Below are 121,896 nucleotides of genomic sequence, written 5' to 3' on the forward strand. Positions count from 1 at the left end.
CCCCCAGAGTCACATAGGTCTGAGGCAAAGCAACGAAGTCTCTACAGGCACAGTAACGCATCTAAAAAAATAAGAGAGCAAAGGAAACCGAGCTGGAAGGTGAGCCCTGCCCTGCTTTTCCTCGGAGGTTTCCAAGCGGCGGTACCGGGCCCCGCTTCGCTCCCCGCCCTGCTCCCGGGGAGCCGCGCACGCCTCCGCCACCGCGGGCTTACCCGGCCGGAGCGGGAACACGGACAGCGACAGGGACAGGAACGGGGACAGCGACAGGGACGGGCGGGCGGCGGCGAGGCCGAACGGGCGGCGGGAGCGGGGCCGAACGGGGGCAGGGAGCGGGGCCGAACGGGGGCAGGGAGCGGCCAATCCACCCGCGCCCCTCGGCGATCGCCGTCGCTCCGGCCGCCCCCGCGGCTGCCGCCCCGTCCCGCCGCCCTCCCGCCCGGCTCCCTCTGCCCGCGAAGTCACCTCCGCCCCCGGCCCCGCTCCCCGCGCCGTCCCCGGCCGCCGCCGCCCCCCAGCCCGGCCGCAGGAGCGCCGGGGCCGCCCCACCTGCCGCCGCCTCCTCCTCCTCCTCTCAGCCCGCGCTCGCCGCTCCGCGCCGCCGGCAGCGCCCGCCCGCGGGGGGCGGCGTCCCGGCCGCGGCTGCCCCGGCGCCCATGGCCGGGCAGCGCCGGGGGCGGCGGCTCCGGGCGCCCTGGCAGCGGCAGCGCCGCGGAGCGCGGCCCCTCGGCGGGCACAGCGCGCCGGCCCCGCCGGACTGAGCCGGGCGGGACGAGGCGCGGCTCGGCCCCGGCGCGCCCGCCCCCCGCGCCGCCTCCGCACGGGCGGTGCTGCCGCTCCCGCCGGCACGCGGGGCCGAGCTGCGCGACGGGGGACGGGACCGGCGCTGCCCCGCTCCAGGCACCCGCGACACGGAGATCCGGGGGCCCCGGCGCGGGGGAGGAGGCGGCGGTGGAGCCCACGCGGTGCGGCGGGCGTGGAGCCCGGGCACGGCCACCGGTGTCTGACGGTGTCACCTCATAGCCCGGGCAGGCGGGACAGCGAGCGCTGGCCGGAGGCAGGATCCCTTTAGCCCTCACAGAGATGGGGCGGGGTCACTTCAGCTTCCGCAGCGATGGGGTAGGATCCCCTCAGCCCTCAGAGTGATGGGGCAGGGTCATTTCAGCTCCCGCAGCGATGGGACAGGGTTTCCTCAGCCCTCAGAGTGATGGGGCGGGGTGGTGCTGCACCAGGGCTAAGACCTCTCTGTCCCACGTCTTTGCCAGTGGGCGGGGGCCAAGGGTGCTGCTCCCGAGCTGCTGCCAGGGGTGGAACAGCCCTTCCCTGATTCTGCTTTCACTCAACCCTTTGAAATCTGCTCTGCAACCCAGTTTAAGTGACACGAACATGTTAATTGCTGTAAATGGAACAGCTGAGCAGAAATATGCTCTACTGACCTCTAATTAAGCGCTATACATTTGGCACTTGAGTCAGAATATGGTTATTATTTATTGTCTTGGCAAAACACAATCTGCTGGTTTCAGCCATTTCTTCCTCGTTCCCATTTTCACTAAGTGTGGTGGGTGAGACATGAGCCAGTCAGAGCTGCTCTCAGCTCAAAGCTGTGTTCTAGACAGAGTGTTATTAGTCCTTCATGAATATGTATTCATTTCTCAAACTTTTGAGTCTGTTTAAATTATAAAACTTCTTTGCTAGGAAGCTTAATTGGGAAATCAGCTGCATATTGTACCCCCGTGGGAATATGGAAGTGGCTGCAGATGGAGTCGCCAGCCTGGCTTCACTTTTGGGACAGCTCAAGCTACAACGTCAAAGCAACCGCTTCAGTTTTGTAAATATAATACCTTTCCTTCTTGTATGTTAGTGCTTTTTTCCCTTCTGTATTCATCCACTAACAACTGCTTATTCACTACTTTATATTCTTTTAAATTTTAATACAAAATGAATGTGAGGAGAAAGGACAGTGAAAAAGGAGACAAGAGTAACACCTGTAAAATCCATGTTGTACAGCAAACCCGGTTTGCAGAGATGTTCCATGGTGCCCTCTAGGATTTGAGAGCACTGAGAAAACGAATCCCAAGTCTTCATATTCCCAGGAAAGCAAACACCCAACCCATGAGCCAGACACATGGCAAATGCAGTACAATGATATCAAGCCTACCATGCTAGCTTAGGGAAAAGCCATCTCGCTCCTCTGAGAATCAGCTGCATGACCCAAAGCAGAATTTATTTTAATGAATGACCTGGATTATTGTGTAAAAAAGTAATAAAATATGCAAAGCGATGCTATTAGTAGAGGAGAAACCTTTTAGTTTCTCTCTCCCTTTGTAAGTACCATTTCACTAGTGACTTCTCAGTGCCACTGCCCACTGCAGCTTCTCGTGGTAGCTTCCTTGAGTTTCCTGTCTTGAGCAAATTTTGAGTCATGCCGTAGCCGTGCCGATAAGCATCAGTAAATATGCAATATGAACTCCAGCCTGTTTCCCTCGGTTACCTAAGCAGCGCTGTAAATCCAAACTGGAAAGACAAAAGGTTGGAGCAGCAATTCCGGGAGCACATAGCTGCCGGGGAAGGAGGCATTCCTGGGATTTGTGCTGGTGCCGGAGCCAGGCTGAGGTGCAGGCAAGGCCAGGCACGGGGAGCGGGCCGTGGGGAGCTGCCGCGCTGGCAGCGCTGCGGAGCCAGGCGGGAGCAGGAGCGGGAGCGGGAGGAGGATGTTCTGCCGGGTGGGATGTTCTGCGTGTGCTGGGTTTGCCCAGGCACCTGCGGTTCACACCGACCTCAGGGGTAACGCTGACACGACAGAGACAGCCCTGGGGAATCCGTGGCTGCATGGAGAGGTGACAGCTGGACTGGCAGGACATTCCTGAGGTACCAGTGTGCATGCTGAAGGATGAGTACAAAAGTGCAAATACCTGAAGGCGGGAGTGCTCTGTACCAGATCCATCCTTCCCATCCCTCAGCTGCAGGACTCTTGATCTGTAACTAAAGACTCCAAGGCCAGATTTATAATCTGATCTGAGAGACTACAATTTATTTAGTCTTCCATGTCCGGGCAGGATTTTCCAAGATACCTGACTCATCTCTGTAACCTTTTTCTGAGTGTCATCTCATTTATCAGTGGCTCTTTGGAAGGGTGGGCTGCTGAAGCAGACACTGGTTGTGACACGTGGCTGACATTGATTGCAGGCACCAAGCTGCCTCCCTGCCCCGGCAGTTTCCAATGGTAAATCTCTGGACCCGTGCAGCCTGTGCTGGCCAGGCAGCTCATCCCTGCTGCCTCATGGGCAGCCTGCACCTCAGCATGGCCCTTCTGAGCCTGCCGGCACCGGGAATAGAGATCTCACATCCTGGGTACAACAGTTTTCACATTCAGACTGCAGTGCTTCAGCTGCAAAAGGTCCAAACACATGAGTAGAGAACGAGGCAGATTTTTTCACAGCCACACTGTTCCATGCCTTCTTCCACAGCCAGCAAACGAGTGCCTTCCTGCTTGCCATGCCGAGCTGTTCTTATTTTGGAGCACAACATGAGGCATGTTGCATTAGCACCTTTCCCTCCATCGCTCCAGCATATGCCTGGAGCTGACTTGGTTTCTGTCTGGTGGAGCTGGAGCTGAATTCCTTCCAGCTCTGCCTCTTAATGCACTTTCTGCAAAATCTGGGATTTTATACCACTGATTTCCATTAAACTGAATGTTTTGTTCCGTTAACAGCTGATTTAACCCAAACGGGTGATCTATCCCTAACAAGGAATGAAAGTGTGCTGGAGCACAAGTGGAAATTCCCAGTCAGTCCAATTAGGGCTGAGCTGTCGCAGTGTGGGGGAGTGTGAAGGGAACAGGCTGCCCATGAATCCAGCTGTTTCTACCTGTTGCTGCTGGTTATCAGGAAGACTTAGACTCAGATGTCAGTGTTTCAAGGTGTGCTGGGACAAACAAGGGACCCAAACCAGGTGCAGGCTGAGAACTGGTGGAAGGGAGCCTTGTAAATGGTCATCACAATGCCTGCTTATAGAAAGGGAAAATACATACATATATGCACACACACAGAGGATTTAAGGCATGCTGCATCTCGCTCAGGAGTGCTTCTGGAAAGGACAGGGGAGCACAGAGCTCGGAGGGTGAGCACAGAGCTTGGAGATTGAGCTGCTCTCAACTCCCCACCACAGGACACCTTACCTGCTGCAAAAATGCCGATTTCACATTTTACCTCAATTGGCTTGTGACCTACCTATTGGCTTCTGGAGAGCTTCATTCGCCTTCACCTTAGGAAACTCTTTAGGTCAAACAACACTTCACCACATTGTTTTCTTTCTTCAGTCCCTGAAGCTTCTTTTATTCCTTTTTCATGTGTCACAGAAGACAGCATCTCTTCCCAGCACTCCTTATACACCCTGCAGGCTTTCCACAGGGAACCCAAAAAATACAATTTATTTTATTTTAAAATACTTCTGCCTGCAGTGTATAAAATACTTTACAATATTCCCTTTTTCCCTTGTGAAGGGCAGGTTTCTGGTGGTTAGTTCTGCACCAGCCCCAGGGATTCTGTGGCCTAGTGCACCACAGGAGCTGCTCTGGTGCAGAAAGGAGTTCGTGTCCCCTGGGCCCCCGTGCGGAGGTGAGAGGGCAGCGGGAGCGCACGGACGGCCCCGGCCCTGCCGCGGATCCTCTCAGCGCTGCCGGCCTCGGCCGCCGCTGTTTGCCTTTCCTCGGAAAACAACCGGGGAAATGGCAGCTCAAGGGCTGATAAGAATAATTAGACGTGTCTGTGGCAGATAGGACACGCAGGGCTGGCGGGAGCAGGTCTGAGCCGAGCTCCCGGCCCGCGCCCCGCGGCTGCCAGCGCCCGAGGGAGAACGGGGAAAGGAGCTCGCTCTGCACAATGCCCCGACAGGAGAGGGCGGGAGGGGGTCGGGCTCTGCTCCTTGGGAACAAGGGCCAGGACAAGGGGAAGACAAACCCAGGTTGTACCAGGGACCCCTGAGGCTGGATAGCGGGAAAATTTCTTCACCAAAAGGGTTGTCCAGCCCTGGCACAGCTGCCCAGGGCAGTGGTGCTGTCCCCATCCTGGAGGGGTTTAAAAGCCCTGCAGATGTGGCACTTGAGGATGTAAGTGGTGGCCTTGGCAGTGCAGGGGGACTTGATGGTCTTGGAGAGCTTTTCCAGCCTAAATGGTTCTGTGACTCTATGACTCCAAGCTCTGATGGTGTTTCTGCCCTGTGCTTGCTGTCCTTGCAGAGCGGAAGCTGCTGTCCCTAGGGACTGCCAACCGGCAGTTTTGGGGGTGACAGAGACGTGCTGTGCCCCAGCCCTCCAGGAGACTCCCCAGTGCCTGCTGTGGCCTGGGCAGCAGCTCCCTCCCCTCCAGCACAAGAGGAGCTGACTCCTCTCTGCATTTTTATGTCTGAGCTGACATTTTGCTGCCTTGAAAACAAAAGCTGTTCCTGGGCTAATTAACTGGATCTCACACAGCATCGTGTGTGCCCCAGGGAGCCAGAGAGTCCCAACAGGGTGTGAGCTTTGGGATGCAGAATGGCACGGTAGTGTGCTGGGAAAAGATGATAGTTCTATAATCAGTAGTGGGAGATGTGGTGAGCATCCCACATGGGAGGCGGGAGTGGCGCGTCCGGCAGGCCCAGGTCAGTGTCCGATGGGAATCCCACAGGGTCCCATAGGGGTGACTACTGCACGTCTTTGCTTCTCCCTTTTTGCCTTATTAATATTATAAACCAACAAGGATAATGAAGCTGTTCTGGAGTCCCTTCTGTATTCCAGAATATGCAAATGGTTTGTGATAGCAATACAGCACATCAATAATTGGAGTTAATGGAGGTGACTTATTAATCCTAGTGGAGCAGCTACACTTCCAGAGTCTAAAGATAACACAGGATCCTGGAAAACTTGTTCTAATTACAGCAGGGAGCAATCTTGCCTTCTTCCTATATTGCCATTTTAAACTGAAATGACTATTCTCAGTAGAAAAGCTCTTTTGTTCAGCTCCCAGCCAAGAAAGACAATTCTGCTGAGGCGGTTTGATAGCGCATCAGTACTCCCATTATTCAATTTCCTCAAATGGCCAGGAAGACAAACAGGTCAGAAACACTGAAGATCGCATACCTGGGGAGACTGAATATTTCAGTTAAGAATTTGCTACCTAATACATAGGGGGAATGAACGTGGCACTGCCTCTGAGGTGCTGTGACCAAAGCTATGACCCGGCTGACTGGCAGGGCGCTACTGAGGAATCAGTGGGGCCCTGCAGGTGCCTCCTTCCAGCCCTGCAAGGCTCCTCATATAGGCACAAATGAGGGCAGTGGCCAAGCCTGGGACAGAAGAAGTCAAATACAGCTCAGAAAACACCTGTCGTTGCATCACCATCAGATCACAGCCAACATCCCCTACTGATGTTTAGCAAATATTAGCAAATATTTTTCAATTAAATTTCCCTTTTGGTATTTCTTTATATACTTGTTTAAATGTTGGTAAAATTGTTTCTTGATCTTTTAATGTAGATTTGATCAGGTCATCTATTTGGTTAAAATAAGTCTTGTCAACCCTCAAAATCTAGAACAGCTAAAACCAGGCACTGTTTCAGGTGCTAAACTCATAAAGAAGATGTTAAAACTGATCTGAGAGACTTTTTTAAAGCTAAGACCATGAGATCAGATGGCAGTAATGTAATAAGAGGTGAAAGCCCAGAATATTGCCTTTCCATGGCAGCTGCGACCGCAAATCCAAAGCCGTGGAGGTGGCTCTTGCTGCTCTTTCCAAACCCACGTGCTGGAGCCCTCTGGAGCTGCCATCCTTCCGCTTTTCTTTATTCCCTGCCCACATTTCCCTTCCCGACCAGTTGTACATGAGCTGACCTCAGCACAGGAGGCACACCCCGCACACCCACGCACGGCGCTGTGCTTCCTGCGCTGTTACACCGCGGAGCCGAGGGAGGGACGCATCGCTGCCCACTGTGGCCCCTCTCCCCGCGCTGCCCAGCCTGCCCGAGGGGCTCTGCCGGCCCCACTGCCCTGGCAAGTCCTCTTCTGTTTCGTTTGTGCTTGACTTCGAGGGCCCAAAGCTCCCAGTGATGATCCATCAGTGATTTGTCTGATGGATCCAAAGACCTGCTTTGGCACTGGTAGTGGAACAAGAATAGGTGAGGTGCAATTCTTGCCCAAGTTTCATCCCTCTCTGCCAGGGATGAAACCCAAGTGGTCCTGGGTGGTGGTGCCCCCATGCCCTTCCTGCCCACAGCACCAGTTCTGCCTGCCCATTCCTCACACTGGTTTGCCTTTTTGCAAACTGCCCTCCCTCACTGCCTCCCATTCCTGCCCAAAGGGTTTAATTAGGGGAAGGAAGGGCCTCGAAAATACCAGTCATGGAAATGGAAATCAAATTGCTCCGTTTAGTGCTGCCACATAATGAATCCTGGATTTTTATCCTGATGTCAATTCTCGCTTTTATTTTATTTTTGGAATATCTGAAAATGCAGTAATGACAAAGTGTCAGGAGTTTAAACTAAGCATTAAAAGCCCCCTTTTCTGAGCTCTCTTCCAACAGGTTTGAAGCTGATGGGGGTAGGAGCACCTTGAGCAACACCTCTGCACTGATATCTCCACAGCCAGATCTTTTTATCCCTTCTCCAGCTATTGTTCCCTCCGTCATTATCCTGCAGCTTTCTCTCTCCAGCTGATCTGGCCTCCTTCCTCCCAGAGCTCTGTGTGGGATGCAGTCACCCCTCATTACGAGGATGCTCTCGGCTGGTTCCTGTCCTGTCTCTCATGACCCACATGCTCTCGGCTGGTTTCGGTGCAGCCTCTGGGCTGAAGCCCAACAGATGAATGTTTTCCTGTCTCAGAGCACCTGGGCACCTGTGGGAACCTCCACCCTGACCCCAGTGACACTTCTGCCTGCACATGACAGCTAAAGGTGAAACTCAGCAGCTCCCAGGGATGATGAAGAAGGAGGTGATGCCAAGGAACAAACACAGAGACACATCTGAAATAAAACCCCCTAAAGCTAATCCTGCAGGACAGAAATGCCAGCTCAGCCCTCACTGGAAGCAAACCCCCTGGGACTCCTCACCAAGGCCATTTCCAATACAAGGGGCAGCCTCTGAAGCCACAGCTTTAGTTGGAGCTGCACAAGCTGCAGCTCTGCAGTGCTGGGGGGGTGGCCCTGCTGCAGAGGTTCCTCTGTCTCCACGTTCCCTCCTCCCTATTGCAATTCCAAATACAAATAAACTCGTCTGGTTTGTTTCCTGAGTCATGGCCCTCTGCACCCTGCTATGGCAGTGGGACCCCCACACTCCCTGTGGCAGCAGGATCCTGGCATCCCACACCCAGGTGAGGCCAGTGCCTCATCTTCCCTTCCTGCCCTTCAGCCTCTGCTTGCCCTGTGCTAATGCTTTCCATCCCTTAATGAATGATTGTTTATCCAGCTCTTAAGGGATTAACCTTTGTTTTTTCAATTTGTAGCTTCAGGAGCTTATTCCACGAGCCCAGTCTAAAAATGCACTGGGAAAAAAAATCACTGGCATAGATAATCCTTTTTATAACCTCTAAAATTTGACTAAAAGAACCCACTGTTAAGGAAAAATACATCTGTTAATGTTCAAACATAAGTGAGTCTGGTTGGTGTACAAACCTTTTAAAGCTATTAATGATTGATTTTAATGGCTCATATTTAGTGGGGGGTAAGATCAGCACTGACTTAGAACCACAGCAAACCGGGGGGTGGGAAGGCAAAACCTCCTCTGTGAGTTTCTCTTTGCTGCTTTGATTTCTAAATGAAGTAAAATCAATTATAAATGGGGCAGGTAAAAGAACTGCACCCCAGAAGCGCAGGGATGGTTCTGATAAGGATCAACACCAAACCTTTCCGTATCATGGCGATTTTCTTGAGATCCATCATGCCCAGAATCAGCACCTTGGCACAGAGCTCACTGGGTTTCCCTTGGTAGACTGATTCCCCCATTCTTGACACTTCCATTGCAAACTATAGATTGAGATGTTTTATCGTGTTCTAGTGAGAAGCCTGATGGACAGGCTGGACAGGAATTAAGTTCTAATTTAGCCCCAAAATGGGGACAGGCAGGAGGAGCAGGAAGTGACACCTCTGCAGCAGCAACCCCACCTGGAGCGCTGCATCCAACCCTGGGGCCTCCAACACAGGGAGGACATGGAGCTGCTGGAGCAAATCCAGAGGAGACCCTGAAGATGCTTGGAGGCTGGAGCTCCTCTGCGCTGGAGCTGGGCTGGGAGAGCTGGGGGTGCTCATCTGGAGAGGAGAAGAGTCCAGGGAGAGCTCAGAGCCTCTTGCAGAGCCTAAAGGGGCTCCAGGAGAGCTGGAGAGGGACTGGGGACAAGGCATGGAGGGACAGGACACAGGGAATGGCTTCCCACTGCCAGAGGGCAGGGATGGATGGGATATTGGGAAGGAATTGCTCCTTCTGTGAGTGGGCAGGCCCTGGCACAGGGTGCCCAGAGCAGCTGGGGCTGCCCCTGGATCCCTGGCAGTGCCCAAGGCCAGGCTGGACGGGGCTTGGAGCAGCCTGGGATAATGGAAGGTGTCCCTGCCCAAGGCAGGGGCTGGGACTGGATGAACTTTAAGGTCTCTCCCAACCAGTCTGGGATTCTGTGATTTCCAGGGTCAGGGCATGCTGACTGTCCCAGAGGTGCTGCAGCTGCCCTGTCCCAGCCTCATCCCTGGGGCTTGCCTGGGTGCCAACAGTGGCGCCACGAGGGGAGGGCAGGGCCATCAACCTGCTTGTTTTCAGCCCAGTCTGGTTGGGTCAGCCAGTGGAACATGATGTGAGTGATGAGTGAGCGCTGAGGAGAGGGGAGCAGGGCTTTTGTCTCCCGCTGTGTTTGTGCTGTGCCTGGCAGGAAGGCACGCTCCACACTGTCTTAATGGAAATAAATACCTCCCTGGTACAGGTGCTAATGAGGCTTCATCTGTTTGGCTAAGGAAGCTGCCTCAGGAACTCTGCCAAATCCCCTTGGCCTGGCTGCAGCCAAGAAAGTAGCAGCCACAGCTAGGGCTTAGTACTGCTGTAAAGTAATAAGGAGTGGGATCATCCTGCCCAGCTCACTGGCCAAATAATGAGGTCAAATCTCTGAAGTCAAAATCTGGTGGTTCAGTGAACAGGACTAATTCTATGTAAACTGACAGGTCTAATTATTGGAGCCATTTCTAGAAAAAACGGGCGCACGTCCTGCTCTCCACTCCAGAGGCGTGGCTGTTGGGGGGTCCTCCTGCCCCAACAGCCCCAGACCCCTGTGCCCTGTGGCTGCCCTGGTACGTGGCGATGCTGCAGGTGAGGGTCACACACTGACCCACTGGGTGACAGGATGCCCCTGAGGACGTCTGGTGGTGTCTGCTGCCCGAGGAGCATCCCGAGCATGATGAGGAGCCTCCTCGCTGCCGAGGGACCCCCGTGCCAGCCCCGCTGCTCCCAGGCCACAGGGCACCAGTGCTGGATGGATGGCAGCAGCTCTCCTGCCTGGCACATCAGCCTGGACTAAGCAACCTGACAGGGAAGACAGCCTTGCCTGAGTCCCCTCTCTCGCAGCCGGCACACGCCGGGGGACCCTGAGCCGGTGCCAAAGCCAGCCACAGGGAGCTGGGAGATGTGGCAGTCCTGGTGACACTGCTGTGCTGGGTCACGCTGGGGCAGAGGCAGCTGCCACCTCCCTGGCAGCCACAGGACCCGGGCAAGCATCGGCTCCGGCCTCGCCTTCCCACTGCCCACGCGAGGAGGGGTCAGGGGCGGGCAGGGGTCCGACCGAGCCCCGTGTCCGGAGCAGCCCGGGACATGGCCCAGCATGGCCACTGGGCTTTCCCAGCGGCGTCTGGGGGCTGGGAGCTGTGAGCTCCATAAGGTCCCTTCCACCCCAAGCAGCGACTCCAAGGCCGTAGGGCCTGTGCCGGCCCCCGGGCTGCTGCCCTCGGACAGGGCCCCAGCGGTCCCTCACCCCGGCGCTGGCCCCTGCCCGAAGGAGCTCCTGCGTGGCAGCGGTACCCAGCGACCCTGATTCCTAAAACAGAAGCTGCTCTTTCATGGGAAAATAGCGTGTCTGGTAAACACTGATGAGAGGATAAGGGGGCACGAAGAAAGGTCAGATACGGAGGCTCACGTCACGTTGGAGGTTGTGTAGAAAGCATGAAACCTGCTTTTTACAGCTCCCTGACAAGCAGCTTCCCCATGCCTGCCCTGCCTGCCAGGTCCCAATGCCACTTGTCTAAACTTCATCCCTTTTCTGTGTTTTTCTCTAGTGGGTAAAACCTGATTTTTTAAAGTTTTTTTTAGCACTGGTTAATATCAAAGCACATCTTCTTAGGGGCTGTTTAAAGAATATGCAGAGCCTTTGGTGGGGGTGGGAGGAAGCGTTAAAGTGCACCAAACCGCATAATTTAATTTCTATTTTCCTGTTTAAAATAATGTAGGATTTTAAAAGGCTGTTTAAAACCAGGGCAAAGGATTCTCTGGTGGTGTTAACTGGGCCACTTAGAGCAAATGGGCTTTAGCAGAGAAATGCACAAATAAATGTGCTGTTCTAGCAGTGATCGCAGACCAGGCAGCGAATCGTCTCTCAGTGAAAGCACAGAGAAATGACAGGCTCGTGGTTATTGACTTTGGTTTTGAAATGAAATTACAGCAATTATTTTGCTCTTCCGAACAAGAAATGCAGAATTAATAGAATTCGCAGGAGATGAATATTCAATTATCCTGGGTTAGGGGGTTTTGTGGTGTTGTCTGCTGGTGCTAAAGCAATAAAACAAACATTCCTTGGGAGAGCTGACTCCCAGGGGTGGCTGCCCAGGGCCAGGCTGGCCAGTGCTCCATGCTCCCAGTGCTCCTGGCCCTCCAGCACCGCATGCTGCAGGCCAAGGCACCTTTCCCAGCTCCGGGAGCCAGGGGCAGAGGAAGCTTTGTAGGGGATAAATTTAGTTGGACCTAGAGCACAGATTCGTCTGCTCAATGTGGGCTTGAACTCCAAACCCCATTAATTTTACACCCCCTCCCCACAGCCAGGGCCCTGCCTGGTAACGGAGCTCCAGCCCGCGCTGCCTCACAGCCCTGTGCCACAGGGACACACCCCCACGCACCTGCGAGGGGATGCGGATACTGCACTGCAAACCCACCCGACCCAGGAACACACGGCTTCGGAAATCATGGTTTAAATAAGCCAGGAATAAGCAATTAACAGCTACTCTCCAGCCAGCCCTGCCGAGCTGGCCGTGCTGCGCCCACCCTGCCCCAGCCCCGCAGCTCCTCCATTTAAGGAGCGTTAAGGGCAAGACTTATTTTTACAGCTTGCAACTCCACATTAGAAAAGACACAGGTGAAGATTTTTGAAAGTATTTTCTGCTGATAATGAAAAGGTTGGTTTTTGGTTTGTTTTCGAAAGCGACAAACTTCCGCATGGCAGAAACAAATGGGAAAAAATGACCTTTGAAACAGTAAAATGCATCAAAGTTGGCTTATTCTAGTGCTTGCAAGGCCCTTGAGCAGCCTGTCTGTGTTTTGTCCCTGGGACCACTAATCCTCAGCACTCTGTGTGTGCCCAGGCACTGCAGGGAACAGGGACAGACACAGGCAAAGAAGAGAAGATGTGCAGCTTCCGAACCTGCTCTGCACCGGGGCCAGGCAAACACCTGCCCTGCAGGAGTCAGACCTAAGGGAGAGTGTTGGACAGTCTCACCGTAGGTGTGACATGGAGCAGATGCTCTGGGACCCTCCCCCCAGCCCACGGTGTCCTCCCCCTCCTCACCCTGCCCAGCTCCCGGGCGTACATCCTGACACCCTCCTGCAAAGCATTTTGGCAGAGGAGATTAAATCCCTTTTATAGGGAAATAGGAGAAAATATATAAATATATATTTTTTTTTTCTTATATATATACTCTTTAAGGTTCCCACAGCCTTGCAGAGGAGGGATCAGAACAGCACAAGCAAATGTGTTTACAGCTTCACGCTTAAATTTGAAACGTGTTTCTAACCTGACGTCTGTGTATTTTCAGCCCTTTCCAAAGCTCTTGTTTTGCTTTCTATGGCTTCTGCTTCATTATTCTAATTTAATAAAGCCGCAGTGAAGGCAGAGTGCCGACTCTTTGTGGCTAATGAAAGACATTGATTTGTTTGTACTTCTTGCTATAGATTTTTCCTAATTACAGGCATTTTTCAGAGGCAGTTGAAAAAATAAACGAGCAGCTGGCTTGAATGTGCAACCTATTATTGTATTTCCTAGAACTGCAGAAAAAGTATTAATGCTCACAGCGGAATGGTTTTCAATGGAGGAGGGTAGAAAAGGTATTTTCCAGGTGGGAGTCCACTCACTAGCCCACTCCCTTCCTTCAGTGCTACTGTCAAGAAAGGCTGAAAAATTGGCTTTTTCTGCCACACCAGCTCCGAGCGTGACACATGGGCTCTCCCAGGGAAATTCCACAGAGCAGCCAGGGTGGGGAGGAAGAGGAGCAGCATTCCCTGGGGGCCTGAGAGCAACTGCTGGGAATGGGCAAACAGGGGTGTTCAGGGGCTGGGTGAGCACGGATGGGATGAAAAACAGAGCAGGACCCCCAGGTGCAAGATGCTTTTCAAAGCAAATTGAAGCAGTCAAGAAACAGGGTGAATGAGCAGCACACACAGAGCCTGTCCAGAGGACCTCCGAGACCCCCCGGCAGCTCAGCTGCTGCCACACCGCTGGCACAGGACGTGGTGGTCATGTGGCCCAGCCTGGCACCACCGGCACAAGAGGCCCTGCTGCAGTGACAGGGGACAGCACAGGCACCTGTGGCTGTCAGGGGCTCTGGCACCTGGCCCACAAAGCTCTGTCCTTACAAATGCCAGTGTTGGCTCCCGTGGGACCCCATTCACACCATCCATAAAAAGATTCCCCATTAAATACTGATGGGAATATTTCCCGAGGTAAATGCAGACTCTTCTCTTCAAGAAATGATGTTATTTACTTCACAATGTACGTATTTCAAGCCACAGGTAGCCCTTGCACTACGGAGCTCTGGCAAGGGGCAGGACCTTGGCAAACCTGACACAGCCCTTCCAGGGCTGCCAGTGCAGCCTGGTCACTTCTGGTCACACAGCTCATAGAAATCACGCACGCGTTGCAAAACTATTGCTAAACTCTGGAAACTCATCCAAGTCCCAGTCCCTACATGTTTGAACCATGCTCCCCACAAAGGCTGATTTTCCTATGAAAACAAACCATTACACTCTTCTCCACCCCCTACGCAGGAGGAGCTGCTGCAGTGGCTTTGTTTGTTTGTTTGTTGGTTTGGTTTGGTTTTTTTCTTGGACAAACCATTTAAGACTTGAATCAAAACAAAGATCAATTTGGAGCCAGTTCTCTTTGCTAGTGCAAATTAGGAAAAAGTTAAATTTTAACCCAAGCCATTCACATTTTGCCCTGGCAATGTGTTGAGGAAGGGCACAGCACAGGACTCCTGCCAGCACTTGGCAGCTCTGCCTCTTCCCTGCCCAAATTTCCTTCAGAGCAGCAGAATTGCAGCTCCACGTTCAAGAAGGTGTTGCTGTTGGATTCCCTGCTGCCTCTGTCGCTGCAGCAAGGTGCCTCAGGTAGCAAATAGGGTGAGGTGCAGACAAAACACTGAGCTTTACCTGAAGGCAGGGGCCTGAGAGCCTTCCCCACGTGCACTGCAGGGTGGGTCACCCGCAGCCACCTCGGGACACAGCCCGGGGCTCGTGGGGGCAGGTGGGGTTTCACTGCCTTGGGCTCTGCTGCAGCAGGAGTGGGAACATCAGGGGTCACTTTGCCAGCATCCGTGACAGAAACAAGGCTGCTTCTGAAAAATAATCCTTCTGCTCACATGTCATGAATTTCTTAGCATGATTCATTTAAAAGCAGAATTAACTCTGGTGAGGTTTGCCATGAAGGCTGTTGCAATCAAAAAGTGGAGACAGGAGCTTCCAGAGGCCTGGCCATTTGCAGGGAGCAAATCCCTTCACCTGCCCCTGCTTCAGCTTCCTAGGACAAGCCAAATTAACCAGCCTGGTAAAACACTTGGAAATCTAGAACCGAAAAGGCCTGTAAAAGAGCTGAATCTACAGCAGCAGGAGTATAGAACTTTAAAACTCCCTTGTAATTGTTAATGACCCCAAAGCTCAGAGCTACACACATGGATTGGGGTCCCGTGGTGGGGGACTCTCCAGCCACGGGCAGAGGGCAATGCTCATCCCTCCTCGGACAGGAACAGCAGGAGGAGTCACAAAGAAGCAGAGGAGGAAGTCACAAAGAAGCAGAAGTCCAGTTTGAAAATAAGGAAACAGCATTGTCAGCTCATTCAAACTCTCCTTGGCTGCCTCAGGGTCTGTGCAGCCAAATCCTCTGGGTTTTCTCCCCGGGGTGTCAGTGCCCTTGCTGCTGGCACTGGTGGGGATGAGGAGGGGTGAGTGGCAGGATGAGATGACAGGACTCAGCTGTGCTGAAATGTTTTGAGACGGAGAGACCCTCGCCTCTGCTTCCTCCCCACAGGAGCATCCGGAGAGGCCACGGCTGGCACCGGGCAGGAAGCGGATCTGGCTCTATCTGGTGCCTCCTGCTCTGCTGCAGCCTGACCACAAGCGCTGGGCGGGTGTTTCTTCTCCGGAGCTGGAAGAGCACGGCGGGGGCAGGGGAGAGCACGGTCCCCCTGCAGCATCTGTTTTCTACTCAAGCCGGCACCAGAAAACCCCTTGGGACCCCTCCCACCCCCGAAAATTCAGTGGGTGTCTTCCACAGGAAATCACAACCAATTCCCGGCAGGGCACTGCCCGGGTGAGCAGCGCAGCGCTCTCCCTGAGCCCGGCTGTAATTAGACCCCAAACCCGGGACACGACCCCAGGGTATCTGGCAAATGAACCAGACTCCAGGCACAAACACAGCAGTCAAGCAGGAGCCAAGAGGCTCAACTCACTGCTCAGCCCACCGGAGAAGCCCTTCTCTGTCCCCTCAGCACCTCCAGGATGCCGACTTCTTCTCCACTAGAGTTGCCGGTCCTGCCATCACACAGCTAGTGCTGGAAACTGCATCTCGTTATGCACATGAGCTTGATCTGACTCGGAATCACAGCCAGTTCATGCTGCAGAGGAGCCTTCTCCCCCCTCACAGCCTGAATGAAGTCGGGGGTTGAGCCAAGCAAGTACAGCAGAACCAGAGCCTTTATGCTCTCTGCTCTTTCCCTGTTATCCCGGGTGAAGGAGTTCAATAGCAACCGTTTGGGGTGGTAGTTTGTTTGGTTTGGGGTTTAAGCACATAGTTTTTATTACTTAAACAATACAGAGAAGATTGCACTCCTCACAGAGCTGGCAACCCTGCCTGCAGGTGCCCATCCCCTCAGCGAGGGCAGAAACGTGGCTTGAGCTGTGCAACACAGCTCCCTCAGCCTGGAATCGTGCTGCTGAGCTAACTCCCTTCGTGCCCTTTCACTTTTCCTCCGGAAGCTGCTGTTGTGCCATGGGCCAGGCCCCCTCAGCCCAGCCAGGTGTGTGGGCTGAAAGGGGCCTGTGCTGACCCCCAGACCGGAGCAGGGGAGTGGGGACACTGGGCTGAAGGCTGGGAACTGGGGCACTGGGGTGGGGCTTTCCCACATCCCCAGGCGCTGAAAAGCAGCTTCTCCCTTTCCTGCCTGCAGCCAAGCTTCTGCAGCACTGCCATAGCTGGCCCATGCATTTCCTGGATATTGTGGAGCCTGACTGCTGCCTTGGGGGCTCCAAGCTGGGGTATACACCCTGCCCAGCACCACTAACTCAGCACAGGCTGCCAGGGGTTCGGCTGCACAGGTGCTGCGCTCTCCTCAGCTGGCACGGCCGGATGCCTGGCACCTGGATGGAGTGAGGGCACGGCCAGGCTCTGCTCCTGCTCTGCTCCAGAGATGGGGTGTGTCGGGATGGCTGTGGGCAGGGGGATGCGGTGCCCTCAGGAGGGGGGAGCCTGGAGCACCCCAGCCCGGACGTGGGGCTGGGATCTCTCTGGGGCTCACAGGCTGGTAAACAATCTTTACTCCTGGAAATTCCCAAGTGGTTTTCAGGGCCTGAGAAAAGTGATCCTTAATAGCTCCCCTTTAATCTGAACTTTTGGCCATTCCTGCCAAAGCCTTTGTTGACATTTTGTAACCTTTTTGTTTATAAATTTCCTTCCCTCCACCATGGGCTGCTCTGCGGAAACAGCTGTTCCACACAAACAGTTTTGCTATCTCTTGGGCTGAGTTATCTTACTGCCCGCAGATACAGGCCTGCTTAATAATTAATACATTTTTTAAATTTACTGGAATATTGTATGGATTCCTTTGGTGCACTGAAGGAATCCAACGCTGTGCTTGGACCGGAGCTGGGAGATGAGTGCTGTCTCCAGGGTGTGGGGCAGAGCCAGCTCCCAGGAAACTCTCATTCCTGCTGGAAGGTCACACATTCTTTTAAAGGTTGCCACTTCCTGCAGTTCTGGGGAACAGTTTTCAGCCGTGAAAAACCAGCGGATGTTTAAAAAAGCCGCCAAGCCTAAGAGTCACCCAGTGCTGGGGTTTTCCAGCAGCTCCCGTGGCAGCTCCGCAGGCCCTCCTATGTCTGTTGGAAATGCCAAACACTGAGACAGCCACACCTGAAAGTGCTGTCGCCCACAAAAGAAACCCCGAGGGTGATTTGCTCTCCCCATGAGGAGCTTGGAGTGCCCCTGGGACAGAACGTGGGGTGCTGCCCTGCAAACCGAGGCAGCCCTGGCCGGGCTCGGCTGCCAACACCCAGCACAGCTCACGGGCGACATCAGAGCTGCCTCGGAAAACTGAACACATCAGTATTCCTCTTCCCTGGGCCGTTTTGACATGTTTTGAAGTGAGCTGCAAAGTTTTTACATTCATAGTTGCTATTCAGTATTTTGAGTTGAAATATTAATTTTTTTCACATTGAGTAGTGTTAAACCCAAAGTGCTGGAGCATGGCAGTGCTTCAAGCTGCTAACAACATTCTACTCTGAAATGTACCCATAAATAGGAAAGACTGGATGAATTATACTGTACAGTTCCATAAAACTGGCATAAACCCATAAGCAAAACTAACAGGGAAGAAAACCTCTCTTCAGCAAAGCTTATCTGAGTCCTTCAATTCTCATGTCCAAGTCTTTCCTTGTTTAACCCTGGTATTAAAAGACCTTCGAAAGTTTACCTTTTTTTTCCTTTCTTAAAATAGTACCAGTTCCGTGCAGTTTTGCAGATTGAGTGACAGAATTTTTCCTCTCTCATTGCATTTACTCCCTTGCTAGTGACAAATAATGGCAAACCTGGGATTCAGTCTGAGTGGGGAAAAGCCAGCAGGGCAGTCAGAGCCACTGCTACCAGGCTGAAGCTGTCCCACGGCTGTCCCACAGAGGGACTGTCCCCACCCTCGGCTCAAAGCATCCCCTCAGCAGCCTGAGCACAGCAGCCTCCCCGCACAGCCGGTGAGGTGGTTCTGTTTCCTCCCCTGATAAAGCATCGCACATTTTTGTGTTATCGCAGCGATTTCTGCCCCAGCGCAATGCAAAGCACGCCTCAGGAATGCGGCTCCAGGGAACGCTGGGTGCCTGCTGTGCATCCCCTCGGACAGACAGACAGACAGACACCGCTCCGGGCCCTGCCCCATCACCCGCACGGGCACAGGGACCGTCCCGGTCCCCGGGACCCCCAGCCCAGCCCGGCTGGAGCAGCCCCGGGCCTGGTCTGGGCTCTCCTTGGGATGGTTGGTTGGTTTGGCGTTTTTTAAATGTTAACTTCCTCAGCTGCCTGCAGGCACAGCAAATCAAGCTGCTGCGCTCTTCCCCCCGCCAGATTCCAGGCTCCAAGCAGGGTACGGCCCCAGCACACATCCTGCACCCACGCTGGCCCCCTCCGGCCGGGGCAGCTCCTCGGCTGACGAACAGATCCACTCGCTCTCCCGGCCTCTGTAACACAGCGTGAGTCTGACTACGAACATTTAATCAAAGCAAATCCCCACGTGGTTTGCAATTTTTTTTTTTAATTACAGTGCATCAGAATTTTATTTTTAATGAATTGTACGATGCAGTGGTGATCCTCATCCACTTCCAAAGCTCCGGAGCACATATCTGCTCATTTTGCGGTCTCCGGTTTTTTTTTAACCCTGCACAAACATGCAGAGACAACAACCTGCCTGCAGAAACAACACCTCGCCGGGGTGATGCCCACAGAAGGGCTCAGGCATTACGGGATCAGCACCACCCGTCCCTGCTGGGACTGGGGGCCCAGCACTGTGTGGGGAATCCGTGTGGGAGCGCCCCGCTGGCCCCGTCCCCGTGCCAAGGCTGCTTCCAAATCCCATCAGTGCGGGTTTGGCGTGGAGGACGAGAGCCAGGGTGACCGCACAGCCGCGGGGCCGGCGGCTCACACTCACCCGTGAGCTTCACCCGGAGCAGAGTGCGGGCTATCGGCAGCTCCGAGCAGAGCCCACCCCTCCCGCAGCCCCTCTGAAGCGGAACCACCCCGACCCAACCCGGGGGCAAGTCTGGGAGGAGAGGAGGCACGAGAAGCCCCAACTGTTGCGAAGACGCAGGACGAAGTACAAGCTCCGCTATGGTTTTAATGCTGCTCTCCTCTCCTTTCTGTGGGTGGAACACAGCCCCGTGTTTGCCCTCGTTAAGGCGCTCCGACACACGCGGCACCCGGAGCGCCCCGGGCAGCGGGGAGGCCGCACCGGCACACGCCGTTCCCAGGAGCGGCACGCAGGATGCGGTGGGAAGGCACCGCGACGGAGGCTGGAGCCGCTCCACGCCTGGCGAGGAGACAGCTGGGCCTCCTCCGGACCAGCAGAAGCCGGGATGACTCAGCTCCCGGCGGCGCAGCGGGAGCCGCGCGTGGGGCTCCACGTGCCCCCGCAGCCCGCGGGGCTCGGCCCCACCTTGGTCCCCAGGTGAGGATCGCCGGCCCCGGGGCTCCGGCAGCGGCCCAAGGAGCTGGTGCCCGCAGCGCCGGGATGTGCTCGGCAGGCAGCAGCTCTGCCGAAGGCATTCCCAGCTTGGCACGGGACCTGTTCCCCAGGCAAGAAGAGACACGAAGCTGCTGACACGTTTCTTCCTGTTCCCATTGAAAATTGCGTCGGAGCAAGGCTGCGAGAAATCATGTGCTGGGTTTAACAGATTTCTCCTCAGAATGAGGTTTCGGCTCAGAAGGGGAGGAGGGAGGGTTTAAAAAATTCGTAGAAAATTCTGTTTGCCCGGGAGTACTGTCACAGCACACTCGGACAGGCGGCCAGGCCCCTCACCGACTCCTGGCCTGCAGCAGTCTGAGCTGGTGCCGCTTGGAAAGCAGCAGTTTGGTTTGTGTAATCATTAATATCCACTGCATCGGGAAAGGATTTCCAAATCAAGTACAAGAAAACGTTGCCCATCTGTCATGAGTGGGAACCTTCAAACTGCAGCATCACAAACTATCGCCCAGGACTGTGGAGGGAAAAAAAAGGAGAGAAGAAAAGAAGAAGGGGGAACGGGTTGGAAGTATGTCTCCCTTCCCTGCTGTTTGTCCGGCTGGCTGCAGGCCGGACGGACACCGAACTGCCGGGCAGAGTGGGGTGTGGGCACTGCCCCCGGGAGCGGGGCTGGGAGGTACCAGGGAGGGGAGCACTGCAAGGTGCTGCAGCAGGGAGAAATGCAAAATGCCAGGAAATATCCAGGGAAGAGGGAAGGCCCAGGTTCCAGCGGCAAATGTGGAATGACGCGGGAGAGGCACGTGAAACACAGAGCAGGGTTCTGGCAGTTTCCAACACTGGGTGCTGCCCGTGGGTCGTTGCTTTGCACCTGCATGTTACGGCATCTCGGGGTATGGGGCCGGCCCCATCCTATCCCATCCTGTCTGATCCCATCCCGTCCTGTCCTGTCCCATCCCCACAGGAGGGTGGCAGCGCTTGGCCCCAAGCAGCCCCAGCGCTCCGGTGGCTCACGGCCCCCAGCTGCCCTGTACACCCTGGGAGCAACTCAGGGCTGCAGGACCCCAGAGATGGCTCAGGCTGCAGGGTGGGGCCCAGAGGAGCTGGTGGCAGCCCCGCGGGGCTCAGCAGTGGGTGCTGGACACGACCCTCTCTTCCTTCCCACAAAAAACGAGGGGTTCTGCCGGCATCTGCCAAGCAGCAGAGCCGCGTGTGTGAACTCGCAGCTGGATTATGTTTTTGCTGCCCTGAAAGCAAAGTGATGACTGAATTCTTGAGAAAGAAAACAGATTGGGAAACAGAAGATTGCTCAATGCACCTGCTGGTGAGTCAGAAAGCACAGGCCCAGCACGCTCCCTCAGCAGCGAGTGGCTGCACGACAGGGGTACCCGGAGGAGCCAGGAACGACCCTGGGGGACCACCCCTCCCTTGTCTGGCAGAGAATTCACACACCAGGCTCGGCTCTGGCCTGAGCCACACCACTGCCGAGGGCAGGGAATTCTGACGGCGTTGGCCTGGGTTTGGCACCCGAGTCCTGGCCAGGTACCCGGGGCCAGAGCTGCCCCAACCAGCAGCACCCTCCAGCCCCAGCCTGCCCTGGTGACACGGCCACTGCCAGGAAGGGGCCTGTCACGGATGGCTGTGGCTGGGGGGCTCGCAGGAACAGCTCAGCATTTCCTGCCCAGGGCCAGCAGTGATGGCAAACACCGCCCCAGCGGCGCCGCTGCCGGCAGCAGCTTCGCTACTGAGGGTGTCCGGCAGCGCCAGGCCAGTGCCCGTGTTTGCCAACACGGGTTACAGGAGGCTCCTCCAAAGGAAAATAACATGGATAAACGACATGAGAGGGCGACCCAGAGCCAGTGTGTGCATCTCACTGCAGAGACACATGTCCTCCAAACAGCACAGAGGTGTTTTAGAGAACAGACCAAAAGTGGCTGATACTGGCTATGGGGAGAGGTCAATACAGGGAGGCAGCAGTGACCCTCGAGAGGGAATGTTGGTAGAGGCTCAGAGACACCCCCCCCCAAAATTTTGTAGGGCAAGTTGGATTTTGTGAATTCCCTCCAGCTCTCTCCTGCGAGCTGCTCCTGTTCCCTATCTGTACATCTATTTTCGGATGAAGTTTTCACTTCAGCACAGATGTTCAGAACCGGGTTTCATGCAGTAACGATCTGTTCACATCATTTTCCTCTTTGCACCAGAAACCACGAATTGAGGGGCTGGAGCCAGCAGCAGCTGTCGGAGCCGGTGAGTGACACTGGGCGTGGTTCCCCCTTTGCTTACGGCTGCCGATGCCATGGGCACGGTGACCACAGTCACAGGCCCCTTGGCCACCAACGTGTCGGGTTCTCCCTGGCAGCAGCCCGGGCTGTGGCACCGCTGCCACCCCTCAGGGCAGACCCGGCCCCCAGAGCGCCCGCTTTTAAATGCGTCTCTGCCCAAACAGCTGGCGAGCACCGGGCAGCAAAGGCGAGTGCGGAAGGCGAGGGCCGGCATCGAAAAAAGGGTGTGGGAATGGGAGGGAAGGGACCAGCAGAGCCCCTCCGCGGTCACGGAGCTCAGTGCCCTGACACTGCCCCGAAGCACAGCCCTGGGCAGCTCCCCCGGGATGTGCCAGCGAGCACAGGAGCGCCGGGAGGGGCTCCCCGCTCCAGCCAGCGCCAGAACAAGGTTTTGTGGTTATCCCGCGGTGAGGGGCTGTGGGCGGGATGCAGCCGCTGTGTCCAGCCCTACCCGGACCAGCAGCTCCCTGCGCCCGGCCCCCGGCCGAGGTCGGTGCGTGGCCGCGGGAGCTCCCCCGACGCTGCACCAGCTCCTCCCTGCACACGCAGAAGCTCCAGACCCCTCCCGCAGCCCCGACTCGCCCCAACCCTTCCCTTTCCCCCGGCTGAGCCCCATCAAATCCCCACCCACCCTGGGGCCACTCAGCCGCAGCACCTGTGCCATTCTCCAAACTCCCTTCTCTCCCCTGCTCTCCCCGCGGTCCGGGGCTGCTGCAGCCCGTGGCACCCAGTGGTGGTGGCCCTGCCACGCTCCCGGCCCCGCGTTGTGCTGCGTGTCCCGGGCACTGCAGTGGGCAGAGCTGAGCCCTCCCGGCGCCTCTCGCCATGCCGAGCTGCGCCCAGCACATCGTGCCACCCACAGCTGGGACGACAGAGAGGGGTGTGATCGGCTCTGTTTGGGCAGGAAATAACACTTTTTAAAAAATTACAACTAACATTTGGATGCAAAAACACCCTCAGAATTATTCTGTTTCTTCCGTCCTGCCACCATTTCCTGCCCAGGGAGCAGAGGTGATTCAAACTCTTTCCCAGGTTCCTGTTCCTCCCTCCCTGAGGGCCCAGAATCCCCCCCAGTTCAGAAAAGCCTCTCAGCTGCAGACATAGGAGATCCTTGGAACAAAATTCTCTTATTTTGCTTTTGACAACTGATACAGCTCTCATTGCTGCCCCCGTGGCTGTCATTGTCCCGGCCCTGGCCAGCGAGGTGCCACATCCCAGAGGGTGGCAGGGACAGCGAGGTGCCACAGCCGCAGCTTCCCGAGCCGCTTTGGCAGCAGCTCCTTCTCGTGGCTCTGCTCAGCATCCGAGCTGCTGATTCCTCCCCCTGCAGCGACAGCCCCGCGGGGGCAGAGCTGCTGCTCGCCATCCTCTCACTCGCGGGAGCCCCGGCAGAGCCGGTGCCGCAGGACAGGAGGGCCGGAGGGTCCCGCAGGGCTGGGGGAGCCCCGGGATGGAGCCACCACAGCCGCCCTCGAAGTCACAGAGGAAAATCGAGCTGGGCTATTTTTGCCGGTTCTGAACACTGGCACTGCTCGACGCGTTGTTTTTCCCTAGGCAGCTAAATGTGGGGATAAATGAAACGCTGGTGTCATCCTGAGCATGGGGGCAAAGGGCGTGCAGGGGAGTGGGTGCTCGGCCAGCAGGAATGGGATGTCCAGGTGTGCTGAGCTTGGAAATAGTGCCAAGAGACCTGTCTGGGAAAGGCCAGCTAGTGGTGGGGGTCACAGGAGACACCCAGAATCCCCCTGGAAAAAACTGCCCTGCAGTGTTTTCTTTAATCAATTAAAGCTGTGATGTTGTGATCAAAAATTTTGATTATCAGTGATTTGTGGGAGACAGATGGAGCAACTGCAACACGTGGCAACAGGGCTCCCTCTAATGTCAGCCACTGCCTGGCTGCAGCCCACTCCCTGCTGCCCCATTCCCTGCACCTCCCTTCCCAGTTCCCTTTATTCCCTGTGTCCCCAGTTCCCTGCTTCCCCATTCCCTGCCCCTCCAAGTCTCTGCTCCCCGTTCCTTGTCCTCCAATTCCATGCTCCCCTCATTCCCTTCATTCTGACTTCCCTGCAGCCCCAGCTCCCTGTTCTCAATTTCCCTGATCATCCAGTTCCCTGTGCGCCCAGTTCGCTGCTCCCCCATTCCCTGCATCCCCATTCCCCACTCCCCTGATTCCCTGTGCCCCCATTCCCCACACCTTCAGTTCCCTGTGTCCCCATTCCCTGCAGAGGGAGGGGCTGGGGGTCCCAGTGTGTCTCTGGATCTCAGAAGTGTTGCCACAGGAGGCTAACGGCAGCTGGGGCTGATCCAGAGCATCCCGGATTTGACAGGAATATCCCAAGCAGGCGGGATATTCACATTTTAATACACATCCTGCAGAGGGAACATGTGCTGGTGCAGAAAAGCCCCAGTACCAAATAAACTGTGGACAGTCCCACAAGTGCTCAGACACATTCAAGCCTACACAACCCCGTGGAGCCACTTTTAACCTAATAGAGGAAAAGATAATTAAGAAAGAGAACTTTCATTAGGGCAATTTCACTTTATTTTTTCCATACAGCAAGGTCAACTATAGCAGTAATAATAAAATAAGCATAAACCCAAATTGCAGCCCAGGACAGAGTACGTAACTGGAGCAACTACAAGCGAAAGTAAGTCTGTGGTTACGTAAGAGCAAACCCAAGCGCGCCCGTCCTTCCAGCAGATGAACCGGGGGCTGCACGAGTGCAACTCGTTAATTACTGATTAGTGTGAGCTCCGAGACCGGGCAGCCCGGCCCCCCGCCTGCTCCCAGCTTTGGCATACACAGGATGACCACGCTCCTGCAACGCTTTCCATGGAAAGGGAAGATCTCCCAGGTTGTTTTTCACCTGCTAAAAGAACAGGACCACTACAGCGAGAAAATAATCCCCTACCCTACAGCTACGGGTGCTGTTCCGTTTGCCTGTCCATGGTTGAACTCTGTGAATGTCAGTATTTGTTTTGAAGAATCTTTTTTTGTGAACAAGAAACGACTGAAATTGTCAGAAACTGGTTTGAATAGCATATATCTTTAATATATTTTGATACTTTAAACATGCAGTAGATTTTGAATAATGTACGGAATATCTGAGCCATGGTTCCCTGGATGGGCTGAAGTACCTGCTTTTTTTTTATTATTTTTATTTTTTTTTTATTTTTTTTTTTCATAATGATTTTCAGGCAGATTTGACCCAGTGGAGCTTCTGTCAGTCATGAGATCTTGGAAGGATGGCAGATCTTTCCAGCTGAAAAAATCCTGGCAAACTACAAGCTGTCCACATAAAGCAAAGCAACTTTTTGGAAGGGGGATGGAGTGCTAACTCTGTGCCACTTTTGCAAGCAATTTTGTTCAGCCTGTCATTTTATTTAGCCTTAACAAAACTCCTTGTAATTATAGACATTTTTATTCAAAATAAGATCTTACTATTATACAGGTTTCTCTCTTTTTTGACTATATACAGAAGTGCAAAAAGTCAACCTTCGCTCTCGACGTCCCAACTGCAGCATAATCAACCCTCAAGAGTTTGCACACACACACTAGAATTCTTGTTACGTAAACTTTGAGTATTTGGATTATCAACAAAAAGTCCCTTGATCTATTGATTATGCAGCTTATTTATAACAAGGCCTGATATTCAGGGATTTCAAAAAATATTTAAACAATATTTTAACATTTGAAATGGATACAGTAGAAAATAAATTTTATTCTAATATCTAGGAACTAGATTTTTTTTTCTCATAACTAATTACAAACAAAATAAATCATCAAAATATTACTCAATTGTCTGCCAGGATTGTTGCCATAGCAACAACTTAACTTCTTACTTAGCAATGATTATATAATTATAAGATATCCATATAAAAGATCTTTGTTCTTTAATGAAAACTAGACAAGAACTAACAATGACTGACATTCTTACATTGTCATATTAGATCAGTAAAATAGAAATCATTTAGTTAACAATAATACGAATACTCATAAGACACTACATGTAGATTCCAAACTGAGTATGTTATGAAGAAAACTACTTTTTTTTTTTTTTGTATTTTGAAAAAGTCATCAGTAAACTCTAATAAAACAAAATTCTATAAACTGAAATGGTATCAACTGGTAATAGAAAATGAAAACGAGCTAATAAATGTAAGAAATAAAAACTAAACTTTTAACACGAAAAAAATAAGTAAATTCTCTATGGTAAGTCACTACAATTACATGTGAAGTCACCTATACTTTCTTAACACGATTGAAATTACATTGGTATGGGTTTTAACCCGTAATGTAATAATCTAAGGCTTTAATAGATGTACAGTACAATCAGGAAAATCAACACATCATTCTTATCTATAAAGCATCTCTCTCAAGCATAAAAACTCGCAGTAAACTCGGAGTATGGCGAGTTCTACAACCGAACCCGCGCCTCTCCCTCCCCTGCCCACCCGGGGCCTGGCCCCAGGCAGCCCCTGGCTGAACAGAGCAAAAATATCCTTTACTGGCTGCAACATCCAAACCACAAAAAGAATTCCTTTGGATGAATCCATTCTTAAAACTTGAATGCACATCTATTTGTTTGTTTTTATTTTGTAAAGGCTTTCTAAGGCTATAAGCAGTTAATCTGAACAAAAAAATCACATATAAAACTCACCCAAGTATTAACCCACCCAATTTCTACACTAATTAACATCTCATTTGTCCTATTTTGGTTTGTCATGCATCTGCTGTCAGTGCTTCTGCGTCTTTGTTTAGAGTCGCCGCGGACGCGGGACTTGATGAATTAAAGTGAAACCCATCTCTGCAAAACATTTATAGTCCTTGTGACTTGCGACAGAGGCTATAAATAGAGCAAAAGAAGTTCCTCAAACATTTGTTACTGTGTCTCAGAAATGGCTTTTCCCTTTCGCAGCTCATGTTATACAGTAAATATGCATAAATATGACATACAACGCCTTGGAGAGTTTATAGATAATATTGTCCGTAAGGGTTATGCACAGCTGGAGCATCTCTCTGGTGCTGCCCACTGGCTGTGAGGAGCAATTGGCCATTTCTGAGACAGCTTTGGTTTGAAACAGAATGGTGCCCTTTGACTGATCAGTACTCATCAAGTCAGTGAAAACGTGGTTCTGAAAATAACACTGTGGAAATAATACTCTGATGGATGTACAGTCTATGGCACTTCATGAGAATCCTTAACAACATGGTACTTAAAGCCATTGATGTGCTTTAAAATATACACAGTTGTGGTTTTGCTTGGCACATTCATCTCTGTCAGATTCCTCTCTTCTCATTTCTTACAATCTATTACATTAAAAATATTACTCTTAAACAAAAAATTACTGTGCATGCACGCTCTCATCTATAATGGCAATTTTAAATACAAGGTGCACCTTTGTTATTTGTAAACCTTGAAAGAAATAAACTTACTTTAAAAAATTATATCTTGGTCTACAGACGTACCAATACATAATAGATTTCTGGTTACAGCATCGTCGGCCTTTCCGGGGTGACGTCCGTGATTGTGGGGAGCAGGCCCCGGATGCATCTTCCCCCAGGCACTGCGTGCCGGGAAAGGCAGACGATGCTGCAGGTTTAGACAATAAGATCACCTCAGCACAAATATCAATTCAATGTACAAAGTATATAGGCAACAGTGTGCAGTGGAGTCCCACGGTCTCGCTTCATCTCGTTAACATGCAATGTGTGATGTCACTGCTGAGGGGTTCCCAGTGCTGCTGGACAGTATTTACATACACTATGGCTAATGAGCTCGGCCTCTTCCCACCCAAATCCGGCCTCTTCGCCTCGGATCCCATCTGGGAAGGGAAGGGAAGAGCACAAAGTGTTCTCGGCACAGCCAGGACTTGGTGTCAGACCACAGCAGCCCCAGTTTTATATGGCACAGGGGGCTGTGTCCCCGCAGGAACCTGCCGGCAGCAGGAGCATCCCATCCCATCCCATCCCATCCCATCCCATCCCATCCCATCCCATCCCATCCCATGCCGTCCCACCCTCAGCAATCCACTCTCCCTGCGTCACTCCAGCAGTTTAACAACATTTATGCTCAGCTGAAAGGAGCAGCTCTGATTGCAAACCCACTGTGGCCAAAGGGTCAATCCCCACCCTCAGAAAAAATTCCATTATGGCCAAGGCATTCCATAAAAACTTGGCAGAAGTGGGGCACAGGAGAGAGGAAGGTAACACAAATGAAGAGCTGTCCTGGGGTGGGATGGCTGCGGGGGGGGATCTCACAACAACAGGAGAATTATGAATTTCCAAACCCAGGAAATGCTGGGGTTCCAAATTTTGGGATTTAAAAGCCGTTCTTTCTGAAGAGAACTTGATGGAATCATCTTCCCCCTCTATCTGCCCCTCAACTCAGGTCACTGCTGGGGCCACTATAGACAGAACACAACCTCTGTGAACCCTGGTTTTGCTGGGTGGGCATGTACCAAACTAACACATGATGTGGCCACTGTTACCCGTGGGATCTCTCCTCAGAGAGGAATGGCCCCTCAGGGGGGTCAGAGCCTCTGCCCCTGTAGCTTACTGGTTTTCTTAGAAAGTAAAAACATTCTGCCCCTTACAGCAACAAATTACACACATAAGAGTAAGAAAAAATACAGCAACAACACATTGGGAACTTACTGTTTGATGACCAAATGTCTACATCTGTGTAACATACTTGTGGCTAGTCAGATGTTCGGCAGATATTATGGGTATCTACAGGTAAGAAATATAAACAATGAGTAACACGTGCAGTGAGCCCACCCAGAGACACAGCATTTGCTAGAGAGTATCAGTCTGGGAGAATCAGCTGTGAGTTGGTGGATTTTACATTATAACTATAAGTTAAAGTCGACTGAAGTGCTACAATAGCAACTTAGAACTGGAAAACATTGGGTTAAGTACTACCGGACAAATATAAATAAGTATTATTGGTTGTTCAGGAAATAGGAGAAGTTAACACCTACAAGACATGCAGTGCAGTAATTGAAAATAGCCCTTTTTGTTGGCCTACACAAAATCCTGTGTTTTCAGTGTCTCAGATGATGAATTCTACAGGGGCCTCATTTCAGTGTGATTTTGTCAAGTGTTCACTGCTGTCACTGTCCGGGGTTTTGAATGCCAAACCTACAATGCCCTGAGCTTGATTTTCATGGCTGGTGAAAATCCCTGTTTGAGAAGAGCTCTTGCCCTTCCCACAGTGGCTGCAGCACCACGCGGAGCAGCCAGCAAGCAAAGCCTCCCCAAGCAGGGAAACAATTCCCAAAATGCTCGGCTGCACAAACAGGACTGAGCACATGGCTCCCCTCAAGTGCCCATCAGCTCAGTTTCCCGTTTAAAAAGCCAGGATCACACTGGGAGCCAATTTCCAGCAGTGCCCCTAACAGGTGATACTGCACCCTGGCCATGGGTGGCAGAGGCACCGCAACCCTGCAGCGCCCGGGGGGGAGCAGCCGTGCCCAGGCACAGGGAATTGTGCTGAGGCCTAGGACACAAAATGGATTTGCACGATCCCAAACATCTGTGGCACTTGGAAAGACCCTTTTTCCTGATGGGCACCAAGGCTGGCCTGTGAATCTGCCCAGCAAAGAGAATGGGGAGTTTCTTCTCAACTAACTCATTGGCAGGTCCTGCAGTTGTTTTTCCACCCGTGTGCCCTCTCCTTCCCTGGCAGCTCACACATCACAGCATCGCCAACTCCACAGAAATGGGCTTGGAGCAGAATGAAGCTTCTCATACCATGTTTTCCTACTGCTGCAGGACAGGCTGCGGCACCCGACTGGAGCAGCATCAGGGATAGTGCTGTCGAACAGACCAGGGACCTTCAGCACCGATGCAGGAAGATGAAGGGCCAGATCTTTAGCCTTTGGCATGCAGGCACATGGCATCAGGTGGCATTAAATACCTTCAGCATTGCTCACATGGTATATACATATATGGGTATATATGTATATATGGAGGTTTGGCTGCAGAACTGCACTAAGTGTTATGAGGCTCTGGGGAGGAAAGGCATGAAATGACCAGATTCTACAGCAGAAAGTTTTCCCTGTGATCTATCTGGGAAGTGCATGGTTACTAACAGAGATGATTTAAAAAGAATGACTTTTTCTTTGGCTTGTCTTGTTCTCACAACCCCCAAGACATGCACAGGATACAGAGACACTGGAAGTAACTGGTGCAATAAATTGCAGTATTAAGAGACTTTGGGCATACAGGAGGTTGCTTGCTGAGGTGGCACATACGCAGAGGTAGCCCCACCTATGAATTAGCTTTTCAAAACACCATTTCTTAGGCCAAGTTTAAAGCCCTGAGTGGCCTGTTCATTCAGCAAACATTTCTCATGAGAAGAATGTGCTACCTGCTGAGCAGACTAACCTGGGTTGTTTTCGGAATTCTACAATATCCAGGTCCCTTTGGAGGCTCGGGGTGTGCACGCCTAGCTGTCACTGCAATGGTGTCATTTGGGAATTGTCTTTTTCAGAGATGAGGAAGCAGACAGGTTAACGAGGGGTGTACAGCTGGGGCAGCACAAAATGGTAGTGCTCGACAGGTAAAGGTGCAAAGGCTCGAAGCCAAAGGCCCTGGGGCTGGCTCTGCAGCACTGGGTGTCCTGAGGCCGCAGGAGCTGGCACCACCCTTCCCACGCACAGAGGGGCACGGGCTCAGGGCCTGAGGAGCCACCTGCCCTGAGCCAGGAGCCGAGTGCCTCAGGTAAGCCTGCCTGAACACTGACATTTACCTGCACAGCTCGTCCCACACACAGGACCACAGCTGCACAGCGCTGAGGAGAACCTGGAGTTCCCTTTTCTACGGGACACACGTGTGATCCCACCGAAGCAAGACCTGCATATCAGACCAGAACTGACGGCTTCATGGCATGGGCAACTAACTGCCCAGTAAATCTCAAAAAATAATTTGCTTTTAAAAGAGGAACAGAAGGCTCTTTAAAACGTTTTTATTGTTGCACTTTCAGCCAGGTGTTGTACAGAAGTCTGCCCTTCTGACAGCATCCTGTGCTCAGGTGCAGCTCCAGCAGCTCCTCTGGCTCAGGGACTCATCTTTAGAGCATTGGTTCTGGCTTTCCTGGGAGGACTTCTAATCACTTACGTGGTAAAGCATTACTCTCATATTCCTGAAATACATCCAAACACGGCAATGACTGCAGTGGGTATTGAGAAATAAACCCAGACTCTAATGGGAATTTTCTTAACTGAGCTCTGTTCAAAGCAATGGGCCATTCCAAAAAGAGAATCACAAGGCTGGAACAAAGGCTTCAAGAAAGTTTCTGTGTGGCCCATGCTCACGGGGTTTTGTTTTACGCTTGGAAGAGGAGAGTCAGAACATGTTTGGACTGCAAAACTCAGACTGTAAGAACCTGCAACCGCTCTGCACAAAGACTCCCCTGGCTTTGCCTGAGTTCTGCAATGAAAGGAGCTGTTGGCTCCACAGAAATGGAAATAAATCATGGGCTTGTGTATTATCCCTTGCTCTTTGCATCCCTGAGAGCAGAAATAAGCAGCATGGCCCATAAATGTTAAGACTGAGTCAGAAACTCTATTGTCAATTATTTTTAGCATCAGAAATGGAACTGCAGCACCTTTGGAGCATGGCTAAGGGCTGATTAAGCTGTGCTGCAGCTCTTTGAGAGAATGTGTAGGCCAACAAGAGGTCAGATCCAAACCCCCATGCTCATTAAAGCACCAATTTCGAGTTGTCTGTAAGGAACAAAGCTGTAAATTAGCAAACCTGGTTGGCTGTGGCTGTTGCAGCGAAGGGAACACTTGTGGCAGATGTTGTTGCTGCAGACACAGTGGCTGGCGTAGCACCGTGCACCATGGGAACTTTCGGAAGGAAAATCAAATAAGCAAACATACAGAAGAGTGTAGCAGTATGGGACCAGAGCGACACGTGGGAGGGTCATTGAGCGTGGTTTACCACAGCGAGAAGCCCGAAACATCATTGCCAGAGCGTGACATGCAACCACAGTGCAAAGCAGGACAACATTCCGGGCAGGAGGGGAGGGAGATGAAAGAGAAAAAAAAATGGGAAAATGCTTGTTACCATCAAATCAAGAAAATCGACACAAACAAGCTTAACCATTTCAATATGAAAAACAACAGGAGAGTTTTTTCAATGCCCTTATATTTACAAATTTTTGTCTTTTAAAAATTCAACCCAAATATTTACTGCTAACAGAAATTAATCTTGTAGAAGGACAGAATACAGCTACATGGCTATGGTAAGATACAGTCTTTAGTTAACACAAGATAGTTTCTAAACACTGGAACTCATAGTCCAGTCAAAATCCACCAAGGAACAATGTGCAATTAAAAACTGCTGTACAAAATTAACATCTACGTGTCCATGTCAATTAAATAAAACAATCACATTTAATTGACAGGTGTTAGTGCAGGAGGCTCGGGGAGACGGACTGGCACGAGGGCTGTACGTTAAATCTAGCAGTGGATTTTGAGGGTCTGTGAGCTGCACCACAGGTTTAAGATAATCAAGAAACAAAGCTGGCACCTACCAACACTTGTAGCGGGTGTCATGCACAATATTGAGCCTGCTCATCATGCATTGCAACAGGAAGGTGGATTTGGAAAGGGAAAAGAATTAAAACAACCCATCACACGCGTAATTATAAATTTCATTTGAACAAAGAAGAAAAATTGTTATTATGGGCACAGTAGCATGTAACTGTCAGCACAATCAAACCATACAATAGCACAGTGATCCGTTAGAACGAGGCCTCGGGGACAGGGCAGCGGACGGAGCTGTGTTGGGACTGTGCTGGCCCCAGAGCATGGCCACGAAAACCTTCCTCAGCTTTAACTCAGAACTCCCTAAACCTTTTTCCCTTCTGACACAAGCCTTGTCGTGGTCCTTTCCCTGCTCTTCTCAGATCAAAACCCCTGCCTAGTGCCTGCGGTTCCCGGTGCGAGGCCAGTGGGACCAGGCCCGGCTGTTCCTGTCCCTGTCCCTGTGCCCACTCAGGAAGTGCTGCGCACAGCTGGACCCATCCAGGCAGACGGATGGCAGAGGTGATAGAGCCTCTCCCTCTCCCTCTCCCTCTCCTCTCCTCGGGCAGTGATCCCGACTGTCCCCTGCTCTGGCCACTTCACACGTGACTCAGAGCAGTGGCTGAATGGTCACCGTGCCCTGTGCAGCTCATGGTGACACCTCAGAGCACCTGTTCAGCCTTTTGTTCTACACTGCAGGATGTATTTTAAGATGCTGGTGCCTAGGTTCACAGCTGCAACTCCCTTCAGACTACACAAGAAAGCACCTGGAGAGTTCTGCCCTGCAACCAGTGCCAGGAGCAGGAAGGTGTTTTTAGGATCATTCTGGTATCATTTTTAAGCATCACCAAGTTGGCAATTCTCTCTACGTTACACAGCAAAATGCCTTCCACCAGAGTGATCTCACTATCTTCTATTTTTACTTCCAAGATGATAAATATATACTGATCTTCCAGAATATCAATTTTAAATAAATTATCTACTTTTTAATTTAACAAATAACAGTAACACTGTTCATGATGGTTGACACAGCAGAAACTGAAATAAACTCTGAAATCTGGGAATAAGGTTGCAATCGAAATGGAAACATCCTAGCAGGCTGCCAGAGGCAGCCAGGCAATGCTGCCTCCGTGACATCCCGTAACTGTAATGGGGACAGGAAATGGCTCCAGCCGGTGCCAAGCGCTGGAGGGGATGCACACCCTCAGAGCATTTAACTATGCAGGGAAGAAGTCGGTCAGTTTAATTACTGCTGGGGCCAAGGTTATTCTCTGTCACTGCTGTATCTGTAAGGCAACAAAGGCAAGGGCATCATCATGTTTCCTAATTAATCCTCTATTTCTGTGTCATAGAAGAGACTGAGAATGTTCGCAAAGAAAGGATAAAGGAAGGGCACCTCTCCTGACCTCCCCAGGCACAAGTCATGGCTGAAGCCAATGGGATCACTTGCAAGATTAAAAAACGGAGCAGAATTTGGCTAGAAACTACAAACAGTAAGCAAAACAGCTTTCTCAGTCCCTCTTACGGGCTCTCAGTGGCATTAATGGGGGTGCAGAGAAGAAGCCCTGAGCTGTGCCTCTGCAGCAGTGCCCTGGTCACGCAGCTGTACACCTCTACGAGAGCTGCAATGGTACATCGCTCCCCGCACAACTGTATCTGCATCCTACACATGAGCTGGGTATTTATAACAACTCTGAAATATCCCTGTAAAGCTTTTCAATTAAAAGCTCCAAATTTCAGTCTGAATTATCTTCATTAACATTATGACCAGTGCACACAGTTTTTGAAAAGGAACTGAAGCAAATGAACATGAGGCAGAAAGTAGAACACTTGCTGGGGTGGCATAATGCCCAAACACAGACATGCTATATGACCCTCTTACCAGTAATAAAAATAATTCTTGCTATGATCTTAATATTCAGCTTGACTTCAGAAGCTTTGACTGACTAATGAGAACACATGAATAATGAATGTGCACTTTCAATGTTCCCTGGCTGTTCGGCACAAAGCAGAATTTTAATTTGAGGATGTTCTGACTTAAATGACCATAACTTCACAACCAGATTATTTCTGTGGTGCAATAAAGCTATTTTTATAAATATTCTATGTTTACTGTTGTTTTAATTATTTTTTTCTCTTTTCTCCCTTGTATTATTCCCCTCAGTCTATTTCTTCTGCCCAATCTACTAAAGCCTAATTAAAAACAACATTCCAGACAGCACAAGCACTCCCATGGAGGTGAGCAGTGGTGTGTGACCTTTCCCTCCCCAATGTTTTGGGGGAGAGCAGTGGTTTTGCACAGGCCCAGCAGCCCCAGAGAGGAAAGTGCTTTAGGAAAACCTCTGGGCACTGAGTCCCAGCCAGGAAACAAGGGAGTCTCTGGTGCTGAAGCTGCAGTAATTGAACAAATAAATATGCAACGGGTTAATACGATGCAGAGGTAGCTGCAGCCTTTCCATGCTGGCTACGGGGTTCAGCTGCCAGCTGCAATCCTGCCCCTTGCAGCTGCATCACGACATCAGCTCCTGGGAGCATCCTGCCAACCTGACCCTTTCCTCTGGAGGATATCGCTTCTCAAAGACACTCTGGTCACCTGGGAGACACCCCTGGGGCAGAACAGCTGCACCCGCACACCGAGGAGACAGGGAGCTGAGGCCCAGCATGGTCACAGGCCCTGGGGCAGGATGTCACTCAGCTGCCCACAGGAGCACTCTCCAGCCAGCTCCCAGTCGCTGCAGGACATGGAGCAGGTAAAGGTCCAAGGACCGGAGCTCTGTGCGTTCGCAGCGGGAGGTTCACCGCGTCTGCCGAGCTGTCCCGAGCTGGCAGCCAGGACCCAGGGACCAAACCGAGCTGGGAACACCACCAAGGCATGCAGAGCCTCCTGACTCGCCTGACTAACTCCCCTCATTCCAACAGCACAAATGGTCCTGGTTCTTTCTTGCGACACCCCTAAATTCCCCTCTCAGTCTGGGGACAGCTCCCAGCAGCCAAGGTTTCGGGGACACCTCAAGAGGGGAGCTGTGCAGAGAGGGAGCTCTAGCTGAGAGAGGTGATACGAGTGTCTGAAGAACATTTAATCACTTAAGGCATGCTGGAGTGCAGTGTCCACTCCCAGGCATGGATGATCCCTGGATGTGCTTCACATCCCTGGCACACAGCCAGCCAGAACAATGCCTGACAATTCAAAAGAGGTATCTTGAGGTTTCTGGAATATCAGTGGGAGAACATGAGAAGTGAAGTGCCCTGCAGAGAGGAGGGTCCTGCACAGATCCCCCACAGGGAACCAACCCTGGGCACACCCACCCTGTGCAGGTTCTGCAGGCGTCCTGCCCTCCAACCGTCCTGCATACCCTGCCTGGAGCAACTAGGAACACAAATGAGCACTTACACCTTGGGTGTCTGAACCTGAAAAACATCACTTTAATTCAGATCCCATTGAGCTGACCTGCCCCTGCTCCGTGGCCGTGGAGCTGGAGGCACCCACGCTCAGTGCTCTCCGTTGCTTCGTAGGGACAGATGGAGAAACTCTATTTCCAGGTGACTGTGCCCAAACAGGAACTGATCCCAGTTCATCTGAAGTGGGAAAAACTAAAAAGGGCACAGTGGCAAAGACATTTTTCAAACTGTTTGGAAAGTACTGGATTACTGGAAAGCTCAAACTGCCGCTATCTGAAAAACATAAAGAGAGAATTTATAATAGCTCATGCTAAAAACTCCCTTACTTTTCTTGTGCAATATATACTAAACTTGAGTGGTCAGGAAAGGTCTAATGAAACCTCAAGAACCACTGCCAAGCTCCTGGAGGTTTCAGTGTGGATCTGCTGGAGGAAGAGCTGAGGTAAGGTGTGTGGAAGAGCCAATGAGAAAGACCCCAGTCAATGATGAGGTGCAAATGGGGTCTGGCATACATAAACCACAACCCCAGCTCCTGAGTTTGAAGGGGGAGCTCAAAGGTAGCTCCAGCACTTCCAGAAACCACCCAGCCCCTTGCTGCTTTCATGAAAGCTGGAAAGTTGCAGTTCATGGACTCCACTGGTTCTGCTGTGCCAAAAGAGATCTGTGAATTGTTTAACATTCACAGGAAGGACTCTGAGTCTTTCTGGATGGGGCTCTGAGCAATCTGATTTATTGGAAGATGTTCCCCCGTGGCAGGGGGTTTGGAATGAGGTGGTCTTTAAGGTCCTTCCCAACCCAAACCATTCTGTGGTTCCATAAGTCCATGATCACATATGCATTTTTATATGGATTTTAATATGTGGGCTAGAGATCTGACCTACAGCTTACTCAACCCATCTTGCTATTGTCTCCAGCAAGCTTTGTAACATTTACTGATACATTTCACTGGCTGCAATGCATTTTTGCATTATTAAAATGCACTAGATCATGAAACTGATTTTTGTGACATTTAAAGTACACAGGTAGGTTGTATGCCAGATCAAGACAGAACAGTAAAGGGCATTATACTGAATTCCTGGGAACATACTTGCCAAAAATGTTTAGGATAAAATCCTTTAAATTTTTGGGCAAAGACTGATGAGCCATATTTCTTCCCCTTCCCAGTCGGCATGATGAAGGGCTGTCCTCACAGACTCTTTCCCATTTTTGTACAGATCTATCAGCTGGGCTCTGCACACCTCCTGGAATGCTGGTGCTGCTTTAGTGTGGGTTCAGGTGTAACAAACAACCTCAGCTGTGTAATTAAGGGCAGAAGCTCCCGGGACATACTAGATATCATTTCTCATGCAGTGCCATCGGCAGAACCAAAGCATATATTCCAACTTTATGTCCCATCACTAGTCCTCCGAAGGGATTTCTGCTTGGTACATAGAACAGGCATCAACTCTTCAGCAATTACACCAGGACAAGTGTAGAGCTGATCACTCTTGGCTGAGAACAAGCACTTGGCTTTACTCAGTCCAAGACCAGCCCTGAGACATCAGTGGTAGAGGCCCAAACTGTGACTTCTTGTGTAGGTTTGTGATTCTCCACCTGTGACACTGCCTGTGCCTCCTGGGATCACTGCACCTTGTTGAAATCAACCCCTTTGTGTGTGTGACTCGGAGCCACCACTGCCAAGGCCAAGGGGTCTTACAGAGAAACAAGCACAACAGCTTAGGGATGAGGAAGGAAGAGCAGTTAATCCAGGGAAAGAGGAAGACAGAGGAGATTTAAAATTCTGATTTAGGGTGACAGAGCATGATGCTGATTTTGTGTTAGACTGGAAAACACCCACCCAGCTTCCGCAAGGAGCAGAGAGAAGGCAGCGTTCCCACAGCCAGCCCCTCCTCTGCCCACGGGCATGGGGCACTGCTGTGCCCTGGGCCGGAGGGGCTGCCTGTGTGGCACCAGCGGCCTCCAGCACACACCGCGTTTGCCACCAGCAACAAACAGCTGTTTCCTGATGTGCTTTTTCCAGAACTCCCCCTTCTCCCTCCCCTGAAAAGGCACCAGTGAAGCACTTACCTGGTGGGAGAAAGGCTGTATGCTGCTGTAACTGCATGTTGGCAAGAGCTTGCTGGTATTGGAAGATACCAGTGTTAAAGACTGCGGTGGCACCATTGGTTTTTTCAAGCGCAGGCCTCTTTGGTAAGGGGGGAAGTACAGCTTGAGGAATTCCCTGAATGGTGGATGGGTATAAAAATAAAGTCCAGTAACAAAAAGAAAAAAAAAAAAGGGGTGGGGTGGGGTGTGGAGTAGGATGGGAGGGAGGGAGGGGAAAAAGGGAGGAGAAAAGGAGAGAGAAAAAGGAAAAAAAGAAAAATCAGTAGAAGGCAAAATAACCAGGCAGCACCATGTTTTTCCATGAGCAAGCAAGCGGCATAGCACACTGAACTACCAAATAAAAGGCGAGGGAACAGCTTTCCAGGGAGCACTATTTGCCTACCATTACAGCGGCACAGGGACCGGCGGGACAGCCGCTATGGGCACCGGCATCAGTACCACGCTACGGGAAAGCTTCGGGCTGGGTCAGGAGCGAGGCCATTGGGGAAGCAGCACTGCTAGCTCCATGAGGATCACACGTAGAAGCCATGTTAATAGTCACCGTCCGGAGCGGATGGCGGGGCCGTGGTGACACCCCAGTCCCTGGGCCCCAGCGCTGCCCGGGCATGCAGAGCGCGCGCCGCATGCTGGCCCCGGCCGCCTCCGCGCCACGAAGCCATGCCAACGCCCCTGCGCCGGCACCCGGGAGGGACGGGAGGGGATGGGGACAGGAGGGGACGGGACGGGAAGGGGCCGGCGGGCGCGGGGGCGGCGGGGGCTGCAGGGAGGGCGCCCAGCCTGGCCTGGCCGCCCACACGCCCTTTGCCGGGGACGTGGGGAGGGAAACCGGGATGTTCCATTTCTACACATTAACCCCAAACTCGATTCTACGATACAGCTACATGCCAAGCTAAAAGGTGAAAGGTCATAGTACCAGGTCAAAGGTTGCCTCGAGGGGTCGCTTCAGTGATTTGACAGCCGACTGAGTCTTAATTAGCAGGCAGCGAGCACATGATGGCAATGGCCAGTGGGGTCAAGCGCATTAACATAAACAGCAAGCAGAGGTGCGTCATGGGGGCAGCAGTGCATTTGGGGAGGTGAGAAAAAACAAATAAAAACAAATCACCGGATGCCGTGTACAACGGTAACAAGACTAGGCATGCATGGGGGGCCGACGGGCAGGGCAGCGGGGCAGCAGGGGGGGCCCACGGCCGCCCCCACCCTGGCCCCCACCGGGCAGGGCACGGGGCTCACAGCCGCGCAGAACCGGCAAAGGGGCTCCCACCACCGGCCACCGGCTCCCTGCCCATGTCGGACCCCGCCGGGAGCCCGTGGCCACCGCCTCGCCCTGCCGGCCCTGCCTCCCCCGCTGTGCTCTGCTTCCCACACCCACGGGCTCAGCACAGGCGGGACCCTCTGCCACCACAGCCCCCCGGTGCTGCCCTCGCCTTGCCAGCAAACCAGCTCCTCAGTGGACCCAGATGTGGCTGCTACAGCTACGGGCCTGCACTAGCGCGCGGGAGAGCCACCGCCAGCCCGCGGGGACACAGGATGGGGACAGCAGTAACACGGTCAGATCCACTTCAAACTACACCTCTACAGACATGGACTTACAGAAACTAAATATGGATTTATCTATCTGTGCAGCTAGATAGATACACATCTGCCACACACAGACATACAGCCAACCAGATACACATGTAGCCCACACATACAGACACGCACACATGTATGCACACACAGAGGTACACACAGGCACTCTGTACATCAGCAGGCAAAATTAGTCAAACACCTCAGTGGTCTGGAACTACTTCAGAGCAAATCTGGCATCACATGCTGAGAAAGCTCACTGCACTGTGTAGTGACCAGGGTCCCCAAGCACACGCACCCTCCTTAGCAAGGACAAACACGCATCCACCACTGCCTCTCCTCAACATATGTCTACGTCCAGAAGTGTTCCCACACTCACCATGGCAGCTGCAGTCGCTGCTGCTTGGGCAGCTGCAGCTTGGTTAACCTGGTACTGGGCAGCCTTGATCTTGGCTTGCAGGTGTGCAGGAGGGTGAAAATATTTGCACTTTTCCCGGGAGCATCTCCCTTTGATGTAATCCATGCAGACGGTGACTGTGTTGTCGTTGGTGTCGATCATGGCGCTGTCGGCGGGGTGAGCGAACCGGCAGTCGTTCTCTCCCCTGTTGCAGTTCCCGCGCTGGTACTCTCGACATACCTGTGACACAGAAAAGAAAGTCACTTAGTTTTGGTGATGGGTGTTGCAGGCATGGCTTGGAGAAGAGACAAGCTTTCTGAAAGCCTGCGAGAGCACCACGAGGATGGGGGCCTGGCCCAGGTGGTGCACTGCAGTGGGGTGGAGGGCTCAGGGACCTGGCAGCAGAGACTGGGTTCTCCAGAGCCAATTCTGATGTCAAGGAGCATGAAACCCCACCGTGATCAAAGCCAAGCACACAGGAGGTATCATTCTGGCTCCACTTAGCCACCCATGGGGGCTGTTTCTGTCTCCTGAAATGTACCACAGCGGCTCTCAGGCACCACCCAAGCACCCCAAGGTGCTCGGCCATGCCCGGCTGTGACCTGGCTGTGCTGAGTCACCACACTCGATGTGCTCATTACAGTGAGTGGGCAGTGTGTGATCGCCCCCACAGAGCCCTACTGGGCGGGCACTCTGTGTCCATGTGCCCCCATGATCCAGGTGCCTGCCAGGGAACAGCAACCCGCAGCCCACAGTGGTGGCACAGCCCCTGTGCTGCCCAGCCATCCCCCCGAGCAACCACGGGAGGTGGGGAACAGCAGCGGCCACAGCCGGAGCGGCCCCTGCTCCCGCTGTCACACGCCAGCAGCCAGACAGAGCTGGAGGGGTCAGACGCTGCAGCTGCCTGGGTGACAGCCCCTGCGGTGTCCCGTGGGCTCCAGCCGTCCCCGAGCCTGCACAGAAGCCCAGGTCCCGGCCACTCCAGCACTGCAGACACGGGCTCTGTCACCAGTGTGACACACACCGGCCCCCTCTCCACACATGCAAGCCCTGTGTCTGACAGACTGATGTGGGCTCCTGTCACGGTCAGCTCTCCCCAGATTGCCAACAAAACACACTTAGCATTCCAGTTTTCCAAAGGCCATAGGAAATGAAGGGACAAAGCAACCGGGTCAGCATAAAAATAAAACCCTTTAGTAGATGGAATGTCCTGTTCAAGGTGGGTGCCTGTGAGCTTGGATCATCAGTATTTCCTCAAGGACCTTGGCTCCAATCCCTTCAATAACCCAAATTTGGTGGTGGTCTGGTTTCCCTTCGCACCAGTCCTCTGGCTGCTGTTTAACCCTCGTGCCACTTCCAGTGCCACCTGCCCATCCTCTACAGTTATGAACTGACCCAGCTGCAGGACCAGGACCAGGTCAGGTGTGAAAACATTTGTCCAGGGTCATTCCTGCATGATCCTGTTAATAGGCTTGTTCCATGTGGTGACTGACTCTGGGTGTGTATTTGCAGCAGAGCCACATGAGCTGGGCCCAGCCCCTGCTCATCCTGTGCCTCTCGTGCTCAGGGCTTGCAGAACGGATTCTGCAGCATGCCGGAAACAGCTCAGGCAAATTCCTCAGCTGGAAAATAACCACCGGCCTGCCAGGTAATCCTGCAGCCAGATCCCTTCCCTGGCCCAGTCCCCTGCAGTGACACATGCCAGCCAGCACAACACAGGGAGGGCTAGGGAAGAAGGTTCTCTTTCATTATCTAGGAACACTTCCTGGGTCATGAACCAGTGTCCTCTACCCAAACAAAGGCCTCCCACATGGACAGAAATGTATAGTTTCCTTTGATTATTTGCAGTTCTAGCTGTAAACTGAACCCTTTTCTTCCAAAGATGAAGAAAAGGATGAACCAAAGGCAGCTGACTGTCTTTGCTCCTTGTCTTGTATTGGTGGTCCACTAAACCAAGGTCTCAAGACCACTCCATGTGTAAGCAAGAACTACTCCATTAATAACATAGAAATGATATGTACAAACCCATATAAGTGCAAGTATACATAAAAGCATCTATATATAGAGAGAGAGAGTACATCCACAGAAGAACTAATTTTGTCCCAGTTAAAAACCAAAGAAGAATGACCAGAACACTGCAATAGGCAGATAGAGATAACCTTTGGCATGTCCAGGTAAGTTTTCTGAGCTGTCACACAGTAGCTGCGCTAAGGTGAAGAAGGTTTCCACCAGTGCTCCTGAACAGATCTTGGGACAAGGGCTCAGAGCAGCCAGACACAACCCTGGACTGCTGGTCCTTCTAATTGGTGTGACCAGCAGTCTTTTCAACCACTGTGAGGGTAACAACCAAGAACACTTCCAACTCTTCTTTATTTAAAAGCAAGCTTTGAAATGGGGTTACTTTTTGCCATGGTCATGCTGCAATATATCACTCATCTCCTTCAGTAAAGAGAGGCACAAAAGCATGATGTGCTGTCTAGTCTTACAGATCTGGAGAGCTTTTTTCAGTTATTTATTAATAGCCCTGTAATGAGCACCGTATTTTTCAACTCAGTTTGTTAGGAAACATAAACAGAAGAGGCATGGGTACATTTCCAGCCTGCTGTAAAATGCTGCATGAGGGCTGCAGTGTCACTGACTCACTGTATTCCCTTGCTTGGGCTTTGGGCTGAGTTTGCTGTGATGGCCCCGCTGCGACTCAAGGTGCAACCTGGGTGGGGACACAGCCACTTCCCAGCCTTGGCCGAGTCCCTCTCCCTCACCCCAGCACTGTGCAGAGTTTGGCTGGAGGGCCAGCCCTACCCTTCCCTTCCCAGAGCACATCCCACCTCCTGGCTCTTCCTTGGCATCTGAGACAACCAATGGAAATGGATGTGCTGTTATCCAGGACACTCAGAGCATTCGAACACACAGCCTCACTGGTCACAGTCCTGATCACTCAGAGCTGACCAGCTCCAAGAACTTCTAAGTTGCTTCTTTCTGGCAAAAAATGGCATATAAGAACCAAGCAGGAAACAGCAGCTTGGCTGTGGTCACTGCTGACTTTGGAACACTTCTAATAGAAAATGATGGCATTCCAACAGAAACAGCTGTTTTTGATAAAGTGTTAAGCAATTCCTTTCTCTCTCACTTCCCTGTCCTTCTTGCTTCTTTTCCAGTTCACTGAAGAACCACACTTTGTTCAAGATATTTCCTGCAGGGGAGGAGTGTGAGGAAAGCTGTGGAAAAGCCTCAAGCCATGACATTTTCATCCTGAGATGCAGATTCCTTACAGGAGTGGCTGAAAGCACTGGACAACCAACACCCGCATGCTGTCGGTATGAAATCCAGATGAAAGCAATCCCACTGCTAGCAGCAGTCACCGACCTTAATTTACCAAGACTCACATTAATTCAGGAGACACAGCACTGCCCAACAGATCTGTGGTGTCTGCCTGTTTGCCTGAAAACCCCAGGTGTGCCTACTGAGAGCTTTCAGCTTGGGAACAGCCTGGGTCTGTATCCCAGAACGTGTGCTGACTCAATTCCTGCCAGTGTACATAACTCTTGAAAATAAATATTTAAAATTCTAAGCAGAACCAATCATACTCCAAGATTAGATGCTAACATCATTGTGGTTATTTTTCTCCAGGACAGATCATTCCAAGGGAGAGTGAGCGGAGCCTTATAAAGCTCTGATCATGCCATAACAAATGGCAATCCCACAGCAGCAGCTCCCTGGAAGAGCAGGTAGACATTGCTGGCTCCTCTGGGAAGTAATAGCCAGATCATGCAGAATCTCCAGAATTCGTTCTGCATTTCTGTAACCTATAAAGTACATTCAAATGTTTTGCTGTTCATAAAAATGACGTGCTTGTTTAGTGTTTGGATATTAAATTTGGATACTCCAGATCAAATGACCACTGCACTGGAAAGCATTTGCAAATTATCTTCTCACCTACATGTTTCACTGTTTAAACTGCATTTGCAAAAGGGAAAACAGTATTGTGACCCTGAGAGTGCTACTCTAGCATCTCCCCCTCATTCAGAGGAGTTTGGCTCAGCAGTGCATCACTTCTCTGAAGAGCAATATCAAGAGAATGCAGCGTCCAGAGGGCCAAATCCTGTACGCTGAAGTCCCAGACATCATTAGCTCCCTGTGCAGTGGTCACAGCCTGCAGCCAGCACTGGGGTTGCCCTGGAGGTGCACACAAAGGGGTGCTCCTGCTTCCCTGGGTGCTTGGGGACAATGGGTACATCCTGCTTATGACCAGAATGTTTTTGAGCCCTCATGTCCCAGCCTGACCAGCCCATGGGCACTGCAGGGCTGGAAGCACAAATCACAGCAGCTGATCTTGGCAGCACAACCCAAAGGGTTCCCATCATTGGCATTCTCCTCTCCATACTCATTTCCAAATCCACTGTGATTTATTTATGAATCTACCTAATTGCATTTTGGTTTTAATCCACCTCTGGCAGGTGTATGAAACAGAGTCCTCAAGGGAAAAACATCCCTGGGTGATTCCAACCAGCCACCTGTGTGCCAGCTCAGACCTCGGCACAGCTGCCTCCCCTGTAACCTGAGCGTGCTTTGGGGAACGCTTCCCCCAGGGAAAACATCTCTAAAAAGGGAAATGATGTGATCCCACAGGAGGGTGACCTGTGGTGATGTGGGCTCTGAGAATAGTGACCGTAGCAGTGGGAAACACTGGCTGCCAGATGACCCTCCACACTGCTCCCAGCTCACCCCTTCTGAGCAGCAGCTCCTCAGCCAGGGATGCAGCTAAGGAAAAGGAATTAATTTCCCTTGTAAGGAGAGTTAATCCTGTTAGTGCAGATGCACAGGCAGAAAGAACAGTTACAAATACAGTGGGCTGCATAAAACAAAGATCCTTCTTGCTCCTCCCAGCGTGCTCCCTGAGCTCAGTGACCAGACCCGCTGCCAGAAGGGAGAGCACCAGCAGCCGCGCAGGGGGCAGCGGCCTTGTGCCCTCACGCCCTGCCATGTCCAGCACACACCAGGGTGACAGCAGGGCAGCCTGGCTGCCCAGCCTCCCCCATTGCTGCCTTCTAACCACCAGACCCAAGCAGGGCTGCCAAGCACCTGCACTCCGGCTGTGCCCATGGGCTGCGATCTGTGCTTGTGGCTGTACCCACGGGCTCTGCTCTCAGGCTGTGATCCATGCTCTCAGGCTGTGCCCACAGGCTCTGCTCACAGGCTCTGCTCTCAGGCTGTGATCCATGCTCTCAGGCTGTGCTCCCAGGCTGTGCCCGCAGGCTCTGCTCTCAGGCTGTGATCCATGCTCTCAGGCTGTGCTCCCAGGCTGTGCCCGCAGGCTCTGCTCACAGGTTCTGCTTTCAGGCTGTGCCCGCAGGCTCTGCTCTCAGGCTGTGATCCATGCTCACAGGCTGTGCTCTCAGGCTGTGCTCTCAGGCTGTGCCCACGGGCTCTGCTCTCTCTCAGGCTGTGCCCATGGGCTGTGCTCATGGGCTGTGCCCCGAGCTCGTGGCAGTGGCGCACGTCCCTGGCTCCCCGCCCATGCAGCACCGATAAGGTGCCGAAAACACTGTCAGGCCTTTCAGATAAGAAAGATTTGGAGCAAGGGAGAGCAGCAGCTCAAGAGCACCAACACTTGTCAGGGTTGTAGCGAGGGTGATAAGCCAGGTGCGGGAGGCCGGCAGGGGAGCGTGGGCACCGTCTGTCAGAGCCAGAGAGGCCGAGTCATCCTGCACTCCAGCAGCTGAAGCGCTGCACCTCTCCCAAGCGCTCAGTGCCTGTGCCCCCACCATGTTAACACCTTCTGGGCACACACTAACAGCTTCGTGGCACTCTTGCTGCCACCATGATCATTCCTAAATATTCCCATTTCTTTCTGCAAGGGAGGGTCAGAAGCAGAATGCCAGGCTGAACTTACTGTACAGTCACTCCTCGTTCTTACCCGTCATCAAGATACGACATTACCAGCCCAAGTGAAACCTGCATTATTTGCTTTCACAAGAAAAGTATTTCATACCTAGAAGACAAAATAAATGATAGCACTTGTGAGAGTAAGTTACATCACCCAGCTCCTACCTCCAGCCTGTCTGTCCTCATCAGCTTCTGGGCAGCAGCGGCGGCAGCGGCAGGAACTGGGACCCCGGGGTTTCCTGTCACCAGCATCGGGGCCGTGGGCAGGATCTCAGCGGGGACCAGGCCTGGAGAGACGGGCCCCAGGTAGGGGTTGAAGGCGGCTGACGCGTTGGTGGCTAAGCTCGGTGCAACAGAAAACATTGGCTGCAATCGGAGACAGGGAACAGACACTTAACATTTGTGCTTGCTGTGCTGTCACCATAACAACTCTGTGGCCATCCCCTTGAGCTGAACAAGGTGAGTTTCTGCTGCTAACTGGGAAGGAGCATTTGTTGTGTTTGTGGGACATGGGGAACACCTGTGCAGTTGCTGCACGTGAGCAAGAGCACGGGACAAGCAACCCCACCAGCCTCGGCTGGTTCTCCTCCTCCAGCTCCCTTGCACGCTCACAGCATGTGGCAGCTCCTGTAGCAAACTCCCGGTGGATCTGCACTCCAGCAATGCCATAATGAATGGCAGACACTCTGTGGGGTCACACAGAATCCAGGCCTACCACGGGGACATGGCCACAGCAGGTACAATGCTGGCTCTTAGGGAAAAGGCATCTGAGAGCCCTGACAAAGCATCAACCACACTTGACTTCAGGCACAGGCAAAGCTTTTCTGACCCTGGTGCAGCTACAGCTGACTCAGGAACTTGGAGTTTCACATAGCCACAATCCTTCAATTCAACAGGCTGGCCATGCAGATACTCAGACACTCACTGCATCAGGGAGATGCTTTAGTTAGGGTAAAACATTAAACCAGTGGAAGAAAGAGCGCATGCAAATATGATTTTTTGTTTGTTTGCATGTTTTCAAAAAAGAGTCAAGTGCCCTTGTGGTGTGAAGGTAACTGGGTGTAGAGCTGAAATAATGCTGTGAAAACCCAACACAGAGCTGCTACACTGCAGCAAGGATTAAACAACTCTCCTGCCCCCAAATGCAGTGTAACTGCCAAATAAAATTCAGCCAGGAGTGTTTGTCTTTCACTATCTAAATAAAGCAGTTACTCTAGGCATTTAGGTTTTTTTCCCCAACTAATTTTTAGAGGGAAAAACAACTACAGAATTAACACAACTCTTTCTCTGTTTCATATCAATTTAAGGCAGACAGCACAGAACAGCACATGTTTTTGTATTCCTGAGGAAATGACTGAATTGTTTGGAAGCAAGATACATTGGAAATAATGAACAAAACCATGCAGGGATTACTGGAGAAAACAGACTTGAGACCTATGTAAAGGGGTATAATTTCTGTAATGCTTATGATTCTTCATCCATGTGAGTGAAAAACAATCTGGCAAATATTACAGGAAATTAAATATTACTCTTAAATACACTATTAATTAACTTCACTTTCCATTACTGTGTTATCAGCTATGTAATAATGAAGTTTAAAATAACCAGTCTGTTAGTGTGTAACATAAGATATTGATGTTTGATTTCAGCCCAGTACACTCAAACAGACACCTGTGTGTCTGTGTACACCAAATTAAAGACTACTCCATATAGTTTCTATTGAGCTTATTTTACACCAATACAAATACCCTGCAGCCTTTTGACCACTGCAGAATAACAGCATGTTATCAGAGCCACCTGGTGTTGCTCTGAAGCTCACAGGCACATCGCAATGTGCTGCACAGGCCTAAGTGGGGACACCCCCCTGTCCTCCAGCCACTGCTGGGCCGGGGCACAGAGCCACCCCAGCTCCCTGCTGGGCTCATACTGACTGATGCACAGCCACGGTCAAGCTGAGCCTAACTCCCCCTAAACCAAAGCTCAATTCCAGCAAGCAACTCTCTGGGAAAGTTCCCTTGAGTGAGGGAAAACATCCCTTCACTCAAGGGAATCTTCTCAAAGCCAGGAGTTTCCTAGAGCGCATGATACTGCAAAGGAAACAAAAATCTCACAGAGATCACTCGCTTTCCAAACTTTGAGAAATAAGTTGCAGAAGATAAATTAAATTAACCCAAGACTACTGAAATTAAATAAAAATATTACTTCAGGCAAGGCAGAATTAAGCAACACAAAGACATACAGAGGAGCATTTCACTGCAGCTGATTCCTCTCCCCATTCCCGACCTTTGTGGGATTTCCCTGGTGTGGAAGCCTGTGCTGCCTGCCCTCAGCTCCCTGAGGGAACCCTGGGGTGCACATACCACGGGCTGCAGCGGGGCTCCGGGCATCATGGCATTGGCGAGCTGCATCTGCTGGGCCAGCATGGCCATGTTCTTCTGCTGAATCAGGTTATTGCGGCCATTGATCTCCAGCTGCGTTTTTAAGTGGGGTGGTGGGTGAAGATATTTGCAGTTTTCCCTTGAACATCGACCCTGAAGAAGAGAATTGGCACAGTAGGATTAGAAGCTGCATCTTTGCTCCTTATGCCATGGGCTAAAGCAGACACAGGCAGGCTGCAGGCTGAGGGAGAAGGGCTGTCACATGCTGCCCAGAGCCGCCGGACAGTTCCTCTATCTGCTGCTGGCTTGGCTTTGCTGGGCCATTTGTTAACCCAGCACAACTCTGAAACAGTTTCTTTTTAAAGCTTCTGAAGATGAGTGACCATGAGTTGTTCTGGAAGTACAGCATGTTCCTCCTCTTGGGGACATGCTCCTGCTCCATGAAGGGAACCAGCACCTCTCTGTGCTTCACTACACCTGGAATCCAGCATCTTTGAGGGAAGCCTCCTCCACAGGATGCATTTTCGTTGTGATTGTGCAAACCTAACAGGAAAACCAGAACTGACTCGTTTGTAAATTTTTCACTGAATTCAAATGTGGCAAACAAATTTCATGCACCAGTTTAACGTGGATCAAAGGATGCTCAGCGGTGCGACAACCATCGACAACCAGAAACAATAAACAACAGCTCTGTGCACGATGCACACCCAGACCCTGGTGGACCTCCCTGGGGCCAGCAAAGCACAGGGGTGACTGCTGAGAACTAGCCCCAAAGCCCCCAGCTGCTTGAAAAACCTCTAAAGCCAAAGGCCAGCGGGAGCAAAGGCACCGCTCACACAGGGGCTCAGCCCCGGAGTGTGGGCAGAGGGATCAGGGGAGAGAGACCCCTCTGCTGGGGAACACAGACCCCTCTGCTGGGGAACACAGACCCCTCCTGGGGAACACAGACCCCTCTGCTGGGGAACACAGACCCATCCTGGGGAACACAGACCCCTCTGCTGGGGAACACAGACCCATCCTGGGGAACACAGACCCCTCCTGGGGAACACAGACCCATCCTGGGGAACACAGACCCCTCCTGGGGAACACAGACCCATCCTGGGGAACACAGACCCCTCTGCTGGGGAACACAGACCCCTCTGCTGGGGAACACAGACCCATCCTGGGGAACACAGATCCCTCCTGGGGAACACAGACCCCTCCTGGGGAACACAGACCCCTCTGCCGGGGAACACAGACCCCTCTGCTGGGGAACTTCTTTAAAGTTGTAACACCAAGCCCGTACTTTCACTAAAGGGATAGCAAAACCAAAAACTAAAGAACCCAACTAAAAAGGACAATTAAATTCTTTTCTGAAAAAAACCAGAGATTCCTAAAATTACATTTTTTTTCTTTACTCATTCATCTTTGAAATAAATCCAAACAAGAACAATGACAAGGCAAAAGACAAACTTAGTTTGAGTAAGAAACGGTTTTTATCAGGAAACAAATTGATTCAATACAGCTTGACCTTACACTGCAATTTTGCTCAGAAAGTTAAGATTATCCTTGTTAAACAATCTGCCAGAGATCTAATTTGTAGGATAATTTTTGTCTCCCCTAAAGGGTAGGACAAACAGTTTGCTGCTGCTCCCCTCCCAGTCTGTCTCTCCTGCTGACACTCCAACCATCTTAAAACTCATTTTCATAGTTATTCAGCTGACATCTGATCCTGCAGAGGAAGACAGACTTGGTCAAAGAAAAATACCTAAAGTTTTGTGGGTATCTTCAGGCAACACACCATGGTTAAGGAAAGCATTTACGGAGATTGTGGAGACCACGACTGCAATGCATGGAGAAGAAAGCTCATCTACAGAGCCAAGAGCACAATAACTGCAGATAAGACAGGGAAAAAACATGTGCTGCCTGAGGAAGTCTTGTTACAGGGGAAAGAAGCTTCCTAGAGCAAACAAGGACTTGGATACTTCAGTAAAAACCAGACAGTTCATTAGCAGAAAAGGTGGCAGCAGGGATCAGTGCTTATGGAGAGTTGTAGTCGCTGTGCTTTTAACTGCAGCAGTGTTTTACAGTGTGGATGCACATCTGTACACAGCTGGATATGCTGGTGGCTCTTCCACCCGTGGGTGCACCCTGGACATCCCCAGTGCCAGAGGGCTGCCCCGTCCCTGCCATGGGGACCAAAGCTGGCACCGGATATCCCAGTCAGCAGCGGCCAGACCTGCACAGGGGCCAGCACAGCCTGGGCTGGACCGGCTGAAAGGACACGTGGGACATCTCCCACCAGTCTGGCACCCAGCAACCTTCACTCGGGGAAGGCAGCTCTCAGCCCTGGGGGTGGTTTTGGGAAAATGACCTCCAGTTCTCTCCTTTAACACCTAAACCAACTCATTTCAGCATCCCCAAGCCCCCGAAAGCATTTCACCCCTGTGTGCACTGGCAGGTAAAGGCCTGGGACAGTTATAATTAAGTCAGTTTTTCTCTCAACACTAACCCCATATTAGATGTTGTTACCCCTGAGGACATGGGGCATGCTGACACATTTACCAGATACCTGGAAAATGAGATCTTCCATGAGCACAATGTAAAAGAGCCAATTACTGCTAAATGAGTAACATGGAACTACAACATATGTGCCTGGAATCAGAGGAGCAGTTAACCAACCTGATTCTGAAATCCAGATTAAACTCAATGTCCTTATTTCAGCGCTGGGGTTTAGGCTGATCCACAACTCTCTGGATGAGATCCAAAGCCTGGCAGTACGTGTTGTACACCCCAACCACTTAATGTACTTCATACATCCAAATGCTTTAAAGCTATAAAAAATCATTCTTGTGATCTAATGCAATGTCCTCTGGCTCCCAGGAAACAAGGAGCCTCGCTGCTTCCCCACTGAGACTAGCATTTCTATCCACCTAGGAGATGGTCTTTAAGGAAAGCTATTTACTTAGAGTTAAAGACTACCAGAATATACCACAGCCCCAGGTAAATGGTGCTTATGCTTAGCTATCACCAGATACTACGAAAACACATCCTCCTCGTTTGCATGTAGCTCTGGAGCCCAGGGCACCTTTAACCTTCAATCTTTTTTAATTTACAGACCTTAGCGACTTTCCCAAAAGAAATGCAGACTTGTCTGTCTGGGAGCAGGGTTTCTTGCCTCACTTTTACTCCATGGACCTTTACAAATGGTCCACAGAGCGCCCAGGAGCTGGAAACGGCAGGCTGGAAACCACCGTCACAGATCTCACCAGAACACGGGCAGCATTCATCCCCCTGACCCTGCAGCGAGCAGCTCCTAATTACCTTGTCACTGGATCCTGCTAACTGCAGTCAGCAGAGTTCAAGGCAGATTTTCATCTCCCTGAACCTTTTCTGAACCCTCTTCCAAATCATTACAAAAGGAATATTTTAAGTGAGTAAATTCAGAGGCGGCAGTGGGTGTTGCAGTGTCCCCATGGGCTGCACCAGCACACTGGGGGATTAACACAATCCTGCTGCACTAAAACTTAGGAGAAATGCTCCCGAGGCTCCCCAGCATGCCCCTCAGCAGAGGCCCTCGAGGCCAGCAGAGTGAGGGGCAGAGGGCCAGCTGTGTCCCTCGGCGTCCCAGCCACTCTCACGTGGTGCTCTGCCCCACTCGGGGCTCAGCAGTGTCAGGCAGCGCCCGGCGGAGCTCAGCGCCAGCCCCCCGACCACTCAGACAGCACCGTGCCTGCAGCAGCTGCCACACAAACTTTTCACTCTTATTTGAAGCATGGCAGCAAGCACACACACATTTGCTTTGCTCTCCCCTTGCACCAGTAAATCTTTTAACCTCATGCAGCCTCTCCATTGGTTTTTTTTGTGTTTAATACATGGATTTGTTTCCTACTCTGTACGGCTCACTTTCACTGTCAGAAATGAAGAAATGCCACCCACTCTGGCTGGGAGCAGGATGTGCCTGACCTTGCTGTGCTCAGCCTCCTGTGACACCTCATCAGGTGCAGCACGAGGCTCAGCATGGTCTGGTGATCAGGAGTCGGACTGGGAGGATTTTTCCCCTTGCATTCAGGGGAGCAGGAACATGTACCTGTCCCCAGGCACCTTCCCACAGGGCAGAAGCATTCCCAGCTACGCACCATGGCTTTATTCCCCACAAAGCACAAGGCACTTTGTGTGAACGCTTACAGAATTATGGAAAACTCAGACAAAAGAAACTGACCAATCCTGCCTTGGAAAAATCACTCCCAAAATTCTGCATTCTGAAAATACAGGGTATTTCTAGAAGACTTGGATCCTCTGACAAGTGTGTTGGATCGTGACAGTACACCTGGGTTTTTCAGACCTGCACAGAGGTAAACAGGAGTGAGCCCATTTCGTGTGGTCACCACCAGGCTCTTCCCCACAACACCAGTTTTCGGGGAAGCACAGCACGCCCTTCTTTTAACATCCCACACTAAATGTTAGGAATACAACTGCAATTTTTGCTCTCTGATAATAATCTCCAGAAAATACCCTGATTGCGTATTTAATAATGGAAAAGCTTTCTTGGGATTCCCTTCTGAGACTGCAAGCTCCTTTACCCGCTGCAGCTATGGCTCAGGTGATGCGGATACTAACAATTTTTATTTTTTCCTTGAGGGAATATTTAAAGGAAGTATCAGCAGAAATGAGTAGCCAATTAACAAGAATTTGAGGCTGGGGTGCTGCTCCTGTTCCTGTGACCCAAGTATCTCTGTCCTGGCACTGCTGCCTTCTGCCTCTGCTGCAGTGGGGTGTGTGTGAACCCCAATTTCGCACATGCTCCAGGGCTTAGTGCAGGTATCTGCATCCAGGGCTGAAAGGCAGGGGCCTGACCTGGAGTAGCTGTTAGGCCCTCAAAACGATTTTAAGAGCTTGCAAACATCCACAGCTTTCAGTATCCACCTAATCTTTGAACTAATTCAAATTCAAACTAATTATTTACCAACACCTCCTCAGAAACACCATCTGATCTGCCACAAAACAGAAGAACAGCAAACTCATCATGCTGGTGCACTTCAGCTTAGAATTTTCTTGGAAAGCACAGCCTGGTGATGCAGTAAATTAGATCTAATTAGCAAACTGCTCTCACAGGGCTGTTTCTTCTCCGGGCATGACCTGACCTGTCAGGACCCCAGGGAGAGGGACTTGTGGGAGCTCTGTCTGCCCCACACAGGGCACTGCCAGGGCCCTGATGCCCTTGGAGACTCTGCGAGCAGACTCGCCACCCTGAGTGCTCCTGGGGTGGAGCAGGCAGGGAGGACCGAGAGCATCCCACCGTGCTGTCACCCAGTGCAACACCCAGCTCCTCGCCCGGAAGGAGCCTGGGAGCCCACCACCCCACCAGCACCCCTGAACCTCAGGCTGGGCTTACCCTGCGCTTGGCTCCTTCCCCAGGGACACACGGTGGGCAGCAGGATACCTGTCGCTGTTGTCAGCGTTGCTCTACCACCCCGAGGGGTTCTGGGCTGGGACGGGGACACCCACAGCCGCGGGGACACGCGCGGTCCCACCCCGTTGGCCAGAGCAGTGCTGAGTGCGCGTTCCTGCTCCTGTCCGCTGGTCACACACTGACAGTGCTGGGACGCAGCCCACGGTTCTGGAGAGGGGCCATGCTCTGCAGGAGGGGCTGGAGGTTTGGGGAGCATCATCAGATCGAGCTCAGCCAAAGCAGAAATACAGGAGGATTTTGTACGGACAGAGTCTAAACAAAGATCCCAGTTACTGCTGTCACAGACAAACACGGGAGTGCACATGGAGCTCAGCAATCCTGCAGTCACTGCTTGAGGTCATCCTCCTGCAGCAGCACAAACCCACGACAAGCACTCAGAGCCAGCAGGCCACTGTGTGCCCCTCACTGCCTGCCCCCCGGCCGGCGCTGATCCCACATTGCCCAGGGCAACCTGTCCGGCTGCACAGGAGCTCCTGCGCTGCCGGGTGAGGTGACCCCGGCGCCCTCTGCGCACCTGAGGGTCGCACGGCTGCCAGAAATGCAGCTGCTCTGGGAAAGCCTCTGCTCCGAGCTGCACCAGCCCGCTGGGTCTGTTTATTTACGCTATTTTTGTATCACTGCAGTAGCACAACGCGAGCTCCCCAGCACTGGCAGCGCCCCTCTCTGCGAGTTCCCACACCAACTACTGCTCAAGGGACAACGGGAAAGCTTCTTGGTTTCCATCAATGCACCAACACCGTGCCATGAAAGCATCTCCATAGAAGTCCAGGGCAAGAGAGTCGAGAGCAGGAACGTGCTGCTCACTGCATGCAGAGACATCACTGGAATAACCCCTGGCTCTCCCTGAGGTCTCTTGAGTAAACCCCTGGCTCTCCCCAAGGTCCCAGTGCCAGCCCCACCACTGCAGGCAGAGCTGCCCTTCTCGCTGGCACGGCTCAAGCAGGAGTGTGGAGCCTGGTGCTGTGCGGACACCAATGGGTGCTGATCACCTCGACCACACTGATGCAACAACCTTTCTACTCAAATTCATAGTATACATTGTTGCTCAGGATGCCCTGGAGCCAAATTAATTTCCAATTAAAAGTTGTGTAGCGACAGAGTTTAAGACGCAGGATCCCTGTGACAGCACCAGGAACTGCCTCTGCCCGCAGCCAGCGCCAAACCCCCACGTTGATGGAAATGTGTGTGGGGCACCCTCTGCACCAGGTAAAACCAGCCTTTCAGTGCCCCAGGAAAACACGGTGGCCTAAACTCTGCTTCCACCTATTCCAAACTCAAACTGAAGTGAAACAAACAGCAGCCCCATGGGGCTGGTCTGGATTTCAAGCAAACGTGTGAGCTGATGGTTAAATCTGTGATCCTGCATGCAGCACTGCTGCCATTGTTGCTACCATTGAATCCAGAAGAGAACTTCCAGGCCTCAGGATGCAAAGAATCTGGCTTATAAACATGAAAGCACGGAACAGAAGCAGCTGCAATTTCTGCTGACAGTCTTGGGCAACTACCATGGCCTGTAACCACCTGCAGCACTTGGAGGGGCTCCCTGGAGCATTTCTATGCCAGCAGAGCCCTGAGAGATGGATGAATGTCCATCCTTGGCAGTGTTCGAGGCCAGGCTGGACAAGGCTTGGAGCAACCTGGTGTAGTGGAAAGCTCCCTTCCCATGGCAGAGAGGTGGAACAAGATGAGCTTTAAGGTCCCTTCCAACCCAAACCAATGTTTGAGCCTGTGATTCTGTAATTTTAAGTAGCTATTTGTAGTCAGACCTACAACCCTCTAACATTTAACAGGCTCTCCTAAAGACAAAAGAAAAATCTCCTTGTGGCCAGCAGAGACTCCAGTGAGTGCTGCATCCCACCTACCCTGCGTGAACACGCACTACCCCATCATTATGTAGCAATTATTAATGACTGACATAATTTTCAGTCACTTCAAACACTTTTGGGTGTTCTGACGGTGCTGTGGTACCGACTGGCTGCTGCTGGAGCTGTGGCTGCTCTGCCGGCACTCCCTTGGCCTGGGTTTGCCTGGGGCTGGTCCCCCTGTGCTGAGGATGCCGAAGCTGGAGAACCAGCAGCCACAGCTCAACAGCGCAGCTGGAACACACGGAATGCTTCTGATCCAAAACAAACACACAAACACCTCCCTCTGTTAGGGAGTACAAATTCCTCCTGACCCGGCGCGTTTGAACCCGAGCAGGAGAATGGCTGCTACATACCATCAACTATTGCCTGTAAATGGTAAAACTATTTATCCTGATGCCCATGTGTTTTACAGGAAAACATTTAACTCCATGTAAGCCATGGTTTCCTTTTTAAAAACAAACTGTTTGCAGGCACTTCGTGTTGAGGCTGCCTGCCACATTCAGAGAAACTTTTTTAATATATTACAGGGCCTCTCTGACTGCCTTGAAGCACGCAGCCTGCAATCCCACGAGTCAGTGGCTGCGCTTACACCTCTGAAGCCAGTCAGAGGCAGGACTGCAATCACTGAGGCTCTACACAAAGCTGAATGCTCAGCCTGTTTGGAAACACGCCTAACACCTGTTGGAGGGGTCCCTGCACCCCAGCTCTGCCACTGCCCGATGCTGTGGGACCACAGGTGCCTCTCCCCAGAGCTGGTCCCACACCGTACCCAGCGGCTGGTCCAGGGCCAAACCCAGAGCTGGGAGCGGTGCTCGCCCGCCGGGCCCTGCAGCCCCCCCAGCTCACAGCCTGCCATGGAGGTGCTGCGGGCTTGGACACTCCCAAACAACTCTCATGAGCAAGCAGAATGCCAGCTGGGGGAAAACACACCTCCAGGGGAAGGAAGTGAGGGCATCTCCCCCGTGAAGCCCCCTCAGCTCCCTCCAGGGCTGCTGCTGTGGCACAGGGATACTGATGGCAGCACTCTGTAGACACTTTTAAGTGAATCCTTTTGTATGAAAACACACCAGAGTGACCACTTAATGACGTCTTTGTGCGTGATTCTTGTACATAAAAGCCTCAACCCCTCTAATGGATCATTTGGCTTGCACAGCTAATAGCACTCGTACGGGAGCTGTCCTACTGCCATGAAATACAACGGGATTTAAAAAAAGAAAGAAAAAAGCAAACAGGGCAAGCAGACTGCCAGCACTAAACAGAAGGAAAGACACCAGCTCAGCAGCAAAACCCTCCCCGCTGCTCCTGCTGTCTGCGGGTCCCTCCTCCTCCTCAGCCCCGAGGAAGCACAGAATGATCCCCAGTGCCAGAACAGCGGCATGGGGATGGGGACAGGGATGCAGATGGGGATATTCACAGCTGTGCCACTTTTCCTTGCACCCATAGCGATGTCAGCTGAGCACCTGTCCAGCCCTAGCCACTCTGACCCTGGGTAAGGTGGCTGCTGGGATACCCCCAATTCTCATTTCATAACAGCATTAGCAAATGCATCAACCACATATGGATGTACAAGTATTTATATAAATTATTTAACTTTTATAAATTTTATTTATATTTATGTATTAAAAAATTTACATAAATATTCAATACAATTTGTGGTTGATCTTGGTATTATTACAAATATTTGTATATCCACATGTCTATATAGACACAGTGTATGTATGTATCAATCCATCAGGACACTCCAGGACACGCAAACCCTGCAGCCTGCAACTGAGCAATACTACGTTTCTCCCAAGCACCCCTCCACCCGCCCCCAGCCAGTGCTGTATCCCAGGACACGAGGGAATTACGTTTTTCCAAGCAGGTACAGAAAGAGCAGCCTCCCCCCAGCCCAAGGGGCAGCACGTGGGTCACAGCACCATTGGGAACCACGAGCTGTTCCCAGCGAGAGCTCCAGCTGCTCCTTGAACTTCCAACGCCACCAAATCCTTTTAGAGCAATCTCTAGTAATCCACACGATCCTCACTCAAGCGTGTAATAACTCACAATTTAAGAGGAGAATGAATGCCTTTATGTCCAGATCAAGTCAAGCACATGGGAGATTTAATCTGTTTATCGGTGCAGAGTCCCGCAGTGCCCAGCGGAAGGGCCGGAACAGTGCGGTGCTGAGCAGATACCAGGGTTGCTGTGATCCACTCTCCTGCTCACAGCTTTAATCCCCTGCCAGTGACTCCGTCTGAAACCAGCCCCTCTGCCTCCTGCTGCCGCGCTCAGGCTCTCAGCAGTTCCAAGGGAATGACTGAAACCAGCTGTGAGCATAAGGTCTGTCATTGCAACTGTTTAATGGGTGTGCTGCAGCATAATTAATATTTAATATTTTCAGGCTTATGATTTGTTTAGTGTATTTGGTGGTATGGCAGAAAGTGGGCATGTTGTCAAACGCTGCATCTAAACTGGAGGAACAAACAAAAAGGACACGGCCCTTGTTCAGCAGAGCCGCTGGAACAGGTCAGCGCTATTTACGGCAAATTTAAAAAGGGAATCCCACATGAGGGAGGGCACCATGTATGTCCTCATGGATTTTTTTATATCATTGATGTAACTTAAAAGTGGTTCAGCACCTGCCCTGACTGGCTGCAGGGCTGTTCCCACTGTCCCTGTCACTGCTGCCCAGGGCACGCGCTTCACTGTCTCACTGGCTCAAGCAGAGTATTCTTATTACTTATCAAACTTGAGATCTGAGGCAGGTATTTGCACAGGTAAAATACCCCAGAGATATAAGTGCTTTCATCTGGTTTTGCAGCACAGTGGCATTTTCAGCCTCTCGTGCCTGGTGCACAGGGAGGTGGTGGCAGGTGACTCACCTGGGTCACTGGTGCTCTCACTCACGTGTAGCTGTGCAGGATGATTCCTCATTAGTGGGACCATATTTAAATGGAATTTCTGTAGTTTAAAAATAACATCTCGCTTTTCTGATTTCAAGAGAGAAATCGCCATCCCCTGCTGCTGCCTCTGTGCTTGGCTGCAGGTGGGACATGAGGTGGGACAGCCCAGCTGTGCCTCTGTGGCAGGAGTGGTGCCACTCTGCTGCTCCAGTTATAAAGCTCTTCCCCAAATTGCACAGGCATGACATAGAGAACTACACAGAATCTTCACAAGAAATTTGCCCTGGAACAGAAAAGGCAAACGAGCAGCAGGAGAGGGGTGAGGCGCCATCCTTGTGCTGATCCTTCTGCACAGAGCTCAGGACTGAGCCCATCATGGGCACCCACTGCACAGGGACCCCAGCCTGGGCACCCTGACGGGTGCCTTTAGCTCCCGGAGATGCCCATGGCCACAGCGTACCCCCAGCCTGGTGTCACCCCCTGCCCCATCAGACAAGACACATGGCTCTTCTGATAGGACCCGCATCCCCCATCTGCAGCTGGATGTGACCAGGGACAGAGCGACCCCTTCCAGATGTGTACAAGGGCTTGGGGTACACAAGCTCCCAAACAAGGACTAGCTGGAAGAGCGGGGAAGAGAAGCAATCCCTTAAGTTTGATGCACTCTTATCCCTCGCAACACCCAGGACTTTCACCAGTGTATTTTGACAGTGGTGGTCTTTAACTCCTTCTGAAACCTCCCACTGGCTGCCCTGGAAGGTTATGCTTGAGCAAATGGCCCACTGAAATCTCGGGAGGTTCTGATCCACCCCCGCCCACGGAACACCTTGGCTGCAGAGGGCTGAGGCCGCAGGTGACGCGAGGACAGGGACTGCAATGCTCTGGTGCAGACGTCAGCGGGCGGGCGCTGCCAGCCGCGCGGTTATGGCTGAGGGCAGTGCTGAATAACAAAAATTAACGTCACCTCGATAAATTGCTCTCTGCTGCCCAACAGCACACCAAAGGCCTCCTCCGGCAGGCTGAAGGTCAATGGCTGTCAGTTTTTATGTCTGGATTTTTATGGGAGAGAGGCTGCTCTAAAAGCATTACTGAGAACTGCAGTCCCACACCCCAGACACTGGAAATCACTGCTGGAATCGTATCCTGAAATGCCAACACACACATGTCTGGGGTTTTTATTGGCAGGGTTTACCTAAGAATTATACCTTTCCCTATTTTCTTGTTATCCTTTTAGGTGTATTTTTCCCTTGATTTGCCAAGTACGGCATCTTGACATGCCGTTTTAAATAGAATTTAAATACAGTTGGAATACATTTGTCAGGCAAATATGTTACTGACTGAAAAATAATGAATTCCCTAACACTGGTGGGGAAAGTAATTATTAAAATATTATTTTATTCAAGGGAAGTTTAATGATAAATTCTGACTGAAATTTGGGAAGTTTATTAAACTTCATTTCAAAATAGGATTTGAGTTTACAACTGAGCATAAATGAAACAAAGCACTCTGAGAAGAAAAGCTCTAAAAGAGAAATTTCATAGAATCACAGAATCACAGACTTGTTAGGGTTGGAAGTAACCTTAAAGATCACCCAGTTCCAATCCTCGTGCCATGAGCAGGGACACCTTCCACTGTCCCAGGCTGCTCCAAGCCCCATCCAACCTGGCCTTGGACACTGCCAGGGATCCAGGGGCAGCCACAGCTGCTCTGGGCACCCTGTGCCAGGGCCTCACCAGACTCACCACCCTCACAGGGAAGAATTTCTGCTGAAAGAAGAAATTTGCCTGTACCTGTCCTTACAGATAAATAAAACATTTCCCTGAAATGAAGGTCACCCACTCAAATGGGAACTGTTCAGGGGATCAATACCAAAGCCTGGAGATATGATTTCAAATGAATCCCCTGAGCTCTGCCCAGAGATGCCACTTTCCTTGGAATGTGGAAAGCAGACAGTGAACCCTGCCCAGGTGAACAGCAACAGCACAGGTACCTGTGCACAGGTATCAGAGCAGGTTATTGGCACTGTGGGAAGCAGTGACTGTTTGCACCTGGAAAAGGCAACAGCTGCTTTCTCAGCATGAAGAACTTTCCCCAAGAGTATACAAAGGATCACAAGTTTGAATTAGCAGCATGAGAAATTATCTTGACTCCCTTTCAGCAATGCCACGCTGAAGTCTCTGCTGAGCCACGCGCTCTGCTGCTAATGTATGGTTCTGTGAGGGCTGGCTGGCACCTGACAAAACAAACCCGGCGCGCTCCACTGGTGGAAAACCCTTGGGCTACAGGGCATCCTGTGAAATCCCTGAAAGGAGCACGGAGAAGTGACCTGATTTTCAGGAAAGCAAACAGCTCCAGGTCCATGACCCCACACGTGTAAGAGACATTTTACAACACAATAAACTGCCCAAGATGGAAACATACTGCTTGATCACACCCAAACCTTTCTACTAACTACCGCACACCTCCAGTACTGCCAAAATAACCCAGAGCAGTGGCTATGGAGGGGATGAGGAGAGCTATCAGGACTGGGACAGAGGCTCTTGGGCATTACAGAACCCGCAGCCTTTCACAGCAGCAGGAAGACTTGTGTGGGTGCCATACCCACAGCCAGGCTGCCTTTGGCAGCTGACACCAAGTTCTGCCTCTGGCAACCAAAAATTTGACACTTCTGGCTTTCCTATACTGTTTGCTTACATGATAAACAAATTAAGGCCATTGAGTCCATTCAGTAGTAAAACAAAAGAGAGGCCAATACAGCACACTAGGACAGGCTGCTGCAGTAGGCAGGGTGCACGTCACTCTCATGGCACCGGAGTTCCAAAGCAGTTTAGTCTGATGTTGCTGCACCACAAAACACTAAGCCTGGAGATCAATTTCCATGGGGGGCTGATGGACCACTAACGTCTGTCACAGCAGGTAAAAGGTGGGTATCGAGCCCCTTAGAGCAGCATGGGGTGACCCACAGGTTTGACAGTGAAGGTCTGTGTTTGGTGCACGGCTGTCACCACCACAGTGCCACTGACTGGAGGTGTGAGGGGAACCAGCCAGTGATGTCCTGCCTTGCAAACCCGAAGAACAAGAGAAGCTCACACAGGGCTGGAAGGAAAACCACTCAGAGCTTCCAGTAATGGGACATGTCAGGCCAGTGGATGCCTCTTCCAGCCAGAATGCCACTGTGACTGAAAGGACAAACCCACAAATGCACTTAAGGCAGAAAGCACTGCCCCTGTTCAACAAGAACTTTAGGAACTAATTAAAGTTGAAGAATTTATCTTTTGAAAAAAAAAACCAAACAAACCAAAAAAAACAAACAATACCCCCCCCCCCCCAGGGAATCTTTAACAACATCTAAGAAAAAATTCCACCTGTTTTCCACAAGAGGGAACTTTTGACAAGACAGTGATTTCCTACAAAACACCCCTCCAAAATCAGTCAGCGCAGCTCCCCAGGACCAGTGGCAGAAAGCAGCAGTGTGAGCAGTAGCTCATGCCAGGCTGGCACACGTTCCTGGGACAGGCACATGCTCCTGCACCCCTGAGCCCCCATGGCACACAGTCCACCCCCAGAGCACAGCCGCTCATACGACCCCGGTTCCGCACCCCAATGTGCCCTCAGGCCAGTGGGCAGGGACTGCTGGAGCCCACAGAACCGTACTTGTGGTGGCAGGCACACGCACAGCGACAAAGCAGGTATCTACTGTACCTGTACTCCCACTGGGAGCAAGATGCAGAGAGCAGCTGGCCTGCACACCCAGCCGAGCTGACGAGTGTCACTGTGTGATGACTCTACTGCGCTGCCGGGGCTGGCACTGGCAGGGGCTGCTCTGAGCACTCCTACGCTAATGAATCAGTAATTAGTGAGCAACACCACCGGCCCCACGGTCAGTGGGAAACCCAGCTCCTCACACATCTCACCCCTCCTGGGCTGCGAGCAGACAATTCCAGCCCTCCCACAGCCTGACAGCACTGCAATGAACAAGAGATCCACGGCAGTGAGATTCTGCACGACTTAATCAGCAATTCAAGAGGAATTAACAAACCCAGCCACATTCACCTATGAGGGCAACGCAGGAGCATCATGCCCAAAGGCACCCCCAGATCAGCAACAGCCCCCGGCGCTGTTGTGCCCGCCCCAGGGCACTGCCACGTTCCCTCTAGACGCTGTCAAGTTCCCCCCTCAAAGGGCACTGCTGTGTGCCCCTGCCAGGGACCACCACATCCCACCCCAAGGCACCTTCATATCCCACATCTTTCCTCTTCGCTTCTGTTGGCTGAAAAGGAAATACCTCTGGTCACTTTGAGGTTTTTTTTAAAGCTCATACTGTCTGGTTTGAAGGGAATATCAAAGAACAATCATTAAAAGATAAAGATTAGGCTGACAGAAAACTAGCCTTGCATCTTTCCTTAAATGTGCAAGACAACAAACACAGCTCTTCTCCTTTTACTGTCTACCATGTCATAATTATCACCTAAGTAGAACTGTTAGCCTTGGCCTTTTTTTCTGCATGTGTCACCACCATAAAACCCATGAAGCCTAATGGGTACGGTGCCCTGGAATTCAGTAATTGACAGAATTCAGCATGTGCAAAGTAAAACAATTAAAATTAATACTTGTTATCATGATAAAGTGCCATGAAAAAGTAAAACAGAAGAGAGATGCTCTTTCCCTGGCATACCCAGCCCTGCTGTAGCCTGGGAGGGTCACAAGTGGTTTAATTCTACATATGAGAAACTATTTTTCATGCTGTGACATTTATGTGTCAGTTTTCACACCCAATCTCTGCCATGCACTATTCATTTCCTACTACTCTGACCCTGTCTGCTTCCAAATCAAGTTTCCCTCACCACTTGTTGCAATGCCGTGTAATTTATTGTACCTGGGCACAAGCACCACCCGAGCGGGCAGCGGCTCTGGCAGGACCCGCCCATGGTGCTGTGGGACCTGAGGACCTGGCACTCGGATGTCCACTGCTCTGTGACACAGCAGCACTGCCTGGCAGCCAGCAGCCCCTCTCGGGGCACTGACACCTCCCAGGCCCAACTGGCACCATTCCACCCTCCCAACACCAAGGGAAGTGCCTCAAGCTGGTCTAAACGCTCAGGATGTCTGAATAAGAAAGGCAAGGCCCTGAGTCAGCTCTGCACGGCCACCCCTAATACACAAAAATAACTTGTTTATTCCTCCTGAGGTATTATTTTTACACCAGCAGTACTGGGTTGCCGTGGCTGTTTGCTGCCACTGGTCCCAGTGAAGGCACGTGGTGGGGCCAGGTGCATGAGCCTTGCAGGGTGCTGGGTCGGGGACGTCCCTACCCCACCTGACCACCCTGCCTCAGTGCAGAGGGCTCAGTGTGGGGCTGGGACAGGTCCTTGGACTCAGGGGATCCATGAGAGACACCTTCAGCCGCTGCCCACCCTGCCAGCCGAGCCCAGCACCCAGGGAGAGTCACCCTCCACCTCCCCACAGCATCAGCCAATGCTTCCAGGCTGCCCTTGGAGCTCCAGAGGGAAAACCCTCTCCTGAGCAGCTCCTTCGATTTCCCATCATCTGAAGGAAATCCCTGATAAATCAAAGTATGTCTGTGGTTTCCAACGAGGCAGAAACAACTCCTCTACACATGAACAGCACCCATCAGCTTGGGATAGCTCAGGACAACGTTGCAATGCCATCCTGGCTGCACCCATGCCAGGTGGGTTCACACCGTGAACCAAAGTGCAGCTCTTCCTCCACAGACCAAACATGGTCCACAGCGCATGCCTGCAGTATCCAGTTAACACTCTCCTACGTTCACGGCTCTTTAAAAATCCCAGCTTTAATGGAAACAAGTCCAACGGAGTGAATGTGAACATCCCTGAGGGCCGCAAATAACAAAGTGAGAGGTATGTGGGAATAGGACGGAGCGGGACAGCGACAGAGGAAGCTGCTGGCAAGTAAATATTGCCCAACGCGACAGCAGGACTGGGGAAAAACTGACAGAGTGGAATAACAGGAAGCTTAGTCACTTCTGGACAAAAACAAGCATGCGAGTGGGGCGGAGGGGAGGGGAGGGGCCGGAACACCGGCAGGGATGGGAGGGCCGGGAGCGGAGCGGCTCCACCGGCAGGGCAGGCACGGCACATGCCATGGGCACTGCACTGGCCAGAGGAGACTGTCCTGGGTGCCCCGCGCACCAAACCCTGCACAAACCCAGCAGGATCCTGCACAGGCTCCCCCAGTCCAACTGTGACCCCGTTAACCCACATACCAGCTCCTCCTCTGCCTGCCTCAGCACGGAGAACACCCCAACTGCCCAGCTTGGGATGGACAAGAAAACACCAGCAACAGCCCAGGGGAGAACACTGAGCTGGTGATGGAATTATCATTGTTCTGGTGGCTCTCAAGCCAGTTGGTATTCAGATCATAGAGTCACCTTGCAGAAGCCTCAGGAGTGGGGAAGAAGGTTGAAAGGAAGATCAGATTTCCCTGATGGCAATGAAAGTACCCATTACTGTTGAAATATGGTCTGCCCTGATCACTGATGAGGGGGTAACAGCACTGGGTGTTAGTGAAGGGACTAGAAAAACACAGTCCCAAGATTTTACAACATTATCCAGAGAGTCAAGAGAAAAGGCAAATTTGAAGTAATTAGAAGCTAGATAAAGAAAGCCACCAAACCATGGCCAACTGATGACAAGCTTGAGTAATAGTTTTTACTGCTTAGGCAAATGAGGGAAGAAAAGGATATAAATAACAAAGGGTACAGCAGCAGAGAAATAAAAAACTTAAAAATAAGTTTATAGTTCAAAAATTCTTACAGTGAGGATCAATCTAAGTAATTCAGACTTCAGGGGCAAAAAAAAAGATACTAAAAAATATTGACATACTTTGTATCAGAAGGCAAAAGGAGAGTTAAAAGTCTTTAACAAAGAACAAATTGTAGCAAGCAAGGGTATGAAAGGGAAAGTGTCGTGGGTAAACAAAGGCTGACACATCAGGTTTGTTCTACCTTGCAAGGGTGCACCGAGGCACAGTAAAAGCTTCCTAACCAAATAAGCGCCCTTGCAGTCCGTGCGGGAAGCCAGCCGGGAGCGGCACGGGCACCTCACAGGCAGCACCACTCCCACTGCGCCTCGGGGACACACTTGCCACGTTTCTTAAAAAACACCGAGCTAAACCAAACCCAGCCCTGGAGCACTTAACAGCCCGGTGGAAAACCAAGAACATGGGGAGGACGTCCCAGGCGGGGCAGGGCAGCTCCCGCGGCCGGGGGAAGCGAGCACGGGCACAGAGGGACGGCGGGGCTGCGGGCGAGCGCGCCGAGCACGGACACTGCACCGCCCGCTCCGGGGCTCCGCCGGGCCTCGCCATCCCCACGGGGAACCGGACAGCGCACTGTCCAGCCCCCATGCCCTTGGGTCAGTGTCCGGCTCCACCATCGACACGCCCACGACGTGACCCAATGATCATTAACATCAGACACAGAAGCATTAACCAAAACTGGAAGTTTCAGCCCATATCGATGCTGAATTCCTTGCTCAGCTCTGTGCTGCACTGCTGGGGGGGGGGGGGGGAAGGCAGGACAGAGGGCTCAACAGGCCCTGTATCAGCCACAGCTTTTTTTCTCATACAGCTCAGGAATAATTTCCTGCACTAAGTGCTTTCCAGGCCTCCTAACACTGATACTGCAGATCAATATTTCACAAAGACAAAGCTGCCTGATGGATGTGTGCACTCATTTAAGTGTCTCTAACAGGCAGCGCTGCTGTAATCACACACTCTGCACCCCTGCTACCTTCCACCCCAGAGGTTTGGCCTTGCTCACTTTCCACATGAAACAAAATGACAGTAAAATGACAGAACAAAAGACCCACTGTAAGGCAGTGTGCAAATAAAGACAGTATCTATTTGCTCTGTCCGCACCAGCGCAGCGCAAATATAATTACAGCTACCAGGAAGCTTTGCTTGCTCTCAGGAGCTCTCCAGCCTCTCTCTGTTAAAGCTTCTGCATAGGCTTTACTTTTAAAAATGCAACTCTTTGTTAGAACAAATACACAGCAGAGACCTGCACTGTAGGAATATGGGTCAGGTGAGAGCCTCTGTGTGCTCAGAAATGCGGCTGCAGGGTGAATATTTGATGCAAAAGTCTTGAAAAGCTCAACTCTGTCAGTCACACATTGAGGGGAAAAACGCTCAGAAAAGCTTATGAAATATGTGACAGTGACACCAGAGGAGCAGAAAGAACACGTAAACAGCAGAAGCTGTTTTTCAGTGTCTGTAAGGCCTTGCAGAGCACGTAGGCATGCAGGAACACAGAGGTGCAGATCCATCTGCCCTTGCTGTGCTGCCTCAGCTGTGAACAGAGCAGGTCAGCGCACACGGACTAGTGGGAAACACAGGTGGCAGAATTTATTTTTCTAAAGTTAAATAATCACCAAACATGCCAAAACACTGCTCTGCGGTCAGAATTCCCTTTGATTGTTTATTTTCACATGGGCACTGACAACTGCAATGTCCTGTTCCAAAGCAGAGCTGTGCAGACGGCGGCAGCGCTCCGCTCCTCCAGAGGGAAGCTCGGCGCCCAGGCCCATCCCGGCAGCTGCCACAGGGCCAGGCAGGAGGTTCCCCAGGAGGGAGATGCAAAACCCCAACCCAGTGGTAAAAAGGAAAGAGGAGCAGTATTTGGTTTACAGATGCAGACCTTCTGCAGGAAGCAGCATTTTCAGGAATAATTTCTTTACAGAAAGGGCGGTCGGGCATTGGCGGGGCTACCCAGGGAGGTGATGGAGCCCCCATCCCTGGAGGTGTCCAAGGAATGACTGGGTGTGGCACTCAGGGCTCTGGGCTGGTGACAAGGTAGGGACTGGGCACAGGTTGGACTCGATGATCTTGGGACACACTTGGAGGTGTTTCCAACCTAAATGATTGTGTGATTTCTTCTACTGGCAGTTTTTTGTCGTTTTAGGACATTTTGGCAGTGCCACTACCCTTGGCGCACGCTGAGCTGAAGGAAATGCCACCTCTGCAGATACTATCTGTGTGTGTGTGAGCTCAAACACATGCCCATGACCTGAAGACTCAAATGCTCTCACTTCAAGCGTTCAGCCACATAGCTGGTGGGAAATGAAAAACTTTCCATGTGTGGGAGCCAACCGAGCTGATGAAACAAACAGGAACATTCAGAGGGAGGACTGGCGTATCATGATCTCACTGCAGAAGCACTTTTTCCCCAAGTTCAGCATGTGTGAGGCAGAATCAAAGCTCCAGAGATGAGAGCATCAGCCTTGGGGCTGGGTTGCAGGGCTGCCTTACAGGTGCTCGCTCTTCAAAAACCTAAATTCTGTTTTAATATATTTCACTTAGATCTACGAGAGGAAACAACTTATTTCTGAGTATTAAAAGGAAATGAAACAAATACTGAATCCCTCTCTTTCCCCTGACCATTTTTTTTATACATGAGACCTGACCCACTCTAAAAGTAGTAAAACATGAAAGTAGTGAAATAGCAAATGGGAACTTTTCTACCCCACAACCTCCCTACAAAGAAACAAGTTCAAGGTGACAGCTTTGCTCACCATTACACCCAGGACCTCAGAACTCCAGCATTCCAGGGGACCTGGGGATGTGCTGTTCCCAACAGCCGATCCCGCTCTTCTGTGGCACCACTGCCTCTGGGAGTCCCTGCCTTCTGCCGCTCCCAGGGCTCTGACAGCTTTTACACAACATTAAGGGGCAGAAGCTGAACCAAGTAATTTGTCGGGTGATCAAAACAGAACTTGAGCAGTCACTCAGTAACACTTAATTATTTGTCATTTAAACAGAACAGAGAGGAAAGAATGGAACAACTACAGATGGTGCTGGACAACTGACCCATGGCTGTACTCCAGACAACGACAAAATCCAGCAATGCTTTCCAGATTTTAAATATTAAATATGGGCGTATTTTTAGCAACTACTATTTTAAATTTGTTTAAGCATAAAGTAGTTTCTTAATTCACAAAAGGTCTTTGCAGCTTCTGAAGGCTCCTTGTTGCATACAAACCCAAAGTCAACACACAAAACACACAGCCTGAAAAAAACTTGGAGGAGTCCCTCGGCACCAGCGGCTGCAATTACTGGAATAATCCACAGCATGCCAAGGATTCGAGAGGCATGGGATGAAATTGCTGGTGTCTAAAGGCCACTTTAAATCCCTGCTGCAGGCAGGGTCACAGGGTGTACCATGATGATAACAACTCTCTGTGGTCCCAAACCAAGCTCTTGTGCTGAGGGGAATTCCCACAGAGGTCCCCATGAGCAGTGACACCTCATGAAGCAGCCTGGAGCCCCAGAGCTGTGCCCCCCTGCCAGGCCTGAGCCGTGACAGCTCCAGCGCCACTGCCAGCCCCTCCAGGACGTGCCTCCAGGTGTTGGGAAGGTGGCACTGTCACACCCCTCAAAGACTGCTGGCAGCCCCCTCCAGTGTAAGCCAGTATATACAGGGAATGGAATTAGGAGAACATTGCTTTCCAAAAAATATTACACCCAAACCATCAAAGTACTGCAAAAACATGTGCAGCAGTAACACCTGTCATGCATCCAAACCAAGGGAACCCCCCAGCCAACCACAGCTCCATCAGAACATTTGCAGAGAGACAGAAAAGTCAGACAGGGAAGGGATGTTCCACCTCCAGAGCCCTATCGGAATCATCAGTGGATAAAGTGCAAGACCTAGAAAGTCATTCTGACATCATTTACGTAATTTACATCATATAGTTTAATTTTTAAAAACTGTCATCTGAAATAAAATAGATTAATACCAAGCTCAGCTATTTTTCAAACCACTGCAGTTAATAAGAGAAAAGAACATGAAGAGAAATCAAAATGAAATCACTTGGTGTGTCCCTCACATCCTTGGAGGGAACAAAACTCTCCCGAAAAGCCCGGCTCCTGTTCAGCAAAACAGGGGCACATCCCCTGCCCCGTGTGCTCATGGGGGACTCTCTTGGTCTCTGCGCTGGTCAAACAATGCCAAAGAGAGCAAGTGCATAAAAAACTTGAAAACCAGCCTGACTTTATGTAATATAGACAGAAAGCCAGGAGCAAGCAACACACTGTGATTAGTAAATCACCTACCAGCTGGAACACCTCTGGCTACCTACATTATGCCAATACACAGAATCACAGAACCATTTAGGCTGGGAAACACCTCCAAGACCATTGAGTCCAAGCTGTGCCCAGTGCCCACCTGTCCCCAGCCCAGAGCCCTGAGTGCCACGTCCAGTCATTCCTTGGGCACCTCCAGGGATGAGCACTCCACACCTCCCTGGGCAGCCCCTGCCAAGGCCTGAGCACCCTTTCCATGGGGAAATTCCTGCTGATGTCCACCCTGAGCCTGCCCTGGCCCAGCCTGAGGCCGTTCCCTCTCCTCCTGTCCCTGTTCCCTGGGAGCAGAGCCCGACCCCCCCGGCTGCCCCCTCCTGTCAGGGACTTGTGCAGAGCCACAAGGTCCCCCCTGAGCCTCCTTTGCTCCAGCCTGAGCCCCTTTCCAGCTCCCTCAGCCGCTCCTGGGGCTCCAGACCCTTCCCAGCTCCGTTCCCTGGTCTGGACACGCTCCAGCCCCTCAAGGTCCTCTGTGCAGTGAGAGGCCCAGAACTGGACACAGCACTTGAGGAGGGGCCTCCCCAGTGCAAACTGGTGAGTTTCCCCAGTACACAGCAGGGTACAGCAGATAACCAGCACTGGCACACGTGTGCAGGCTCCCCAGCACCACAGGCCTGTCTGCTCACAGCTAAGAACACCAGCACCGTGCGTGTGTGCCAAACGCTGTCACTGCAACCCAAACCCATCGCGGGAACCTCACAGCAATTCTGATATCAGATCTACTGAAACTCCAAGATCCTTTCAAGCAATTTGAAATAGCATTTGCCTGCATCTGGAGCCACCTCAGCTCAGCGCCCGGGTGCGAGGCTGGGCTCCATCCAAGTGCAGTGGAGGCACCGCAGCCGCCCTAGGAGGCCAACACCCCACATCTGCCGAGAGCTGCTGCCACGGGGATGGGGCTCCTGCATCCCACACTGCTGGGGCAGCACAGAGCAGCCCCCACAAACACCTCAAACGAGCTCGGAAAGTTTACAACTCCTGTCCCTCGCCTGGCTTGAGGGAACCCTGCCCGTGTCACTTATCTGTGATGCTCATATACATACAAACATATATTATATATAATATACAATAAGCACACATATACACACAGTCTACAGTGTGTGCACAGCCCGGAGCAACACAGTTGACAAGTATAACAAGTAACTTCAACCTTCCACTGTTGCTACTTTTTCAGTGTCTAACCACATAGGTATCTAAAACCACCGGAAGCATCTAAACCATAAATATGTGACAAATGCTGTGTAGAAATATTTTACATTGTCACAGACATTAACAGTGTCTTCAGCCAGTGGACTAAACATGAACAGGAGACCTCACTTCCCTTCTGATTTTCAGTGCTGGACTTAATGAAGCCAGATGCAAAAGAATTCCATCAAGGAAAAACTAGGTGTGCTTTCCTCCACAGTAAAAAAAAAAATAAATCCATCAACAAGTGTTAGTTTTCTCTTCAGATATATTTAATCTCACCAGTAACCACGCTTGGATCTAGGTGCACAAGATCTGTTGCAAAAAGCTGGCAGAACCTGGGAACAAACACATTTTGTCAAGCAATCTTGGAGCCTGTCTGCACACTACATCCTCCGGTATCTCCTGATCTCCTGTGTCTTGTGCTCTTCTCTTGCTTCCCCTTCCCCTCCCATCTGCTCACAGTTCAAACAGAGCCCTCCCTCCTGTGTTATCTGCCAGGTGGTGTAACAGCATCTGACCTCTTCAGCCTCATGCCTTTTTGTCTCTCTTCTGTCCCTCCCTTTAATTTCTTTCTCTCTTCTGCCTTGTTTTCTCTTCTAGTTAAGAGACTTAATCACCTTTTATTTCAGTGTGCTGAGGAACGCCAGTGGTCATCATCTCCTCTTCCCCTTTGGCTCTTTTCTTATTTCCCAGTGATATCTCCATCTCTGTGTGCTCTGAATGTGCTCCTCACCCATAGGTGCCTCTCCTGGGACCTTTGTGCTACCTCTGGGTACCTCCCCCCAGACCTTTCTTCCACTTGTGGGAAAGGGTCCTTCTTTAACGCATCCATCTCCTCCTATTTAACACACATTTGAGCTGATCTGTTGCTTATTTAACAATTTCATGCAGAAAAGTGTCTTCCTCACCAACATTCACACATTTTATATGCCTTTAGGTTCAGTCTTCCCAAAGAGTTCACTAAGCTTCCCTGCAAACCTGTCTCCCCGCAGCACCAACACTGCTCCATGTATTCCAGCCTTTGGCAGGTGAGAGCATGGATATGACCTCTCATCACTGTTCCATCTCCACATTCATGGACTGATCACCAGAAGGGTTTTCTGAACACAAAATACAATTTGCAAATAAGCTAATACAAGTTACTGGCGGGAGGGCAGGGGGAGCAGAAGTTTAAATACTTCTAAGTACTTTTCCCAGCAATGTTTTAAACAACTGTTCAACCCTAACCTTTGCTGGTGCCATTAGGAATATGAGGTAGTTTTAATTCCATCACAATGAAATCTGAGTTGACTTTACAGTCTGGAGATTCGTGCTCCCAAGAGTTTAAAATCATTTCCAAAAAAAGCCACTTTTAACCAATGCTACATGGCACTATTGTCATAAAAATTGCCCTGTTTCCTCCTGTTCAGTGCAGCCACAGAAAAAAACCCAAACCCTGGTCCTGCTTGCAGTGAGCTCACCCTGTGCTGCACGTCTGTTTTGCCAGTTGCAGCTCCACACACAGTCACTTCTGAGCAACAAATGCCTGGCCTGGCAAGGTGTTCCCCGGACTGACCAACCCCACCACACCCGCCCAGTATCGCCCAGAAATATTTAAATCACAAATTAATTTTTTTCTATGAAACAATTCCTTGTGCTCCACTGTCAACAAGAGCTTTACATTCTAAGGTACTTTACTTGGAATTTAAGCTGCCATATATATCCATCCATCCATCACTTGCATGCCTTGTGCAAGGGAAGCACCCCACTCTGCTCCACAGACATGAGATTCAGCCAGTGTTCAACCAACAACAGGAGTAAATAACAACGTAGTAGATACAAAGATCTGACTCTTCTGTTTCTTCTAAGGAGTGTTTAGTGAGTGCTCTTTAATCCTTCAGTTTGCTCGGTCAGGGGCTTTCCCAGTTCACCTGCATTTTTATTTGGTTACAGTCACTGCAGACATCCAGGCTATCTCCTGACTCAGCTCACTGCAGGGAAGATTTTACCAGAGCACCAGACAAGCAAGGGTATGTCAATGCAGATGATTTTCTCAACACACCCTACAACCAGAAAGCTGAATTCCAGGCACAATTTCCCATCTACAAATGGTTCTAAACTCTGATTGCACTGTAAAAAATGGGAAGGGTCAGTAGAAGCAGCAGCCCATCCAGCTGCAGCTCACCCTGTCTCTGGTGGCACGATGTGCTCCAAGCTGCTGCATGCTGACAGCCAAATTCTGCACAAAGAGCCCAACCAAGTAACCACTTTCTTTTCCACTCAGTATTTGCTTCACCAGTGTCAGTTTATAGTGAGCCCCAAGGACCCAGAAAACCTTTCATTCTGCCTATTCTTCTCAAAGACCTCAGTTAAATGTGCACACTCTTGTTCCAATACAACAGAACAAATGAAGAAAAACTGTGCTGTTCCTGACATTGCTGTGGTGGCTACTGCACACCTAAAAACCTGCCAGGCTCCTGGGGAGTGAAAACCTCTCCCTGAGCCAGACAAGGCTCAAAAGATGCTCTCAAATTAATAAAAAACAACCTCCTCCTCACCCAGTATTGAATACCAGCACTGAACCTGTACAGGTTTTTAGACTGAATCCCACCAGGATAAAGAAATTCCCTTCTTCCATTATCAGTCTGTGCTCCCAGAGTGTGCCCACTGTTACAAATTCACCACGGGTTTCTGCCTGCTTGCGTGCATGCTTCCACACATGGTTATTCCTCAGGTTCTCCTTGCATATACAAAGCCTGGACTAGTCATGTTTGTTAAAACCCACTCTTGTGTCTCCTTGCAATCTTACACTAATGATGTTTATGACCATCTTATGTTTCTGCTTTCAACAGTGAGGATGTTTTAAAAACATCTAGAGAAGGGTTAGGGAAAGGGAAAACAACACTGGAAAAGCTGGAAGCTGAAGCAGCATTAACACTGCTAGGGGCTCAAATGCCACAGGGCTCTTGATATTCCTGAAGTTCAGCACGTGGGTAATGCCCTCGGACAGCAGCTCCACCCATGGCCAGGAGACAGGAAAAACTTGAGAAGAGCAGAAAACAATGAGTTTTACTCCTGCAAAGTGGTAGTTACCTACTACACCTGCAGCTACCCCGGCTTTGCTGGCTGCTCCACGACTGGGGGATTTTCCAGCATGTCCACAAGTAAATGATACCCCAGGGATACCACAGACCCCTCGGACCTGAGCCAACTCCTGCCCATGACCTGCCTCAACGACAAACTGCCCTGTTCCACCTCAGATTCAATGGAGTGTTTGCTCCTCCTGGTCCCCACAGGTATGTCCCCTCAACAGAGGTAGCCTCAGAGCCACCCACCTTCCACATCCTCACAGCTCCTCCTCTATGCCAGCTACCTCCTGCTCCCTTGGGCACACATGGACACATGCCCTCCCATGCAGCTGGCACAGCAGGGTGGGCAATATGCACATAAATGAAGGACAACTTCCATACTTTGCAATTCCTCTCTTTCAAATTTAAATCTCAATCTCACAACCATTTATGTCGCTATGTAAACCTGGAATTAACCCATGCAAATTCAGTGAAATCGCACCAACAAAAAGTAACCAGCTTTGCTTCCTCCCAGAACTGCTCCTCTTTTCAAACAGCACTCTCTTTTTGCTAACTCTCTGTGCTATTTTGCCAAGTTAGGAAAGGTCCAGAGAAATCTGGAGCCGAAGAGCGTCTTTCCAGGAACTTGATGGGACTTGAAGTGCTCTGAGATGAAGCTGGATCCAAACCTGTTCCCCCAGCCGGCCCCTGTCCCCCTCCAGCACCGCCGCTCCTGTCAGCAAGCTTCGGAAGCGTCAGCATTCGCCCATTGGAGCAGCACTACCGTGCCCACCATCCCGTCTCTGAAAAGACAGAGAACTTTCTGGGATCTCCAAGGCTGAGAGCTGAGAAGTTTATCCAGTGAGTGGAGTATAACAAAAAGGCAATCTGAGGAAGCAGCTTGCCAGTGCCAGGGTGAAGCCCTCCAGCAGCACTACACTGGATTTCTGCTCCTTTAAAAATCCACTTAATCAGATGCATTTTCCTTTATTTCATCAAAACATTGCAGTTGCTTTCAACTACCTCAATGTTGAATGTGTTCTGCATCAGTTAAATCCCGAGATGTTTCCTAATGAAGAGGATAAGTCATAAGTATTTCAATAAATTCAACCATGAACCTGAAGGTTTTCTTACTTGCATAATCCTGTGTTTCAGGACTTGACAATTCAGTGTCGGCTTAAATCTCATTTCAACAGCGGTAATCCTCCTAGTGGCACCGTGAAACAGGGAACAAGACAGACCTCTGGATCAGGATAAAAGCAGCTCTTGTTATTTCCTAGAGGGACCGGTTTGAGTGCTGCTGTGCAGCCCTGGGTGGAGGAGCAGCCTGGACCCCCAGCTGCCGAGGCTGAGGCAGGCAGGGGCCAGCGCGGCACTGCCGGGAGCACAAGCAAACACAAAGCATCGGAGGTGCCCGATACTGACAAAGCCCAAACCTATGCTAGTTCTCTCTCTGCAGGGTTGTCTGGACCGGCCTCACCCTGGCTTTGGCTGCTCACCTGGAGAAGAGGCTCATTCTCAGGCATCGGACACGGGAGCAGCTCCCGACAGGAAGCGCAGACTCCTAAGCAGCACCCGGGGCAGTAGTTCCTAAATAACATCCAGCTGGGCTAATACGGCTCTACGGTCCCAACAAAGAAACACCAGCATTTCTCCAAAGTCAGAAAACAGATGTGATCATTCGGTCTTGAATGTAATTTGTTGCTTCCAATAAATTTCAGTGAGCCTTGGCAACAAGGCATCTGTATTTGGAAAAACAGACACTTGGGGTCATCCTGGGAAGGAGAAAGGCCTCACAGGCTGCTCCTGATCACTCAGTTAAGACTTGGGACAAAAGTCTGAATATTCTTGACATGAGGTTTTCTTATTTTATGCCTCTTTACATCTTCCCTACAAACCAGTTCAGAATTTTACTGATTTTGACTATACCCAGCAGAGTTCCTGACTGTAACAGAAGCCCACGCTGGTTTCTATAACGCACAGCCTTTAAAAAATGACAGTGCAAATGCTGCAGTGCAATGTTTTAATTTCTGCTTAATTTCTTTCTGCCGAGGCAGAGCTGAAGCTGTAAAATGAGCTGTGAAGGCTGTAGTTAGTTGTAACTCTTCTGTCCGAGGACCTGATAAGACTTCAAAACACCATCTATCTTCCCACAGAGGAACACACGTGCTTTCAATTGTTTGGTTTGCTAATGGACTGTTTGCCACTCAGCCTAACAATTGCCCCATTTTCCCGATATATTTGCCGCTTTCCCTTTGCTTCCTCTTCTGGAGCTCAGCCTGCTGGCAGACGCACAGGCTGGAGAGGAGAAAAATGGCAAATCAGACCGTAGGAATTTGAACATTGTTTATGTTTTCATTTTTTGCCAAGGGTTACTGCTTTACGAGCTTCCTTGGAATCAGCCATGTGTCCATCTGCCTCCCAGCCTGAGCCTCACCTCATCTCTGCACCCAGAGTCCTGTCACTGCCTCATGCTCCAGGGATGCCAGATACCACACATATAAAATCACCCAATAATCACCTGCTCAAGTGTTCTGGGTTTCTTCTTTCACCTAAATTAAAGAAGAATCAGGCCCATGATCTGCCATTCTCAACATGATTAGTGCAATATGCTTACGGGATTTTCTTTCCTTTGTATTAAATGAAATAAGGTTCTTACTCTACACCCTTAGGTGTCACACAAAGGGGAACAAGTCAAAAAAATCAGTATTTTTTGAAGCAGCGACAAAATAGACTTGAACAACTACCAATTACATCTCTGAGGTAGAAGAAATAAGATGCTCACCAATTTCAGCAATAATAATACTGCTACATTTATATATTTTTATGCCTTCTTGTTAAAAAGTGGCAGTCACTTTTACAGAGTTCAGGAGTTTCATTAAAAAAAAAAAAATACTTCTACTCAGAAGATAAAATACTACCATAACAAGTGCTAGTGGGTCTCAGACACAAGGCACCAGAGCTTCAACCTCACACATCATCAGTGAAGTGACTTACACTTCTAGTTTCCAGCTTTTCCTTAGAATTTAAAAAAAGCAGAGAAATGTGGAAGTTTAAGACTTTCCAGCTGTTGAAGAAAGAGTAGAAAAAGCTTTCACACTTCAGTGGGACACCCAGCTTGAACATGAAGGAGCTGCCTTAGCAGGAGCATAACTTAAGAGAGCAAAAATTGATTAGGAAGCTGCAGCGCCCGTGGCGCACGTTATCTCCAAAGCCACGGTGTGTGACTCTGCTCACCACGGCCGCTGAAGCTCAGATCAGCTGGAAGCAGCAGGTTTGGGAACACAGCAGCCCCCACGCCGCAGAAGGGCGGTGCGGAGCCGAGCCGAGCCCCTGCCCTGCCGCCCTGCCCAGCGCACGGCCTCGGCATGTGCATTTGCATTTGACATCCATCTCCCCATTGTTCAGACATCTTTATCTCAGCTTTCAGGAAACACGGATGACTCATCTATCGGAACATCTGACGAAGCTAACGTAATTTCAGAAACGAGTTCTACTTAGGCTTATTTTTCCAAGGAAAAAAAAAGAAAAATATTTCAAAATTATGGTAAAAATCAAATTTCTGTTGCAAACCAGTTTCCTGATTTAGGAACTCGAGCTTATTTTTGTTGTAGACAGTCTAACAGGCTTATAGGCATCCAAATTTAGGAAAAAAATCCTACGGCATTTAAACAAGGCAAAGCCAGAGCTGGAGCTGACTCAGCCGCTCCAGCGCATAATTTGAATACACTACATAATCATTCTTGGTTTAAAATTATCCTGCTAATATCTAAGGGCCAGATTATCCCACACACGTTCATCTTGATTCATGTGCTCCCCTTAGGCCAGCCTTGCAGGTTTCATTAGCAGCAATTAGGCAGCAGGATGATAACATCTCGCCGGGGCTGTCCCAGCCCTGACCTCCTGCAGCACCACAGAGGTCACAGCCACGGGCCTGGCTGCCTTTTGCTCCCCACGCTCCCGGTTAACACGGGCCAGCAGCTGCTTGTTCCTGCTCGCAGGTAAGAAGGAGCAGCCAGGTGCACCCACAGGACGTGTTTCCCAACCAGAGACGGTGTCCAGAGCCCAGTGCCACTGCTCCCACACAGCACAGGAGACAACCTCGGGAGGCAACACTGCTTTCCTTGCTCTAGCCCTACACTCAGTTTGTGCCTTCATTTCAGTGGAAGGGGAAATATTTTTTTTTTTTTTTAAATTGCTTTACCCAAGCTGAAAGTTTCACTTCTGGCATCTATTTTTGCCTCCTCCAGGCAGGGCAGGGCAATGGTGTTTGGCTGCGGCGGCTGCGCACTCGGTGTGCTCTGTCCCTGCGCCCGCAGAGGACACCTGGGCCAGGGCCAGAGGCGAAGGGCACTGCCACTCACAGGGTCCCCTCCAAGTATCTGCTCTGCCTGTTTATGTTCTAAATATAGCAGAGCACACGGGCCATCTCCAGCTCAGAGAAGTCCTGCTCCAGGGGCTGCAGCTCTGCAGCACTCACACCTGCCTGACGTCAGCTCCACACAGCAGTCACCCCTAAGGCACTCACACCAAGTCTTGGAGTGACAGATCGCAGCATCACACAGTGGGCTGGGCTGGAAGGGACCTTAAAGGTCGCCTCATTTCAACTCCTGCCAAGATGCAGGAGTTTGTAAAGAAAAATTCAGTGACTAAGTATCTGTCTTATGTCCAAGAGATAATGCAAGAATAGCTGTCTAATTAATACTAGTATTATATACATTAATAAGAAATCAAATATTTTAACATTAAGGTTAATTTTTCAGCATACTGCTATTTTAGTAAAGAACAAGGACATTACATCCATATTGAATTACTGAAAAATTAAAAATTACTTTTGAATGTCCTAACCAAAAACCTTTTTTAATCTGTACTACAGTATTGACTGACCTTATAAGGTCTAGACAGAGCTGGTGCAGCATTTCCCTAAATTGTTCTTGCAGAACATCTAAAGTTTGGGATATTGCAGATAAGGTAACTCAGTGACTAGTGCTGGTTGAGCTCAGCACACACCAGAACTGATGCAGAGCTGAAACAAAACCAAAACTGAGCAATGGCTTCAGCAATGGGGATTGGACTGGGAATTCCCCAAAGGGAGATATTCCATTTTCTGTTTACTCAGGGTATTCTCGTACACGATACAGCTACTTAACTAACCACCCCTGCCCAGGGGCTGGGGAGCCACCGGCAGCCACAGGCGCCAGGCCCACGGCGGGACACGGTGGGATCCTGCCCCGGGCTGCAGCGAGGGGATGGCCAGATCCCCGGGAGCCTCTCCAACACACAGCAGCTCAGCCACTGGCAAAGCTTTTAGCATGAGCACAAGTAAACAGCTCTGGTCAGCAGTGTATTTTTAAACAGCAGATTCTTTCCCAGCTCCCAGCTCGGCCACTGCGCTGACTCCACAGGGCAGCAGCACACTCCTCTCCTCCGAGGATCCGCAGCAACGCTGTAACGTTACCCACAGTTATCACCCATGGACCTTGCAGTGCTTGGCAAAGGTCAGCCTTTCCTGCATTAAAAAAGGAAGCGAAGAGCCCTGCTGACAGCAGCAGAAGGGCCAGTCACACAGCCGGGGCCGGGGAAGCCAGGCCAGGCCCCGGTCCATCCCCTCTTACACAGACACCAGCCCACGCTGCCGCCCGGCTCCAGCACCACCAGCATCCCCGTCCAGCGCTGAGATACTAGGGCACTTCCAGCGACCACTGGCATCATGTCTGGTTCACTCCAGTGGCTGGTTTCCAGCCTTTCGGCCAGATCCTTGTGCTGAGAAGGGCAAGGCCAGTGGGGTCGGGCCACGGTGGCCAGACGCACATTGCTGGGAAACCAAACGGGGGACACTGCGGGTGTTGCTGCACCAGCAAACCCACCGTGGCTCCCACAGCCCCTCACTCAGAAACAGGCTAGAGGCTCCGGGGCCAGGCCTGTGCTCTGGCAGCACTGCCATCCCCCCAGCGAGGCCACACAGCCACCGCCGACCTCGTCCACACGTGGTGGCACCGCATCCTCGCGATGACACCGCGAGGCTGGGACTCCCCACTGGCACTGGCAGCCCTGGCTCTGCTCCTACCTCCAGCACGTGCTTAATGCATAAAAACATCTTATTTACACACTTTAATACCCCTGCATGCATTGTAATTGCTGTATTTAAAAATAAACTGAACAACAAAGAAACAAACCCTTTCAGTAGCTGCAAGTTAAGCCAAGGCTAGGGGTGATGGGGTGGGTATTTCGGGCCTGAGAGCACTGTAAAGCTTTACCCTGTCCCCTGACCTGAGACAAGACAAATTTTCAAGCTCGGGATGTTGCAGGATTTACACAAACCCGCTGTAACCCACTTCCTGCCCCGTTCGCGCTGCGCCGGGGCCCGGCTGGGCCGCGACCTGCAGGAGCTGCTCCAGCTCCAGCTCCCTCCCCGAGCACGGCAGTGCCAGCAGCCAGCTCCACGCACTCGGCTCCGCTTCCTGGGATCGGGGCCCAGGAAGAGAAAATTACACTGTAGAAAAAACTGACAGACAAATTTCTGCTTCCCAAGTTTTGATTTTTTCATGACTCCACTGAATTAATTCTCTACTGTTTGCGGTATGGGTATTTTATACGTTAGGTTATTTAAATCATGAAAAACCAAGGGAAGGAGCTGGGGCCCGCACATTTAACACCTATCACTGAAACTACAGCTACAGTGAAACAACAGCCCTACGTTTACAGTGCCTAGCTGGGATGTGCCTCCTGAAAACGCTCTCTGCTCCCACCATGTTTACATGTCCAGAGGCACCTTGCCTTTTGCTAAGTGCTGTCCTTCCCTTAAGCAAGTGCACTTGGGAAAAAGATGGGATAACCACACCAGTGCCAACCACAGAAAGGCATGCAGGGTGCTCACAGACACCCGAATAACCCCGGGAGGAAAACACTCTTCTAAGGTTCACCATCAGCTGTCCAGAGACACCAACAACCCGCTGGTAGTTACGAGATGGAAACAAATCCTCATATTGCTTACGTGGTTTGTGCTATTAAAAACAAAGAATCCTCACAGTGACTTTGCTGTTTCTACGTGAAGTGCCCTTTACTCCAGCTACAGGCGGGGAATAATTTGGAGGCGAAGAATGAGCCCCTGTAGCCATATTGAAGGATTTGAGCCCTGCCAGATGTATTTTCCCTTCGTTCCCTACATCCTTCCCCTTCCCCTGAGGAAAACAGCAACACAAATCGACAAGCATCAATAAAATAAAATCAGCAAAACACCCCACTGCTGGCAGCCAGCATTTGCTCCTGCTCGGCTGCAGGGTTTCTGTAGCTACAACTGCTTCTTTCATTAACCACATATCCTTGAAAATAATGTAATATTTACTCACTTTCAATGAGTCAAAGCAGGCGATTACGCGTCCGTTTTCAACTTGGCAGCTTTTCGATGGGTGTGCAAATTTACATTCCGTGTCTGGTCGCGAGCAAGTCCCCCTTTGGAACTCCCTACACACTTCCAGCGTTAGCCATTTTGTGTCCCGGATCGGTGTGACGCTAACAGCCATCTTTAGATTTTACAGGTAGTTAAAATTTCCAATAAAAATGGGCAAACGAGTAGCTGAACTGATAAACTGGAAATGATGAAAGTGCCACCTCCAGAACACTTTTTTCCCCCCGCTCCCTATTTTAAAATAAGTACGTGTAAAACGGGGTGGCTGCAATCTCGAGGAAGAGCTGTGTCACCAGAGTCCAGAGCGTGGCACTGTTACCGGGGCTCGGGGGAAGGCCAGGACCGCCAGCCAGGTGTGCCTGCGGGAGAGTGGCCGGGACTAGCCCCGCGTGCTCAGCATCCCGTCCTGAGTGCGGCCGCTGCAAGCATGGGAACGTGGCGGGCTCTGGCAGCGCTTCCCGAGCTGCTCCCGGGGACGGCGGCTGGCAGGTGCCTCCAGGCAGCGGGCTCGCAGCGGGCTCTGCGGTGCAATCGGGATCGATTAGTTTGGCATAGACAGATGCAGCAGTTTAGAGCAACGACCGACACTGGGTTTGGGCTGGGGTTTTTCTCCTCCTCTCCTTGGCTTTCGGGCAGCAGAGCTCTGACCTTCGGGGCACACTTTAGTGCACAGTGCAGCGGCGGCGGGGGAGCAGCGCCGGACCCTCCTCCCGGCGGGCGCGGGGCTGGCAGCGGCGGAGCGCTGTCGTCGCAGTCTAGCTGGCAGCAAGCAAGGCAAAAGCAGCGGCTGCTCTAGAAGCGGTCCCAAGCAGCAGCGACGTCAGGAAAGGCACTTAGTACCAACCTGTAGAGAGAAGAGACACGTTACGAGCGGGCGGCGCGGGCGCCCCGCGAGCCGCCGCCCCGCGCAGGGCACTCACGGCTGCGGGCGGCGGGGCCGCGTCCCCGCGCGGGGCCGGGCGGCAGCACCGCCGGCGGGCCAATCGCGGCGAGCGTTGCAGCGACACTCCGGGCAGGGAGCCAATGGCGGGGGCCGTCTTATGAAAGGTCGCGCCTGTCAGACGCCGGCCGCGCCGCGCTGCCCCGAGCGCGCCCGCCGGGGGACGCGCGTGCGGCCCGGCGGTACCGGCGTGTGGAACCCGGCCGGGAACGGCACCGGCACCGCCCCGCCGGCAGCACCCGCCGGCCCTCCGAGCGGCTCGGGCCCGCCGCCGCCTGACCGCCCGGCTTCCCGAGTGCGGCCCGGCTGTAGCGGCGTGCGGAACCCGGCGGCTGAACGGGACCGGCACCGGCACCGCCCCGCCGGGCCCGCCCGGCGTGAGGACAGACCCGAGACACGCTAACCCCGGAGCGGCTCGGCCCCAGCGGCGCCTGACCGCCCGCTCGGACACGGCCACCGGCACCGGGGCCACCCCGCGTTCAGCCGAGAACTCGGGGGACACCGACCCGGCCTGCCCGACGGGCGGAGCGCTCTGCGGAGCGACCCGCCCGGCACCGTGCTGCGGGAGCGCTACGGGCCACCGCAAAAACACCCGGGAACGACGGAAAACCTTCCCCCTCGGTGGGCTGGGTGGGTTTCCCTCCAAGCCGCGATTCAGATGCCCAGCTCTGCCACAGAAGCCCGGTGCCACCTGCAAATACGAATCTAGTATAATTAACTGCAGCTCCTGTCCCCACCTGAGCATCTCAGCCCAGAGCACGGAGCAGAGGGACCCTCGTGGCACTGCCTGGGACACACTGACAACACCAACGACGGGAATTCTCCTGCCAGCACCACAACCCCAACAGCATCCTCCACCTGCGCTAAGGGGAAGATTATTCCCATCCCTGTCTTTCTAAAGATGCTGCTTTATCATCTTCCTGTTTCCCACCACCCTCCAATGCAGGTCACTGACACAGTCACCAGAATCACACCCTGGCAAGCGATGCTGTCAGCGTGGATGCAAACCAACAGATGAGAAAAAGCTACGGAGTCTTTTTCTAGAGGCATAGTGATCAGAACAACCAACTGCAGGGGAAGGAAAACACACCTAACAGAGCTAATGAGATTACAACAGGCACCCTGGGTTCTTTGTCAGGACACTTGAAATCATGCCACACTTTTAATCCCTGCTAGCAAGAGACAAACAACTGCATAATTACTTGCAAACACAAGTTAACAACTAAGTGTCTTCGTGGTAAACACAGATACTCATTTGCTTCAACTGCCTAAAACTGAAGTAGGGGGTCATCCCGCACCAGCAGTCACTACTCCTCAGTGCTTGGGATATTCATGACTTAGGTCTTGAAAACTTATTCTGTAACAAGTGTCCGGGCAAACCAGTTTGGTTGTTGCACTTGCGCCACGCTTCCCAGCCATGACAGATTAGCACCAAGAGATCTGAAAGCAGAGAACGTGCTGCAGGGGCCGCGTGCCAGCAGGTCCACCAGATCCACCAGGCACCCCTGCAGCCTCATGCAGGACTGCCAGCACACCAGAGCACTTCTGGAAGCCTAAACAGATCTCCCAGCCTTCAGTCGAGGTGCACTGCAACTTGTCCTCCACAGACAAGAGCTGGATCTGCATCCTCCCACCATCACTCCTGCACTGCACAAAATAACTTCTGAGTGTTATTTTGCTAGGAACATTTGTTTCCTGTGAGACCCTCAGGGCAGGGCGCGGGCAACGCCGGCAAGAAGAGCTCTACCACAAAGCTGTGGAACAGCTCTAAGCAGGGTTTTCTCCTGTTCATCAGCTTGGTAACCAATCTATACCAAGCATTGATTTTTCCAAACACCAAGAAGAGTTAGAGCAGCAAATTGATGCATTTTATTCGCTAAAGCCAATGCAAGTTGAAGGCCACTGTTTCCAAACAAGATATTTAATTTCATTGTCATTAACAAGTAGCCACCCCTAACAAGAAATGAAAGAGACCGTGAAGGCAGCGCCCAAAATGAAAACAGATGAAAACTAGCTTTTGTGCTCACATGTACTGACACGAGAAATATTCCTGGTAAGACTCCCCAAACCATGTTTTACTCCTACGTTTGTGATAAGTTTCCTGTTAGGATTTGGACAGTCACTCACTCGGAGAGAAATCCTGCTCCTGCTGAGGTCAGTGACACACTTGGGACTGCACTGAGCTTGAATTCCACCCTTCCTTCTTCAGGCTGCCAGCCACAAAAAGAAAAATACTACTCAGAGGAGCTGATGCCTCGAAGGTAGATCTTCAGAACAAAAAGAAATACTAGATGTATATTTTGTATAAACAGTTACTGGAAGAAAAAGTGTTTTGTCATAGTTTGTTATCTACCTGAAAACAGCCAGAAATGTCAGCTTTAAAAATAGCCTTGGAGCAGAAGTAAAGACTGACGTCAGACCAGAGGTTTATCTTCAGTATCTCCACTAAATAAAGGAAGATGTTAGCATAGAATTATCTTTCTTTAACTACATGAACTATTTTCCCCTCACTTTGAAATTCTCTTGTGATATTCACTAAGTCACTGAGGAGTCCCCAGTAAGCTTCACATGCTAGAAGATACACGGTCTGCAAAACCCAGCTGATACATGGGATGTCTCCTTTGGGCTGTCTCTGGTAAGATGGGAATGACTGCAACAAATCCAGAGGGAGAACCAGAGGGACAGGACAGGAAAAGGATTGAACTTTTTGGGTTTTATTTCATTAAAATTGATTTAGGGGTTGACAGTTTCTTGACCCCACCTAGCAGACCAGCCAGTACTAAAGACTCTTCTGATCCACAGGTGGGTTTTAAGGTTCACCTTTTGAAATTTGGAAGCATTTGCTACTTGTCTTGGGAATATTGCAACATTGGTTTGGCCAAAGCAGAACATTGCCTTCACTGAATATCAGGAATACAAGGATTGAAAGCAAATTAAAAAGTGATTCTCAGAAGAGACAGAAGTCATTCCTTAGGAGGGTAGCAGAGATGACTTCGTTGTCTCCTGAGCTGGGTCAATGAAAATGATTAAGAAACAGCCTCACGAATCAATGGAAAGGTTATCTGGAAATGTCCAAGAAAGTGAATCTGACACAGAAGAGACTCCTATTACTTCCCCTTATTGCTATAAAGAAATGTACAGACAGGTTAATGATGCATTTTTCCTCCTCGTTACAGTCTTTGACACAAAAATAAGGTGTCTCCTTGCACTGAGAATTGCTCCCAAAGAGCCATTGTTTTCACTGCTCCTGTAACTGGGTTTGCTGGACATCCCTGTTTTCTCTTACTTCACACACATCTCTCAAAGAAAGATATAGAAAGCTGGGCAGGCAAAAAGCCCAACACTGAAGGAGAAGATGGCAGGGAAAAATGCTATTTTTATGCTTAGAGAAAGTGGAAGCTGAAAACACCAGTCTCAGTGACATGAGAACTGTCAGCAAGAACAGATAATTACACAACGTGAATTCATCCTCATGACGATGACTCTAATGAGATAGGAAATGGAATAAAATCAATATTCTATTTACACTGATAGGGCAGTCTCAAAGCTTGAAATTGCCAAATGGCTGTCTTTTAAATCAAGGAACACAAAATTACTGACTGCCTTACAGTATTTACAAAACACCTCTGCTGAACGCAAAGTTTACCAGTAACATATCTCACTATAAAATTTGGAAGAGATACAGCAATTACTCCATGGCACAATTGAGGGATATAATTATATCACTGTCACAAAATTAAGCTGAAACAATGAGCTAATTAGTATCTTGTCACATAACAGTACAGGATTGGATAAAGGAAAATATTCTTTAGTAAACTACAGCTGAAGAACCCAATTGTCTCACACTCAGGGCTGCACCCGCTGCTCCCATAGGACAGCACGGAAAAGCAAGATGACTCCTCTTTCAATTTTGTACTTTTGTATATTTCAGGAAAAAATGAGAGTGCAAGGACGGGAGCAAAGAGCAGCCAGCTATAGAACAGGACTGCTGGGGTACTGTACCCTGGGCTGGATTTCACAGCTCCCCAGCCCAGCAACTTGGGACTTGGAGCCAGGTAAAACTAGAAGCACACGTTAGCTTTGAACTACTAAGTGCCACACCAGATTCGTAAAAAAACTGCCAACACTGCTTCTATGACCCAGATATTTTGCATGATACACATAGTTTTAGTACTACTAATAGTGTTTTAAAGGTTTTTTCTGTACTGTTTTAGCTCTGACAGACTTGCCTGGTGCAACCTCCCACTGACTACAGTGGCTCCTCCGGCACATCCCCATCAGACGTGGTTTTATCTTGAGTCTATTTCACAGTTTCTGAAACTGTTTTAGCAGAACCACCTAACTGTGACATTCCATCTGAATTTAACACACCCAAGTGTACTCGGTTCATGAAAACTTGATAAATAATGAAAAAAGAGACAACATGTTGTACACTACATGCCCCAACCATGTGCAGAAATCAGGTATTGCTCCAAGATTTCTGTCCCTAATCAAACTGCAAACCAATTCCCACCAGCAGCACATGGGCACTGACACACAAATCCCACAGCCCAATCCTCTCTTACTTTAGATTACAGTAATGCTATTTTCAAGTCAGAAAGTTACACTGCAAATTCCATAAACCCTCTTTCCTTTAAGGAGCAGTCGGTTATGGATTAACTGCTCCTGCTGTAATTTTAAACATTTTTCAAGTCAAGAAACATGCCTGTTGAATTTTTTTTTTAATAACCTGGGGTATATATCAATTGCTTTTACAAAATTTGAGACTTCACAGACACGCAGGATTCACAGCTTGCCAGCATTAGCTAGATGTGTATTTAAGAGCAAGAACAGGCACAGGCCAGTCCCTCTCCCTGGACAAAGACGTGGCACACAAGCTGTTACTCTGTTCTTGCAACTTTAAGCCAGGGACACAAAATGGGGAAGGACTACTCTCCCTTTAATCCACTTTTCATCAATTTATGTATTACAAAGCATTTACATATCCATCCCCACCCACCACTGAAGTTGCAAATACTATTTCTGGTAACAAAAACATATTTACACTGTAATTCCTTTACCAAAACATTCACATAATGTATTTTAGGAACAGGAAGTTCTGTATTATCCTGGCACAGGTGAATTCCAACCATAGAAGAAGTGACATTTCCCAAGCAAGTCTAAAAAGAAGTTGTTTATCTTTAAAAATAACAGTAATCTAGTGATTTAACTTAAAATTCCAAGAACTAGCAAACTGAATTGAAAAAACCAAAACCTGCTTTATTAAAATCAGTTTTATTTTCTTGTTCTAGTAGTAATTTTAAACATGTTGTTTCTATACAAAGACATTTGAGAGGCCATAATAAATCAACTATGCACTCTTCCAAAAACTACAAGCTATTTATTAATCCGACTCTTGCACATGTTGTTTGATTAACTGCAAATGTACACAAGCCAAGCAAGGCAGGAGAGCAGCAAGATGACCCACAGCAGCGGGGTCAGCCCAGGACCAGGCCCCCCGACCCCAGCGTCTCCCCGGGGCAGCACAGGGTGCACGAATACAGACCATTTCACCTGTAAAACCTTCCCTACTCTCTCCTGCACCATGTAGGTATGACTCTCATGCTCATTATCGTGCCTGTTTCAGTGGGAACGGGTGCTGGGTGTTGACCCCAAGAACAGCCATATGGGAAAGCCCAGGATGAGATCCACAGCTGAGATTCAAAGCTGGGAGGCACCTGTAGCAGTAGCAAAGAGGCAGAAACACTCCCATAGTGACAGGTGATTTCTAACTGCATGTGTGTATGAATTTATATAAAACATGATGATTAGCATCATCCGTAATAACAACCACTACAAAAAAAAGCCACATCCATGACTCAGGAAGGGAAGGAACTGCTTCCCTCTGACATCAAATTCAGCTGATGCCTGTGGTTTCAGGGAGAAGTGACCTGGAGGAGCTCTCACTGGTGAGAGGTGCAGCAGACACCCACCCCGGCTTCTTGCGGGTCTGATGCCTGAACATCTCCCGTAACTGCAAGGGAAAACAGACCAGCACCTTATTGCTGCTCAGGCTTCCACTTATTAATTGATTTTCACTTCCCTTCCTAATGCAGCTGCCATGTGGCCCTGGTGCAAAGGGTGGCTTTTTTCTTCCCCAGAGACAGCAGGGATAAAGCAGTGGGAAAAAGGAGTCCTGAGACCACTGCAGTCAGCACCTGATGGATCAGGACATACTCATGGTTACTACTAACATTATTAATTTATGAATAGTAGCATTTCCTCCAGACAATAAGCTCCTCCCCTTGGCCTCACTAACTCATCCCTGGCTGGGCCACCCCTCCCATGTCTGCCCACAGCAAAAACTCCGGATTTCAAAGTTCTTGCCTGTTCACATGACAACCACTTTGTTAGGACAGTAATTTCAAATCAGGAGCCTGGATGCAGCCACCACATCCCTGCACACATCACATTAAGTAGCAAGATTAAATCTGAACCTAATTACCAGGAATAGAACAGGCCATTCGTGTCACCTGCTCCACGCTGGTGTGTCGTCCCGCTCCCGGTGACAGTGCCAGCAGTTCTCCTGGCCCTGCGGACACATGGACCACAGTGGGGCACAATTCCACAGGGACACCTTGCTGCTCTCTGCCTGCTGCGTAACAGGCACACTCCCAGCCAGGCCCATCGGAGTTATGGTAATTATGGATTGCTTCATCTTGCATCTGACTCGAGGGCAACCAAAAAGGGATGTGAGTCCAGCTAATGAGGAACTCGTTACACCGAGTTCTGCTCGCAGCAGCTCTTAGAACTGGTCACTTCAGCTCAGTCATGGTGAGCTATGGCAATGCAGGGACAATCACAGGCTTCTCCCCAAGGACCAGAAAATTACACAGGAATGAGGGAAAGCAGAGTCATCAGTGCAGTTCAGTTTGGACTGAAGGAGTGCTGCTGAAGGGGCAAACCAGCACGCTGGCTCTGCAGCATGGCCAAGCAGCGCCAGGCACAGCATCCCCAGGAAGGGCCGGGAGTCCCACACCTCTGAAACCACGCCAGTATCCCAGAGTGGCAGCACTGCCATGCTGGGGACACCTGGAGCAGGGAGGCATTGCCAGCTCAGTGCAATGACGACACTGCCCGACTCCGGTCACCAACATGAATCACAAGGCAAGGACAATCCTGGAAAACACTCCAGCATCTGCTGTGAGACAGGAGACACAGCCGACTGGATTCCTGTTCACAGCTGTCTTTCTCAGGGAATCTCAGACCCAAAATAGAGCATTTTCGATGTTTTGATACATTCTGGCCTTACATTTAATTTATGTTTATAATAACATCCTTCCAGGATAATAAAAACTTGAACAACTTCTCAGAAAATACAATGAACCTGTATAATCTATTTCATTAGTTACATAAGAATCTAAACCACAGAGAATGGGATTTTTAACTCTCTCTGCTCTGTCATCATCTGAGGTATCAGAGATGACTGTTACCACTAAATACAAAATGATTTTTCCATACACAGCAAAATGAAACCAGTTTAGGAGATGCTTTCCTTGACTTAATAGAGATCCCTACATATACAGGGCTCAGCAGCACAGAAACACTTATTGATGTGATTAATTTTGGATCGTGACCAACCTCATGCAAACTAAATAAATACATGTGTCTCCAGATACCAAGCAAAAGCTCCAAATTAGTCACTGGTATTAAAAAGAAGTAATAAAAACTATATGACTTTTATTTTAGGAAAGAAGTGGAAAATATCTTTGAGACAAGTTTTTAATCAGTATTTGCTTTAGTATACTGTTATGCTTGTTCATTTTGAATCATGATATGTACACAGCTAACAATAACCATGAGAAACAACCCTCTAACAGCCCCTGTTCAGAACAGCCTCTGCTGCACACGACCTCAGCCAGGAGAGCTTCCACCACACAGGGCACAAGTTACGAAGGGGCTCCTGAGCTGGGCTGGTCTCTGTGCACGTGACAGCAGTGGTGCCATCGACACTGTCCCATAGTATTCCTCACAGGGAATACCCTATCCTCTACTTGGGTTCACACCAGTGCAAGCTACCCAAATTGAATGCAATGAAGGAATTTTGGAAAAACCTCAAAAGTTTACTAGTTTCCTTGTATTTTCCCTCCTAAAAGCCACTTTAAAACACCAATAATGAAAGTTTAAATTTCTACCCTTACACAAAAAACATGGTATATTTGGAAAACAGCTTCTGAAATGACTTAAGAAAAACTAGCTTTTATAAAAATGGTGATTAAAGACAGCATGCTTAGAAGTTGTAGGAAACAAAACAAATCCAAAGCAATAATTTTATCGGTCATGCAGAAAAATGAGTGAAAGAAGTTCTAATGCTATTTCTGTTCCACCATTAGCTGTATTTAATTAGAAGAATTGAACAGAGCTGTGTCTACTTTTCACAACAAAAATCACATCATTTAAGATTTATTTATTGAATATATTTGCACATAAATACAGGAGCTCAATAAAACGCTGATAAGCAGCAAACAAGATATCTGCCCATAGACTTCCTTCCCAGCAGCCTGCAAAGCTCCAGCACCACAGCAAGCGCCCGCACTCCCAGAACAACATTTTTAACTGCTACACATCAAAAAGCTGAAACATACATAATTACATTATCGGGATCACAAACTCACTACCTTTGATTTTTCACTGCTTGAAAGAAGGCTCAAAGTCCACTGAAGTTGTGCCTATGTTCGGAGCATGGAAGGATTCCTATATAAAATTACAGGTAAAGAGTAACAGACTTCACTGAAAACCAGGGGTGGCCACACAAAGTCAAGAAAGCTGCCCAGGCACTAATAAACTCTTCCACACACTGGAATAAACATTTTTGTTTGGCTTTTATTCCAAGCTTCAGAGAGTCACAGAAGAAAAAATTGAGAGTTTTTTTTCTCCCAAGAAAGCCCTGCCGTGTTTATCAGCGCGTGCAGCTGACAGGACCTTCCTTCCCTGGAAGCCAGAGGCACAGGCAGCACTGAAAGAGCCAGTGAGCGGCGAGGAAGAGGAAGGGTGGGTGGCCCTGCACAGCACCTCTGCCAGCGGCTCGCGGCGCCTGCGCACACCCAGACACCTACTTTATATGGCCAATCCCGGCCTGGTGCCTGTGCCTTCAGCTTGGCAACCTGCTCGGAAAACCTGACACACGTGCCTGGTGCAGCATGCTCCGCAGCCCACTCGCTCTTTCACGGTGCCCGGGGAGTGCGGAGTTCAAAGGCTTGAGACCTTGGGTGCATCTAGAACCAACTGACACAGCAAACTCCATGTGCTCCCACAGCAATTTACTTACTTTTAAAGGAAAAGCTTATCTCCTCGAGCGCTGGGTACTGTCACTGCAGTGCAGATAACGCCACTGCAGTGCCACAGCTCCTGCAGCCTCAGAAGCACACCCCACAGGGGGCTTTGGCTGCCCACAGCCCATCCCCGCCCAGGGCAACCGGGCAGCCTGGGGTTACACATGACACAGAGAGGAGCGCCGAGGCCTTGCAGGGCCAAGCTGGGCAGTTCTGATTGCTCTCCCTTTTTTAGAAGGAAAAAATTCCAATTAACTTCTCTGGAAGCAGGATTGGGCCCAGAGCCCAAAAATGCTCTGGGTTCCCAAGTCCTTACTCACTGCTCGCAGTTGGACTTGCTGGCGCGGGAGGCAGCAACGCAGCAGGAATCCGCGGAGCCGCTGCAGGAGGATTTGGGAGCCTGGGGCCCAGCCCTGCTCCTCCAGCCTGCGCCCAAGCTCAGCCAGGGCTCCGGACGTGCTGCAGTAAATGCCAGCCATGTACGGTACAAACACTGCCCTCACTCTCCCCGGTCCCTCCGAAGGGGGAATGCAGATGCCATCAGCTGCCTCCTGTGCAGGCTCTGCAGGCAGACCTGAACCCACAGCCACCCAAGTCAGGACACGCTATTTATAATGCTTTCAACATTTCACTTTTCTCTGCAAATAATACCTGCTCCAAGTTCAAGTCCAAGGCATATTTTGCCTTGCCAGATGATCTGCGACCGTCTCATGACTTATTACATTGTTATCACTGCTAAGCTGAGCAAACAAGGCTGCTAAGTCTATTAATCTTCTGAAACACGGAGTCTGAAACTGTAGAAACAAAACATCTCACTACAAGATACATAAAATGTGCTATAGAGAGATAAGGGGGGAATTCAGTGCACGCTCTGGTAAGTTTTTTCTGTGCCACTGCAAGCAAGACTGACGCACTTTTGCAAGAGCCGACTCTGGATGTAACGTTACCAACAAGTTACATAAGGGAAAAGAAATTCCTTTTACAAGAGCAGCCTGCCCCAGGGTGGACAGCAAGGTACGCTTCCCACAGGAAAACCTGGACACTCTGCAGACGTTGGAACCACCACCTGTACATTCACAAGAAGGACTGATAAAGGGAGTCCAACCCAGCCAAGCTAACCACGGCGGGCTGTGCAGAAACTCTGCTCAAAACACCAAAGGACTGAATATATTTCAACCTGTCTAGTACTTACTGCTTTTTATCGTGCGGAAATTCACTCGATTCAACTGCTCATATACATCTTGCATATTTATGTACCAAAATATTTTTCTGTGAAAACAAGTATTTGGCCTATTAGCCCAAAGCAGAGGGTCCATGAGCACACAGGAGTCACACATTTTATCACAGATCAGGGCAGCTCCAGGAGATAGTGGGGGTGTGGAAGGACAGACAGACTCAGGCTGAGCGGGCCCATGCCCCAGGCTGGGCTAACGCTGGTCATGCACTTGCCTTATGGGAATTATTATCTGGCTACACAAAACTCAGGCCCAGCTGCATTTTCCTCAGGCCTGGCTGCCTCAGTTTTCCTGTACAACCTCTAGATTCAAACCAAAATTAACTCAAACTGCAGGATTTTGCACCCTCGTGACAGAAGTGCTGTCACCTTACACACTGCGGCTGCTCTTGCTAATTTGTACCAACAGCAAATTTACCTTCAAAAATTCAAGCTTAGTCAAGCTGAATTGTGAGAATGCAAGTTAGATTTTACTGAGGATAGACTATACCTATTGCAAACTTTTATTTCTTCCCAGCTACATAAAACAAAGATGTTTTGGATAAAAATACTCTTCTATAACAACGACATGCATATAATCTGCAACATGGACTATTTCACAGGGTAGGAGTTAACAGAAAGTAGACATTTAAAAAAATTAACTGACCCCTTAGGAAAAGCAGTTCTCCTGATAGTGGGATTTCACCCCGAGGTCAGCACACATCAAACCAGCCCCCAAACTGCCCAATGGGCATAGGTAACCTCATATACATCGACCTGCCCCAGCTCAGAGCGCTGCTGTCGCTCTCCTGTCGCTGCTTCTGAAGCTGTTGAAGAGACTTCAGAGCATCTTCAGAACAGGAGAACTTACTGCTGGTTTTGAATGCACAGATCAGGATAAACCAACACTTGTCACTGGCTTTATTCTCTGAGCAAAGTACTGACGAGGACATTCCCCCTGCACAGACTGCTGAAGGGAGAGTGGGCTCCAGCATCCCCACAGGAACCACACAAAGCCTTCACCTCGCAACTCTGCACATTAACCATGTATTTCCTTATCTTGGGATGTATTGAAGTTTCATCACAACTACAACATGGTTTTAATAGTCTCTTCTCTTTCCTTGTTAATTGCTGGGAACTCTCTTTGACACTTACGGAATTGCAATTGCACATATTCACAGCAGAGCAGGCTCCAAATGTCACAGAGGACAGCATTCAAACATATTTACACGTTTATGCTTTTGGTAAATAACTATGGGGTAGGAGGAAAGAAATGTTGTTTACTTTGCTGCATTACTTGGGAAACTAAGTTTACAGTATATAATTGTTAATAAAATTAAATAAAGTAATAATAATCATAGGTAACTGCTCTAATCCCTAAGGCACACAAACAGTGGAGACCACCAGTCATGCAAGGGAAAGGAGAGCCCCCCGTGTAGGGCTGGGCACAGCAGGGCACACTGAAGTGTAGGAATTCCCAGAGAAGAGATTGAACCCTGCCAGATTCCCCCTTCTCCCTTCCCTCCAGACAGGAGTAGTAGCAGGAATTTGCTGATAAACTCACAGTTGCAAAAATCATCCTTGGCATGAACATAAATCATAACAAATGGGAACAGAACTTTTCCTGCAGTTTTACCTTAACAAGCTGGCCCAGCTAACATGCCGTTTACAGCATTCCCATTGAAAATATGCCTGGGGAAAACACCTATTAACCCTTTCAAAGTAACGGAGAGTTACCACAAGGCCTTTTACAACCCAACATGCGTGACTTCCTCAGAGTCAAAAAAGTGATGTTTGCAGATTATCCACCAGTTCCTGAGCAGGAATCATCCTGAGAAGAAATAATCCACTATTTAGGAATCAAGAGGTGCTAAAGCTCATCCCCCTAATTACAGGCATCCCTGTGTCACTACCACCTCCTCACTGATGCTGAAGCAGCAGAATAAAACAAGTACTCAAAGGAAATAAAAACAGAGAGGGAAGCCTATGATTTAATCTGAGCTGGCCGTGAGATCTTCATCTACACCACACATGTAAGAACCTTCCTGTGGCCACAGAAACCCTCCTGGACAGTGAGGCCCAAACCACGCGGCTTTTACAGCCTGCCTGCTCTGGGCAGCCAAACCCTGGCCCTGTGGGGCAGCACCCTTCCAAAGGCCAATGTGTGCCCAGCTGTTTGCTGGCATCCATCACCATCTCCTGGACCCCACAGTTATACTCCAGGCTTCCAACACAGCTCCAAGGACAGGGAAATCAGAGCAGCACCTGATACAGGGACACGGCTGGGACATCGCACCAAGGCCATGGAATGGGGCATTCACTTGCCCTCCACAGACCCCTCGGAGGACAGACTGCAGGACTGCAGTACAGATTCTCCTCAGCAGGATCTTCCCCACAGATGAAATTTTGAAATTCTGCTAAGGAGCATTTACAGTGGTCCCAAGACAAACAAACTGGAAAAGCACCAGAAACCTCCATGCCAACCAAAAGGGTTTTAAAAGAAAGCAACAGCAGCACCTACTACTTTCAAATGCTCATCGGTGTGTGATATTTGTCACAGATGTGTCTAAAAATGTTATTCAATCCTTGGCTTTGCTATAGGAAGGAGAGTATAGATAACTCAGTAATTACCTAGTAATACCAAAAAATTATGAACAGCACCTGAGACTTAGCGAAGCACTACAGTAGAACAATTCAAGAGGTAGAGCAATGCAAAGCAAAATTTATCTTGCTCCACAACTGAACAGGAATGTCTACATTTAAGGCTTGAAGCAACTTGATTCAAATATTTATTTCTGATTCTACTGTAGAACTTCCAAAGCAAAACAGACCAACAGCATTTCCAGTTTTTAGAAAAACCAGCCAAAACTGAAATTTTTATAGGCCCACCCAGCACACCACCGAGAGCTGTGTGTCCCTCATGGAGCTCCCCCTGTACCCTCAGCCCGTGTACATTGACCACAGCCAGGCACCCAAAGAACAACTCCCTGGCCTGACTGCCTACAGAAAACCATTTCAGTAAAGACTGCTCCCAGTTATGATTACTTCCACAATTAGATAATAATACACCAGAGAAATTCCCTGCTTCCACTAAATTTCATTGTAGATAGTTCTGCAGATGGACGCTATCTATTACCTTGCTAATCCACCAGATCTAACCATCTAACACCTCCTGCCCCAAGGGTGAAGGAGGTGGTCAGACACCTATCCAGGGGGGACCAGGCTGGAGGCAGCTGTGGGATACACCAGAACTGGCCATTTCCCACGTCTGCTTTCAGCCCAGAAAACAGAGAGCTCATGCCTATCCTGGCACATGGCACAGCTGTGCTTCCCAACACTCCAGAGACAGTGAACACAGAGGAGGATTTGGTGGGTAAATGAAAAGAAAACACAAAGTCAGGCTGTTCCCAGTGCAGGGAAGGCTGGCACTGAGCAGGGGATGGATAGAAACGGTGGACATACTCTTTACTGCAGCCCAGGGGTTCACAGGGCAGCTCTGGCACTGCTGCTGATTGATATGAAATTACAGATTCCTCACAGGATGCCCCAGTTTTGCCCATTGATTCAAGTGCCTCACAGTACCACAAAGCCTCCACAGACACAGCCTCTTCCAGCCATTCAGAATAAATTTAATCCAATTATGGCTTTAAGGAAATGAGACAATAAACGCACCCCACTACTTTCACTCTCATATATCAGATGAGGAATTCTGCTTCTGTCTATTTTTCCTCAGTAGCCCAAGTAAATGACAATTGCACCATCCTGAACTTTTATGTGTCATAAAAACCAGGCAGACCCCACAATTACTATTAACTCCAACACACAGAGCAAAAAGTTTTCTAAATTTTTGCAAGCCTGGAGACTGTGAAACATAGACTGTTCAGTCATTGCCATAACTTTTCCATTTAAACAGCTTTTGGTTTAATTAAGCCTGGAGAAGTTTTGCAGCTCAGAAGCCCTGAGCTTTTAAACCCAGGCCTTTTAAACTCAGTGAAGTCCAATTCCATTCTACAGTGTTACAGTCTATGCCTGATCTGGCATGAGCTAAGGAAAGCAGAGAGACACAGGCCTCACAACATTTCAATTCCAGAAGCACGCACTGCAACCATCAAGCTCAGCTCAGCGTCACCCAGCACCCCTGTCCCTGCTAGACGAGCTGCTGGGTACCCTGCACCCCAGAACACTTCCCAGACAGTGCTTCCAGCTCAGCCTGCAGTGCCCTACAAGCAGAGAGACTCCCAACACCTCTGGTTCCTGCAGTGGCACATCCCAGCCTTCTACATGCAGCAGTCCTGTCACCATTGCAGTGAGCGTGGGGCTGCCAAGCCTTTCATTTCTTCCTCTTTTATCTACTTTAAATTATCATAATATTGTTCTATGCCAGTGGGCCTGCCCAGGGTCAGTGTCACATGCAGCCAGCCCGAGGAGAGCCTGCAGTCTCTCCTCAGCTCTCACCCCAAACTTCCCCTGCAGCAACAAGTGCCATCGGTTAATTATTCACTATGCGAATCATTTCCTTGTCACTTTGGAATGTGTTGTCGTTTCATTAGAACCTTTTCTCCGTAGTGCCAAAAAAAGACATAACCCAGTTAAGTTATTCACCGTTACTATTCATTACTCCCGTCTCTCTTTCCCGTTACATCCCTTCCCTGAACCTGCTCTCCCGCACTTCATTATCTTTGTCACCCGTGTCCTGCTTCTCTCTTGCTCTGGGGCATATATTACCCACCTCAAAAAAAATCATCAAATGAAATTATTTCTTTCTAAAAGAAACAATCACATATTTTCCAAGACAACCATTTTACACAAACATTCCTGCATTTTTCTCTTCCATTATACCAACGTCTTAACAAACTGACTTGTTTGCAGCCGCAAACCAAAGTTCTGAATTCAAGAACTTTCCGTAAAAAGAAAACAAAAAGCTCTCTTTCGCCCATGATAACGCGGCAGCTCCCGAGGCCAGGCCGTGCGCTGAGTGCGCACAGGGCGATGCCGCCCTCACCGCCGTGTGCTGCACCCGCACCGCCGGCCCTGCCCGGGGTCCCCGCCTGCTGCAGACCCCTCACCGCGGTACCGACCCTTACGGACACCGCACTCGCCTGCCCGGGGCACCGCGGAGCCGGCCGGGCAGCCCGGACCCACGGCCGAGCCCCCGGCCCGGCGCTCCCGAGCGGCCGCGGAACCGCCCCTCGCCCCGCGGGCTCCGGGCTCCCGGCGGGGACACGCGTGCGGAGCCCCCGCGCCGGGCGCTACCGCCGGGGAAAGGACGCACGGGCACCGGGGCCGCGCCCCGGCCGCCGCTCCGGCCCCTGCTCCCGGGCCGCCGAGCGCGGCACCGCTCCCACCCCTCTCCACGGAGCCGAGCGAGCCCCCCCTTCCCCGCGGAGCCGCCCCGGCAGGGCCGCCGCCCGCTTCCCCCCGCCGTCGGGCCGTGCCGCGGCCGCGGGCCTCGCCGCCGCACTCACCCCGGGCCTGCCGGCGGGGCCCTGCCGGCGCGGCCCGCCCGGCTCAGCGGCTCATGCTGACGGTGCCGCCGGCGCGGCGGGCGGAGGCAGCGGCGGCCCGGGCTCCCCGCGCCGGCCCCGGCCCCGCTTCCGCCGCCGCCCCCGCCCCGCCCGGAAGCGCCACCCGGCCCCGGCCCCGCCGGCAGCCCCGGGCCCGCGGGGAGCCCGGCCCGGCCCGGCCCGGCCCAGCCCAGCCCGGCCCGGCCGCGCTCACCTAGTCCCGGTGCGGCCTCCGCGCTCCGGGCACCGCGGGAGCGAGGGGAAGGCGCGGAGCGGGGCGGCGGCGCGGCGGGCTGCCCTCCCCCGGGGCCGCCCTCCCTCATCCTCCCCGCGGCGGAGCGGCCGGCGCCTCATGAGTCACCGAGCCCGAGCCCGGGCCCGCACACGTGCCCGGCCCCGCCGCCTCCGGCCGGGGGAGGGACGGCAGGGGCGGCCTAGGGGCGGGCAGCGCTGCCCGCGGCCCGGCCGTGTCCGCAGAACACCCAGCGCTATTGCTCCAGACCCCCCAAACGCCGTCCCTGACGACACGATCCTCTAAAGATATCTTTGCTTCCCAAAGCAGGTAGAAGGAGCCTGCTTTGCTCCCGGTTCCCGCTCTTCCTTCATCTTAGCAAGAGAAGCCGTTGCAGAGCGGTTGGTTTTGCCGGCGTGGCCCCAGCGAGGCCAGCCCGGAGGCTGCTGCGGGGGGTGGCATGCGGCTCCCCCGGCACCCACCCCGAGGACCTGCACCGCTCCCTGTCCCTCCAGAGCTGCAGGCCCATCACCGAGGCAACAGGTCAGCTCTGCCCCGTGCCACAGGGCAGGTATCGGTCTTGCCGTGTGGGTGACACTGACAGGAGAGTGCAGAAAAGGAGACACAAACAGTCTAGATCAGCCAGAGGTGTACCAATGTGTCCCCTGCTAGGACACGCACCCAGGGCCATGTGCAAAGGAGGCTCATCAAGCCACTGTAGTGCTAACCACACTTCAGGAAAGACATAAGCAAACTGAAAAGATTCCAAGGAAGGGCAAAAATTACGAGATTTAAAAACGCGACTTACCATGGCAAGAGGAACTGATAAAGACGACTAAGGAAGAACCCATTTGATTTGTTTTGCCTATAAAAAGTCATTATAAACTTGATGGTTATCTAGTGTTCTCTGCATTAACCCAGAGGACAGAAAAAGAGAGAGACACACCCCTAAGCATGTGCAGAGGCAGGCGGGCTGCCAGGCAAGGAGATGTATGGAGGCATGGGGAACGCTGGGTCCAGTCCCACCGGTGTCGGCTTGACGGGCAGTGGGATGAGAGCTCCAGGGACAGCAGTGGGGGTGAAAGCACGGAAAGAGCTGGAAGCAGCACCAAGAATGATTGAAGCACAGCAATGATAACCTGAAATTTAAGGGCACTATAAAGAGCAAGGAGCACTTTTTCCTTGTATTTATGGTAGCGAGGACATGAAGATGGGCTTAAACTGCAGGGAGAGAGAGAATAAGGCTGGACTGAGAGGGGAAAAAGGACTGATAAGGTACTAAATCAAGGTTAGGCACTCTTCTGGAGGAGTGATTCAGGTACACTCCACCGTGCCTGGGGCAAGGGAACAGATAAAGTGACCTTCTGTGGTCCCTCTTCCAGCTCGCTCTTCCCCTGGCCCTGACAGGTTTACACTGTTTGATCTCATTTCTGTGTTACAGCAGCAGCCCAGTCGCTCCCCAGGCTCACAATAACCTCCTACACTGTTCATCCTTTCTCTTTTATTTTTGTGCCATTTGCCATAAAAGTGTCCTGTGCCTTTGAAAACTGGTTTGCAGTTCTCTCTATTTTACCATTTCAATAAAGTCAGTGGCAGCATTCTCTGACTTTGTCCCTTGCTGTCTAGGCAGCAGCAGTGTCTGAGCCAAACTCACACCCAAAACCTACAAATATTTGTGATGATTCCTGGAGACATCTTGCTTAGTATTTTATTCCCAAGTATTCTAGCATATGAAGCAACTGCTTATTGATAAGGCTGATGGCATCTTACTGGTAAGGCTGAGCACATCTCACTGCATATACTTCCAAAAAAACTCAGTTATTCTCTTTTCCCTTAAACGTTTAGTTTCGATTTCTGTTTCCTTCCGTAGGGAACGATGCAGAGTGCTGTTGCCTCATGGCAAGTACTCCAGCAGTTTCTGTTCCTCCCTGTTGCTAAATTTAACTGTGCCAGTTAACCAACACAGGGAAAACCCTTCCTGCCCTGGGCACAGGCTCTGCCCAGTGGCTCCAGCAGGCACCAAAGCGCAGGTGGGTCCCTGACCGCCTCCCTGTGGGTCCCTTGGGGTCAGGTTGCCAGATGATCAGCACTGCTGCCTCTCCACAGGAACATCGAGTACCACAGGGAACTTCCTAGAGGCTTAACCACTCCGTGATTCAGGAAGCACTATAAAACAGACGTGTCACACACTCACAGCTCCACCTCCAAAGAGCTTTCTCCTCGCTGTGGTTATGAAAGAGCCATCAAATAAATGAGTGTTCATGGAGAGAAAGAGTGGGACTCCTTCACAGGGGCTCTGCTGCCAGCATAGCCTACCCTGTGCAAAACAACATCCTAATGTCTGTGAGGAGGCAATTTTGTCCCATAGTTGTTTCACATCGGCCCTGCACCAGCAGGGACTGCAGCACACAGCGAGGGTCTGAGGGCTGCTGCAAGGATTGGGTACCACAGGTACCGTGCACATTAGAAACCAAAGCACAAAAACTATGAAGGCTTTTCTGTGGTTAAGTTTTCAAATTGGGTCTGATCTCCCTTCCAGCTCCCTTCACAGCTCAGGCCAGTACCCCAGCCCAGCACGGGCACTTCACTGAAGGGCTGCCCCACTGCTCTCCTCCTGTGGGGAAACACCAGATACTCCACAGACCTCTGTCCTTTACACCTTACACTTCTTGGTGACTTTATTCTGAATCCTCATCCCTCTCTCTTTTACTATTTTCAGCATTACTGGCACGTTACCATCTCTCTCCAGGAGCACGTGGTGGCCACAGCAGCCCTTGGGGCTAGGTGCTGTGACAAGCAGCGGTCATGCAGTGGTGCCCTGTTGCCAGAAAATAAACACCAAACTCCCTTCCACCCTCCTTCCCCCCAGGCTCCCATATTCAGCCATGGTTTAATTTCAGCCTCTCTCTGTTGCTGCAGACTGGGATTCCCATGCCACCTGTTTTTTTAAATTGGGATGTTCATCCCTAGCCAACAGGAATAGCAGCCTCCAAGGAAGACAAAGAAAGAGACAAGGAAAAAACAATTTAAAAGACAAGGAAAAAGACAAAGAGTTTACCTCCAGTGTCAGGTGGTGTTAAACATCTTTTAACACAGACACCTAAGCAGAGGGTTATGTTTTGTGAGATGAAGTAATAATGAATAATTCCTCTCTTGACTTTGGGAGACAGATTTAGTTACCTGGTCTCAAGATGTAACTCCAGCTGCTTCCTTCGTGAGGCTTTTTGTTCTATTACACAGCTTGGATGGGATATAATTAACTTTGCTTTTTTTGTGCTCTAATCACCCCTGCAACAGAGCAAGCAGCACTTTGGAAACAAAATGGGTTTAGTGAGCATCCCTCCTGAGAGCTGCCCAGCCTCAGGAACATCCGGGCATGCTGCATGCCCGAGGGAGTGCAGGCACCTCTCTGCCTGGGAGAGCTTTCTGATACCTGCTGGTTAGCTCTTACGGCTTTTTTCTAGAAACTGGAGACTGAAAGGACAAAGAAGCATTCCATTTTCTTTCAGAAAAATGTCGTGTTCTTACACTTGTGTTTCAGTGAAGTTTAATCCTGATCAGAATAAAATCCACGACAATTGGTATCCCATCATATTTTATATTTACCAGCCTCACTGTGGTGCAGTGCAGATGTCCCCTCAGACAGCGCAGCCCTGGCTGCACAGCCCCGATGGGCTCTGCGAGCGAACATTGTACTGGGCCATTTGTGCTCTTCCTGTTCCCGTTCAAGCACAAAGAACTCCGTGAGCCATTTCCTCCCTGAGAACCGACATCACCGCGCCGGGCATTTTCAAAGCACTTGTTCTGGTCAAAGAGTTTCTGTACAAACTCCTCCCTGCCCAAATTCTTCTTAAATGATGGCATAGGACAGTGTCTGCACAAGTGACCTTTCCTATACACAGAGCTTAGGCCTTTCCTAAAAAACAACCAGTGCCTAAGCTGTGCCTCCTGGTGCTGCCTGGGCATCGGCAGCATGGTGGGGGTGTGGGTGCCAGCTGCTCCCACTGGAAGGGCAGCTCCCACTCTACCCCTGGTCACAGGGCTGAGCTCCATAGGGAGTGTTTGGTTGCATTGGTAATTAGGCTTATTTCATTTCATTTTCCCATCTAAGTCCATTTTCACGTGGGAACAACCTGCCCACTGTGTTGGGTGCTGCTCCCTGCAGTGGGAGGCACTGCCTCAAGTGCTGGCGTCTGCTGGGAACCCCGCTTGGACACTTCCCCATGGGACAAGGCACAGCCCCAGTCTGTCTTAGCGCTGGGAGACTGGAGCTGTGTCCTGGGCACCTGTGATGGCATTTCTCACTGTATCCTGTAAAGTGAATGCATTCCATTTACATTGGTTTATGCACATTACAGGGGATCAAACCCTAGAGCACAGGTGTCAGGCACAAGCTCTGTCATAACAAAATGTCCAGGCAGGGCAAGGTAAAGAGGAAACTGTAATGAAATCTCAGATCCAGGGGTCTCCCGGATCATCATCCAATACCAACAACAATCACCACCTGGGATTCCAAACACCCAACAGACTAATTACATTACAGCAAAGATAAAGAAATATGTCATTGCACACTCAGCATTGTGTGCCACTCAACTCAGAAGACCTAAACCAGTACTAGAGGACAAAGAGAAATACTGTGTGCTGAGGAATTTTTTTGAGAGATATTTCGTGTTTTAGAGTCCCTATGTGCTGTTGCAACCGGAGCAAGAAAGAGCAGCTCTCCTGGCTGAGTGAGTGCAGCCCTGGTGCTACTGAGGTGAGAGGCTGACCTACGAAAATGGTGCCAAGGTGCCTGCCCTTCCCTCTGAGCCCGGCAGGGCCAGTGGTCACCCGGAGCATGGCACTGGGACACCAGCATGTCCCAGAGCCCGACATGACGGTGGCTGTGGGTATCCTCTTCACAGCTGCACCTCGAGCAGAACAAAAGCACTTCCTCACTGCAGGGCTCCCACCCATAAGGGGCACAGGGGACTCCGTACCTGGCCTCACACACAGACAGAAACCACAGTGCAAATCCACCCGAGCTCCAAGTATGTCCTTTGTCTTCATTTCATCTCACCAAAAAGCTGCAATACAGCAGTCACAGAATCAGCCTGTACTCTGATTTTCCTTCTCTCCTTGAGCCTTTATTAAAGGCAGACACAGGAGTTGCTTCAAACCCGGACTGAACACGACTGGGACCCTGGAGAAGCTGTTTGCTTCCTGATGCCCTTATTTGTGCAACACTGGTGAAGCTCAAGTTCCCCAAAAAGGTCTGACACAAGCTCCAGCGCTGCCGCCGCAGAAGGCCCTGCTGCCTCCCTGCTCTTCCGGATCCCGCTCCCGCGGCTGCTGCACGGCACACGCAGCCATTGCTTCCCCGCCAGGCCAGAGCACATTTGTTTTAATGATCTCATCTGCATGTGCATTTTTGTAAATGTAACGCACAAATTTATGACTTGGCCCTTACACCGTTTTGTTCTTTTATTTTAAAGCCTCCTGCTACTACTATGTGATAGTATTTTTATTGAAAGCAATAAAATACTTATAATCTCTTCTAGTCTACAAGCACATAAATAAGCAAAATCCACACTGCAAATTCCCAGCAAGTAACTGTGATACATGTTACAGCTTTTGCACTTTCTGCACAGGCAATTTCTTTCCTTCTCTGCAGCTCATGCTGGAGCCCCTCCAGCAGTGCCTGGTTGCTCCCCCAGCCCCATGGCAGCAGTGTGGGTGCTCAGCCCAGTGGCTGCTGCGTGCAATCCAACATGGTGCTTAGTCACGGAAAACTGGCGGGACGTTCACCAGCAGCAGCAGATTTCACGGCATGAAGCTGAGGGTCACTCTCAGAGGATTAATGTCATTTTAATCTCCCATGTGCTTAACTAACACCCCCCAGAGTGCCAGAGCAGGGCTGAGGAGTGATGCACCAGGGGTGGACATCCACCTGCCTTGCCCAGGGCTGGCAGGACCCTGCGTAGGAGCAGCACTCGTCCCCATTGGGAAATGCACCCAAAGTGGGGCACAGCCATGATGGGGGTGCCTCACCAGCCCTGTCTCCACTCTACCGCCAGAACAGAACACATGTTAAACCAGCTCACAGGGCTCTTGTAAGCCTGTGAAAACTTCTCTCTCAACTTTTCCAGCACAGTAAGCACCACAGGTGATGAATTGATAAAATTGTAGTAAAAGCAGAAGAAAAGAGAAGATGCAGCCGCCGGCGCCATGGCAGTGGCTCCCGCGCCGCGCTTGTCCCGCGTGTCCCTGGGAGCAGGTTGGGGCTCACGCAGGGTGGAGCTCCACACCACAGGGGTTCCAGCGGACCCCCAGCACGTGCCACAGAGGGTCTGACTGCCACTTTTAACGCTCTTCAGAACCACAGAGTTTTGTTACTCATGCCTTGCATAAAAGCATCTTGCATTTAGTGTTCATTTCTCTAATATATTATTTAAGTCTTCACTAACTCAAGATAGCGATACTCATATGCGAAAGCAGCAAAACGAAAGACGACAATAAAACCGTCCAGCTTTGCGAACAACTCACCGTCCGTCGCCGACAGCCGCACTGTCCTGCTGCGATCTGCGGGCTCGCGAGGCCCCACGCTGGGGCGAGTGGCTCGGTCTGCACCTGGGGCTCCTGCACGGTGCACAGGGGCCAGCAGCGCTGCTGGCACAGCCACCGCCTCCCCGGTGCCGCGGGGCCAATTACAACCTGCTGCTCTGTGTGACCGCAGCACGGCGGCCTGGTGAGGGGGAAGCGGTGACAGGCCAGAGAATGACACTTACCAAACCTATGGGCCCGAGGGTTTGAAGTGAGCCCTCTGTGCAGCGGTAACCACAGCCACGGGCTGGGCTTTGCATATATATTTTCTTAAGGAAGAAAAAATTACTTTCTGCTAAGAAAAAAGGACATGCCAGAGGAAGTGCTTTGCATGGTGGCTGCAGCCCAGCTCGCTGACGGGGAGCTCACGTCAGGGACACGGACACGCGGTTTGAAGCGCTCCGGTTGCAGATGTCTCCCTGTAAGCCATTAATCTGCCTGCTGGCAGCTGGCGGGGGAAACGGGCTTGGGCCGCTGACATGGGCCATCGCCCGCGGTCCCTGGAAATGGGGCAATGGCTGGGGCGGCGTCCCCGGGACTCCTTCCTGCTGCAAGCCGCAGATAACGGCTGCCTGGCCAGCGTGCCGCCGCCAGCACCCACAGCATGGCTGGCCCCGCCAACCAGGGACTTTCAGGCCCATTTTTGCTATTTCTGCTGTGGTTACCACCATCTCCTGGCTTCCAAAGCCAGCAGCCCTTCCGCCCAAAGCTCTGCTGCACTCAGAGCCAGAAGTGTCCCTCACTCAGCCCAGGGGGAAAATGCCACGGTGGCCCATCTTCACTGGTCATGCCAGCTTTGGTGAACACGTGGAGTGGCTCCCACCCCCGGCAGCGTCCATGGTGGGCACAGCCCAGGCAAGGGGTGCGTGGGCAGCAGCCGAGAGCCCCAGTGTGGGCACCGCTGCCGTGGAAGGCCACGTGGCTCTGCTCGGCTGTGCCAGCTGCTCCCCACAGCCAGAGCACGAGGGCTCGTACCCACAGCTGCCGTGCCGGGAGCAGAGCTGCCTCTCGTGGGACCTGGGCCCTGCACTGCCCGAGCTCGGGGCTGCTGGAGGCGCAGCTGGAGGTGCAACACGCGGTTAAGCAGCCTGGAAGTGCTGCCGAGGGACGCTGCAGCCAGCATGGCCATGCACAGGATTTCCTGTCATTTCTTTCCGCTCCTCCACCAGTGTCCCCCTCTGCTCCTGCCCTGCGTTAGAGCGCTGCTGGATTCACCATCCCACCCTGCGGGGTACTGCAGGAGTTAAGGGAACAGCTTTCCATAAGTCCCCGAGCCTGGCTCATGGCAGGTACCAGCCAGCCCTGGCCTGGCACAGCCCCAGCTCGGCCGCAGCACTCGCAGCAGAGTGGGGGGAGCGTGTCTCTGTCTGCACAGCTTCCTCACTGAGGCTGCCGCAAGAACTGCCCCGTAGTGAAAAAGACAAAGCCTGAGTCCTGATTTCCATCACTAATAAATAATAAAATCAATTGCAGAGAGTAAATGATACAATGATTTGATTTTACTAGGATTTGGAATAATCACCTGAGAGATATCCATTCCTGTTACAGAATTTTGTGTGTTTTGGCAGGGATAGGCATACTTTGCATGAGGGATCTCCTCCCATCTGAAGCCTTTTTCCAAGCAAAGCATGGGCACCCTGGGCTTTCCAGAGATTCAGCAGCCTGGTCAGAGTAAAACCCCTGATGAGGGTGAAGGGTACCCAGAAATTTCACCCAGAGAGATACAAGAGATAAAATTTCCCATGGTTGTCAGCTATCTGTGCAGGAACCCAACATCCTTAAGGCCTCCACCAGAAAAGAGGCATCCATGGAGAGGGGCCCTAGTCTAGTCTGAAAATCATGGCTGAACTGACAGATTTTCTCCTTTCTCCTGGTACAGCTCTGGCACTGCCGGGCACAGTGCATTAGCAACACCCCCGTTTAACCTGACATGAATACACAGGCTATAAACGGAGAGCAGAGCCCGTCCGCCTTCCCTGTGGTGTCAGACATGCAGCAGGGGGAGTCTTCATGCTCTGCTGCATGAGTAAAACTGCTCACTAAATACTGATCACAGACGCACTTGTTGGCACATCATTACTCAGGCCACGGTTCGCTTTGCCGTGTTGGTTCTGAATTGAGCTAAAGTGTTGCTGGCCCCAGACTGCGCAGGGTGAGCAGTGGTGGTGGGACATGTGACAACACTGCCTAGCTTTTTTCCTTTGTTTTGTTATTGTTCCTGAAGAGTCCAAAGCCTGAGGCTTTTCTTAGGCTGCAATTATTAAAATAATTAGTTCCTTCAGAAAGGTTTTCTTGTCTCTCAGCTCAGATGCCCTCCTGCGGGGGTGGCAGGGGAAGGACAGCAGGGACTGAGCACAGTGTCACCGTCTGCCTCTCGCCCGCGCTGGAACACCCCGAGCCTGCCAGCTCAGCGACCCTGCCACCTGCTCCCGGCCGGAGCCACGGCCCGCGGGACGGCTGCGGCCGAGGTGCCCTGTCACAAACACGGACACCACACCCGAGAGCAGAGCTGAACAAAGGCTTCCCCTCCTTGCAAATGTCACCAGTGCCTGCGAGCTCTGTGGAGGAGCATCTCTGGAGGGGACTGGGGATGTGTCTGCTCCCGGCCGTGCTGTCCCGAGGGCAGGTGTCCGCATCAGGGGCTGTGCCACTGGCAGCAGCAAAGTCATCGTGCTGCTGAAGGGGTTTCTGTTCCCAATATTGCAGTAGCTTTAATTCTTTCTCAATAAAGCTGACAGCGTCTGACCAATCACCCAACTCCATTCTTCTCATTATTTTTCTAAATTTTGGTCATGTCTTTGTCTTTCTTTTGAAAACTAATGACTGTAAAAGTTTTCAGGGGCAGGAGCATTTTGTTTTGCTTGCAAAGAATGAGGAGCCTCTGGTTAATCTGTAAAAGATTATCTGAATCAGAGGAAGTGTGGGAAACATATGGACAATCTCGTCTCTCCCTCATTAGGAGATAAAGTGTCCTCGCTCCCCATTTTCACCCCAGCACTGGAGATAACAGCTTTGCCTTCCTGCTGGATATCGTGTCGAACAGATCCAGATTGGAAACAAAGGTCTCTTCCCTGATATGGGAACCAGGAGCAGGATCCGCATGTTTTTATATTAAACCCCAGTGTGAAATAATAATAAAGTGACCCTTTTGTACCTTCTTGTGTTGTTCAGGCAGCTTTTGTATTTTCTGTGAGGAATTGTATAACCGAGGCAGACCTGTGCCGTGGGCACACCAGCCTGGCTGGCACTGGGCAGGAGTGGGAGCATCTCAACATCCCTGAGCTCCATCCCATAGAGGATTGTTTCAGTCCAACCATAAAGGAGCAAGGGGTTGGCTCAAAAATAAAACATGTAGTTCCCAAAAGTGAAATTCATATGTAAATGCAAAGTGCACCAGGTAAAATGACAGACACTTATTTGCTTTGTTTGGCATTTTTTTCCTTTCAAAAGGTAGATCCCAAACAAATGATGCTACTAAAGGCATTCCTGCTGTATTCTTTGCCTTTTTTTCCTCTTTTTCTTTTTTACTAAATGTATCCAGGTATGAAATAAAAGATATCTTTAAGAAATTTGCAGGTTTTCAGGCACTTTATTTAATTTTCTTTTTCAATCCTACATGTTATCATCCCAGTGCCTGGCAAAGAGCCAGTGGAACTCCATTCCTTCCCTGCCTTTCACAGCTTCCCTGGGCTTCCAGAGCAATGGCACATTCCTGCCCGCACCAATGCAGCCAAATCAAATATTAACTCCTAGAAATGTTCCTCATTTCTCTCACATATCATCTGGGTGAGGCTCCCCAGGCTCTGAAGTTTGCCGGTACCGCGGTGCCTGTGATGCTGAGGCGCATTCTGGCACATTTCCCCTCCAGAGGAGAGCGCTCCCGCCCCGGAGTGGGGGTGCAGGCGGGGGTTGGACCCGCATCTCCTGCCGCCCTCAGCACGCAGGCATCGCATCTTGTACAACCAGGATTCAGGCACTTTGATCTCATCTCCAAATCTACTATTTCAAATCTGAGCTGCCCAGCTGTGGGGGTTGTGCGGGGCATTGCCTGTCCCCTAAATGACAGAGGCATCAATAGTTCACAGCCACATTTAGAAACAAAGCAATTCTTCAGGGAAAAACCACAGCCAACTACTTATTAGTTACTCTCAATATTTGACTCAAAGCATGGCTGCTGCTGAGCAAGAAACACTGCTCTGGTGAAAACTCTGGAGTTTTACCAGCATATCCCTTTTGCTTCCAGGGAATTTGTGCGTCTGTGAGTCAAAACAGTCACGTTTAAAAGTATTCTGCTTTAAAACTGCCAAGGGGCACAAGTGGAAGCACGAGGTGAGTCTGCCTTCACACAGAACACAGCAATTCCAGATGTGGAGATGTTTCTAAAGGACAACAATAATGCACAGCCTTTCATACAGCCCCACACAACCCAGCCATGCTCCAGCACTGCCACAGACCGGCAGGCAGTGACAGGGAGAAACAGTCCCCTCCTGCCAAGCAGGGACATTAAGATGACGTTGCAAAGTCTGATTTCATTTCCACATGACCATGCAGGGTTGTTGCTACTTGGCCTACACACACACTGAAACATTACAGTGTAAGGAGCGAGGCAGACGCGGCTTAGTGACCCCCATATTTTTCGCCAAATAACAAGGATGCTATTTTTTTTCCCATGTTTTAGCAAGCTCTGGCCCCAGCAGTGCCCAGCTCCAGCCTGACACTCTTCGACAGCACCCTATTACTCGCAAACCGGTGTAAATGTCACACGCCTTCCACCAGCTCCGGCAAAGCCGAATCCGTGCCGCTCCCCTCTTAGAATGCCAGGCTCGTGTGCCAAGAGGGAAATGCTGCTCCAGACCTCCCAGAGGGCCCCGCCCTGGTGGGAGGGTGAGGTCAGGGGCAGTGCCAGGGCTGGGCTCTGACGGACCGGGGCACGGGTGGGCAGTGGGAGCACGGCAGGGAGGCAAAACACAGCCAGCGGCTCCAGCACCTACGGGACATCGTGTCACAAACCTTCCTGCACACAGCCAAGTGCCGCGGAACGCCCTGCCCTGCCCAGCCCTGCCGCGCCTGCTGAGCGCCGGGCCGCGGGGACACGGCTGCGGGGACAGGGCTGGGGACACGGCCGTGGGGACAGGGCTGCGGGGACAGGGCTGGGGACACGGCCGTGGGGACAGGGCTGCGGGGACAGGGCTGGGGACAGGGCTGCGGGGACACGGCTGCGGGGACAGGGCTGCGGGGACAGGGCTGGGGACACGGCTGCGGGGACACGGCCGTGGAGACAGGGCTGCGGGGACAGGGCTGCGGGGACAGGGCTGGGGACAGGGCTGCGGGGACACGGCCGCGGGGACAGGGCTGCGGGGACAGGGCTGGGGACACGGCTGCGGGGACACGGCTGCGGGGACAGGGCTGGGGACACGACTGCGGGGACAGGGCTGCGGGGACACGGCCGCGGGGACAGGGCTGCGGGGACAGGGCTGGGGGGACACGGCTGCGGGGACAGGGCTGGGGGGACAGGGCTGCGGGGACAGGGCTGGGGACACGGCTGCGGGGACAGGGCTGGGGGGACAGGGCTGCGGGGACAGGGCTGGGGACAGGGCTGCGGGGACACGGCTGCGGGGACACGGCTGCGGGGACAGGGCCGTGGGGACAGGGCTGCGGGGACAGGGCCGTGGGGACAGGGCTGCGGGGACACGGCCGCGGGCACCCCCAGCTCCTTCCCTGTGCCCGGCGCTGCTCCCCACAGCGAAGCGCAATCCCTGCGGTGCCGGAGCACGAGGGGTTGGGAACTCCGGTGCCAAGGCACAGCCACGAGCACTCAGAGCCGGACAGTCCCGGCGAGCGGCGTTTGGGGCCGCTGTTCCTGGGGACGGGCAGGGGAGCGGAGCAGGACCTGCCCCGGCTGCTGCCGCCGGAGCCCTCGGCACCGCCGCCCGGAGCCGGCTCGGGGCCGGGGAACAGCCTGGCGAGGAGCCGGGAGCCGCATGGCAGCTGCTGCTCCAGGGCAGGGTGCTGGGCTGGGCTCAAGGAAACAGAGCCGCCGGTGCGCTCTGTGACGGGACGGAGCGCAGCCAACCCGGCGGGACGGCGGCTCGGGCCATGCGGGGGAGAAAGGGGGTGCTCAGGTGGTGTGGGACAGCCAAGACCCTTCATGTCCCTGCCTGGGAGAGGGCACTGTCTTTTTGTCACTTCATTGAAGCGATGCCAAAAGGTTTCCTCCAGCCTTGCAAACACTCAAATCAATATTTCTGTCTCTTCAGGAAACCACAGTTCTCAATTTCTTCAGAAAACACTGCTAATTCACACGGGTCTAGTTGAGACCTACTTTCAGATACATCGTCTGCTATGAGACACCCTCCAAACAAGCATTTTATAGCACATGTTTTCCCAGCCTGAGGAATTAGCCAACACAGATAAAGTATTTTGGGGTAGGTATTGGGTTCACAGCATGTGAGAGGCCACATTACTTCACTGGAACAACTTCTCTGGCTGACAGCCCTCATCTGGATGCGCCAGCCCCATCCTGTCATGCCCAAAGTAAAACAATCAGAATAAAAATATAGGAAGACAACAAAAGTGTTGTTTCTGTCTTGCTCTCATCACGGCCATGTCAAAAAAGACAATTTCAGGGTTTTTTTCTGTAATCGCACATTGCTCAAGAACTGCAAACAGAATGATGGACCCCCAGTTAACCAAAGCATGGTGACGAGCACAGACTCCACAGACAGACAGAGGGCAAACGGAACACACCACCCACTTCACTCTGACACCAACCAAGAACTTCCATGATCTGCTTTTCTATGACACAGCTGTTCATAGAACATCCATCCCGTTTGTCAGTGTCCAGGCTCCTGGCTGTATTCCAGTGGGGCACAGCCCTTCCACAACCTGCCGTGCCGTGGACAGAAAACCAGAGCAGTGCTTGCCCAGTACAGACCAGTTGGTGCAATGGGCATACTGGGATGGAGGGCAGCATCCCCAGAGCCAGGGTTAATGATCAGCTCATTCTGCAAACACCATCTGGATTCTCTAATTCAGTATTTAAAGTTGTACTCCTTCTAATTAAGTGGTGACTATAGCTACATGTCATAAAAATCAGATTGCAGGTAACTAATCATTAGCTCATATTTTAATTGGTTTTTTTTACTAAAAAGGGCATACTTTGTATCTTGTGCTTTTGAAAAGGATATAAAGAAAGATATGGAAGATACTATTACAGAAGGCGAGAAAAACAAATAAGAAGTGGCACATCCAGACAGTGAGTCCATTGAACAGGTTTACAGTCTGTATGTTACAGGCATGAAGCAGAAACCATCTTTAAAATAAGATTTAAGGAGCCCAAGGAATCAAAATCAAGCCTGTCATACTAAGAAATACTGTTGGAGAAACTTATGTTAAATGCTGTCAGTACAACAGGCTGAATCACTGTAATGACAGGCAGCAGCTTTAAGAAAAACTGATTTTTCTGATATAATTCAATATAGGAATAAAGTAGTGTCAAGCCACTACAAGTAGCTAAGAGGAAGCATTTAACTATGTTTATCTGTGTAAAGCTATACTGGGTGCTATACAGAGTGGTCTGAAAAGCATTTTGGGAGGTAAGCAGGCATATTCTTCCTCGCACAGGCAGCAGGTCTGGAAAAGCTGCTTTCATAAATATAGCAAAAGTCACACCAAACCCCTTGGAACCTTGTGTGTCACAGTAAGCAGAGGAACTGCTAATGAGAACAGGATAAGTGTAACTAAACATTCATCCCTCTCTATTTATTTTAGTACAAGGTCAATTCTGATTTTATTTCTTCCCTTGCCAAGTTATACCAAACTCTCTGCCCAAAGGTGTTGCAGGCAGGAGAAAACAAAGACTGAATTAATCTCTGATGGGAACAGGAAAAGTCATTTTGGAATCCTTTGAGGTTACTACTGAAATCCTTCTAGGAAAGAAGAGAAATCAAAGCAGAGGAGAGAGCATCTGCTCATCAACTCCAGCTCCATGCACAGGATGAGGATGAAGGACGTGCACTGGTCCTGGGGGAAGGCAAGGATGAGGCTGGTACAGACACTTGGAGGTCACAGCACTCCTCCTGAAACACAACCAAACCCCGAGTTCAGAGGGATTTTATGCAAATCAAGCCATCTAAAGCATCTTGTGACACTTCTCTACGTGAAGCAAAATGAGCAGCATGAAGCACCACCATTTTGTAACAAGTGCTCTGAAATGCACAACAACTAGTTAAAAGGAAATAAGAAAAAACACCCTGAAAGCCAAATGGGCACTGAAAATAAATTGCTCCCAGATCAGGGAAAGCTTATTTCTCTGTACAGAGCTATAGACACAAACCTCAGATAAGGCAGCATTTCTTAGGGTGGTCAATAGCTAAAGCAATCCCTGCAAAAATACTGGGTCAAAATACAAAGAAACTAGAATGTTGCCATATACCATAAAGAAAAATAATCATTAGGATGATAAAGTACTTCCTCTCCAGTCAAAAATATATTGCTAGATATAAAATTATGGCAGTTGAACCTCATACATGAGTTTTTAAATTCAGGCCTCTGTAGAAATGTGCTCTAACATGATGATTTTTGTTTTCCCTGGCTGCTGCTCACCCTGGAGAGCCCCCAGCCATTGTGCTCCTGCAGGAGGAGGATTTCCGCTTGTAAACCTGCCAGGGAAACACAACCAGGCATCCCAGGAGCTGTGTTTCGTTAGGAGAATAGAAAACCCCTCAAGCGCCAGGAGCTGTTCAATAACAAAGCAGATGTGAGCGGCCCAGGGTCCACCAGGTTAAGTCATGTTTGTTTGGAGACTCTCCATAGGCTCACCAGGGGAAAGGAGACACAGGGACTGTTTGTTTAAAGAAAAAAAGAGAAAGTCCCAATTACTTTTAAAACTACCATCCCAAGGATGGAGGGAGCCCATGGGAATGATTGACACATCCCAAGCCATTTGCCAGATCAGCCGAAGACAGAAGAGCCGTGTGTCCCTGCAGAGCCTGGGAGGCAGCTCCAGGCTGGTGCCTTGGCTTACAGCTGCTCCTTGTCCTTCCATTTACAAGGCATACTTCTGAGTAGTTTTACTTGTAATCCAGATCTAGGGATTAGTTTTTTGTACATTGCCTCTCAGTTACTACAACTGCAGAAGCCACAGGCCCTGCTTCCATGTGCCACATTTCACCACCTTCCTGCCTTAGCACAGACCAGTTTCCCCTCATGTTGCTGCATGAACGCTGAACACACATTTCCGTTGCTAGATAAACCAAACTGGGTCACTTTATTTCTCTACAGTAACTCCTGATTCCATCTGACTGTCCCACCACAGCCCAACACCACAGTGCACATACAAGCTCTCTCTCCAGCAGATCACTGAGCCAGGCTTTCCCGAGAAATGCCACATTCAGCAGTAATTTCTTCTGCTGTAACTTACTTAGTTATAAAAGAGACCTTTAAGAACTGCCACCTCATTCTTACCTGTTCAGCCTGCTCCTTCCTCGTGCACCTGTGGCCCCCACCACCACAGCGGGCAGGGAGCGCAGGATCCTTGTGCAGGCAGGGAAGCAGCCCCACGGTTCCGATTTAACCCCTTTGGGCCCCACATCCTGTCTGATGGAGCTCCTGGGCCAGGTGGGATCCATTCCCTCCTCTGGCTCGTCAGCACTGCCCGCTGCTCCAGCCCCTCACCTGGGCAGGGGACACTGCCCAGCCCCTGCCCAGCCCCTGCCCAGCACTGCATCACCTGGCTGCCTGGCTTAACAGCTCCCTCAGTGAATTTCCCCCGGGGTGTTTGGAAAGCTGGGCTGTGCCTGGCTCAGTCCCCACCTCTCCCATCAGAAAGAAGGAATTGGGCCAGCAGCAAGTGGGCTGTGTCTGTTCCTGAGCGGCATTCACCAAACAGAGCAGGTCTCTGGGAAGGAAAAAGAATTCCTAAGACCAAGCCTTGGAGCAGCCGAGAGCACAGGATTTATTTCAAAAGGCAGCAGGCAAGCTGCTGGATTGCTTTATTTATCAAATAATTTAATTATTTCATCTGGGTGGTTATTTGTGAGACCTTCCATCCTGTGACTCTTATGTGGCTGTGTCAGGAAATGAGGCAAGAGTGCAAGAATGAACAAAGCAGCAGTTAAATGTTCCACTTCACTTATGTGGGTCAAAATCTCGATAAGACACAGAAGACTGAAAGGAAGATGAGTCTTACAGGCACCTTGCCCTGACATCAGATCCCTGCAGAGCTCTGCCCCCAGGTGTTTGTGTGCTCAGGTCAGACCCTGATGCTGCTGATCCAAAAGCTGCTTTGAACAAACATGTAAAGCTGTAGGTGTTTGTAAGTGTGTTGCTGCACACCTCAGGTGCTGCTGGGGTGAGCACACCTCACTGGGCAAAGGAGAGCGTTGGGCTGACATACAGACTGCCCAGAGGGTAAAGTTCCTCCTGGGCTCTAGGAAGATTAATTTTAGCTTAAATATTTTTAGAAAGTGAAAACCAAATTGAAAGCAAGCAGAAGTCAGCTGAATTAGTAACTTCATTACTGTCAACATGAGCAGTTAAATGCTGAATCGCCGTGTGGCAGTGACATGGTCAGGACACCCTGGTGGGAATCGATGCAGAGGCCGTCAGCTCGTTGCAGATGTCCAGGGCTGGACAGGCAGCCACCCCTCACACAGCACAGTGCTGAATCCACGGCCCCTGTGGCAGCCTGTGGGCAGTCTTGTTCTTCTGGAGACATGTTCCCATAAATCATTGTTAAAATAATGCAGAGCAGGAGCTGCTGTGGCACAGAGCACTGCAGAGAACTGGGGGCAAGGAGCAGAGGCACCTGAGCCCAGACCAGCACTGCCTGGGCAGTGGCAGGGCGGGAGGTGATGGGAACAAAGGCAAACCCTGGAAATTCCCTCTAAATGTCAGGAAAAACATTGTAGGATGTTTGACACATTCCAAGCTGCAGAGGATCTGAGGTTTGGTTGGGTTTGGAATGAATAAGAAGTAGATCCATGTGCTGTCTCGTGGGTGTGGAGCTGGTTGTGAATTCCCTCCAAAGACAGGTTCCTGCAGCTCCGTCCCATCCAAGCAGGATCTGCTGGAGAGCAGCTCTCCCTGTCCAGCTGCCACGTCACGCACATGAAGAGGTGACAGTGTAGCCAGTGTCTTGGCCCTGTGTTTGCCCGGGAAAGCGGCTGCGGGGCTGGGAACGCTGAGCTGGGCCGGGCAGAGCCACGGCCGGCCCCCAGCCCCTCGCCCTGCCCACGCTGCTCTGCCCAGGAACAGTTATTTTTAGGTCACTTACCGCCACTAAAACATACTTGGACTGCTTTCAGGCTGACTCACAGCTGAATTCCTGTTCTGGAGGCATTTTCAGTCCACACCCAAAATAAGGGAAGACAAAACAAAATTAAACAAAAAACTCCACTGTCTGGATCAGAACCAAAGCCCAAAGCCCGTGTCCAGCTGTACTAATGCTGGTCCCTGCAGCCCAAGTGTGGCTCTGCCTGGGGTGAACCTGCACCCACAACCCACAACCCCGTTGCTCATACCCACACCTGCACCCACCTTAGCCCTGCTTAGCCCAGCTCAGTTTAACCAGGTAGTGCTTTGGAGCTTTATTAATTTTAATTTGTCCATGCACTATTCAGGAGCAGAAGAATTAAGCAGAGAGGAACATGTATGTCATTGTTGAATATGTTGAATGTAGTGGTTTTTATTCTATTTTATCACATTTTTAATTGCAAGACCAGCAGCACCACAGTAAACTGTGTAAAGATCAGAACTTTCACTCATTAGTTTAGGGAAAGGGAAGTCATGGAGACTTTAGAGACTGCCACTAACCAAAGGTACAAACCAGGGTTGTCTCAGAAGGGGGAATGGACCAGAGCCCAGCAGGTCTTTGAATCCCTTTGAGGTGCCTGGGCTGTGTCTGGAGCTCCCCAGCTGGAGAGAACCTGCCGTGACCAGTGCAGGTCACAGGCGACCAGGCACGTGCTGGGCAAAACCAGCATCACTGTGATGAAACCAGGTGATAGGATGCTGGGAGCTCTGTTCAGCACTGGGATCCCAAGACACAGGCACTAGCTCTGCCTTTGCACCTTTCTGATGATGGATCCATGGTATATATTGACAGAAAGAGCGTGTATTTGAGGCTGATGATTACCCGTGGGCAAATGCCGTGCCAGTGTGTACACAAGCAGGAACCCAGAGTGACTCAGTCACTTAGGAGGAGCAGATGCCCCTACTCACCTCAGTGGACACAGCAAAACAAATAGCTGAGCATATTAATCCATAAAAACTGTCACTACACGTTGTTTACTAAAAGAAATTAACTCGGGCCATCGATACATGGGCACAGGATGCCACGTGCTGTACAGACACCTCTCTGGAGAGGGCAGTGGCACCCAGTGTGCCCGTGGCTCCAGCCCTGCCTCGGGGCTTGGACTGGATTTGTTGGGCAGGACAGTGGGGCAGGACCCAGGCAAGACATGGGCAGTGACACCCAGATGCTGCTGGGCTGGCAGTGCCTCCTCTTCCAGCAAACCCAGCCTCGAGGAGGAAATCTAAATTGGCAAAGCAACTTGAGCTTCTACATGGCTGTTTCTGTGCTAAAACATCCAAAGCAGGTAAGTTTCTTCCACATTTCTGCAAAGAGCACAGGGTCACCTCCCAAGCAGGCACAGAAGTGCTGCTGCTGTGTGGGACTGGGAACCAGACCCTGCTTTGATAACACTGTGACAAGGCTGTGTCAAGGCACAGGACCATGTGACATGGACCAAGGCAGGTGTTGAGGTTTCATGGACACTCCAGAGATCAGCAAATAAAGTAAAACAACACAGAGGAGACTTTTTCTACTTTTTAAAGCAGTTTATTATCCTGGGGCTGGTGCCACCAGCACAGCGAAGCACATTGCAGGTGACTGACACACCAGAGAGCAGAACCCAGGATGACCTGGGTGAGACTGGATGGGTTCCCGTTCTGTGTGCTAGGGAGCAGTGAGTCCCTGGGCAGGCCCGGGGCCCCTCGGTGCCTGCAGGGGTGCAGGCAGGGGAAGGGGCTGCCCACACCCTGCCCACACCCCCTCCCAGCAGCTCCTGGTCCAGCCCAAGCTCATATGAGCTCATTCCTCCGTCGATCCTTCCCCTGTCTATTTGAAGCCAGGTTAGTCCATTGGAGAGTAACTTGTGCTGCTGATTGATCCTGCAGGGATCAGGCAGGGACTGGCTCCTCATTAGCTCCTGGTTCATTAGTAGAACTGCTAATGAAGTTTGAACTCTGAGGTCCAAATTCTGCTTCAGGCTATAGATTCCACTGGCACTTGTATTAAAGACAGGTAGCTCCATACTCTGATAGGTGGCTGTGAGAGCCATGTGAGCATGCCTGGCTGTCCTGGTGATGTACAAAGCACATTTTAGCCCAGCCCAGGCCCACGTTATGGCTCACAAAGCAGCTGTCTGAGAGCAGTGCATTTTCCCTCTGAAAGCTGGCTTGATGGTCTTCCGATTGCAGTATTAATGGGCTGTGGGACGTCACACTCCGAGAGCAGGGTCCCGCTGTCCTGCTGGAAGCCAGCATCCCTCCCAGAGGCAGCTCAGCAGAAGGTCTCCCATACAATAAGGTAACAGGTGCATTTAGAGGAACACAATCAGCTCATACCTATTCTATTGCATAAATAAAGTTATCTAAAAAAATGGCACATTGCTGAATGCTCTCCCTAAGAGAGTTTCCTCCCAGACCTCTCCCACTACAAGGGGTCTCCTTATTCACTTCCCAGTGGTTGTCAGCCTGCCCAAGAGCTGTCTTGTTTTGGCCATCAGCATCTCTCTGAAGTGGTCACCCATTAGGAAATAAAAAACAGGATTAATGGCACTATTTAGAAAGGCAAAGGGTCTCGTGATGACGTAAATGGTGCTGATGATTCCCTGTGTGCACTCAGAGACGTTCAAGGCCGGTATGCGGGATGCGAGCCGGATGTTGCGCATGACGTGGTAGGGAGTGAAGAGAAGGGAGAAGATAACCACGGTGAGGATCACCAGAGTAAGGGGCTTCTCGAGGGTCACGGCAGAACTGAGTTGCTCTCTCCTGTTTTTAAGAAAACGAACCATCTTCACGTAGAAGCAGCACATGATCAAGAGAGGGATGAGGAAACCAAAGACAGTCAGGAACATGCTATAGATGAGGTTTGTCGCAGGGTTTCCAGAGCTGGCATAATCAAGACACTTGTAATCATTGGTGGGTGTTAGAGGCTCCAGGAAATGCACCAGTGGCAGCAGCTCCAGGATCACCCCAATCCATATGGCAACGGACACCATAACAGCTGTTCTCCTCTTCTGTAGCATGTGGTCCCTGAAGGGGTGTTTTATGAGCATGTACCGGTCAACGCTGATAGCGGTGAGGAAGAGGATGCTGCTGTACAGGTTGGCATGCAGCAGGAATCTGTTGCTGTGGCACAGGATGCCCTCGTTTGCCCACTGATCTTGGGAGTAGCTGTTCACCAGTATTGGCAGAGTGCACAGAAATAACAAATCTGAGATGGATAAATTGAACAGGTAGATGTTGCCGCTTTTCCATTTTTTCAGGCAGAAAATATAGCCAAACACCACAATGGTGTTTCCAATGATGCCTAAAATGAACTCAAGGCTGTACATGGTGGAGAGATAATACTTTTCTAGTACTCTGTTCGTCAGCAAACAGTCACTGGTCTCGTTCACAGCCTGGAAAATCAAAAGGAAAATAATAAACACCAAACCCAAGTAAAAGATCATTGCGCAGTTATTGTTTTGTCATTGCTGTAATCAGTGAATGTAGCCTGCTGTTTCCTTCCAGCCTACAGGGTAAGTAGATACGTGACCTCAAACAACATCTCTCACACATGGGATCAGTACTTGCAGACACTGATCAGAGTTACTGAACAAGATGAAAACTCGCCTGAGCAACGACCTGTGTGAGGAACTTGCAGCAGGAGCATCACCTGAATGAAGGCATCAGTCACGACGTGCCAGCTGCCGCTTGGCCAAACCCAGGGCAGTGCCAGGAGCCAGGAAAGTGAAACCAGCCCGTGGGTGCCCTGTCAGCGCCTCGTGGAGTCATCTGCCCCTGTTACCCAACGCCGGTCCCGTGGGTCCTCACTTGTCACTGAGGCAGAGGTTTGCTGACAGGGTTGGTGAGGGATGAGCACATCGACGGCAGCGCGGCCGTGCTCTGACAGCGCTGCTCGGAACTCGTTAGGAAGCCAGGAGAGATGCATTTGCTAAATTAACCCAGCCCTTCATCGGGCACTCTGAACACTTTGCTGGTAACTGGGTACCAGAATCGCACGGAAGATGGAGCACATCTCCTGTGTATTCTGCCAAAGCCTTCTTGGAAGCTGCATCACACATGAGCTTACTCCCTTTCTAAAGGCTGGTTAAAAAAATGTTTTCAGCTACAGGGAAGGAAATAGAGCAGGATCTCAAGTGTTTACTCCTTTCTCTCCTCAGCAAAGCCACCTGACCCTGCTGTAGGGAGCTGCAGGACTCAGACAGCTTTTGGTGAGAGCTTTGGATAAAGTGTCAGCAAACAATTGGAAATCAGGGAAAACGAAATGCCAGAAACTGGGATATAGATCAAAACTGAACTCAAGCTAAGGTTAAGCATTTCCAAAGGTGCTCTGGTGTCAAGAACTTGTTCACAGGTCTCTGCCCTCAAAGAACTGTATTTCATTTTGAAGGGAGATCATGAGGCAGAACAAAAACTTCCTAAAGCTATTTCCATCAAGTCTCTACACTTACTCTGTGCCCCCCAGGAGACAGAAATGCTACAGAGAGTGCTCACTCTGCTCAGAGTGAGCTCACCTGCAGCACCTGCCGAGCCCTGGCTGCTCGGCTCTTGAGGAGAAACTCAACACCTTAGCGAGATTCTAAATCTAGAAAGCACATCACAGTCATTGGCTCTTTAAATAGCAATAATAATTTAAAAGTTCGATATTGACAGATGCATTAATTTAGCAAGCTGTTAGAAAAAGGCTGATGGATCACTTAAGGTAAGAAGGTAAAGCAGTTAAAAGCCCACTCAGAAATGGGCTTGGTAGAGGAACAGAAGAGGCTGCCCAGCACTGGACCCCTTACCATGCCCAGGGCTGTGGGTGCTGCCTCCCTGCTGGTGCTCCAAGTCCCGGCAGAGCTCTGGGATCCCGGGTGCAGCCCCCGCCGCCGTCACGCCGCGTTTGCGCAGGGTTCGGTCATTAATGAGTCAAGGCAAAGGCGGGATCTGTTTGGCTGAGCTGCCGAGATGCGAGCAACACTTCCCCTTCACAGGAACCCATTGGGAAACCAGCCGGGCCGGACGGAGGGAGAGGGCACCCACTGCTCCCATCCCATGCCCTGAGACATAGCCCGGGCTGCAGGAGGGCAGAGCTGGTGGAAAGAAGAACACTCCGTTTTCATACAGTAACACATCATCACCACTCCAAAGCTCGCTGCTTTATTCAGCATTGCTATGTAAATTAGTGGCAAAGATAAAAATATAATAAATGCTAGTGCAGAATGACCAAACCGCACAGTGACTACTTCCACTCCCTCTGCCATGGGCAGGGACACCTTCCACTGGACCAGGCTGCTTCAAGCCCCATTCAGCCAGGCCTTGAACATCCTCAGGTATAGGGCAGCCACAGCTTCTTTTCCCTTTTTTCCCCCATTCCCTTTATTGTGATGTACCTCACAGTTAGCAAATATTAAC

The 121,896-nt window shown here is 51.0% G+C and overlaps 3 protein-coding genes across 15 annotated transcripts in view; all 3 read right to left on the bottom strand.

Annotated features, from left to right (window-relative positions):
* P2RY1 (purinergic receptor P2Y1) overlaps window positions 1–57 on the bottom strand; it is a 2,927-nt gene extending 2,870 nt beyond the window's left edge. The window contains exon 1 of the mRNA XM_032119752.1: window positions 1–57. This exon is cut by the window's left edge and continues 2,870 nt beyond it. The gene's annotated coding sequence lies outside the window, so the exon portion shown is untranslated.
* A 24,654-nt stretch (window positions 58–24,711) lies between these two features.
* On the bottom strand, window positions 24,712–105,386 carry MBNL1 (muscleblind like splicing regulator 1). Of its 13 annotated transcripts, none has more exons than XM_032118906.1 (11): window positions 105,151–105,169; window positions 81,367–82,269; window positions 48,445–48,615; window positions 46,250–46,450; window positions 40,181–40,438; window positions 39,146–39,199; window positions 38,194–38,347; window positions 32,736–32,771; window positions 31,952–32,046; window positions 28,847–28,921; window positions 24,712–28,014 (listed from the first exon to the last, which is right to left on the bottom strand). In XM_032118906.1, the coding sequence occupies exons 2-10, from the start codon at window positions 81,538–81,540 to the stop codon at window positions 28,865–28,867; spliced, it is 1,200 nt and encodes a 399-aa protein (XP_031974797.1). In that variant the 5' UTR covers window positions 81,541–82,269; window positions 105,151–105,169; the 3' UTR covers window positions 24,712–28,014; window positions 28,847–28,864. The 13 variants fall into 13 exon arrangements, with proteins under 13 accessions (XP_031974797.1, XP_031974795.1, XP_031974796.1 ...); XM_032118904.1 differs by lacking the exon at window positions 105,151–105,169 and adding an exon at window positions 98,608–98,712; XM_032118905.1 differs by lacking the exon at window positions 105,151–105,169 and adding an exon at window positions 98,355–98,445.
* Window positions 105,387–118,061: 12,675 nt separating this feature from the next.
* On the bottom strand, window positions 118,062–121,349 carry SUCNR1 (succinate receptor 1). The gene is made up of 2 exons (XM_032119785.1): window positions 121,287–121,349; window positions 118,062–119,894 (listed from the first exon to the last, which is right to left on the bottom strand). Exons 1-2 carry the CDS (start codon window positions 121,287–121,289, stop codon window positions 118,944–118,946), a joined length of 954 nt encoding a protein of 317 aa, XP_031975676.1. The 5' UTR covers window positions 121,290–121,349; the 3' UTR covers window positions 118,062–118,943.
* Between the last annotated feature and the right edge of the window lie 547 nt (window positions 121,350–121,896).

This window comes from Corvus moneduloides, chromosome 10 (assembly GCF_009650955.1).
Source record: "Corvus moneduloides isolate bCorMon1 chromosome 10, bCorMon1.pri, whole genome shotgun sequence".
NCBI classification, from domain to species: Eukaryota; Metazoa; Chordata; class Aves; order Passeriformes; family Corvidae; genus Corvus; species Corvus moneduloides.

Excerpts from the sequence above, each read along its gene's own strand:
- MBNL1 (XM_032118906.1), bottom strand. The coding sequence starts at position 81,540 with ATGGCTGTTAGCGTCACACCGATCCGGGACACAAAATGGCTAACGCTG. Across the intron at positions 46,451-48,444 it reads GAGCCCCGCTGCAGCCCGTG|CCAATGTTTTCTGTTGCACC; the intron begins GTATGTGCACCC and ends CTCCGATTGCAG. Across the intron at positions 40,439-46,249 it reads TGAGGACAGACAGGCTGGAG|GTATGTCGAGAGTACCAGCG; the intron begins GTAGGAGCTGGG and ends TCTGTGTCACAG.